Source organism: Strongylocentrotus purpuratus, unplaced genomic scaffold, assembly GCF_000002235.5.
Source record: "Strongylocentrotus purpuratus isolate Spur 01 unplaced genomic scaffold, Spur_5.0 spur5_contig_861, whole genome shotgun sequence".
NCBI classification, from domain to species: domain Eukaryota; kingdom Metazoa; phylum Echinodermata; class Echinoidea; order Camarodonta; family Strongylocentrotidae; genus Strongylocentrotus; species Strongylocentrotus purpuratus.
In genome coordinates, this window is record NW_022145570.1 from 4,809,115 (window position 1) to 4,944,709 (window position 135,595).

General features: G+C 37.1%; 7 protein-coding genes and 1 long non-coding RNA gene across 8 annotated transcripts; 5 read left to right on the forward strand and 3 right to left on the reverse strand.

Annotated features, from left to right (window-relative positions):
• The first annotated feature begins 64,511 nt into the window (after positions 1-64,511).
• LOC115919101 (centromere protein M-like) lies at positions 64,512-71,212 on the forward strand. Its single transcript, XM_030999705.1, has 5 exons — positions 64,512-64,636; positions 66,550-66,629; positions 67,571-67,669; positions 68,244-68,415; positions 69,317-71,212. The coding sequence occupies exons 1-5, from the start codon at positions 64,556-64,558 to the stop codon at positions 69,449-69,451; spliced, it is 567 nt and encodes a 188-aa protein (XP_030855565.1). The 5' UTR covers positions 64,512-64,555; the 3' UTR covers positions 69,452-71,212.
• Positions 71,213-74,185: 2,973 nt separating this feature from the next.
• LOC115929763 (cell death-inducing p53-target protein 1 homolog) lies at positions 74,186-90,487 on the reverse strand. The gene is made up of 5 exons (XM_030999743.1): positions 90,330-90,487; positions 78,256-78,295; positions 77,477-77,841; positions 76,230-76,378; positions 74,186-75,483 (listed from the first exon to the last, which is right to left on the reverse strand). The coding sequence occupies exons 2-5, from the start codon at positions 78,290-78,292 to the stop codon at positions 75,375-75,377; spliced, it is 660 nt and encodes a 219-aa protein (XP_030855603.1). The 5' UTR covers positions 78,293-78,295; positions 90,330-90,487; the 3' UTR covers positions 74,186-75,374.
• LOC115929761 lies at positions 79,641-81,967 on the forward strand. The gene is made up of 3 exons (XM_030999733.1): positions 79,641-80,011; positions 80,776-81,009; positions 81,497-81,967. Exons 1-3 carry the CDS (start codon positions 79,707-79,709, stop codon positions 81,660-81,662), a joined length of 705 nt encoding a protein of 234 aa, XP_030855593.1. The 5' UTR covers positions 79,641-79,706; the 3' UTR covers positions 81,663-81,967.
• On the reverse strand, positions 83,671-86,612 carry LOC115929766. Its single transcript, XM_030999752.1, has 4 exons — positions 86,542-86,612; positions 85,042-85,213; positions 84,528-84,676; positions 83,671-84,059 (listed from the first exon to the last, which is right to left on the reverse strand). The coding sequence occupies exons 1-4, from the start codon at positions 86,549-86,551 to the stop codon at positions 83,881-83,883; spliced, it is 510 nt and encodes a 169-aa protein (XP_030855612.1). The 5' UTR covers positions 86,552-86,612; the 3' UTR covers positions 83,671-83,880.
• A 3,372-nt stretch (positions 90,488-93,859) lies between the features above and the next one.
• On the reverse strand, positions 93,860-102,061 carry LOC115919102 (phosphomannomutase-like). Its single transcript, XM_030999723.1, has 7 exons — positions 101,880-102,061; positions 100,255-100,446; positions 99,019-99,110; positions 97,905-98,004; positions 97,281-97,356; positions 95,202-95,314; positions 93,860-94,282 (listed from the first exon to the last, which is right to left on the reverse strand). The coding sequence occupies exons 1-7, from the start codon at positions 101,943-101,945 to the stop codon at positions 94,175-94,177; spliced, it is 747 nt and encodes a 248-aa protein (XP_030855583.1). The 5' UTR covers positions 101,946-102,061; the 3' UTR covers positions 93,860-94,174.
• Positions 102,062-107,373: 5,312 nt separating this feature from the next.
• Positions 107,374-121,269, forward strand: LOC115929758 (phosphomannomutase-like). The gene is made up of 7 exons (XM_030999718.1): positions 107,374-107,822; positions 109,938-110,126; positions 111,057-111,148; positions 116,481-116,583; positions 117,789-117,864; positions 118,886-118,998; positions 119,954-121,269. The coding sequence occupies exons 1-7, from the start codon at positions 107,742-107,744 to the stop codon at positions 120,077-120,079; spliced, it is 780 nt and encodes a 259-aa protein (XP_030855578.1). The 5' UTR covers positions 107,374-107,741; the 3' UTR covers positions 120,080-121,269.
• LOC115929756 lies at positions 111,285-115,224 on the forward strand. Its single transcript, XM_030999710.1, has 2 exons — positions 111,285-111,667; positions 112,953-115,224. Exon 2 carries the CDS (start codon positions 113,038-113,040, stop codon positions 114,142-114,144), a length of 1,107 nt encoding a protein of 368 aa, XP_030855570.1. The 5' UTR covers positions 111,285-111,667; positions 112,953-113,037; the 3' UTR covers positions 114,145-115,224.
• Positions 121,270-126,841: 5,572 nt separating the features above from the next.
• Positions 126,842-131,906, forward strand: LOC115929770. Its single transcript, XR_004066720.1, has 3 exons — positions 126,842-127,263; positions 130,070-130,241; positions 131,510-131,906. It is a non-coding gene; the product is annotated as an uncharacterized LOC115929770 (long non-coding RNA).
• The last annotated feature ends 3,689 nt before the right edge of the window (positions 131,907-135,595 follow it).

The window sequence follows — 135,595 nt, forward strand, 5'->3', positions numbered from 1 at the left end:
CAAGAGATAGACAGACGAGCCATAATATAAGAGGCAGTCGGTGTTGAATCGGGAGATGTAAGCTGGTGGTGGTCTAAGGTAGACGTAGCTCTCTGTCTTCGCCTACAACCCGACTCGGGCCAACTCTAAGGTTTGAAACTGACGGACCCCGGTTCGAGCCTGAGTCCTGTGTATTGGGTGGTGACGTTGGATGTCGGTCCCCAGATGTAAACAAAATTGTCTGATTAATATAATAATATAATACGTTACAATTTTTATCATATTTATATAAACATTGTGTATAATTAAAATCATACACAAGTCATTAAACCTTTTTTTTCGATGGATTTGTTGACCTCACTGTGGTTAGCAGAATTTAATATTCTGATTGTAAAATGGAAATTGATTAATAAAAACTAGACAAAACAAAGAAAAATCCTTTGTAATCCTGGCAATAGCGCGCATTAAACGCATAATTTCGAATTGAGCATAGCCAGCTACCTATCCTAATACAAACCCCTTATTCTACGAGCCGTATAGACTGTCTTGTGTAATCTTCACTCCCCTACTTGGTCAATTGTAAAGTGCTACATGATCAGGAAATAACACATCAATCAAGAAAGATTGATACCAGTGTCACGAGCGTAAGATACCGTAACAAGATTTATACTCCGATAGAAGAGGAGGAAGAGAATTGTGGTGACGCGCTGTAAATACCATGTGTTACCATGACAACGAACATGGTTGATATAATCTGGCCTAGAAAACGATGATGATCACGTTGAATAGATTTGTTTCTCATCGCGTGCGAATCTTCGGGCATCACGGCAGAAGGGGTGCTGGGAGGACGCATTCTCAATCAAAGAAATTTGTTCTTTCTTTTTTTTTCCCCACTTTGTCTTCATCCCTGTTTAATGAACGTTAAATGCTTTCATCTGATGTGCATCGATCTTGATTTTTAAGTCAACTCTTACTTAACCTCTTCATAAGAGTTCCTGTTCTTTAAGAAAGCTGGTGACATCGTAGAGTTGTGGAAACGTTTGAATAGGAACGCAGAGGTTGTGGGTTCGAACCTCAGCAAGGCAATTGCTTCTCACCCTGGTGTGAAATCCGGCGCGCCTGCATAGAGATGTTATTTCATAACGTATTATGCGCTTTACAAGAACTGAATATTATTAGTATTAGTATTTGCTTTCACATGCTTTCACATGCAGGCTTTCTTAAAGACCCAGGTACTATTTCAGAGTTGTCATGACCCGTAGTGTAGTCCTATAAATGGGTATTCTCGATGTGGAACCTCTTTGATTAAAGGCATGGTATTGAATCGTCATCAGGGCCTCTAACGTGAGGTCCTGAATTATAATTGGTAATGGCATTCCAGGGACGGCAGGTTGTTTTACACATAATACTCTTTACGCATTGACACATTGATTCATATGGCTGCCGTCTGATGACGTCACAACGATGTTAATGGTGTTATCTAAAACCCGTCACGTCGTGTCTCAATTAAGAAACCCACATATCATTCATTGGATTTGCCCCATATATTCTGTGTGGGTTTTTTTTCTCTATTTTTCTGTTGTTACAATTTGTTTTCATCTAATAGTATCTCGTAGATTAGATCAAGTGCTAGTCATTACATTATGTATAATAGAAAAAAATAAATGCTAAAAGGGAAATGCGAAGGATTAGGATTTTAAATAAAAATCAAATTTATTCAATTGTGTATAGAGTTGCGAATGCATCTATAGACTTTTCCATTATTCTGCTTTTCTTTCCAATCACTATACGATAATACGTTTATCCACGATAAATTGTATCCATTCATTTTTACCATTCCAAACTAAAATGTACATGATAACACGCGCTTTTACTTGAGTCATTTTCGATGATTTCATCTAGGCGCCACCGTTCATTGCAATTCAAATTTGCCGTTTATTATCCGCGCATCATTTCAGAGGAAGAAAAAACTAGATGAAGACGACACAAAAAGAGGAACAAATGCAGTCTAGATGTTTCATTTCACATTATATGTTAGTCAGTTTTCGAGATGTGTAATGATTCTACTCCAAAAGCGGCAACTCTTTTAAGACATAAATCAAGAGTAAATAGAATTTCGAAAAAGAATTATACTTGTAATCGGTAAGAGTAGAGAAAAGGCAATAAAAAGTGGTTTCCCCTAGCAACAATTACGAAATCTAAAAGGGGTAAGGGGTTGTAATTTGTATTAGGTTTAAGAGAATAGGGAAGGAAAGGAAAAATTGAGGCAAAATGTTCACAAGAGACGAACAGAAAGAAAAATTACAAAAAGAGATAGTAAATTTACAAGAAACGAGAATTATGGGAATATTAGAGAAAGAAAGAAGAGGAAAAGAAACATTTTCAAATATAGAAAGAGAAGGAATGGAAGTTAGTCAGGTAGAACGGGAAAGAAGAAATAGAGAAGAGGATTGAGAACTTGGTAACAAATGAGTTTGGAGTTATTAGACTTTGAGAGGTTGTTCCAGTAAGATTAACGCTTATTACTTAATTTTACTTCAAGATAATTACAGCTGTTTTATATCTCATTTATTTGGAATAGACATATTGTGTGTTATATACATAAGTCTAAATAACTGGCTATTCTGACCTAACAGAACTATGGAAGATTTAAAGGTACTATGTCCCTTTTGCAGCTAACCTCAAATGCTGTAGAACTTTGCAGGAATTATAAATATGTCATGTATGTCCTATCTGTAAAATTTAAACGTTAGCAGTGTCCTCATATTCAAATTATGCAAGGAAACCCGTTTACTTGCTAGACTTCACTGTCAGGCACTTGAGTGACTGACTGGCTTTTTTTCTTCTTTGGTAATAACATACATGAAGAGTTGTAAAGGGTACATGAGCATTTGTCTACATCAATAACCCACTTCTTGTGATGGCCAAGATTAAACTGATTGAATCTTTGCGCAGCATAAAACGTATGACCATTCAGTACAATTGTCTGAAAATCAAGACTATTACTTTTGGGCTCTATAGCCCTTAAGTCGATTTGACAACTAACAGTCATTATTTTCCCACTTGAAGACATTTTCAAGCCCCACCTTTTTTAGGGAAGTTCTAAATTAGTATTATCTTTCAAATGCAGTTGGAATTTAACTTTTTCATTTTTTTGGCCTGCAAATGTGACATAGTACCTTTAAAGAGAAGGTTCATTGATTTAAAAAACTAAATTTAATGTTATTATTGCAAAGGTGACACTTTGATTGGCCAAGGTTATCAAAAGCCAATGCTTGGAAAAATTCGAAGTAGTGATTATTAACAATTACAAAACGCTTAGATACAGTCCCGACATAGCACCTGAAAAGCTCTCCGGTCGCTGCTGAGATATGACGTCACATGTTGAACATGATGTGCACAAGCAGACGATGTCCCATGACATCTCACACAATTTCAGTGCCTGTTTTGTCATCTTTTCTTCAGTAATTTCTCTTACTTCAATGCCCTCAGGCGAAATGTTTAATCTTTTGCCTCACTCTAAACCCCGTGCATGGTATTATTTTGATGAAAAATGCAAGGATTAACCCCAAAAAAGGAATCCGTTGCTTGTAAACAAAATACGACGCCATTGTATTTTCAGCTGCATACACCGCGGCATGTTAGGCGTTTCAAGAGGGAACAAATGACGTCCATGCTATCATTCCGGAGGTTTTTTTAATTTGAAAGTGTGGTTTCTTTGATTGTTCATTAACCCCTATCCTGTGTATTTAAAAACAAAAAAATTTAGATATCAGAATGGGGGTCATATCCCTTTTTGAATGGTGTAAAATTCCATCACATTTATATACACTAAACTCATTATATTTTGAGAAATAAAAGCATTGCAATGATGTTCATTCTTTATGGGATGTCGTCTGCTTGGGCAGGGTTGGTTCATATTGTGACGGAATTAAAACATCGTTATTTTCCGGCGAATCTCTCGCATATCCCAGATGCTATGGAGGTTGTTTTATTTGTATTTTTTATAAATCACCCGATATGTAGTTGACCTAAAACTTGCATGATGGCCATCTGTTAGCATACCAGTTTCTAGTAATACGATATTTGCCATATTTGTGATTTTCTAAGAACCCGCACTTTAAGACAAACACGACAAGATTTCAATCAATACAATACATCGAGTTGAAATGGCATGTTTGCACTTAAAATACTACACAAGAGCCAGTCAGTTTCAGCGTCATTTTATGTAAGTGAATGTATGTACCAAAACAATGTTTAAAAAAGGATTTTTGTTTGTTATTGACATTAAAAAACAATTACATTCACAAATTTGATCACAAATACACTGTAGATCAATTTCATGTTCTTTTCCACAAGCAACCAGGCGAACTGCACATTCTTTCTCAACGAAAGTAGTAACTTTCACCTTTATTACTCCTTTTTCAACCCAAATTATGCAAAACGAAAATAATATATACTTTAAAGGTGACGGACACCCAGATGCATGTCCTGAGGGCAGAAGAGTGGGTTTACCATTGACACAAATGTCACACATGTCTCATGTGAACTCTATTTCAGGCATGAAATTCAATTTTCTCACCCATCGTTACCCGGTGTCTTTTCGTTGAGACTGCCCGTGGTCTATAATGATATTCGTTATCGTGGTTCTTCGAAATGTGCGACTATAAATCGACTAAAAGTTGAACCTCCCATTCACGTTAAAGACAATTTTCAGTTGAATGAGCAAATATTGAATCTGGCTTGAACTTTGAAATAAATTACAAACAAATGCAGATTTCTGACAGTGTTAATGTTAGATAATAGGCCCTTGTGATTGTTCTTCAACTTGTTTTTCTGAGTCGCATTACTATGCAAAAATAAATGGTTAACCGACCCTATATGATTACTAAATATTCGTGTTAAAGCATGACATTAGGTGTATTTTTTTTCTATTTTCTTTCTCTGTGTGGGGTACAGTGGCAAATTTAGTATTTTCTAGCTGTGGGCGTGCGAAAGTTTTTTTTTAAAGAAAACTACACTAATCAATCAAAAATCACATGCCAAGCCAAAAAGGGAAAATATACAGAAATGTTGTTATATTTTTTAAGAGGTCTACTTTAGTTTTGTTTAAACTCTAATAGAGCAAAGAAAAAAAGGATTATCTAATTTTGCCGTAGTTCTTTTTTGTCCCCTCCCCAGTCTGCCAATGACGTATATCACTCTAGTTATCACCCCCCCCCCCCCTTTTCTCTGTCTCTCCCTCTTTTTCTCTCTATCTCCTTTCTAGCTTTTCCTATTTCTATTTCCCCCCCCCCCCCTTTTTTTTCCAAACAAAAAGCTCATCCTTAGAGTCACTATTTCATAGAGTAAAGAAAATTTAGCGTGAATACAAGTCATATTTTTTTTAAGAAGAAAAAGACGCTGCGCGATTCAAATAATGCTTACGAGAATCCAGATGTGTGGACGAACCGCTGGATAGACACATTCAGCTGGGAGAGTGTCTGTCATCGAGAGCTCTATTTTGGGAGTCTTGTTCAAATATACTTCCCCTTTCCTCGACGTGAAGACAATAGAACAAGGTGAGGAAAAGAACGACAGAAAGAAAAACACCATGCAGCTTCTCGATCTTCACTGGTCTACATCTATACACCTACACTGCATGTGACCGTGGTGGTTGAGGTATGTCCGTATGGGTTCTTACTGGGGATGGTAAGATATGTTTGGTGTGTAATATATTGTTGTCAATGTATAGGCCAGTTTTGGAAACGCCCCCCTCTCTCAAAAAATGAAATGGAAGCTCTTATTACCAATCATGTGAAAGAATATGTTTTGACTAATACGTGATGATACAAATTTTGCCTACTAATTGATATAGGCCCTATTTGGTAAATTGTTTTATCTATCTGGACTGGATAGATATCGCGTACATCTTTCTGTGTACAGTGCTTGTAACTTTAACAAGACGGGGCCAAATTTCTTATCATTTTGATGATTCCAGAACCTTGCAGTACACACCAATACTTATATGCTATATGATCAACCTTTTCTGATCGATTCCACAACGTTTCTTTCACAATGCAATCGGATGACCATGCAGAACTGGTCTATACCTTTAAGTTGGAATAATTTGTTTTACTTAGCTCTTTTCGTGACATGATTGTGACAACATGGTTTACTCTTGAAAGATATTGTTTCTATCTTTTCAGAACTTTACTGATCAATCTGGAGAGTCTTAGAGATTGATCAATAAAGTTATCCATCGTTATCGAACGTTATCTATCAAGAATTAATCCATCTTGTCAATATGATGGGATTGGGTGTCCGGACACTTAACAGACATAAAGTCATCTCTTTTGACTTCGGATTTTACGAAAAATATTCATGAAATAGCAGCAACCATCATCAATATTTGTCTTTTATAATATTGTCCAACATGAATCTTAGACTGTCCGGATATACACAATCTGTCCGGACACACAACGCCGGGGTGCGCATGCTATAAACTGAGAGACCCTTTAAACTAAGTAATACACAAAGCTGGGATAATCCACAGGGGAAAATACTAATATATTTTAATATCAACTTTTGGGAGGGGGATCGGGAAGTAGAGTTTGATCACAGATAGCGGTGTTCCCTCTGAAACGCTCGGATTTCAGAGGAGTCACAACTCATGAACTACGGTATTTAGGAACTCAAATGAAAGAATATGACTTATACTAATATCATTGTCTTTATTAAGTTTCAAATAAAACCCTTATTCGAAAAACATGCTTCAGGCATTCAGACAAGTATTTGAGAACAACTTATGTTGGCCTACATAAAATATTATAATCTCATTGAGTTTTAGATGAATGAATGGAAATTGTTTACATTCTATTTAACATCTTTCCTAAGTATCATTATGTATGTGACTAGTGACAGTATTAGCGAGCTCATGCACGTAAAGAATGCAAAACGTTTACACGCAGATGCTCACTATAATCTTAACATTGATTTTGCCATGTTTCTATTCAATGACATGTTAACCATGTATGTTCCTCCTAATCATATGTGATTTCCTGTGATATCATCTGAGATGAAAAACGAAAATCGAATCCGTTCTGCACTCAGTCATCAACGACTCTACGTCCCAGGCGGCCGCTGTTAAATACACATGCTATTTCAATATCTTACATTCAACATGCCCATGGATTTCTTAGGGTATTCTTCCTTATAACACTATACGGGACTTCCGAGTTCTCGTTTTAGGCTCGACACCCGAATGAATCAGATCATAATTTCACAAATTATAAATAGATATCGGCGAGAACTATTTACAAATTACTGGCATTCACTTAACATACTCAATGGATTGAACTTCTAACTTTTTCTTCTTCTTTCTTAAAGAAGGAGGAGGTAGGATCTCCATCACCCTTCTTCGGCAATGGAGAAAGGTCTCCATCTATTCTTTGGCCTTGTCTCTTAACACCAAGATCTGTGCGAGCTTTCTCTCACGACGTCTACAAATGCCACAACAAGCACACGACCAATATTTGCATAGGAAGGGATAACGTGAGGATGAGAGGGGGAAGACATCCCGCATTCCATAAGGTTGAGTGTACTGTGGAAGAGACCTGTATAGCATTTAAGGAGTATCTACTCTACCACCACGTTGCTCTCTGTCTTTATCTCATTCTATTTCTTACCCATTCAAGAGCATTGCCCATATATTGTACCTGGTTAAATGCCTTTTGATCATTATATCAAATATACGAGCAGGAAATGAAAATTGTTCATTATTACCAAAAGGCCTCTGGCGTCTTTGTCCTCAAAATAATGATGGACAATAAAACTTGAATCTTGAAAAGGAGTAAGCTTCAAATTCAAATTGAATTCAAATTGATCCACGTCATGAGCATTCTTAAAGTGATTTCTTTTCATGTAAATTCTTTTCAGGCACATTATATATGTAGAGGCAAAATTTAGCGATGAAGAAAAAAAATGAAGCCATTGTTGCCATTTAAAAACGGAATTCTCATCAATATAGCCTTTAATTTTGTCCTGTCTTGAATGATTCAAAAGTGTCGAAGTAAGGAACAAAGTAGTCAATCGATCACGCCACTAAACGAAAGTTACTCATACTAACATATCAATGAGGTGAGAATTCAATTACCCTTGTAACAGGTTTCAATGTCAACGCTACACAAATATCTTCGACACCTTATACACACCTCTTAATTACCAAAGGATGACATTAAAGGATGGTTGTCTTTACCAATCTACATTGCTTGTTTAGCCAGGCATACTCGACACAAACTCGTGCTTAAAGGGGGTTACGCATTCTTCTGGACTATTGTCATGATTATGTACTTGAATTATAGTTATATTACTCTGTTCATGCATTGTATCATCTGAGTATTTTGTAAAATGTCACGAAAAATTACTCAAATTAAATTTAAATGTTAACACTTTTATGGGATGTCGTCATTTTACCGCCTTAACTCATTAGTATTCATTTTTCTTTCTTAACCTATTTTACTATATTAATTTGTAATGTGCGCATGCAGCGCCTTGTAACATCTAGGAAAGGGCACGTATGGATTCGCTTGGATTGGATAACATCATAATTTGGTATAATGTAGAGGTGTTGTGGTCGAGTGGATACGTCGCCGGACTGTCGATCACAAGGTCCGCAGTTCGAGTCCCCGCACTAATGTCCTTTGGCAAGACATTGATCTACATTTGCCACACTCCACCCAGGCGAAGTAAATGGGTACCTGGTAGGAATTTATTCCTTGAAATGCTAGAGCGCCGTATGGTAGCCATGCTAAAGCCAGGGTAATAATCGGGAGCGCCAAGAGGGTCAAATCTGACTGACATGAGCGCTATACAAGAACCCACTGTTATTATTATTATTATAATAATCACATTTTAGTTCAGTCCTCCATTTCTTCATATCAATCACAATAATAATGATATTTTATGCACCTGATATTCGTGTACCTTCCTTGGTTATACATTTTATATATAAATGGCCTTATCTTAATTCTTATGTATCTCCAGACTCTGAAGAAGAAGAAGAAGGAGGAGAAGGAGAAGAAGGAGAGAAAGAAGAAAAAGAAGAAGAAGAAGACGAAGAAGACGAAGAAGAACTCAGCCAAAGCATGTATACCAATCCATGGTCCGAGAACGCACGTCCTTATTACCCCCGAGTACACCGGATTCATTACAGACGATTAGTCAAGGTGTTCCTATCAGCCCACATCCGATGGACCCCAATCCCTCAGGACCATCCCCTGAAGACCATCCCTCCTAGATGCACTTCATCATTCATGCATGGATGCAGCAAGAGACGAAACATGGATAACAAGACTCCCTTGACTTTGGGGATACTTACAGGTGTGCATGTGTTAGTCCGGGTCGCCGTCAGGATAGTCAGTGGAGTACGAAGAGAATGAAAACAAAGGCAAGGTTGGAGGGCAATTAGACAGAAAGTAAATCAGGTTTGTTTTGAAAGTTTTCCAGGAGGCACTAACAAGCAAGCTTGAGTTCAGGAAGGTGAGGCGTACTATATAGCACTTAGCAACCATTCCTTTGTCCGTCTCAACTTACTCTAATTATCCCAAAACAAAGTGTTGTTTAGAATCCAAACACTATGCTCTTTATTCTCAAAATGTCGCACATTGTTCTCCATAATGTGCCCTCAGTGTCTATGTAATGCCTAAGCCTCTCTCTACATTCCCAGTTCTTACCATACATATCAATCGCTGAGAAACACATACATGAAGCGGTTGAATGCAGTTTATCTATATACATGATGATTTATGGGAAAACGGGGGGCGAAGAATCGAAGAAAGTCGGGGGAAATAACTTTAAAATAACGTGAATTCGGATAGGAATCTAGGATTTCAAATAGAATGACAAATAACATAAATCATATTTATTCTCCACTCTATATATACAGAGAGAATGGGTGGAGAACAAAATTCACATGGTTAACAATTAACATTTATCAATGTGCAGGGATAACATTGGTCATTGTCCTGATATTACAAATGTAACAATTCGAACAGTTAGAATGAGGTCTCTGATCACTCCGACACTCGCAGTTCTCAAACATTTTCACCCATCCATGATGTACAAACATAGCTAGCATCCTGGTCGCCAGTGTGTACCTCTATCAGATCAAGTTACTACAGCGTGTCTACCATAGCACCAGGGCCTTGTGTCGCCTCGTGTGTCCTCGTCGCGTCCGGTATAGAGTTCTTCAGCTGACGTTCCCTACCTTTAAATTTACCCGGTGGTTATTGCAGATGGTTCTTAAAATAAGTTGGGATGCGATCTTTCTTAACACTATCATCCTTTTAAAAATACTGCTTACAATATTGGACATAGCTCAACAAAATATGTTGAGGGTTTCTCATACTTCGTCTTGGAATGTACTTAAAAACACCCCTGAAAATCTTCTCGATTAAAAATAATATTTCAAAAATTAAATAGCACCCTTAGAGCTTTTATATATTTCTATATAATCACCGAAGTGCCTCTCTATAGATTTAAAAAATCAGAAAATGACTATATTAAAATTAAGAGCATTTCCATGTGCTTCATTTACATTTATTGACAGTCATTTCGTGGAATATCGTTTTTTTTCCAGGGGTTCAGACCTTGTAGCAGAGAAATATTGCCTCTCATGTAATATGAAGGTCTTGAATCAATGATTTACACAATTATGCAGTTTAAAAAGGAACAATTATTGGATTATAAAATAAACGTAGTCTGGAAAAAAATTTCCGTCAAAAATTTGCGTCTGCAAAGTCTCAGAGCAAAATTCTCGGTGGATTTCGTTGACAGAAAATATTTCTCTCTATAAAAATTGAAACATTACCCCCTCCCCCCCCCCCCCCCGATTATTACTGCATGTGATTGCATCCCCATCTAAATGTAATTCCAAGTATTTCCAATAATCTAGATCATATCAATCTGTATGAAACCAGAAAGATAATAGCGTCTTCCAACCAGAAACCAGCAACAAATTGGGCCATTTTCTGCGTTACTTATCTTTCATTCTACGTGGAAATTCATCGTTTACTTTCCCAGGTTCGCTTAATCGACAGGGCTAAAAGGATCCTGGGAATATTTCAACGTGAAAGTCTCATTTCTTATTCGGAGAAAGCTTTATCACGTGATCCGAGCTCCCATTGTGACGTTGTAAAGTTAATGGTGTTGGAACGTGCTCTATCTCCCCTTGCACCCCTATACCGTACTCACCAGGTTTCCAGTATTTCTCGCGGAAAGGGGAAAATTGAAAAACACGTTTTAAAGAAATCGATTGTGACAAATATATAGGTCCCCTGACCTCATTACGTGGCATAAGAAAAATTCTCTGTCATTCACGTGATAATAGGTCTTTTTGTATAGCGCAGCTATACTATTTGATTATACTCGACTGCGCTTAATACAGAGTATCATACTATTTTTCCACAAAGCACCTAGCTGAATTAAGTTATGCATGCATTCGAAATACGGTTATCATTCAATTATACTGCATACTGCATTTATTTAAAAATAAATAATTGCCATTTAACTAGATTATCAGAAGTTTCTTCGTAAAATTCAAAATTCGAGTTTCGACTTCTTCAAAGCTACCTCGGGAAAGAAAAGTTATAGTGCCGTTAGAAAAGGGAAACTACTTTTATATGGGACATTGAACAGGGCATCCTCCTAACCACGCATATTAAATGCAATACTGATGATAAGGAAGTATGCTATACGGTCCTTGTAACAATGTTAACTCTCATACTGTAGTCATGTAGCTTATACAAATTTATATCGATTGGCCGATCTGCTTAAAATGTAAGCAAAATTACTGTCTCCAATTTCAGTAATTTATAATCTTTATACAAAACTTCCATTTCATCATTTCAAGGAGGGAGGATATCAAATTACCCGACGAGATGGTATGGTATTGTATATATTTTCCAAATTACAATATAAAATAATACGAAATAGAAAATTATGAAATCAAGAGTATAATTAAAGACTTGGTAGCCCATTCAGCTGGCATTCTTTTGTTTATTGTTCTTCCTTGGGATCCAGATTGCCCCTGGAAGAGAAAAAGTACAAGCAAGGAATCCAAAGGGGGTCTCATGTTTCACAGACATAGGTTTAACAAATCTTAAAATTCAACACACCAATTTGCCAAAGAGCCCCCCTAAAAAGAATAAATGTTCAAAACCGACAGCACTTATGAATTTTCCGATAGAGTTGAAACGGGAAACTGCCTTTCTATCTCGTGAAGTTACGAAAAGTTTTAGACTTAATAAGAATAGAGTGTACATGGATTTATGGTACAAGCTTAATATGTACCCTTTGGATCATATTAATTGGTGATTTATGTTAGACCTCAGGGTTAACTGTGAATCTATATTGTGAAACGCCTATTTTAGACTACTACTCAGTATGTCGAACTTTTCGAATTAAAACGAAAACAGAGTTAGAAGCTTGTGAGTATAGAATGGCATGCAATCGAATAAATGCGAGAAGATTAAAAGCATACAACTTCAGAGAGATTTATCACATTTTACTAAGGTGCACCTGATAGAAAGACCAACGGTGCGCTGAAAAGTGCATACTTTCCGATGATAAATACAGAATTATAATCAGGTCACTTTCATTGCACACACTGATCTATAATTCAAGAGAATGCGTCGAGAAGCGTTTTACCCGCCAACCAACCGTCAACAATAATAAAAAGAAATACAGTCAACATGACCGAACAAAACACTGTTGTATCCTGACCTAGATTAAAGAAGCCATCTGTAAGTAAACCTATTAACCTTCTCCGTCCTCTCTCTCTTGAACTTGATTTCATTCAAGGTCTACAGTGTCTCAGACAAGAGGCTTAGCAATTACGACTGAAGACAGTAGAGAGTCTTTCATATTGTGTACTGTGTTTGTGTACAAATGTATTTTCTCTGAAGTGAGGAAAACAATATTGAAAAAGTTTCAAGGCAAATCGATCTTTGAAGCGTTACAGAATACTTGTCAAATCCCGTTATTCCTGCTAATGTAGCATGAATACCTGTGCGGAAAGTGAGATATATTTTGTTGTTGTTGTTGTTATGATTGTATCCTACAAGTGTACGTAAGATAATGAACGACTGGATTTTTAATCTAATGGGTACCAAATGGTACCAGTGAGCGCTTCATCCCCCATCCCCTCCCTCTCTCCAGCCCCGCCCTTCTCCAAGGCCTTCTAAGCAGTGCATATTTACTGCACGTTATAAGTTTTCTTTAACACTAATACAAATGATGATAGAGAGAGTCATTCAAAATGATTGGTTCTTTGTATGTTGTTGAGGTGATAGGTTGAACAATGGGCATGATGCGAGTGTTTATCTTGTAAGGTTGGTGAAAGCACCCAAGGTCTTCTCGACTTGAAAGATGACGTTTGCTTTGAGTGAATAAACAATTGAAAATCGATCTCAGAGGGAATCTCAAAAAGGTACATGCGATGCCCTATAAATGTTCCTCGATACAACTACATAATGATCATAACAATAGATACATGTACCTTTGTGTGTGGCATATAACCGGGATTCCAAATGTTGCTTGAAGGACGGATGTTTATAACATCAAAAGATTCAGAAACTTATTGTTTGAAAATCGTGATGATAGTATCCTAAATTCACGAAAATTACGCTTCACTGACAGAATTTTCTTTGGGGATTAACTGTAAAGATCGTTCGTCATCTCCTGTGCCTGTGTATCTTATCAGTTAAAGTTTACAATAAAGTTGAAGTTCTGCCGACTTTTATGATCATACGAAGAAAGTTTTCGGTATTTCCGTTCAGAGAAAGAGGGCTGTCTCCAACTTCGAGAATCTATGGTCCTTGTCCCCTGCACTATATTATCTTTGACATTATGACTTGGGTAAGGTGACTGACTCTTAGAGGAGACCAAATTATCCTGGTAGGGGTTCACATTATGCCACATTCATCGTTTGTTCCTCATCATAAAGAGACATCAGAGAGAGAGAGAGCTCATATAATGTTGTGATGGTTTCACAAGAATATTTGGACATGCTACCAATGTTATATCAGCTATCCGCTATTTATATCAAGCATAAATATAGCAGGCGTCGCATTCATATATATTTTGTTTGAGGCTTTACATGCCCCTCTTTCCTTGAATACACCCCTGATATTGCTTGTAGATGTTCCCCCTCTCTGTGAATGTACTCCTAGGGAATGTGCCCTTTCTCATGATCAGGTAGACCCAATACCCCTTCCCACGAGTATACCCCCATGCCCCATCTACGCATGTGTCTGCATCCTCTTCTTTAAGAATAAAATGAACATTAATTTACTCCTAGTAATTCCCTCTCGTTCAGGAAAAATCATTGATATCTGCTTATATACACCAAATTCAAATTCAACATTTTATTGATTATAATCCAAACAAATAGGATCATTTTCATTTTGTATATACCCGCGGCAGATGTTGAACTCATCCACGGTTAGTTTGCAACTCTCAATCTCCTCCGTCACCGTTCTAAATAGTTTTGCACCCCTTAAACTGACAAAGGGTTCCCTACTCCCTGCTCAAACGCTCTCACGAGGTTGGTATGGTCTCCCAGACTTTAGATTTATCACTCATTTCTGGCATTATATCCACCCCATGCGGACGAGTTATTAGGAATAAAGTGCTACCTAGGGTCATGTGAAAAATTGTGAAAGCAAAATACAATCACAGTTTGTATCGCTACCTGTTGAAAAAGTTTTTAAAAAGTACGAGCAGTAACATGTGGAAACTCTGTGGTATTAACAAAAGCTACTGTCTCTCATAAGAAAGGTCCCGGGTTCGATCCTTGCTCGGTGCACTGCTTTCACGGGCAAGGTGATCAACTCGCATTGGTCTCTCTCCACCCAGGTGTGGATGGGTAATCATGATTGTAGGGCCCCTCATGAAGAATGGAATTAATATTGACGGGGATACTCTGGGTAAATAAAGCTATTACTGATAGATCGCATTGTTCTATTAGTATGAAAATCTAGGTGAAAACAAAAACAAATCGCAGATTGTACATGACGTAGGAACATACTTTAAAACTGTAGAATAACCATGATGGTATATGCTGTACCCGTTACTAGCCCCTCCCCTCTCTCTCCCTCTCACTCTCTCTCTCCCTCTCTCTCTCTCTCACTCTCTCTCACTTTCTCTCTCTCTCTCTCTCTCTCTCTCTCTCTCTCCATCTATATATCTAATTATCTCTATTCTCCCTCTCTCTCACACATGTGAAATAAAACTGTTCGTCATCAACTTACGCTGACATGATGCGCTGGACTCCTGATCAATTCCTGAAAACAAAGTAGCAGTTTTAAAGATTCAAAGAAGATCTGCGCAGAGGAGAACTTTCTCAAATTCGATCCGGTTGTAGACTAGAGGTGCAAAATATATTCCAAAATGACTCAAGAGCTGTCCAAACTACGAATCAAACACCTCATCGTGCAGGGGGCAAGCAGAGATCTGTAAATTCCGTTTCTTCCGATAATTGTCTGACGTAACAAAGAATCTCAGGATATGAATCGATCTGAAGAAAATAGATTATTAGGAGTGGATACTTTTATTATTCCAACCAGTGTTTGATCCATCAAAGAACAAAATTGGAGAGAGAGAGAACATAAGAGCAGGCGCTTGTTCGCAGTTGACTGCAGATGATAAGAGCACTCACTCCTTTCTCTTTGAGCGTCAACGTACAGACTGGCCTGGGTTTCCTAGCTCGCGCGGCCGGTAGTCAAGCGGGTTAGGTGTTCCGTACGGCATGAACACAGGATGCGCCGAGCACTCTCATCCAAAACCGCGTCAACGGCGCCAAACTCAACAACTTCACAGCACCAAGTGGAAACTCGTTTCTTGTTTGGGGTGTTTTTAGTTCCCAGGGACCACCTCTTTTCAGTTTGAGTGACAGTCCTAGTGAAAGTTCTTGGTATGACAGAAGATACCGTTTACAACGTCCACCAACATTTCCACAGAAAGATTGAGATTACAAAATAAGTCTAAAAGCTGACAAGCGAATTTGTAGGAAAATTAATAAAATTTGAGAAAGGAGAAAAGGAAGGTGATGGAACGGAATACTGCATGATGAGAGCTGTTTGATTTTTTTTTCAACTCAGTATTCAATTTTACCAACATTGTGGATATCTGTCAACCATAGCGAACTTAGTTATCTGGCTTAGTGAAAATGAGGGTCATGATAATTAAGCCTCTCATGAATATTGCATTATTACGAATGAAAGTTAAACAAAATAGTTACAATAATGATATACACATACGAATTACTCTAATAAACTAATGGGCGTATATATAGGTTTGGGCGTTAATTTGCAATCCTTAAAAGGTATTTTTAAAAGGTAATTTGTATGCTTGATAGCCAGGGAACCTAATTGACTCAACTGGAGCAATAAATTCAAGAATTTCGATATTGACGTAGGTTGAAACTCATTAATTCAAACGTTGCAAATATATAGGCCAACGCATACTAGCAACATTTCGTTAGGGCCCAGTCGATTTGGCCTACATAAAGTGGCAATCAATGCACTTCCCTTGTACATTAATCTTTCCATTTCTTTGATGAAAATGTTTTTAAAAGATTACCCGAGGAAATTAAATGCTACTGTGACCTTAACTAGATTTAATAAAACATGATGGTGATAAAAGGTGATTTTCCCTTTAAGAAAACAAAACGAAGTGTTTTTACAAACTATTTTTAGAAATGTGTGATATATTATTCATAATATCCTTTCATATAATCTTGACAGTATAGGTTGCCCAATCACCATTTACCATCTGTTTTTCTACAATTTATTGTTACTTCATGACCAGGTCAAGTGAAAATATGTTTGTCCATCCATCTCGTCTCTATTCTTGAACTATATCATTCTTCTTCTGTGGCAATTTTCCATAAATCTTCAAAATAGTTTCTGCGGGTAAAGAATAATAGTGTAGGGGTGGTGGCATGCAATGCATCTGTCCTTGTTTAGCAATATATCAAATTGAAATCCAACTACCACATACATCTGTGAATATTGATGTACACCCCTCTTTCTTTCTTATTTTTTCTTCCTCTCTCTCTCTCTCTCTCTCTCTCTTCTCTCTCTCTCTCTTTACCCCTATACCGATGATTTTTTTTTTTCTTCTTCCATATTGGTAGTATTATGTACCCATTGAGGGTAGTCATGCTATCAAGCTTTGATTACTTTGTCAACCCTCCTGGTTAGTTACAGCCAACCTTACTATATATTGAACATATAATCTTTTGTCATGTATAAAATTTGCAATGATTTGTTTGTTATAATATTTGTAAAATTGCAAAAGAAAAAGAAAATCACACAAAAATAAATAAATCAACTCAAATCAAATCAATATATCTTATTCTGGTAGGTTTTGATACTTTGTTACTTGTTATACACGTCCTGTAGGGGCTGGGCCTCTCAAAGGGGTCGTCTGCGGATATAATGATCATTGTAGTGATCACTATAGGTGTTGTGGTACAGAGGTTCATTCGTGCACTCTCAATCCAATACGTTTCGTTTAAGCAAGTATAACATAAGGAGTAAAGTATTTCTTATTTACTACTCTTTTTTTTTCATTTCGAAATCATTAAACTACTCGGTATTATATTATGATTATGCTTCAGCTCATCAAATTTGGGAAACTTAATTGTGTCATTCATCTTTACGTGTTGAATAAACTATCTAACCCAGAATAAACTACCCAAGGCGCTGAAAATGTTTAAAACATCAAAACAAAGGTTTTTTTCTTTTCTTTTTTAGCAACGCTGAATCATTATTATGGCAGAGTTGTCGAATCGTATATAAGCGGATCGAGCTGACTACATGGACTCAGTCGAAAATTGATACAGTTGTGTAAAAGGCTGATTGCTAATGTCATGGGTTTAATTACTTCCTGTTTTTTCCCTAAGTCAAGGTCCGTATTCATCAGATGAATTTCCTTATTTACGTTATTCTATGCAATGATTAGAGCAGATCAGAATGGATCACAAAAGACTAATGCACTTTTATATCGTTCAGTTTGACTTTAATCAGGGTTAATATTTTAGTTCTGCTGATAATTCTCGGTATCCCCTTCCCAAGAGAAATGAAGGAATTAGATTGTATCACTCAAAGCGCCATCATGAGAAGCTGTTATAACTATCTTGATACAATAGTATGGGATATCATGAAGAGGTTATACCTCAGTCACATCGTCAAACCGACTCCTAGCCGACTCTTAGCCGACTGACGTTTTGCCATTTAGGGTAATATAATTTTTTGATCGGTCTGCTATCGGTGTGGGGTTAGTATCGTTGATGTGACTGATGTATTAGATTCCTATATCGATGATTCAAAATGTTTTCTGTGACTCCGTTCTCACGTTTTAATTGTCCCTGTTTCTTCTTATGATTTGTCTGCATTTGTATACCCTATTCATAATAGTGCAAGATAATTATGACGCCGTCTGTTTTACTGCACCTAGAGACATAACATCGTATGGACAGCGGACTGTCATCTCATGTTGCTGTCCATATACGGTGTGTGTGATATCTCGGGCAGAGCGGATACGTCGCCGGACTGTCGATCACAGGGTCCGTGGTTCGAGTCCCACCGCGGCACTTATGTCCTTTGGCAAAAAATTGATCTACATTTTCCACACTCAACCCAGGTGATGTACATGGGTACCTGGCAGAAACTAATTCCTTGAAATGCTAGAGCGCCGTAATGGCAGCCATGCTAAAGCCAGGGTAATAATCTCCCTCTGCGCCACAGAATAGTTTACTAGATCGATGACGCAATACAAATGCTGTAGTATTATTAATTAGAAACATAAAGTGATATCACATTTACATGGTTTAAAATGGGTTTATGACCCAAATCAAATATTAAATCGCAATTCCAACGTGTGAACGCATTTCTTGAACGTAGCTTGGAGCGTAGTTTGTAGTGCATGTCTAGGCCAGTTCCTCTAGTGGGGTTAGAAAATCAATGTCTCATCCTCCCAGAAGAGAAGAAAGAGAAAAGGAGATCTTGAACTTGAATTGGCTTCAGTCCCACGCGATGTCCTGCGTGATGTGCGGAACGGTGATTTGTTTATTTGACTCCACGCGTGTGCTTGATGAAAGATGGACGGTTCTGTATCGAAACAAACCCCAGGCTCTCTTTAATACACTAGGTTCCTCCGTGCTTCCTCCAAGAGGAATTGAAAACGGTTAAAGTGGTAGGCTGTACAAGGGGCATGAAATTAAAGATGGTAAATCACAATCGTGCTAATATTAATCACTGCTATTGCCAGGCTGTTTAGTGGCTTGTCCTTACTGACTGCTATTAAATCATGTGTATACATGCGTGTTAGTAACCAGGGGACCAATGGCTTTAAGTCCTCTCCGAAGGACATGCTCATGAGGAGTAATGCCTGACCAAACGGTACCAGCGCATTGTGGGTTCTGAACCTGGAACCTCTCGGTTAACGAGACCACTGCTCTACCACAGAGCAATCGCACCTTCAGAATCGAGTGGGAAGCAAAGTACAATAATTCTGAATAATTATACCCCCATTACTATAGGGCCCTGTTATATAAAGAATTGGTATTGATCGTAAGTTATTCAGTCAGTCGTAAACGTACACAATCCTAATCTCTTTAGTTACAGAGTTACGATTGATTTGAATCAATCACAACTGTGTATAAGCCGAAGCCCTGGACCATAACCTCCGGACAACTCAAGACAACAAGGCCTTTCGGATATTGTCCCGGGCAAATTTGCCCTTTGGAAACTACCCCTAAAACATTCACCGTATTAAATTTAATTCCCAGCTTTCCAAGTTGAATTTTTAAAACATATATTTATCTTATCATCTGTGACTAAATCTGGAAGTCCACTGGAAAATTATGACTAGTACCAATACGTGTTGAGTATTAACAAATTGATTTTCTTGACCTCCTTTAATTAGCAAATTGAAGAAGGTTATGCGAAGCAGACCGTTGTTAACCAGGTTTGAATCTTGATCTGTCTCCGCACCCTGACACTGCTCAATCATTTCTTGACGAGCCGCTGGATATTTTGACTCTATTAACCAAGTTGATCTTTTTCTTGAAAATCCTTACCCCCTATAACTTTCATGGAACTGCTAGTTCTTTTTATAGAAACATCAACATGACATTTCCGTTTTATGATTGATTGGATGCCATAAACTCACAGCGGGGTAGACTTGCTAGTGTTTGTGTACCACTTGGTATTCTAAGTTTGTCTGGATGTGATAAATGCAGTGCAGAGCAAAATAGTTGAAATGGATGAAATATTGGTTACTGTATCATCTTTCACAATAACAATGTTTGACAATGTATTTACGAAACGTATATACATTAGAGTGAGACAGTATATCATTACACATCAGCATAGCATGAACAAGAACATAATCGGGCATTAAGAGGTGGTGATACAGAAGTGCCAGTACAGCCTATAAGCATATAGCTTGATATGCTCGCAGCCCAGAGACTGAGTTCATAAGAAACTATTAAAGGGTTTATTTACACGGAATATGAAGGGAGAGAGGGGAAGGGGAGGGGGTAATAACACAGAGGGATGTTGTGGGGATTTCCAGCTATCAATGAAATTGTTGACATGCATATTTACATTATCATTAATATTTCATTCAGAGGTCGATGGACTTATAGGTTCAAAGAGGTTCAAAACTTACTCCATTAAAAAGTTTAGGAATATTCCTGGTAGAAAACTGTAAATGCGCTGTGTCATGATCCAGTAGAAGGGTCAGTGGACTACGGATGAGATGGTAGGAGTACGAGGTTCGAATCCCGGCTGTGGCAGTATGATGGGCGATCACCTATACTCGCAACCCGGGTAGAGAAACCGATAAAGAGTACCGAAACGGATAAAGAGTACCGATTCAGTTCATGTTTCACCATCTCGTCACAATGCCCTTTGAACACGAAGCCTCATTTTGATTGCGCTATTAATTGCTTGCGCTAATTGCGACTTAATTAGCGTAGCCACCATCTTCCTGACTTGATGAGGAAGTGATTCACAGACATGTACACCCACCCGCACACGCCTACACACAGCAGCACTAATTGATACGCTCGATGGAACCGTGGGATCACAAGCCCTTTTGTACAGGAGGCGTCATTTTGAATGCGTTATTACCTGTGCTAATCAAGCATAGGAACAAAATGAGTGCATACGCCAGTAACTCAAGGCAATGTTTATACACTGTTCTGTTTATTCAAAAGCCGCATTTAAGACCGCACCGGTCGTTGACGCAGTCTTGCTTCGCGTGCAACGGACATTATATCGAAAGCCTGCGTTAGAAACGCGTGGAGGATTGTTACAATAACGGAATATTATTAACAAAGAATCCCTTAAAAAATTAAAAACAGATAAGCCCACTCGTAATATAGGCCTATGTGTTCCTTCTAATATATAGATCTATAGATCTGCTTATCTATCTTTTTTCTCCACCCCCCCCCCCTTATATTTCTTTCTCTCCCGCTTTTAGCCGTAACACGTTGTATTTGATTCATTTCTCTTTCTGTTTGTCTCAGTCTAGTGTATGTGTATTCTGTTTGTACTGTATATTAAATAAGTAGTTTAAAGATAAACTTTAGTACTGGTAATGCGATTGCATTGTGATTGCAGTGTGCACTGCAAGGTTCTGGAGTCATCAAAATCATCATAAATTTGGCCGAGTCTTGGTAAAGTAACAAGCACGGTACACAGAAAGCTATATATGGGACAACACAAATGGTGTCGGGGCTAGTACTACCTTGATTTCCTTGTCTTTCTATGCTCATTACTCAGCCAGTATACATTTTCTTCCAAAATTGTTTGGCACATGTCATTTATTTGTAATCTTGAACATTCACTGTAAGTTTCGTTTGATTCTGTGAGAATTAATTTTTTTTTTTACCAGTACTGGAGTTTATCTTTAACTCAGGGAACCTGCACGCAATAAAACCAGCTTTTAAGTGAGTTGAGTTGAGTGTTGAGTTTGAAGTTTATTATCCAAAACAAAAGTACATCAATATAACAATCAAATGTGAATGATTAATTAACACTGAAATGATAAATGGGACCAGAAAATAGCATTTAATGCTAATCGTGTCTAGTACCACTAACACACAAAAAGTATCACAGCAATAAATGAGAATGTAATGAATAAATATGAATAACTATTGAATACATACTTAAGCTACAAACTATTCTACATCTAGGGTAAATATGTTCTGTGCTTATATACAAAGCTTTGGTATTTTACACTAAATAAAAGATGAAGAATTATATAACATAATATTTACAAAAAGACAAGAGGTTTGGTTCTAAGTTATAAACAACTATTCTATTAACATTGGTGATATAAGAGTTCTACGAAAGCAAGACATTGATGCTTTCTCCCGTACAGAAAGGGGTAGATCATTCCAATAGCGTAGGTTCACTTTTCATTTCCGTATTTAATGATTTACAGAACATTCCTTCATGTCATATTACTATGATTAAAGATTATTTACTTCCACATTACTTAAAGGGATAGTTGAGTTCTGTTGCAGAGGGCGCTACACAAAATAATTTTTTGTGAGATAATGAACAACTGAGTGTCAAATTTGAAAGAACATAATATTTAAATGACAAAATCATCTTTGTTTGATCAAAATCTGTTCAGAGACGGCTGTAATATGACGTTTGCTAATACTTGTGTACCACCACTAATATTAGATATTTTGAAAAATTTGAAAAAACCGTTGAAAAAAAACGAAATAACGCCTTTTACGCCGTATTTCAGCCAATGCCGATGTAGGCTTATTTGTTGGCATTTTCGTGTTGCTTATATAACTCAAAATAAGCCGGCTCATGTATTGTTATTTTTAATTAAATAAGTAATTAACGGTCACCGTGTTTTTTTTAAAGTGGAGCTGAATTGGTATAATCGTATTGGCTAAATTTCACACATTTTGGGGTCTAAAATTACCTTCATAGCAATTTTAGGTTCTAACAGGACACTATAAATATCATAGATAAGAATAAGAGCAATAACCATGCACTTTGAAGGCATTTGCGGTCTGAAAACAGAACTCAACTATCCCTTTAAAGAACAGTAAATATTTTGTAGAGTGTAATGACATTCTACATGGAATATGAATAAAAGCAACCAGTAATCATTCCTTCTTTCAATATCATTGGATTTTGGGTGATATGAACTGAAGCAAGAGGGTACTGATGAAGATGACACGAAGCTAGTGTATTCCCTTTGGTATATATTGTAATGAGGTGACGGTTCCGTTCTCTGGCTCATGTTGTGACCCAACCCATCCAATTCGCTTAGAGGCTTCCTGTCTGCAAAACCATGTGCAATATTTGTACGTGTCTAATTTTTCAATCTCTCACTTTCTCGGTCCCTTTTTCTCTCTTCTAATTCATATCTATTTATTTCTCTCTCCCTTCCCAACTTTCCATACTGTTTTTTCTGTTTTTATTTTGGTCCGTTAATTATCTATCCCTTCTCTAGCTATCTTCCCCCTCCCCACTCCCCACCCCTCCCTCTCTCTCTCTTTCTCTCTCTCTCCCCCCTCTCTCTCCCTCTCTCTCTCTCTCTTCCTCTCTTTCGCTCACTCTCTTTTTCTCCCTCTCTCACTTTCTCTCTCTCTCTCTCTCTACGCATCTCTCTCTTTCTACTATCAAAACTTTCTTTTTTCCACGTCATTCATCTCCCTTTCGACGTCATTTAACCAATAAGATGTTTTTCTCTCGACTCACTCCAAGATCCCAACCCGAGCAAGTTACTCTCTACCCCCCCCCCCCCCTTGTATCCACCGCTCTTCAGTGTATAGGCTACACACTCCTTCGAACTGCTTCTCCTCATTATACCCTTACTTTGATATTCAATTTAACCCCATATAGGATAACAATTAAGACAATACAGTATGAATAATAAATAGTGTTGGTATGAATTTTCACTACATTTTATGCGACTGTCTCTAAAATTGCTTTGCAAGTTTTCACCACCAGAAATGTCTGAACCTCTAGGAAAACAGAGTTTTGTATAATGAATCTGAATAGAGCAGTCCAGCAGTATCTTTTATAATTGTTATCTAATCATTTTCATATGTATGTATATTTTGTGGTTTTGTTTTTAATGTAGTACCAACGCAAACAAAACCAGACCAGTCAGTTGTAGCCTATGTTGGGGCGTATAAAACATGTGAGTACAATGGCTTTTGACAAGACCCCATTCATCATTTGGTAGAGGATACAGCGCCACGGCTGGCATTCAAACCCGGACCATTATTACATAGTACAGTGATTAAACCATTGTAAATTAAAGTATCATTTTATGACCAAACATACTTGATTGTGTGAACTGCGTTTGTAACGTCAATCTCCAATATTTTCTTGCAAAAGAGCACAGGACATATGTGATTCTAACTATCAGTCATTTGACACCTTCAAACTGTGTTGCATGACAAAAAGTGGGTATGAAATTAATAAATTAAACAAGTTATTCGTCTCACTAGGAAACCTTATTCACTTATAAGCTTACACGTGGGTTAGGGCATGCAGTTGTTTTGCTTTGAACGCAGGATTTCTTCTCTTGATTGTTCCGTCAAATCTCTCTCTCTCTCTCTCTGTGATCCATGGATCAATCGCAATTAGAACAGTAGGTTTGATCCGTCATGTATCACAGTCTCCCCCCCCCCCCTCCCCTCTCTCTCTCTCTCTCTCTCTCTCCCTCCCCCTCTCCCTCCCCTCTCTCTCTCTCTCTCCCTCCCCCTCTCCCTCCCCTCTCTCTCTCTCTCTCTCCCTCCCCCTCTCCTCCCCTCTCTCTCTTTCTCCCCCTCTCTCTCCCATCCCTACATGTCTTTCTCTCTTTCGGTCTCTCCATCTTGCATTACGCAGTCCGCCCTTGCCAAAGTTATGACAAGAAGGTGTATACGAATTGAGATGAAAATGTATGCAATGTAAAGATCATTAATGTGAAACTGAAGAGTTGTATACGATGGAACACGATGCTTGATCATAATGTGTTAGTGTGTATAATGAAATACGACCACAATATTTCTTCATATTGGTGGCGAGTTAAATACGATTAGCTTTTCCAATGTGATGTTGACGAGTTATCGATGGTGAAATACATTGCGTATGATTTGACGTAGAGTGGTATACGATCTGCACAAATAATTTCGCAAAATGATGACGAGTTGTATATGATTAGAGGAGCATCGTTAAAGTGGGGCTTGACCACCCCCCCCCCCCCTCCCCTTAACTCTGAGCCTTGTTGGCAAATATGGTCCAACACCTCCCGTTCAAAATCCTCAAGGAACGCCCTATCGTATGCCAATATTTTATGATTTCGATGACGGTGTATACTTATTTCTTGATTATCATGATTATAGTGGTGACGAGATTGATACGAGGCAGTAAAAATTGGGATGAAAATGGAGAAATGTTTATCAAGCTTAAAACGTTTTTTTGTTAAATCTTATTTTACCATAATGGTGACGAGTTGTGTAACATGTACGTTTTTATGTTTTGTTACCGTATTGCATGGTGACGCGTTTTCTATGACGTACCATATCTTTATTACAGTAGTGAAGAGATTATATAAATTACGACAATTCTTGATCACGAGGGTGACGAGTTGTGAACCACTTCCTACTGTTTCATCATGACGGTATTATATGGCAGGTAAAGAATGTTTATCGTCATGAGACATTTCATGAAAATGGACTCTGTTTTTAGTTTTGAAAATAATGATATACGATCGCAAAGACTTTCGAAAACTCAACCTCAGGCAATTCAGATAACTTTGTTCATTGACCACTGAAATGTGCGAATATTACAAGGACGCGTTGTTTAATTCCTACATGATTTCTGTGGGATATACAAAAGGGTTTTGCAATTGTCCATGACTTGATTTTTCGAAAGCCTTTAGGATCATGTTAAGATAACAATGAATCGTAGCTTAAAGCCTACCTGCACTTGTTTGGCCAGGAGAGATTATACCTTTCTGCGTGGCCACTGGCAGGTGGTTATCACATCAAATCAGCTCTCAATAAGGGGGACCATGGGGATCAACGGGTACCGCTTAGGTATTGATGGCTTTAAAGAGGGCGCAAGTAGCTATAAGTAGTAGACAGTAGCATTCCAACTTAGAGGAATTGGTTGAACTCCACGTATACTCAGAGCCATTCGGTTTACCACGAGGGCTCGATCATATTTTCCTCCGGATAGGAATACGCCTTCTGATTGAAAACCTGCTTGAGAATATTTGCTTTCTTGCCATGTAAGGTTAAAGCGATTACTAAATCAATCAATCAATAACATTGACAAGTGACAATAGCTTTATGCGATTCATTTCATTATATCAGTACATCGTAGTTGTACTCGGTATACGGCTACAATAAGGTGATGACATTGAGCTATGCACGTAGGCTTTATTTCTAGGTATTCTATAGCTTTCTGATGACACATAAGAATGAAAGAAAGTCATTTTTTTGTTTAAAGGGATCGTTTAACAATGTTAAATCTGAGATACACGGCCCTACGTGTTATCAGTGTCTGTGATATGGTGTAATATTGAAGCCCTACAAAATTGCGCTTCAAAATGATCAAGAAGTGCCTCAAAAAGTAAAAATCATTGAGTGACCGGTTTTACCATACTCGTTTTCCCCAATAGAGTGTAGTGTTATGAAAACCGTCAGGCGAACGGTTTTCAAAATTTGTAATTCCAATCATAAATATCTTGATAATCAGACAGGCGATCGGCTTGTAAAAGTCATGGGGTTCCTGACTGACCTAAAGGTTTATAATTATCATTGCATCATGAGCTAAATCCTGAATTTTGTTTCAGAATCTGAGACAAAGTTACTGGATCCCTTTAAAGCTCAAACGTACCGATAAACGATGAATGAAAAGAACAAAACTCTAAAATTGACCTTACACTCAGAGCACCGCAAAAGAATGCCATGGATACTGTCTTATGATAAATCCGAATTGCCGCCCCAGTTGTGAAAAATGCGAAGAATTATTTGTTTTTCTGCATAACTGTCACGAATGATTTATATCCTGTAATTGCTGTGAAAACAAATAGCTACATGTCGGTAGATAACAATCTTATGTCGACAGATACCGTTATCGACATTGTTTTTTCTCTTTGTATGGTATTCGGTGAATGTTGAGATATTGATTTGGATATATAAACTATAGGTGTGTTTGACTTCAGTTCAGGGTTTATGTTAACTTGGAAAAAGTTCGAAAGGTAATATCATAATACCAAGATTTCATTTGCAAGATGGTAGCAATTGTTGAATGACGTACGATGACAAGATGTCACCTAATGTTTCGTGAAGTTATTCGTTATTATAGACAATGTGAACGTCGGAAGAAATGTTTGACTGAAGTATTTCGTTTTCAGAGGAAATTATTTAACGTTTACGACTGTAGTCAGACCCCCACAACCTCATAAAATATTCAAGAACAATTCATATCAGGATTCATGTCCTCCCAAAGTGAGAAACAGTTTTCTTTAAAACTTTGAAGAACGAAAAATTGTTTTGGAGGGTATTTCAATGAAATTTATTTCATTAGAGATTAAAACATAGCGTACACTCATAAGCATAATAACAAGTAACATTGGATGACGAATATCCATTTTATGTTTCAGCAACTTTAGAATAGTCCTATAAATGCAAACTAATTAAAATTTCCATCAGAGTTGGATCGTTTAGCATATAGCTCTAATACCACTTCTCGATTTCTTCTACCAATATGAAATGGTGATGACGTCATAATGAAACAGTGTTTTATCACTAAATGCACTCATGTATACCGATGTATAGAAAGTGAAATTGCCCGTGTGATTTCCCTACGGAATTGAGTGAGTTTATAGCTACATACAGGTATGACGACATTGTGATGCATACGGGTGATCGGTTTTGTAACGTGACGTAGACACATCAGTGTACAAATGTAACCTCTCTTTAGACATATATCACAGAAGAATTTCTTGAGAAGATCATGCATGTCGATTACCAAAATAACCATGACTCATAAAAACTGGAAGACCATAGAATATTAAGCGTTTTTGTCAAATTTTTAACAGAGACGGGTTTTTGTTTACAAACATGTGATTATCATTTCATTTGTAAAAAGGCATATTTTTTTAATAGAGGAACTTGAAAATTTAGTTATTTAAAAAAAATTATAAGAATGTCGTAATTCTCCTTGTTCCTTTTGTTATCATTTTATCACGCTGAAATTCAGCTCATCTCTCTCTCTCTCTCTCTCTCTCTCTGCTTCCACTTCCCGTCTGTTAACCGATCTCTATATTTTTCCCTTGCTCTCATACTATTAAAACTCTCTCTCTCTCTCTATTAGTTAAATAGTCTCCCCCTCCCAACCCCAACCCCTCTCTCTCTCTCTCTCTCTCTCCCTCTCTTAGATAAATAATCTCCCCCTCCCAACCCTCCTTTCTCTCTCTCTCATTCTCTCTCTCTCTCTCTCTCTCTATTAGTTAAATAGTCTCCCCCTCCCAACCCCAACCCCTCTCTCTCTCTCTCTCTCTCTTTCTCTCTCTCTCTTAGATAAATAATCTCCCCCTCCCAACCCTCCTTTCTCTCTCTTTCTCTCTCTTTTTCTCTCTCTCTCTATTAGTTAAATAATCTTTCCCCCCCCCCCCCAACCCTCCTTTCTCTCTCTTTCTCTCTCTCTCTCTCTCTTAGTTTAATAATCTCCCCCTCCCAACCCTCCTTTCTCTCTCTTTTTTCTCTCTCTCTCTCAGCTTCCACTTCCTGTCTCTTAACGGATCTCTATATTTTTCCCTTGCTCTCATAACATAATATTAAAACTCTCTCTCTCTCTCTCTCTTCCCCTCTTCCCCTCTCCCTCTCTTTCTCGTTCCATCTCTTTCGACCTACTTGATGGATGAAAAAATGGAAATAAAAATGTAGATCATCGACATAATATGTACATGTATAATAGTATGTGAAAATATAGGTGAGCGTGAGATGAAGAGAGAGAGAGAGAGAGAGGGGGGGGGAAGCCTTCGGGAAGGAGAGGGGAAAAGAGTGAATATTAGAAAGAAAGCCGTGCAGTAATAATCTATAGAGATAGAAAGATACAGACACGGGACTTTTTAGCTGCTAGATGTCATATTACTTGATTTTATTCAGGGAGGATTAGGCAATGCATAACACTGGATAATATTTCTAATTTAAATGCCCTTTTACGTTGGATATTCGTTGATAAACATTTATCCCGCAAATATAGATATATGTAGTAGTAGTAGTAATTTGTAAAGCGCTTAGAGACATTTGTATTAAGCGCTATATAAAAATTAAATATTATTATATACCTCACTTAAGAAATCCAGCCATCTTATTGGTCGAAATTGCATTCATAAACTTCAACTATTCCTGTAAAATTCCCGGTAAAATTCCAAACCCATGTAATAGTTCAAAAAAATAGTTCTAAAATCCCAGTTACCATGGTTACTGGGAAAACAGTTCAGTCTTGGTGAAATACCCATAGGTTCACATGTTAAAAAATGGTCTGAGCGATCGAGGATACCGTACGTGTGCGATGAATTGGTCGGTAATTTCAATACAATTGAATCTCGATCGATCTTACCGACAATTTTATCTTGCATTGACATGAAGACGAAAATAAACTTCTAAAAACAACATCTGCCGATAGATCTTGATCTAAGTTCGCGCCAATGCATTGCAAAAGTAAAAGAAGGGCCCGTTTAATGGAGCTGCCGCGAAGCATCCAGCACGCGAAGCCGTTTTCAATCCATTTTAATGTATACATAAGAGAAAACTGCAAATAAGGTATCAGTGCGCGATGGCCGAGCGGTCTAAGGCTGTGATTTAAGTCACATCATCGTTGGTACGCACGAGATCGGATCCCATCTTCGACCAAAAAAAAAAAAAAAAAAAAAATTTAGTCTGCTCTCAAAGATACACTCATAAAAAAACAACCGTGCAGACAAACTAGATAAAGGCCAAGATGGTGTCATAAGTTGACTTTTTCGGCATATAAAAGTATCAATGACTGCTTTAATATTCGAGAAATAGTTGTTTTTCTCTCAAAGCAGTCATTAATACATTTTGAGAGGATTTTGATCGTTTAGTACGAGTATATTGAATTTCCCACATCATTTTCAGTCTTGATGTTGCATTCTTATTTAATTTTTTTTTCTTTCCCTAATCTACATGTATGTTCTGTATAGGCCTATACAGTATTAGCATCATATTATTGTTATCAATATGCTACGGTTTCAATAATCGCTTATTGTGGTTGATATTCGTTATGTATATCTTATTCTGAATAAATAAATAAATGTATGATGTATTTAATCTTTATAACCCTTCCTTTGCGGGCCGGAAACTACAAATAACATGTCTCCTAAGAAAATACCTCCAAATAAGATACAAACAAATTATACCGTATAATTATAGTCGTATATGAAAGTATATATCAATGTTTACATTGGAAATTAGATGTTTTATTTGTAAAAGATATTTTAAAGAATGCACAACTATTACAATGATTGAAATTTAAATAGTCAATCATACCCTTGGGCAATATCTAAGAGAGATAATAGATTGTGAAAATAACATATACCTTAATGAAATCAAACAAGTTGTCATCTACTCATGACAAGAATAATAATTATGAAATTGATTTGCAATATCAGGTGATCGAGTTCAGCCCATTCAGTCCAGGGTGTGCAAGGACGTGTTTGCTTTTGAATCTCCAGCACAAGATGCCACGTTCCTGTAAGATAAGGAAGAAGTATATTGGTTATCGTGTATCGTCAATCTTGTCTCCATTCCATACTCATTGGTACTTGGGACATTATTCACATCGTAGTGATTCATCAATAACATTATTTCGAATAAGTTAAATTTTTTGAAGATGGGCCCGCTCAAGGGGGAGGGTGCGATTTTTCAAAGTTTCGAGGGCCCAAACAAAAATTATGCTCACTACCCCCCCCCCCCCCCCCCCACCTATTTATTACTCCATCAGTAAAATCCTCATAATTAAAGTCTCACAACATCGCCATAACACCAACACATCTTTTGTCTCATTGCAAATGTCATTTATGGGTTGATTATCGATTCCTATCGCTCATGAGGACTTAGATTCATTACAAGAACATCATGAGAGTAATACTTACTATCTTGAGGAATGATCACAATTACTCGGGACGATGGCAAGAGATATGAACGTTCCCGATGCATTATATCGCACGTCCAGCCATCAGGCCTTGTGCAACCCAGCGCCTCAGCTACATTCATCATATCATCATCACTTGTGAGAGACTCGATGTCTAACTCGTTATCACGTTCACTTTCAGAGCTCACAGAAGCACTCACCACGCCAATGAGAGCGATGAGAAGGAGCAGGGCGGTGATGGTCTTCGATGCCATAATGAGCTCACCTTAAACGAAAGGGAAAATGATTGTAATGAGCTCCAACTGTTAGCCTCTAGAATAATTCTTTACGGTTGTCATAATGCAGGCGAAGTTTGGTCATTATAAAATTATGTTTAGAGTTTGTAATTTATATTCGTGAAAAATCACATTTTTATGTTAAAGATATTTCAATATGTGCTCAAAAGTGCAGTTAACCGTGTCCAAGTGCAATTGTTAAGTACTGGGACCAGGCGCGTACGCAGGGGGGGGGGGTTGGGGGTTGAACCCCCCTTTGGTATTTTTAATGTGTGTATTTTGGAGGAAAACCCCTCCTCTCTCCCCCCCCCCCCCCTTTGGGATTTTTTTTTTTTTTAATTATTAAAAAAAATATATATATATATACCAATGGCTGACCTAAAAAAGTTGACCTTACCCCCCCCCCCCCCCCCCCCACCAACGGAGCAAAATGTCAAATTTCGAGACAAAAAAAAAGTGTCCTCTATTTCTCTTTTCCCCCAAGTAAGATTTTTATTTCCTTAAATGCAATGATTGAATTAAAAAAAAACATTAGCTAAAAATTCAAGTATATGCAAACAAATTCTAGCTTAGTAGAATTTTCTTTGCTGACACATTCATACCTTAAAAGCGACCTAAGCAACGACTTGCATTACAACAACAAAAAGCATGCGGGTAAACAACATAACCATTGGCAATCTTTTTAACGTAACATTAAGTTGCATATTGCGCATAATTCAAAATAATGTTCAGGAACTCTTGTTTCCTTTGTCGTTGCCTACAATTAATATCTTTTGGTTTATATTTAGTTCTACTTGAAATGAGTGAAATATCAAATTACATATCATTTTCCAAACATAATCACATCCTTGCAATACAACATGAAGTGAAACGTTGAATCAACTTGCCCACAGATTTTGCATAATCGTTCACAATTTACCATTAAATATATACATTTTCTTTTGAGACAATAATCTTGTGAATCGTCTTGAAATAAAGTTGTTTAACTTTATTGATACGAATTTGCTTTATTTTAAAGGAAAACACATCCTTCCAAACAAAGTCATTATCTAAATCTAGAAAGGAATTCCAAACAAAAAATGAAAATTGGTTCTCTTGGCTTCTTCGGTACTAACAAACGATAGTAATCTTTCACTTTCATAACGAAAACATTTACTTTATCCCCTGTTTCTATTTATATAAGATGAGAAATATCATATGCATCTGAAAAGTGATTGACATCACTTAATCTATCTAACCAACACTGCCTAAATGCTTTTTTAAACTTTGTATATTTAAAATCAAATAAGAGCTGTTGTGCGTATGTTCACTTTTTTAATAATTAATGTAAAGTCATTCCAAATACCATTTGTAATCAAAATACGAATTTTCAATAAACCGGCATCTTGCCATTCTCGATAAAACCATATTTTTTCTTAAAGGTAATATTACTTTTTTTTCTAATAATTGTCAACGAATCTTAGTTCTGGCCAAATACAAAAAAGATCTACCTAAAATTCTGGCAAATAATGAACTGTAAACTCAGTGGCGAACCCCCTATTATATATGACCAGTATCTAAACATTTTTTTCCAATTAGAGCCATCATGCACTAGTTACATTCTAATCCAGGAACTCAATTCTAAATATTTATTATTTAAAATAAAAACATTTGTAGTGTGTAAAACTTGTTATACTTATTTAACGTTTTTGGAAAAGATTATTGTATGCCAGTAAAATAAAAAGAGTTTTCAATTTGTCCAAGTCTTTCGGGTACAACAAATTTATAAAACTGATTATTTCTTGTATCATTATCACCGTACATAGCCGAAACTGCTAGAATCAGAGACAAGTTTCATGTTAAAAAAAATTACATATTTCATTTGATGCTTGATATGCTGGTCATCCGTCTATTTAAGTTATGCTAATCCAGCTTGATAAATGTTTCTTTTGAAAGGGAACGATACCATTGCTATGGTATACGCTTGCCTTGATTGATTGGGACTATTATTTATAGCTATTGTAGTTTGCAAGTAATAAATGAAATAAGAATTAAAACAAACAATGCACTGTCTATTGCACGCCTTAGACTCTGCTTCTGACAAATCTGATGGACACATCTAAGCTAGGACTGTCTTGCAGAGCTGCACTCTGCTCAAGGCAAGACGAATTGTGTTCAAGTATCAAATTAAAATTCTTGCTTACCGATAAGCTCCGAGAAGATCTATAAATATTTTCAAGTGAAATTTTAAAAGTAGGTTGAATGGAGAAAAAAATGAGGTGAAAAGAAACAAAGAAAAGCCGGATCAACATAATCAGTTAACAATGTGTATTTTTCCAAAAGTAATAAAATACCCAAATGGAAACACCTTGTTAAAAAAAATCTCAATGTACACTGTAAAAAAGAATTTGTTCATTGGTAATTTTTACTTATTTTTTCCATGTAGAATTTACTTGAAAACATTAGTTTTGCCACTTACGCACTAAATTTAAGTCTTGCTAACTCAAACTTTCAATTTAGTAGAACATACGTGGAATATTTAAGTAAAATCAAATACATAAGAACTTTAAGTAATTTCAGCTTGTATTAATTTAGTAATTTTAACTAAAAATCAGAAATTGTACGTATTACTCAAACAATTTATGTTGATTATTCTTATCTTTTTAAAGTAAGGACCGATGCAGTGCGTAATAGAAATATTTACATAATTTATGAATATTCACTAAGACCAATTAAACTCTTTTTTAAATAAAACAATTCTTTTTTGTGGTTGAATGAAAATTTAAGGACTTTAAAACATTTACTAATTCATTTAACATGGCTAAGCAAAGACAAGACAATTTTTAATTGTCACCCAGTTCAAAACAAATAAAAACTTGATATTTCAGGAAATTGTCAACCAATTTTCCTTTTAAGATGCTAAGATCAAGTATATATAAAATTTGGAGCCTTTCAATATGTGTCGAATTGAAGCGTAGGTAATAGTTTGTGATGGTGGTAGATATATATATATACGGTTAAATCTTAAATAGAAGTAGAGTTTAGTGATTAGTGATTAATCTTAAATAGAAGTAGTGAATGATTAGTGGATGTTACTTGTTAGATTAGATGGGTACCAAATCGTGCAATATGTAATCCTATCATAGCTTTTTTTTTAATTATCTAAAATGATTACAATACTTAAATTATTTACGTTAATGTAACTCGATTTAACTGAGTAAAAATTTATTCAGCAAAATAAGTAAATTCTACTTAAGATGCCGTAGGTAATATTTACTTAATAAAAATAAGGCAATTCTTTTCCTCAATTTTATTGAGTTATTTCGACTATTATTTTTTTACAGTGTATATTTAATCGTAGAGAAATAGCTTACCTTATGGTTTAGATTGGCGACTTATATTAGTTCTCTATCGGAGGAGATGAGAGATCCGACTTGGATGCTGATATCACTCTTGTCTGAATGATAAGCTTCGATCTAGCAAAATGACTTGTGTATCCATACTTTTGACAATCAAAGTTGTAATCAGATTGCAACCACAGCTTTATGCAACGTGTTCAGTTGATACCCGCACTTTCTTTTTCTACTTAATTTCTAAATTCTCATGCCGTCTGTTCTACACAGTTTTCACATTTATCATTATATTTACCATCTGCCCATTTTTTTTTTTACTGATAGTACGACCCAAAAGTCCTTTTCCAGATATCCCTCTTTTGAAAATACATGTAGTAATTCCTATGTTTTGTAAAAGATTGTCACGCCATCAAGTTCCGATTATGTGACAATGCTTCTTGATGATTTACTTTCCTTAACGCTTTAATGAAATTATTTCACTTTGATAATCAGTCGTATATTAGTTGTGTCCAATTTTGTAATCGCCTAGTAGAATTACAAATAGATTGTATATTAATTAATCAAATTAAATCAATCAGGTCACATCTGTCTCAAGATCTGTGCGCAGGTAGATTATCAACAATATCAATTGGTCCATGTCTTGGAATCATGATCCTGAACAATTGGTTGTTTTGAATTTCAATTAAGGTGTACTTAGCCGATTGCTTCAATGCTTCACTCAATGCTAATATACCTGATACTTTGATATCCAAACATTTAAGCAAAGGGGACTTTCGCTGTGCACATCTTTCATTGGAAAATGGATATCTAGTAACCAGTTAAAAAACATCTTACCCCAGATCAGTGGCGGATCCAGGGCCCCGGCCCCCCCCCCCCCCCTTGAGAAAAAAAATCATGTAAAATCACGTGATTTTTACCTTTTTGGGGGGTTGGGCCCCCCCCCCCCCCCTGGCGCTCAAGGGGGGGGTGCAAATTGAAATTTTTTTTTGAGGATCAAAAAAAAAAAAAAATGTGCTCACTTTTGTGTATGTTTTTTAGGAACCCCCCCCCCCCCCTTTTGAGTTTTTTTTTTTTTTTTGCCAATGGCTGACCTAAAAAAGGTGACCTTACCCCCCCCCCCCCCCCCCAACGGAACAAAATGTCAAATTTTCAAATTTCGAACCCCCCCCCCCCCCCCCTCCCCTCCTTGAAAAAATCCTGCGTACGCCACTTGGAGGGAGGAATGTTAACGTTCAATTGTATGAGTTAATTATAATATGGTGGTACTAATAAAAGAGCAGGATTTTCCATGTACTGAATATCTCATTTAATAAGCGATGTGAATGTATATAGCTTTCTGCTAAAATTATTAAACTTTTGTAAAAAGAAATTGGGTCAATTAATCAGGTGGATCGTAAGTTATTCCGTGCATGCCAGTGCGTACAACACCACGCTGTTAAATATAACACGGGACGGGCAATGGAATATTTTCTTACTGTAATGCAAAGATCTTTTTTTTAAGTGCCATGTTACAAATTATTTCATTCACGTCTTACGAATAATTGTATTTCAATAGTTAGAATGCGAGTTTCATAGATTGAATGTTAATTAAAAAGAAACTGTTAAAATTAACCATTAGCTAATAACTACATAGACCTACACAACACTTTAAACACAAACAATTGAATTTTAGCAGAATAAGGCCACACATTACTATCATTTCATACCGTCTTGTCCTATTGTAAACTATAATTTGTATTTACATTATGTTCTGTTGAGAGGAACAAAGTCAAAAAAATGTTAATTTCTAGGGTTTGTTTGATATGCTTGTGTATGCTTCATATATCTTGACATTAATGGATTAGCTGAATCGGGGACAGAGTAATATGTGATCCTTTAATATAGGTTCTACCAACGTTGATAAAAGAATAATTTAGTAATGTAGCTCATGATGAATGTAATATAGACTACAATATATAGTACATTAATTTTTTATTTGTTTTTTAGTAGGGTATCGTTAAACGTAACCTTATAATTCCACATTACTACAATTAAATTCGAAGCACAGTACTATTCATAAGAATGAAAGAACGAAGGCAAAAATGTGCAGACTTGAAATATATAATTTTTATGTTGGGATTGGAAGCCGTCTTCTATATTCATAGTGACATTTCTGTAGGCAGAGCTGTATTAAGATTACAAACATTACTTGGAGAATTGTGCGCTGAAATTGAATCATGGATTTCGTTGATTCAATATTGTACCGAACCGAAGTGCATAATACCGGACAAAATCTTGTCATTTCTTTGCAATATATTCCGCCTTAATTCAATAATGACCATTCCTTTCTTGTGATATATCTCCACTAAATCTCGCATCTTCAAAGGCTTGATTCAATTTTCGTTTACATGGGAATCTTGCACGATACGCCCATCCATCCATTGTGGTTTTGTATACGATGCATGGGCAAATATTTCTGGAGATGAATTTGGATAACCTAAGATAACTTGCCAGAGATACACTTCAAATAAATCCAACAGCTGCTTGTAGTCGATGGTTTCTACTCTCATCATCTATTAGTGTTTCTCTTTTAAGGATGGATATGGGTCATGATAATAAAAGATAATAAACATTTTGTCCTGTATTCTACACAATGATCAGTGGAATTCCGTTTTCCAAATTTCTTGAATTTTTAGATGATAAACAAGAAGAGGCTGACGCTGTGGCCGACATAAGCAATGGGTCAGTCAATATAATGACCTGGACAATTGACCCCTTCAAAGGGGTGCTACTCCCACTCTATTGCTACATTATTGGCAGTGCATTCACCTCACTGGTACTGTGGTACACCCACCCCTCCCCCCCCCCCCCCCCCCCCACCACAAACACGTCCGCTTGGACACACTATAAAGACACACGCAAAAGTATTTGGATACAGAAAAGAAGAGTTACAATAGCAAATTATTTGATGACCTGTAATATAATCACCAATTGATCCCCCTTGTAAAATCAGTGGATCGATCTGGATCAGGGAGAGGTAGGGGTTGATATTGTAGAAGTATCGTATGTCGAGCCAACCATAGCTATTTGGCTCCTTGGATAGGTATCAACCCAACTATGGCGCCCTTGACCCAGGATCTGCTAGCAAGGCATTCCTTGAATGACGAAGCTCGGTAGTAAGAGCCATTTCTATATCCGGGTAATATTACAATACTGAAGCGCAATGAGTGTCGAGTGTGACTTTATTAGCTGTGAGTTAATATCTTTGTTTCCTTCATATCATCTTAACCTGTTGTCTACTGAATTATCTCATTCCCATAGGCTTTATGCAGGGACCACCCGGTTAATTGGATTTGTTCACGATGTAGGTTTTACGAAACCATCAGTATCATACCTTAAAGATACTATGTCCCTTTTGCAGCCAACATCAAATTCTGTAGAACTTTGCAGGAATTACAAATATGCCATGTATGTTCTATCTGTGAAGTTTAAACGTTAGCAGTGTCCTAATATTCAAATTATGATAGAAAACCCGTTTAGTCGCTAGACTTCACTGTCAGACACTATTGGGTGACTGACTGGCTTTTTTTCTTCTTACGTAATAACATACATAACATTAGCTGTAAGGGTACATGAGCATTTGTCTACATCAATAACCCACTTCTTGTAATAGCCAAAATTCAACTGATTGAATCTTTGAGCAACATAAAAACGTACGACCATTCGGTGCAATGGTCTGAAAATCAGACTATTACTTACTGGCTCTATAGCTCTTAGGTCGATTTGACAACTAATAGTCGTTATTTTCCCACTTAAAGACATTTTCAAGCCCGCTTTTTTTAGGGAAGTTCTAACTTATTATTATCTTTCAAATGCTGTTGGAATTGAACCTTTTCGTTTTTTTCGGCCTGCAAATGGGACATAGTACCTTTAAGCAAAAATAGAATTATGACGAAAAAAGGTCAAAGAAATAAGACAGGATTGTAATAAAATAAGAACCATTTTCATATGATATGATTCTGAGGAGTATTTTGTAGGCTAGTAGTAGTATCGTTCCCATTTGTTTAATAGATGTGTTGCCGAAGCGAACAGTAATAGTAGGGTGGATGATAATATGTATAACGCCCTCTCTTGACTGCCAGACCTTATCAGTTCCTTAGCAGGGTACTCATAGTAACATTTATTATTCCTCGCATCATGTACATCCACATTTATAATTTTAAAAAATGTGTATACAGTCCTGTCCTTCAACCATCCGATGTTAATTAAAGAATAATTTTCGAAGAAAAGTGGGCGATTAATAACAACGTACTCTGGCGCTGGAATTTGATGTTATTGTATGACATGGGAATGATATGATCGTAGATTTCTGGAAAGTTATTTATTCATCCATCATCCTTTTTTCTTTTATTGTCTATGCCCTTGGAGAGGGGACCCTTTTGTTTCTCTTTCTGCTGTCCCTTTTTTATTAGCTTTACAGGCGTTTTATATAAACATTTTCTTTTAATTGTCTTGAGTTCGTCAACGTCTATACGCTATAGGGCTGTAGAAGAAGAACAAGAACAAGAAAAAGAACAAGAACAAGAACAACAACAACAACAACAAGAAGAACAAGAACAAGAACAAGAAGAACAAGAACAAGAACAAGAACAAGAACAAGAACAAAAACAATAAGAAGAAGAAGAAGAAGAAGAGAAGAAGAAGAAGAAGAAGAAGAAGAAGAAGAAGAAGAAGAAAAAGAAGAAGAAGAAGAAGAAGAAGAAGAAAGAAGAAGAAGAAGAAGAAGAAGAAGAAGAAGAAGAAGAAGAAGAGAAGAAGAAGAAGAAGAAGAAGAAGAAGAAGAAGAAGAAGAAGAAGAAGAAGAAGGAGAAGAAGAAGAAGAAGAAGAAAAAGAAGACTAAACCGACGCATGGTAGATTGAGAGAAAAATGAAGATGTCTGGATATAAAATCTGGAACTTGCTTCCAACTAATATAACTTCAATCTCATTTTACAACAGTTTTAAACGTAATCTCAAAGGTTTCTTGATTGCGCATGATTTCTCACTAAATGTATTTATCTAGCTTGTTACCCCTCTCTCTCTCTCTCTTTCTCTCTCTCTCTCTCTCTCTCTCTCTCTCTCTTGCTTTCTTCCCCTTTGCTATCTTCTGACTTTTTCATCCTGCCATGTTGTATTTCATGTATTGGGTTTGTGCCGGTTGTTATGCAATTTCTGAATGATACTATCCGAAACTTTACTTGCTACTTGTTTTCTTACTATATTTATTATATCTAATTTGATAGGAAGCTGTCCAGACAAAACCTTTTCTTGTTGTTTTTTTTTTTTTTACAGCTATGCATAATTCTGTTTTGTATTAATTTATTTCACATGTATATGCTATCCCAATTTATGTATTATATTTGTTACATGAAATTGCATGTTTTTACTTTGTAAAAATGTTTTTAAAGATGGAATTCAATAAACTGAACTGAACTGATATATCTTCATTGTAAGAACTCACCACGATGTAAAATATCTCTTCTAAAAAAACATGTCATGGTCATCGAAAGATCAATAGAGGGCGAAATTACAATTCTTCTGTTGTACATGTTAAAGGCTATGGGTAGTTGTGTCGGAGGTAGAAAGGATAAAGGAGGTTTGTCGACAAACCTAGTGTGCGTCATATGACGCGTTTTGATGCGTTTCAGACCAAGGTTCAGACAAACCTCGGTCTGAAACGCGTTAATACGCGTCATATGACGCACATAAACCTAGGTTTGTCGATAAACCTCCTTTGTGAATTCGGCCCATACTGTTCCATTTTTCAAGTGAAACATTATTTTATGAGTTCCGATGAATAGAAGAGGTGTGTTTCTAATAAAATCGAAGCTATCGCTCATCCCTATCAACAACAAAAACTAAGGAAACTGGAACTTTAGAGATATTTGCATAAATTTAAAGCTAAATATAGAACTAGCTTGATTGAACGAAATGGATCTGTCACAAAGCAATGAATACAGTTAAATTCTACCTAGCGTACATATTTTTTTCTCGACAGTTGGCAAGTCCAGAAACGCTCTGTTACGGCGTCCGAATTATCGGCCAAAATATGTTTCTTTACAAATTCCCTGGCGTATAAAGACGAATGCCCAACGAGCTGGTCTCAGAGATTTTCGAAACATCAATAACTTGGTCACCTTTTCAAAAAGCGAACAGCATCCGAACATGATTCCTAAATACATTTCAATAGGTTATTGACATCGCCCTCGATTTCTAGAAAGTATTTTGCGATCGTGTTTGAACAAAATCAAACTGATGGCCTGAAAGCATGAGGCGTGAGGAATGGGGTAGGCCTCAGGGACGGATCAAGGGGGCACAGGGGCACGTGCCCCCTGTGCCCCCCCCCCCCGGCCAAAAAAAATATGTCAAAATCAGCCCTAAATTTTTTTTTTAATTAAAAAAAAAACCAATGGCTGACCTAAAAAGGTGAGCTTACCCCCCCCCCCCCCCCCCGGCAAGAAATTCCTGGATCCGCCCAGGGCCTATGTGGGCTTCACCCCACGAGAATTTGGGAAATATTTTCACGTCACGTATTTTGGCCGCAGGGTGTCTGAATATCTTCGTATTCGGACAGGGACTTCACCACACTTCTTGTATTTTGTCTAGTGAATTTTGGTTACGGAATAATGATTTTTACAATAAGAGAAGTGTTGCTTTTGCTGGCTTTCTCCGCTTGCCTATATAGAAATTTGAATAGTTGATATTCGGATATTCATTATCAAGCCGTTGGACAAAATGTGTTCTCACACCTACAATAAGCGTTAAATGGGAGAAAGCAACTAAATATCGATAACAATAATTGCTAGATAAATTTCTAGCCATTTGCCACTCCCCGCCCCCCCCCCCCCTTTTTTTTTACCGCCCTCTTCTTCCTCCTTCTCTCTCCGGATACCCAGACATGAATTCATTTGCATTTTGCCCCTATAATCTATAAAGACAAGATTTTGTTCAGCTAATAAATCAACCAAAATTACAGTACCATTCAATTTGTCTGGAGCAAAGTGTATTGCTTCAAACGTATTCATGATCGAGTCAGATATCTACTGTTTACAAGCACGAATTTGATTTCATTTTTAGACGTACCGCATGGCGTGTCATGATTGATATTTTTATATTGACGGGAAATAAACAGCTTTCCAAGAACACTTGAAAAATACAATAATCTTTGATCACCTGTGACTGATTCACAAACTCAAGGCTGGCTTTAATGAAATTATACATTTCTCAAAATAAAGGCACACTGCCATACTTGTAGCTCCTTGCTCCCTCTATATAGAAAACTTCCCCAATCGGTGCCTGTTGGTCCCCCATGATCCTCTTTTTCTTATGTTTAATGAGAGCTGAGTTAATGAGATAGCCACCTGTCACAGTGACCTCGATGGCTCTCTCTGTGGTCTAATCCCTTCTGGCCCAGTAGTGGTGACGGTCTTTAAGCTACCCGAGCATGCAAGTAAGAAGGCGCCGCTGTAAAAGTTCAAATCACTTTATTATCAAACGATCTCCCGCCAAATAACTGGCTTATTTTTTTCTTTTTCTAAGAAGATCATTTTATGTGACATCCATACAAAAGGACAATACACTGGCGTGAAGTACAAATTTTATTTACCCATTATCAAACGTCACTAAATCTACCCACTTCATTATGTGTACCAGGCGCGTACGCAGGATTTGTTCAAGGGGGGGAGGGGGTTAACATTTTTAAATCGGGCCGAAAATTTCGCAACGACTCAGCCAGCCGGGGGGGTAAGAGGACATTTTTTTTTGGGGGGGGGTCTCGAAATTTTAAAATTTGACATTTTGCTCCGTTGGGAGGGAGGTAAGGTCAACTTTTTTAGATCAGCCATTTTTTTTTTTTTTTTTTTTTTGGGGGGGGGGGGTTTCCTCCAAAATACACACATTAAAAATGGTAGATCAGTGGTCTCCTAATCCGGTGAACCGGGTTCGAAACCAAGGAGATGCGCTAGTGCCCTTTCATAAGGCATTAATCTGGTTGCTTACTATAACAAGCAATTTGTGCTTTCCTAGCAGTCAGGTAAAATAACTACCACTGCCTCATGTCGGCCTGATTACCACACGTAATATCTCAAAAAACATATTATAAAGCCTCGTGTGCGACGGGCAGGCGCGTACACAAGGGGGGGGGGGGGGTTGGGGGGTTAAACCCCCCCCCCCCCCCCTTTGGTATTTTTCTATGTGTAAACCCCCCCAAACCCCCCCCCCCCCCCCCCAACGGAGCAAAATGTCAAATTTTCAAATTTCGAGACCAAAAAAAAAAAAAAGTTTCCTCTTACCCCCAAGTCCCCCCCCCCCCCACTTATTCAGCGTCTTTACCCCCCCCCCCCCTTGAAAAAATCCTGCGTACGTGCCTGGCGACGGGTGATATCATCAGCATTGACGTCATCTTTGTGGAGGTGTCGTGGTGTAGTGGTTAATTCACTTGACTTTCAATCCAAGGCACGTGGGTTCGAATCCTAGCCCGGCACGAGCATCCTTTGGCAAGACCTTAAAGGAGAACTAACCCCAAAGAATAAGTGTAGGTATTCTGAAGGACGAGATGAATTCCTGCCTTTTTATGTACACTAAATCTTAGGAACGTGTACAAGCGATATATAAATGAAGATTTATTGGCATGATACATACTAGGTGGGGTTGTACATGTATCATGCACCAAGCTTTAATGGGAAAGACTTTTTAATTCAATACCAAAACCTTTACTTCTCAGTGAGGGAAAACCATAGCCGAGAAGGTGAAAATTACATTTGGTGAAAAATGTATGATAGGGTAACAATAATCGTAACTCATTTATTTAAATATACTTAAATATAGCAGTCGAAAAATCTATCTCATTTATGCGAAACCTTCACCCCCAGAACAGCACCAACTTATTTATGCAATTTGCGTCCTGGCAATTGTAGTACAAACTTAAGGATAATAGCAGGTGAATGAAATGCTTCAACACCATGAGCACCTGCTATTATGGCATGATGCCTTTCTCATACACTTTGGTGGGGAATCTTGAAGATTGATGGGCAAGAATGCAATACATCTCTCGGAACACTAAAGTTATTCTTTGGGGTTAGTTCTCCTCACTATGAACATGACTGACAAAGAAAGCGGACAAACTATACAGTTCCTCAGGTAGACAAAGGAACATCCCTTCACTGCTATTATGTAAAAATGTGTAGAACAGGTGTCACATGCATATTCACCTTTTTACATAATAGCAGTGAAGGGATGTTCCTTTGTCTACCTGAGGAACTGTATATTTTGTCCGCTTTCTTTGTCAGTCATATTCATAGTGCCTTTAATCCATATTTGCCACTTTCCATCCACGTGGCAGTTGGCAGGGTAATACATTGCCAGGGTAATAATAACTGCAGGGCCCTCGGTAAGAAAATCATTGGTAATGATGATGCATCCCTGAGTAAACGCAATTATGATAATCATTTTTATTGTTACAGCTACCAAAAATTCGACAATGATCAATTGCATCCCTGGGTAAACGCCATTAAAATAATTACAATATCTTTATTCGGCAATGATCAATTCATGAGTCATAAGTTAGTGAGATCGGAAATGTGATATTTCTCGGTGCTATTCGTATATGGGCGTTCATACCACGAACGCGGCTGCTAGCACAATGCACCTGGTATATAATCTACCTCAACGTGTAATATCAGCTTATCATCGACTATTTATGATTATCTAATTGTCTTTTATTAATAGTTTCCCATGCAACATCAACAAAGCTTAATACATCGTGGAAAAATTAATATTTTTGAAGTAATATTGATATAAATAAACCAAAGTGAATTGATGGATTGACAGTATGATCTGTAAATCATTAAATGCAAAGATTAAAAATGATCTCACTTTATTAATATCTGAGCTTCTTGCTTTATGTTCACTTGATTAATGTTTGCGCAATTTGTATTCTGCAAACAAATCTCTTATGTTTGTATTCTATTTATATTCTTCATTTGAAGACAATGCAATACGCTTAGCAGGTGCTTTGTATGATTTAATTTTCCCCGACATGAATATCATTGAAGATGTCTAGACACGATTACACAGCCCAAACTAGATTCATCTCGTCTGATTTACATGGACGATTGCTTTTTCTCATTTAGGGGATTGGAGAATGTGTCAATCGAATTATTAAGACTCCAAATTCAGAAACGAAATGGGCCATGCACATGAATGAGGCAAACCTAGATTGCACTACTATTTACCGTTTTTCTTTCACGGCAATTAACCTTGTCCACTAAATTGAGATACTATCAATTTTCTATTTATTCATCGATATATCTCTCTCTGAATAATTTTTAAAAAAAATTAAATTTATTGATTTTAAACTTTGTTCCTTGTGTAAAAATGATGACGAGACACTTCAACATATTTTGGTTCTTTTTAGAATTGCTAATTTCTTTTGGTCAGAAGTGCTGGAAAATATACTGCACAAGGAATTGCACAACAGTTTCATTATTACCAATAGAGATGTGTATTTTGGTATCATGGATCCCGCTTTTGACAAATTTAATTTTGTAATTCTTCATGCCAAAAATTAACTCCTTTTCTGCCGATGTAATAAGATGTTGCCTTATATCTATCAATTAAATATATAGTAAATTAAAATTAAGTTGTGTTATTGATAAACAATTACTCTTGTTCGGGATAAACTTGACTCTTGGAACAAGAAATGGGACCTTTTGAATATTAAATTTGTTGGTATGCTATATGTTCTGGGTAAACATTTGTTTTCTTATGTGTGTTTCTAGATATACATTAATATGAATTGTTGAGTATGTGCTTAATTGCTTTAGATTGGTTTTCTACTTTCTTCAGACAAAGTCACATGCAGACCTTTTCTGGGCCCTCTTGCATAAAGAGTTGCATTTAAACGCAACTTTTCGTTTGATTGCAATTCATCAATTCATCAACAACAACAACAAAAATCATTCATTCATTACGAGAATACCAAATACTTTGTAAATAACTATGTGTATACATGTTCTTACTTATTATTGGTTGCTGTTATAAGTATCTGGACAACACCCCGCAACCGTTAACACTGCAGAGACTATCTCAAGAAACAAACTTAACAGGCACCCATTTACCTGAACTTAGTCGAGTGTGTGTGGCAAATGTGGCAAATGTAGTTAAAGTATCGCGACAGGACGTCTTTGTTGTGTCAGGGATTCGAACCCCACACCTTGTAGCTCATGGTCCGGTGACTTATCCGCTCGACCAAAACACTTCTACGTAGGCTTTGTGTTGGGTGTAGTTAAGAATTCGTTAATATTATTGACGCAGAATATATAAAGTTCCGTGATGCATAGCTCGGAAATAGTTTTATAAGAACAATTAATGATGATAATAGCTACATTATATTGCGCACGTATTCATCCAAGGAGATGCTCAAGCCCAACTGTTCCTATGGTGCTCAAAGCATTCAATGAATGTCTTCCTGCCAGGTACCTATGTACTACACCTGGATGGCGAGTGGCAAATGTAGCTTAATGTCTTGCCAAATGACATTATGAACACCTTTAAACGGAAATATAAGTCACTGTTATTTAGCAATAAATGTAAATAAAGAATAAAAATCAGGATTTAGATATTAGGTCTGGAAACAACAGAACAGAATAGAGACATCGAGAAAAGGAGAAAATGGAATATGTTAGAGACAAGATAAAAGAAAATTCTTTCCATAGAAAGAAGTTAGGAGTTTAAAATGAATGTTCAATTAGTTTGCATATTACATGTATGCTTTAATCACACAATACTACTACGCGTCATGGCATCGGTACGTATAAGTATGATTGTAATATTGCACTTTGGGTGCTCTTCTGTGCTAAACCCGGTCAACCGTGGTATGTGATTTGAACATAATGCATTTACAATAACAAATGAACAAAAGAGTTTCGAAACCTCACAATGGCACCGCATAGTTTAGACCTAAGCTGTAGCTGAGCAGCAGGTTAGGATTACCAACCCTATGGTTCATTCGAAGTTTTTGTAATGCCCGCCTCCCCCCCCCCCCCCCCTCCCCCCCCCCCTCCCCCCCCCCCCCCAACTCAGTGTTATTTAGGGTACGCATATGCGTGTTCCCTGCACCCCTCTTTCAGCATAAGTCCGGTTTGTAAAGTCAATACGGGTAGATCTTTTTCTTTGTTACGAGCCGGAGATTTTGGGAACAAGCATGCAGTCCCTCCGTTCCCGGAGTTTAGGGGGGGGCGGGTGTAATGTTGTTTAATTATTTCTTATCCTAATAAAAAAAACTCCTGTTGAAGTTAAACCTAAAGATTTCCATAATCATATCAGAAAGAAAACTGATATTTCTATTATAATTTACCAGACGCCCCTATACACGTGTAATCAAACTTTGTCAGGAGAATAAGTTATGTACATCATGGGAATTATGAAAATTAACAAAGTTTCCAAAAAGGAGGGAGTTTCAGACCCCTCTTCTGAAAAACTGAAAGCCCTAAAGTGTCTAATGACCCCAAACGCGGAAAGGGGCCGGTGATGCCATGTAACGTGTCCCATATACGACATTTTAGTCGACAAATTGGCTCGACAATTTTTGTCAATGCTCATATCCATACATTTTTTCAATTTTTGATGAAGTAAATGGATTAAAGTTATGTCATAAGGAGACACAGTACATGAAACCGCCAGAGTATCATTAATCTACATTTGCCAGACTCTACCCAGGTGTATAGTAAGTGAGTGTCTGATGGGATTTATTTCTTGAACGCAATGAGCACTACGGTTGCTGGAGCTAATCGAAACCGAGGTAATATAATATATTGTTGTTTAGTCAAAGTCCGTTGTGAGCGCTTTTAATCATGATTATTTGCTTTTCAAGTACGGAATTCTATTATTATTTTGATATTACCGTTCTAGCTCCCACGACAGGTCAATATTGTTCTCTAAGAAGTTAAAACTAGCTCAGTCATGCATGTAGAACGGATTTGGGTCACTGTGTCCAAACAAAAATTTCTTCTTTGGTTGCAGGAGCTGAAGCCGAGGTTATATATATTGTTGTATGTCCAAAGTCCTTTGGAAGCGCTTTTTATCATGATTATTTGCTTTTCAAGTATGGAATTCTATTATTATTTTGATATTATCGTTCTACATTCCCAGACAGGGTCAATTATTGTTCTCTAAGAAGTCAGAACTAGTTAAGCCATGTAAAACGGATTTAGGCTACTAAGTCCAAACAATGATTTCTCCTTACGCCTTGCTGACCATTGACCCGATTCACTGACTTCTTACAGAACTATTTCAATAGTTTCCCTTTTTTCTTTTAAATCAATGACTTCTTCTTACGTACCATTACAGTGATACTAGAGACTTTTAGATTCGCACGAAGACAGTGGTGATTGCTACGATCGACGTCCTTTTAATGCACTGCCTTGAATGGACGTCACACGTATCAGTCCACGCAAATCTAAAAGTCCCTAATGATACGCATTGCTGACTATTGAACCGACTCACTGAATTCTTACAGAACTAGTTAATATTTTCTTTTTTTTTCCCCTTTTAAATCAATGACTCTTCTGCAATACCCAAAGCTTTCAGGGTCGTGTCTCGTTAATCCTTACACTAAACACAAGACTTATTTCAAAATACTATTCAAATGTCTAAATTGGTGAAATTACCCCTCTGGAGTATCATGCATTAAGAAACCTTAACCCACGACTACAACTCCTGGGACAGGAGAAACCTGGGTTAAAATAGAGGTTCTGATGTCTAGATGGTTCTAGGTGACACAGTCGAACTTGTCTTAGCGGCCACCTCTCTATAAAGGCCACCTGACTACGATGGCCATGTATTTTGCCTCCCTCAAGAAAGAAATGAGTGATATTGAATCTGCCGAGAAAGACCACCTGCATACAGTGGTCTATTCCTTTCCCTCGGGCGGCCTTTATACACAGGTTTGACTGTAAATTTCTGAAGTATGTGTGTGATGTCGTTTCCTTAGGTGGTTGTCCTAGGTCTATTATTTATTATTGCATGTATTTATAATTTGTAAACTGAATTCTATGAGTCTCCGGACTTTTTATTCAGCATGTGTTTATTTGCAATAAACCAGAATGGAATTGAAATGAATTGAATAGGTCTCTTCTCCAGGGTTAGTTGTTCACCAGGGGTTAATTGCCCGAGGATACCTTGGTCCAAGGAATATTCTTCATTGTGCGATCATTCCCATCGAGTCCCTATGGCTTATATTCCACCGCTATCGTCATGATGGTTGTATATATTCATAATATCCGGGGAGTAGGGTAACTTACTTTTAATTTCAATGTACAGTTTACACGCGATATTTTGATTAACATGGTAATGACTTCATATATTATCATACCACGTATGCATTAGGCCTACATGTTTGATGAGTGATATGAATAATCTATGTACATTTACAGGTAACTCATGTTCTAGTTTACCCTTGTGTGAGCGAACTGCAGACATATTCCTCTTCTTGAATCAGACGCATTATATTGAAAGGGCTTCACATACAACATTGCCATTGGTTATGAAAAGAAATCATAATGCAGTGGTTTGACGACCAGTATTGCTATATGAAGCCTATGAATACATGCGGTGCCATTCGATTCAGCTCCTTTGAATAAACTCAGAATCCATTTCGATAACCAATGATGCGTAGCCCCAGCCTTCATTCGCGTTTTGTTCCTCTAGAGGAAAATATGAAAAAAGAGAGATAGGTAGAGAAAAGCAGAGAGAGAGAGAGAGAGGGGGAACTCCAAATAATGGGATTGATTTAATCTGGCGATCCATTTAAAAGCTGCAGTGATTTGAAGAGGGGAAAAGAGAATATGAAAAAGATCAGTGCACCGTTTGAGAACTATTATGGCTGGCCTGGCTAAATCAGACATCATGACCGGGAAATATTTCGACATTAAAATCCAGCGCCAAAGTGCATTCATCCATACCTGTTGTTCTGTCCATAGTAGAGGTATGGAACTGAAGCAAACAATGTTACGCTTTACCGCTAGAAGTATTACACCTACGTAGAGGTGTCTCCAGTCTACTTCAATTCATTGTACTCCGCTGACTCCTCCACGTTAGTTTGGCTTCATCGTATGCTTGTCATAGAGACTGTATAAACATCAGTGATAACCGAATTTTTCTCTAAAACAAAATTGTTGATTGCTGTACTGAGTGAAAGCAGCAATTAAGGATTGGAGCTTCAGACTTTAAAAATTGAAACGTATTGTCGATTAGGAGCTAAAGGCGGTGCATTTATAACGCTCAATCAGGAAACATAAATGTTGAGTTTATGGTAGGCACTGCGGAGAGAGATGGAGAGAGCAGATGGTGTGAGCTACATCCAAGGACAGGATAAGCAAGAAAGTAGTTCCGATTCTGTAAACGGAACTCAACAAAATAAAACAGATGTAGCTCCGAGTGAAAAAACTGACACTGAAAGCATAGAAAATGAAAAGGAGGAGGATGAGGGATGTGTCGTTTTGAAAGTAGGTGACTCGCCAAAGAAAAGCCTTGCTAACTCTCCCGCAGGAAAAGATACTAATGATCAGGACTCATGTGATTCTCAAGATACGACAGAATATGACCATGGAAATGGTGAAAATGCAATGGAACATGACTCCATAAGTTTATCGACACTTATTTCTACCATCATCAAAGGCACTGTTGCGAGTATGGATGATGTTGGCAGAGAGAAAATGAGTTCGACAGTGGTTCCTGCACCCCTTTCACCGGGGGAGATTGTGTCCTCTTCGCAGCTGCAAGATGAAGCTTTGAGTTCTGCTACGGACAACCAAACGAGTGTAACCGATCCTGGTCAAGATACTGTCCGTCAAGCAAATACATACGAATTTGATGAAACCAGCCTCCCACCAATAGTACTATCGACGGGCAGAGGCCGCGGTCGTCGGGGGCCGCGAATGCAACGTCGATTCTCTCTGTCTAAAGTCAGGCCCTACGAAGACGAAATGGAAGTGCCAAAGACAGAAACCATCAATACAGAAGGAGGGAAAATATTCCAGTGTGTTTCCTGTAAAGTTTCCTTCAACTATGAACAAGACATGCAGATGCATCTTCAAACCCACCTGCGTCCCCGGTACCATTGTCCAGTATGCTCCAGACGGTTCTTAAACCAGAGCACTCTAGAGCGGCACTTGGTGACCCATGAACATACCAAGCCTTACGTGTGTTCCATCTGCTCTCAAGGGTTTCGAATCAAGTCCAATTTGAACAGACACTACCAGCGCATCCATAACAGCAAGGTAGGCGTAGGAGAACCAAGACGTGGGAGGCATGTGGGTTCCATGCCAAGACCTAAAATGCCAACACAGGAGAACACGTTGGCTAGTCCAAAATACCCCATCCAAAATCTTAGCATAGTTCCTGTGTCTATTCCTCATTCGTATCCATCACCATCTACATACAGAGATAGTCAGACTGTGGTGGCCAATTTTGCTGCTCCGCAAATTAATTTTCAACCCACTCTTCATTATGAACAAGCCGCCAATGCTTCAGAGCCGGACAATGATATTGTGAGCAGCACAGAACGTATTCCAGACTTCCCTCAGCCTCCACAAACATTTGAATTTGATCAAAGTCCTTATATCAATACTGTAACATCGGATAAACCAGACCCTGAACAGAACCAACCTAATACTTCCCAGCCTCAAAGTCGAGTGGCACCCACAAATCCAGGGGAGGATGACGATTCACATGCACAACTTTTTCTGTCTCGGTACCCTGATGTTGAGAGTGCTGTGGTTGCGATTCGTAAAATTGAAACCGAACGACTTTTCCACCAAGAGTTACTGCTTGAGGAGCTAAAGCTGAGGCGAAAATATGGTCTGCCGTCTTGTAGCGTAATTGATGATATGAAGAAGGAAATCGCGCTAAAAGAAAAAATCGGAGACTTGGATTCGCTGATGGCTCAAGGAGGTGGCGATTTTGGAGGGCTACAGGCTCTCAGAAACGGCAAACCGGTTACTGACCCCGATACCATGACCGAAGCTACGCACAGCATCTCGCCAAGTTCATATGTAGTTGACACCTCCTCGTTTCAGATAGATCGTCCTGCGATGAGTGTTTATCTACCAGGTGAATTAGCTGGACGTCGAGGGAATGAAGGAATCAAACCTACGACCATTCCATCTGATCTCCATCATGGAGCACAAGACATCATGACTGATTCTCAAGCGAGTACACAACTGCGACGACTGAGTGCCTTCAGTACTGCAATACATTCTCCTTACCCCCTGGCTAGTAGTACTGGATGTCCAAGTAACTTTAGTTCTGCTAGTGATGTTCAGTTTGCGTCACCGCAGATCCCAGTAGAGTCTTCCAACGACTGGAGTGCTGCTCAACGTCTCAGAGCTTTAACACCGCCCTTTGGTAGACCGAAGAGGGGTAGAAGAAGGTTAGCTTCAATGCCACCGAGGAATATGGCTAGCTTGCCTCCACAATATGCAGGTGAATCTGAAATACAGCAGCCGGGTGTCTCGTTCCAACCCAGAAAGCTAGTATCACCAGCCGCGTTTTCACAAAATATGTTGGTGCATCACCGACCAGCGCTTTCCAATGGTCCAGCTCTATCATTCCCCCCACCAGCCCTTGTACGTCCACCACCACTGCCCTTCAGGGTCCAGCATGATCAAAGCCACCGCTTTTCATCTGTTGCTAATCTACCCCCTCCCCCCGATTACGTGCTTCCATCGAGTCCTCGGTGTCCAGTACCAAAGCGATTTCGTCCACCCCTACAACATCTGACAAGCGCTCAGCTTCAAACCTTAGAGGATTTAACCTACCAAAAGGAGAGGGATTTATTGGATGCGATGCGATCCACGTTAGATGCGCATCCATCTCAGCCCAAACAGGTGTCTCCGGTAAGTAGTGCGAATGCTCCTGGTGTTAATATGTCTAATCCTTTCTTGATGAGTGGACCTCCTAACCGATCTGTCGCACCCAGTGAGAGCCAATCGTCATTACAGACTCCAAATTCACAGTCTGCTTTCTCTGTGGTCACACCAAACACCCCTACACGGCCAACCTCAAATCATACCAGTAATGAACCTGATGACGTATCTGCTTCTCCTTTGGATCTTAGTCGGAAGACTTGAGCCAAACTTTCAGTTAAATTCAGCTCACTTATGCATAGATCTCACATTTGGTATACGTAATCTTGTTCTTGAGAATTGTGCTGCACTCGAAGTGAAAATACTAAAGTGTTTTAAAGTGAAGACCGGTTATTGCTATGTATACTATTTCTAGCTTTAAATTTCTTTGCCACTGGGATACATCGGTTCAATAATAATCATATCATAGCTCTGACTTGCATCCAGACCGTTGAGAGGCCTAGATTTACATCCTTGCGTAAATTCGTTAAATTTCAATGCAATTCAAATAATTTCATTTTTATGACTCGATCAAAACATGACAAAATGAACGTGGAAATCAATGTTTTTAAGTTTTCCAATGGGTTGCAAAACATCTCGACGATATTGTTGTACTAATAATAGAAGAATTTAGCATATTTTTCATCTCATGTAAAAACATTCATATTTCAACTTATCCATATTTATAGACTACGTTCTCTTTTATGTCATGAAAATATTTTTTATAAAGAAGCCTTACATGTATTGTTATTTCATAACTGCCATTGCATGACGCTATTCTCAGAATTCATATCTTTGTTTGCTTCTGTAAAGTCAATAGTGTGGTAGACATCCGAAAATAGACCCGTCGAATCTGGCCTATTTAGCGCACGGCACACTAAACAATCTGACTACAATCCTACTTTGGAAGAATTTGTGATAGGGTTTTAATGCATCGTTGGGAAATCTAAATGGGATCCGAATCGTAGTGACGGTATACCAGTAGTACGATAGTCTACAATTTGAAGCCGATTCGGCCTGTATTCTGAATAGAAGAGTTGAATGCCCTAGAACTTTCGGTTGTTAATATTCTTATCATTATTTAGGACCTAATGTATTGTATTATTGTATTATTGCAAATTATGTCCTGAAGTATGTTAAACTGTAACTTATGTGTATTTTACTTTCTTTCTTGAATTCTTGCCCACAATTATACAACTTCCACACAACTGCGCCAGGAGTGTCATTTTTGACAGACATGGCGCATTATAAATGTTCACTATTATTATTTATTATTATAAATCAGGAGGAAAGTGGTTGTTTAGATTTCCATATCAAATTTAACCGTCCTTTTAACTTTCATCGGATCGTAGGAGGACCGAGTAGTGTGCATGCGCCGGGGTTAAGGGGGGGGGGGTTAATGAATTTAGTCACACGATTCCATTTCTAAGAATTCATAACTTTTGCACAGATCGGGGAAATTATATGCTGGTAGAATTATTAATGATGACAAGATTCAGATTCAATATCATGGCCAAAGTTTGTATTATGGCTGGACCTATATGTTTTTTGTTTTGGTTTGATTTCGATTTGATTTACCAACAGCAATACAGTAATACATTTCATACAATGTGTTTACATATAAAAGAAGAGAAACTGTTTGTTGGTACAAAGGGGCCAGATAATAGTACATGTGCTAGTCGAGCCTAAACCCTAAACAGCTAAACAAAGTACTATTGGTACAAATCAGTTTAGGAAACGAAACAAAACAAAAATAATGAATTAACTATTATAATCGATGTTTAAAAAATAAGAATACTTAACAAGTTATTACAATATACAAACTGATAATGTAAAATATAATGTTTGTACTGTATGCAGAATATTTAATTGATATCTCATACAAGATTTGTTAAACAAATGACTTGTTACATGTAGGCCCACGATTGTAATCGAACATTCATATTGGTGTATATACTAAATTGAAATATTGTTTTAAAATTGAAAAGTGTCATGTAAATATTGCTGTCCACGTATTTTTTAATGTTTTGTTGATGTATGATGTATTATATTTGAATGTGTATCATTTATATTTCATTAATGTACGGGAGGAACTTGTGTTGTAATGTTCCAAGTTGTTGTCTGATGACATCTTTTTGTTTATACTGCATGAAGAAGTTATTTGCGGAAGGAATTTTTAATTAGCACAAAAGCAGTTTTGACATAAATTATGTTTTGGAAATGTTCATTTTCAGTCACTACGTTAATTGAAATGTATCTTTTCCTGTTTTCGGATAACAAGAATGATTATGATTATGTTGTATTCTCATATGCATGTGTATCAAGCAAGTATGCTTGTCATGTAGAGGAAAACGTAGAATGGAGGAGAATTTGTGAACAAAACATTTCTGCAAAAGACTGCAAGGGATACTGGATGAGTACGTTTAAGCTTTGAAATCATATCTACACTAATATTGGAAGCAGTAGTAGTAGTAGTAGTAGTATTAGTATTAGTAGTAGTAGTAGTAGTAGTAGTAGTAGTAGTAGTAGAAGTAGAGTAGTAGTAGAAGAAGAAGGAAAAACTCAAAAGAAGAAGCAGACGCAGAAGAAAAACAAGAAGTAAAATAATATGTTTCGCTGTGTTTTTTAATCTGTTAGTGAATTATATTCAAGTAATGATTGTCTTTTTATCTCTTCGCATATAATGACACCTTGATACGACAGTCATTCAATTCCATTACATTTCATCTGAATTAAGATGTAGGTCTTGGAAACAATGATGAGGCCATTTATATGTACATTATTGTAATGATTAAATATAGATCACCTCAAGAGATTAGGAAATTCAATACATCCCTATGAAATTTGTAAGCAAACGTAAGAACGCTATGAGAGCTAGGCCGCCTTTGAACTAAATATAAAACCAGTGTTCGATAATGTTATCAAGCATTGCTCGGCATACAAATGAAGACTTGATGATTATAAATACAGTTTTAAAGAACATAGATGAAGAGTTTAAAACGATGCACATTATACATGAACATCGAAATTAAACAAACTTCCAGATGAATATCATGATTAGTGTAATTAAGATTTTTTTCTCTCATGATATATTTCATTTTTGTATGAATATAGTGGCAGTATTTGAGGTGACTGGGTTTGTTATGTTACATTGTACTTTCTGAAATATTAAATTGCGCTTTCTTTACATGATGATTTGCAATGTTCTGACTTTCTTAAAACATGGTACAGTGATGAATAAGAGAATGATATGAAGATAATAGGGGCAACATAATTTTGTGGCATTTTGAAATTTTGGGCATTTTGAGACAGAGAGAGGGAGGGGGGAGAACGAGAAACATGGAGACGAGGGACAGAGAGAGAGAGAGAGAGAGAGAGAGAGAGAGAGAGAGAGAGAGAGAGAGAGGAGAATGAGAAACCTGGAGAGGAGGGACAGAAATAAGGAGGAAGGAGAATGAGAAACATGGAGAGGAGGGAGGGAGGAGAATGGGAAAGAGAGAGGGAGTGAAAGAATGGAAAACATGGAGAGGAGGGACAGAGAGAGGGAGGGGGGAATGAGAAACACGAAGAGGAGGGAGGGAGGAGAATGGGAAACAGAGAGAGAGAGGGAAAGAGAGAGGGAGGGGGAATGAGAAACCTGGAGAGGAGGGACAGAGAGAGGGAGGGAGGAGAATGGGAAACATGGAGAGGAGGGACAGAGAGAGGGAGGGAGGAGAATGGGAAACATGGAGAGGAGGGACAGAGAGAGGGAGGGAGGAGAATGAGAAACGTGGAGAGGAGGGACAGAGAGAGGGAATAAGGAGAATGAGAATTATGAGGGGACAGAGCAAGGGAGGGAGGAGAATGAGAAACATGGGGGGTGAGGGACAGAGAGAGGGAGGGAGGAGAATGAGAGACAAAGAGAGGAGGAACAGAGAGAGGGAATGAGGAGAATGAGAAACATGAAGAGTAGGGACAGAGAGAAGAAGGGACGAGAATGGAAAACATGGAGATGAGAGACAGAGCAAGGGAGGGAGGGAGGAGAATGAGAAACATGAAGAGGAGGGACAGAGGGTGTGAAGAAGGAGAAACATAGGGATAAGGAAACGGGGGAGAGGTGAGAAGGCTAAAAATGGGGAGAAGAGGAAGATAAGGGTGAGAAATGGATCGAGCCCTACGAATTCGGCCGATTTGTTATAAAAATCATCCTAACAACCATAACCCATGGATACCAGAACAAAATAGCTCGTTTTTGTTTATCTCATTAGTCACGACAGCATTTGTATGCCTGGTTCCGGTCCAAAAATCATTCTGAGATCATGATGTGTAACATGGATGGATATCGGGTATAGATACTTACGATATTGACGAGGCTGTTCCGAGGTGCCTTGTTTTTCAAGAGGATGCTTGATTGATTGGTTGGTTTTATTTACGATCATAAAATATGAAACACAAACATGATAACACATAGAGAACCAAACACTAAGATATTTTACATGGACTATTCTAGGAAAATGAAATGAAGATTGAGGGATCACCCGCTTCGGATTAATCGACAAAATTGTTTTGCCTCGGGGTCTTAAAAAAAACTATGGTTTCGAATTGATTGATTAGTTGACAATAATATAAACCAAAAAAAAATGAAACAGAATGCATCCATATTAATGATTATCATCATAATAATAACAATAGTTTCCCAGACACTACACCACCCACCCTTCCCACCCCTAGCTAATTTTAATTTCAGTTTTTTTTGAAGAGTCTCTTCTCAGAAAATAAAATATACTTATAATACAGATTACAGTTAAACTTTCATGCTACCATAGGCGTAGATTCCGAGGATGGGGACGGGAGAGGGGGTGGCCAATGTAATCACCCCCTCCCCCCCCCCTCCTCCCCCAGTGTAATGCATAATGTTTCAAACATTTGGGCGAAATAAATGATTAATCATCGGGATAAACACATCTTCTTCTTTTTTAGCGCTACGCGCGTTTTGGAATGCAACTTTACCATTTTGTACAGCAAACGTCTGGGCTCTAGTCAAATTTGTGTCGAAAAGTTACCGCAGGACTTTTTATACAATATGTTTCCACTATTTGAACAAGTAGTCCTATCGCTAAAAGAGGTGCTCACTGCCGGCAGGATAAACACAAATTATGTGTGCGCTACGTGCATTTTAGAATGCAACTTTTAAAAAAAAGGGCTATACCGATTTTTACATAATATGCCTCGTTTACCTCCAACTGGTAAACATAGCCCCTTAAAACATAGTTTACAATCTCTCAATTCTGTTTAGGCTCCAGAGACACAACTATATGCTTAACACTGGGGATGCTGCTGCTAGTAAAACAAAAGAAACTAATAATTGGACATACCAATAAACTCACATTTTATATAATATCTCAACAAGTACACTGAATATAGAGTTAACATTTTAGGATGATATTATCGAGAAAAATATGGCCTTTCATTCATCAAAATCAGTACTACTTCCGGGTTGAGCCCAGTGGGAGCTCTGGTAAGGAGGCTGAAATCGGCATTGCCCCCTTTAAAATTTCGAATAGCAAATTTACAACATTTCTGTGGATTTTTTGCCAAACATTGTACAGTCCGAACTTGTTGTACCAAATGTAACTTTCCATAACTCGAACAAATTAGCGTTGAAAAAAATTCTCATTGATGGTATAGACACATTTTTTCTTGCGCTACGCGCATTTTGTAATGCAACTTTAACATTATGATTAGAAAAATTTAATAATAATACTTTAAGAGGATTTGATGGTATTAATCTATTGAGAGTTATCTAATTTTAGCCTAAAAGTTTTAACCAAATTGCACGAATCCAGTCTCAAAACTCAAAAAAGTAAATCCGCTTCTGAGGGGGGTACATTTTCTAGGCAAAGTAAACCACCTTCCCCCGCTCTTTGGTTACATTAAGAAAATGGCCCGTTCTGTTGCAATGTATGGACCATAATCGAAAATTAAGTCTCAATAGTCATCGCGGGGAGGGGGGGGGGGTTACTTTGAGAATAATAATGTTTTGTATATGTTTTTGTTAGGTTTTTTTTTGTTTGAGCTCATGTTTAGAGGGAGGTGTTTAAAGATACTATGTTCCATTTTGCAGGTCAAAAAACGAAAAGATTTAATTCCAACGGCATTTGAAAGACAATACTTATTTAGAACCTCCCTCATATTACGAAAGGGTTTCAAAAGAGCTTTTTGTGGGAAAATAACGACCATTATTTTGTCGAATCGACATTGACACTGCCATTTTCTCATCTGGTTATGGAGTACAAGCTGTTCAAACCCAGTTACAAAATGACATACTAGTTTTATGTGAATGGATGAATGAATATAGTTGTTAACACAAACAAAACTAAAGTTATGTTATTTTCAAGTCGAAGGAAGAAGAATCCAGTCAATTTACAAATAAAATGGACGGTAAACTTATAGAAAATGTAACAAAATTTAAATATCTGGGTGTTATTGTAAATCAGAACTTAGATTGGTCTCCCCATGTCAATGATGTTGTCAATAGGATTATGAACTCGCTTATATGTATGCGAAGGATTAAAGGTAAAGACCAGTATTGGAAACGCCCCAATTTCAAAAAATGAAATGGAAGCTCTCATTACCAATCATGTGAAAGAATATGTTTTGACTAATACATGATGATAAAAATTTGCCGGGAAACCGCCTACTAATTCATATATTTGGTAAATTTGTTTCTCTCATGGTCTGTGAGAGATATAGGGTAGTCCCATATACATCTTTCTGTGTATAGTGCTTGTAACTTTACGAAGAATGGGCCAAATTTCTTATCATTTTGATGATTCCAGAACCTTGCAGATGCTAGATGCTAGATGATCAACCTTTTCTGATCGATTCCACAACGTTTCTTTCACAATGCAATCGCATGACCATAACTGGTCTTTACCTTTAAGCACTGTTTGACAAAACGTTTATTTACTCATTTATACTATTTTTTAATTTTTCCTCACATTGATTATTGTTCAACTGTTTGGGGATCACTGAAAATGAAAGATTTAAAGCGACTACAGAAATTTCAAAACAAATATTGTCGTTTAGTATTAGATGCAGATTATTATACGCCTGTACAATCTATGTTAAATTCGTTAAGGTTGCAATCCGTCAAACACAGATTGGAATATAACTATCAAGTACTCATGTATAAAATCCTGAATAATCTTGCTCCTGTTTATCTAAAACAAGCTCTACCTCAAAGTGCTAACCCGTATCCCACGAGATCAGTTTCAATGCATTATTGTACCTTGCCAAACCCGGAACCGATTTCAAAAAACAGACCTTCATGTATACAGCAGCAAAGTTATTCAACTCACTACCCATACTTACCAAATGTTCCGCCTCACTACCCATTTTTAAACATAATGTCCGTGAAATTCAATTCAAGTGAGTTGATTTTGCGATCGCTCACATGAAGTATTGCTACCACCCTCTCTCTCTCTCTCTCTCTCTCTCTCTCTCTCCCTCTCTCTCTCGTCTTCCATCTTCATTTAATTTCCTATTTTGTATAAAATGTTTTATAGTTTGTTTATATTATGTTATTTTTTAATTATTGTATATTTTGTATATTTGTATGTGTATTGTAAGATATTTGAAATGTAATTTGTTTGTGTACAGCAGGGCTCCCTTGTAAAGCAGGCCTTGCGGCTTGAATGGGACTACCCTGCTTTTTATAAAGAAAACATGAATAAATAAATAAATAAATAAATAAATAAGTGATTGCAATCACTTAAGGTTAGGCTGATTTCCAGACCCTTGTACCGAATGGTCGTACGTTTTGTGCTGCACAAAGATTTAATCACTTTAATTTTAGCCATTAAGTATAGGTTGTTGATGTAGACAAATGCTCATGTGCCTGTTACAGCTCATTTTATGTATGTTATTACCAAAGAAAAAAAGGACACCGGTCAGTCACTTGACCCAATGGTGTTTGACAGGGAAGTCTAGAAAGTAAACGGGTTTCCTTGCATATTTTGAATGCTATAGGACACTGCTAACTTTCACAGATAGGACATACACGAGATATTCATAATTCCTGCAAAGTTCTATACAAAATTTTAAGGTTGGCTGCAAAAGGGGCATAGTATCTTTAAACCATTTACACAAGGACATAATGCAAGACAACTGGCTTGACAGGAAATCCGAAATGCTTTAATCAACTTATTTCACCCTGACTGCTGTATCTGGTGAGAAATCAGGTTCGAGCAAATAGAATCATTAAAAGTTTGTTTGTTTGATTGATTGTTTATTTTATTTTGTCACGGTTACAAACAAATACAATAATAATGTGCCCGCATTCAACAAATGCTGTTTTTCAGCGAGGCCGTGGTTACATAAAATTCGAACAATAGAATATTAAAAAATGACATTATGCAAGTTATATTATGACATTTGAAGTACAAAATCGAATCATAGTGACAAAAGAGAGATACAAAAAACATAATAACATTTAGTATCCACGAGATGAAATAAGTGAACCAATATTTTCAATTTTACTGATCTCAATACTGTAAGAAATAACAACATTTATAATTCTGATATCATTGGGCAAGGTTTGATGCATGGTATAATGGACTATGCTAAAGAAAATTGTGTGAAGTATTGGAAGGGCATTTGTGATTTAGCATATAATTATAACGAACATGTAGCCTAAATCAGTATTTAATTCCATCAATGAAGATTTTTTTTTTAAAGGTGGACCAAGAGTGTAACAAATTAAATATAGTAACCAAAGCCTCCTTGACCCAGTGTTCTTTCAGCATGTCAATTTCAAGGGTATTATAAAGATTTCAGTGCGAAATCTACTGTTCACTCCGAGTACAGATCTCAAACATCTATTTTGTAGAGTTTGAAGTTGTTTTAACCGAATTTCTTTACCGTTGCGAAATGAAGCTGAATTAAGGTTTTGTACATTATTTTCAGTGTGAATTGCCTCATTCGCTTTAAAGCAAGATAGCCTATACGTCTTTAAAACCCTTTTCTTTACATGGTCTATTTGTGGATTCCATGAAAGATTGCAGTCAAACAAAATCCCAAGATATCTGTATTCCATGACTCTAAGTAATTTGTTGTTATTTATAGACGAATATCAATTTTACAGAAACGACCCAAGTTTGACTTTGAACCGGTCAACATGAACTGGCATATTTTGTCAACGTTAAGCAACAATTCATTATTTCAAATCAACATTGATCAGTTTCTAAAATATCTTTGGGTCTTTTGCAGCAAAGTACATGCAAGTGTCATCCGCATACAAAAAGGGGAACATTTTGTTGATTGATTTTATACAAATCATTCAGAGTGTTAATCAAAATCAATGGCCCAAGGATACTTCCTCTGTGTGCAGATTATTTCAATTTTGATTGTGCGTAATAGTTCATCTGAAACAGTTTGAACTGGCAATAATGCATTACTATCCAGACAGCTTTGTTTCCTAATTGTTTCGCCTCACTGGAGAGTTTCAATCAACAAAATGTTTGCTTCGCAGAAAATGAAATCAGAGGACAAAGGCAATAATATCAGGTCAAAGGTCAAGGACGAAATGATTTTTCTTTCCTTATTCCCGATGATAGTGCATGACCAAAGAATTGGTAACATGAGAAATGGTTATAAGCAAAGACATTTTGGTCAACAAAAATAAAATGAAACTGCTGTAATTAAAAGATTTAAAGACCGACAATACTACTGGGCCAGAAGGGATTAGACCACACAGCGAGGTCACTGACAGGTGGCTATCTCATTAACTCAGCTCTCAACTAACATAAGAAAAAGAGGATCATGGGGGGCCAACAGGCACCGATTGGGGAAGCAAGTAGCTACAAGTAGGACAGTGGGGCTTTAACTCTCAGGTTATCGTCCCATCTTGATCCAAGAGGCATCGTAGACTTTGCCTACTTGTCATGTCTATTACATTACATTACTTAATACGAATTGGGGAATTATATGTATACCAAGGCCTTTGAATGACCAGCCATTCCGAGTGAGAACGAAATATCATTAAATACTTACTTATTATAATTACAAGATTGGACCAATCAGACATTCCCAGATGATGAGACATCTATACATTTAAACTATCATTCTTTAATTTTAATAAACTTGACCACAGTTTGATATGCATCATACGGATTGTTCTACCAGTGTCCCATCTAGAATACCCTCTTTATTTAGCTTTATATCATAGATCTATGAGAAACTTATCTTTGGAACCGGTGTATTATCGAATTTGATATGATTGCAGGGCCCTCAGGGAGAACAGTATGAATACTGATGAGTCTACCCTGGGAAAACAAACAATATTATTATTATTATTATCAATTTATACCAGTGCAATATGAAACATAGTTAAAATTGATGCATCTTGCATCCACTGTTACTCCTCTAACATTGACACGATTGTGCCCTCTTTCAATTGAGGAAAGCACAGGGGAGTTGAGTCACCTGCACCCCCCCCCCCTCCCCCCTCCCCACACATTTTTGAATTGCAAAGAATAATATATTCAGAGAGAGAGAGAGAGAAAGAGAGAGAAAGAGAGAGAGTGAGAGAGAGAGAGAGAGATAGAGAGAGAGGGGGAGAAAGGGAGAAAAGTAGGTGACACGACGCGTTTTCAAACCCTGGATCCATTCTTCGCCCCCCCCCCCCCCCCCCCCCCTCTCCCGTAGCGACACTAGGTTATACAAAACACTGAATGAGAAATATTACTGAAACCGTTTTGGTGTTCAAAATTGTAACTAAAACTTCATTTTTAGACAGAATAATGCCAAAGGTTGTCCAACCATGGGACAGGGGGACAACCCCCCCCCCCCACCCCCCCCCCCCCCCTCTCCCTCTTCTCAAATCCTAGTTACGGCCTGATCTATGTTAGGGATTTGTATTCTTTCCCATTAGTTTTGTTGAAACTACCATCAATGCATGTACATATTATTTGAATTTAAAAAGAAAATGAACTAATGAAACACGCAAATCGGCCTCCCAGACAATTAATGGACTCAAACTGTGTATGCATTCATGTAGAGCTGTTATAAGATCCCCCAAAGTGCATGATTCCATTCAGATTTTCAGTTTTAATGAAATGCTTGATCGCTTCTGTAAAGGCCCAGTCACGTTGGCCTGTCACGTTTATAGCATTCATCATCATGTCTAGACGAATGCACAAAGGTAATAGAAATTCTCTCAATGACGCAAGGAAATCCAGGGCATATATTCCCAAAAAAAGTGTATGTTGTCTGTTTCATTTTGGCGTTCTATACAAATCATGCAGACATTGGAGTGGATCTACATGCAGCATTCAGGAACATTACAAATCGATAACAATAATCAATATCCTAGATGGATTATTGATAATTGCATTTATTTCGTCATGGCTTCCTAATTATTAAATTTTGGACCCGATTTTAAACCCCCCCCCCCCCCTTGAAAAAATCCTGCGTACGCCACTGGCCCTAAATATTTACTTGGTGTTTTATAGTATAAAATCAGGAGCTTGGCGTTCACAATCAATACAGCCGACTTTCTGGCTCCAATAATTAAACCTGGGTCTTGTTTCATAAAAAAAATTGTTATCAGTAATAAGATACGGTAACTGTGATAAGCTACTAAATATTTTACATTTGATTTGCTATGATCAGATTTGTTAGAGATTTGTGGCAGTTTTCATTGATAGAAAGTTTTATGAAACAGGGAATCGATTGCCCAAGGCTAGCTGCTGCATCCATAAAACAAAATCCATAGTATCGCATATTTCGATTCGACAAACTCATGGGGGCGCTACACATCTTTGCGCGAAATACGAAATTTACATTGGAGTCGAAAATGGAGACAATTTTAGGTGCTAAACAACCCGTTTTACATCCTTTTAATAAACTCCCGGAGTTGAATTCAGCCGTTGTGTTGGTAAGCATCAATGAGATTTCTTTTTCTTAACTCAACATATTTTGGAAAGCCTTCCTTTACCTTCCAATAAAGCACCAATATCATTCTAAGTAATTTGGATTGTCCCACACATTGACTTTTGTGTTGTTGATATTGATAATACTGGCTTTGGCACTTTGCTTCAGGCTTTGCACATCGAAAATTCGAAATAAGTGTTTTTAGTACTATTTTTGTTTATGAACCTGAGGTCCATACTTTTTTAAAATCAGGTGATTTATTACAGTGAATCTTGTGTGTTTGCTAATTGGTAAACTATAGGGCCTAGATCTAGGCCTACTCTCTTCTTAGCAATCTAGGGTCTAGTCTAGATCTCTAGGCTAACTCCGAGCTTCCCGGAGTTAGATCTAGGCCAGAGTGAGTGAGCATAGACCCTAGACCCTATGATAATTTACACACAGAAAAGTAGAAAAAGTGAAAAAGGAAATTGAAAACTCAACCCGGCCCTGTCCCTGGCTCTGCTGAGTCAATTCTGTTTACAGTTAGACCTTGTGTATAGTAGGATCTAGGATAGACAGCAATAACCATCTGATTTGGGTCATTTCTTTAATAAAACTGACATTTGTTGTCATTCCCCAATACAGATGGCAACCCAGAGATCTCGTACCGTGGGGCAGGCTATGTACATATTTTCGTCCACGACATTTTCTCCCCAATTTTCTTTATTTAGATCTAATTTCCTGGTTTCTAAATCAGATGTAAATTAGGTCGGTATGTCATTTGTCCTAATTACAGTTATCAAAATTTGATAACTCAATATTAAATGGATAAATTACGGACTTACTTATATGAATTATCCAATTTGTATCTCCGAACGTTCATGCACTCGGAACATAGGGCTATATGACCCGGCGGCCAAAATATTTCCGGGTCAACCTACCAAAACATAGCCAAATGGCCAATCAGAGCACTCGTTTCGTGGGAGTTCGTTGGTCAAGCTGGGCTTACTCGTACGTAGCTACGGTAGCTATTGGACGTTCGAAAAGAAAAAATGAATATTCATCGACTAACACCAAGAAGGATAATGTTGACGACGAGACTTTCTCGGATTAATCATTAATTTAGGATCTAAATGAGCAAGCTATCGTAAGTCAAATAAGCTATATATATGTTATTTTTAATTTGTGTTATAATTGCAGCAGTTATGAGGATGTAAAGAGTGAAAATCTCGTTGCATATCTCATTCATCGCGGTCCGGTCGAACCGAACCATTTGTTCCGTACAGTGCCTCACAGAAAGAGGTCCCCAGACTTCAGTCTCTATAATCGGAGGTCTAGTGGAGCCAGACGTAGTCTCAGTGGAACAACCGACGATTAGAGAGACTGAAGCTTTCGGTCTAGATCTAGGAGTGCTCTGGGACTGACTTCAGACTAGGCCTAGAATCTACATGTACAATAAAAAGTGATGTGCAAGTAAAAATCGTGCTTCTACAGTATAGAACTGACGCCTAGATCTATATTATTATTTTTGTGTGTATAGTATTATTAGCCACCATTAATCAACGATTGATCATACATACATGAAGGGGAGGAATAAAATTTCACTTTCAACTTGGAAGACCCAAATTTCTAGCAGATTAATAGTTGAAGAGTCCCTGAAAGAACCAGGCTAAGTCAAACAAATGTAAAGGAATTAATACATGCTTCCATTGATTTTAGTGTTCATTCTGAACTAGGTAGTGCAGAAGTGAATTATATTTGTCACACACCATACACATTCCCACATAGGTTTGGTCCAATGACTACTCTGAGATTCTTGTGAGACCAGACCAGACCAATAGGTCAATGTATGTGGGACTGTGTCACTAATTCATTAAACTGCACCACTAGTTTAAAATGAAAACCAAATCTTAATCATGTTAAAATGTTACTTTTCAGCTGATAGGATTCCAGTCTATCAAGAAGAAAGAGTTGGCTGAAGCCATGGTGGCACTCAACACTGAATTCTGCCTTCAAGTGTAAGTTTATATGCAAAGAGAAATACATTCAAAAGACAGCGGTGATCTCATTTTTCACAATATCAAAGAAGAATACTGGTATCCATCCAGATGTATTAATTCATTGTGATCTTGGCAATTCCATTTGAAAGACCTGAATATTTGATGCTTTAACATCGATTCACTGTAAATGATTGAGTCATCTGAATTCTCATCAAGTTTTTTCAATGTCTGACACTAGATTTAAACAAGTTTATACTCCAATCTCCCATCCTGAGTTAGTTGACAATGATATACAGATGTGGATTAATCGAAGGAAACTCCTGTCACGTTAATACTTGCAACAATATTCATGTTCTTTTAAGTTAAGTGCACTATGTTAGAGAGGGATTATTTCAAAGATATCACTAAGTTATGATATTTTTTCTTATATTTTGTAACTACAATGCTTGACCATATATTTTAGAAGGAGAACAATCAATGTTAATTGATAACAGTTATTGATGTGAGTTTTTGTTTCTGTCAGCTCAATAATAACATCATTTAAATAGCAACAAGAAACAAGAAATGGCTAGTTTACTCATCTGATTATCTCATCTGTGCCTCTTTTTTTACCTCACATTTTTCTATGAGTCATCCTGTTAATTCTCATTTTCCTTCCCTGGTGTTAAGCTGAGAGTTGTGTTTATACATTTTTATTGATGAATGAAAGGTACTTGAAATCCATAACTTTATTTCTATCCACTATAATGTCATTGTTAACCAAAGCCACTGAGCATTGACTGGCTGAAGACCCAGAATGTTTGCTCAAACCCCTACAGATTGCATCCCATTGTTGTACACTACCTACAGTACATGTACCGTAGTTCTAGCCATCTAGAATGTTGCCAGTAAACCATTTAGCTTATATTGAATAGAATAACAATAATATAAATAGAGCTTTTTTTTATTGATTTCCTTAGCCGTACTGCTACCCAGCTGCCGCTCCCATCCATGAATGATGAGCAGAGACCTAAGATTGACCTGATTGTCTTCATCCTTGATGTGAATGTCAACATGAGGTGAGGATTGAAGACTCTTGTGTTGGGTGCACACAAGGTTTGCTGCTAGGTTTCAGGGGTGGTTTTCCATAGCTTTTTATTTCATTATTAGGCTGAATTTTTCTAAATTGTTCAGAGAAGAGCCATGAATGAATCCAGTACTATGACAGTCTATAAGGGACCACAGAGGTACTAACCAATATAATAAATTACCATAACAGTTAGGTTACATTGAGTCTGAGAATTGTCTTGCACTAACTGTGAATGGTTGATTATTAAGAAAACAAACATTTGTATTTTACTCTTTTTAAATGTGATTTTGGAATCAATACAATCATGATAAAATTGGTGTTGAATGATCATTCATAATGCTTTTGATTATGAAGCAAACAAAAATAGCCCAAGGGATAACAATCCATCTCATGTTATAGTGCTGCTGTGATGTTCCTAATAAGAAAAAAGAAGATATGAGATGACTCTTAAGTGAATGCTCCTTTTTGCCTGTAATCTCTTTCTTCTTTAAAATTGTGTCAAAATATTTATTTCTAAGTTGTTATCGATTAATACAACTTTGTTTTTTGTATTTGTCTTTCAGCTTGAAGACTGTTGCCGATTCATTGCCACATTTAGATCCTACATACTTCCTTGGAAGGGTTTGTTTTCTAGCTCTTAATGCCCCCAGTGAGAAGACACAATGTGCTGATTTAGGAGACATTCTAGCTCTATGTGATGCATATGATTCACCATTGATCTGTGGAGATCTAGAGGTAAGCATTCCACTCATCCTTGACCTTGATACTGATAGCAAGGTGCCATGTTTTAAGTTTAATATCATTGTTCATAGGAGTTTTGAATCAACATGTCATAGTGACACAAGTAGGGGCAACTCTCCCATTTGTCCCAACACATAAACTAAATGGAATACTTGTTTATCAGAAAGTTATTTTGTTTTTTTGCCAACTTGAAGGAAAAAATGCTGAAAATCTCATTTATGAGAGGGCTCAAACACATATACACAAAGTTCTGTTTGGATCAAGCCTATCTTTATGTTTTAACTATATCTTTCCCTTTTTCTCTATGAAGTGTCAGCTTATTATTTTGTGACCAATACAATTATTCACAGTCAGTAAGGGTTATTTATTTTTATATTGCCTGCTTTGTTTTAAAACTTCTCCCCCCCCCCCCCCCCTTTGGAACATGGTCAATTGGCAATATATGACACTTACAGTTCTTAGGGCCCCCAAATTGAAGCTCTAGACCTTCAAAAGTGTGCAGTTTAAACAAGAGGCCTAATTACAAACATACTCTAAACTATTAATCTAAACCCTCCGTTAAAAATAAGTTAGTTCAGTGTGGAGCCCTGATATTGGAATGGAGATATTGGCAGTAAGATGATAGAGAAACACTGCCAGTGATTCATCTACTCAGGCTGGGGCTGTCAAAAGAAGCTTGATAAACAGATTCGACAGCAATTTGGACAAATTGTTTTGATTAGTTAGATTATGAATCACACACATCTCTTCTAAGGTTTAACCTCTATTTTAGCTCTACATGAAATTTTGTAACATGTCAGATAAGATCTTAATCAGATAAACAGAGTTTAAGCTACAGCTGAAACAATACAGAGTGAAACCATTGCTTCATTTTGATTTTATTCTGCCCAATCAGACACAAGAACAGAGGGAGTCCCTTGCAAGACGTCTTGTTGAGATGACAGAGATAGCTGCTGGATTTAAGAATGGTATAAGCCCCCTCCTTATCCAGTCTACAAGACGTTCATATCAGTTTGTGAAGAGCCTCTAACAAGGTTGAACTGTAAAAGACTGAAAAAACAGTATACTTGTTGCAGAGTCTTGAGTAAGTTGCCTAATGCCCACAGCCATTCAGATGACACTTCAAGATGTTAGAACTTGTCGTCATCTCTTCAAGGAGCTGAGGATAATGTCAACTGTAACTCCAGTATGCTAAGGAAAATGTACATTTTAAGGTGTGAAACTTAAAGACCGTCAATACTACTGGGCCAGAAGGGAATAGACCACACAGCGAGGTCACTGACGGGTGGCTATCTCATTAACTCAGCTCTCAACTAACATAAGAAAAAGAGGATCATGGGGATCAACAGGTACCGATTGGGGAAGTTTTCTATATAGAGGGAGCAAGTAGCTACAAGTAGGACAGTGGGGCTTTAAGAATCATATTCACCAACTCTTCAAGGTTTTGATGATGGTGTCAACCCTATCTTCAAGGTGTTAACAAATACTTGTAATTCTTGGGTGTTGTCAACTTCAGTGCATATGTCCAGGCATTGGGGAGAAGGTCAGTTTTTTTCCTGTGATATTGCAGACTTATAGAGATTCTGATTCAGTGAAATAACCTTTAAAGTGTTACTTTAAGATATCATGTGCTGTATTTCTAGGGTGTCTAGGCTAGTGTCAACTACAACATATATATGTTAGATGTTCAGATCTTCTGTTTATCTTCTCCTCCAGATCCTTAAGGTAATTTTGTGTAATCATTTTGCATTTTCATATTTATTTATACTATTTTACGTTCATTTTTCTGATGGTTCTCATGGTTTCAGAAGAGAATGTAAGCTCTCTGTTCATTCAAGATGTAATTAAACACAATTCCAGACAACTGTCCTTGACTGCATGAGAATAAACAACAGATTAATTGAGACAAAAACAGTGGCTGAACATATGTGGGTACTATAATGGCAAAAGTTAAAGCTATGATATGGGCCCCATATGCGCGAAATTCAACCTCTGAAGTAAATGTGCGTTTGTCTATTTTGAGCTCACTGTAGGGTAATTTCTCATGAAGAAGCTGGCAGCTCCTTACAAGTCTGTTTAGGATGTTTCTTTAGTCAAAGGAACCAGACTACTACATACACATGATATGTACATTACCACATGAGATTCACAAAATATCCAACCTTTCCTGAGTTTCCCCTGATAAGGCAGTGTCATGTCACTGCTGCCCATTTCTCTTTAAACTATAGAAAAGGCAAAGGTTTCATGCCCTTATATACATGTACGAATGCAAATCATTTCCCATTTCAATTCATTTAATTTCTGTGAACTACTTTGCCAAGTGATCTTCTTCAACCCTTCTCTTCTAAACCTTTTAGTATAGCTCACTGGCGAGTCACTGATTAAGATTGAGAGGAAGGCTGTGCAATGGCCATCATTCTACTCCTCCTTCCAAATGTTCTCGCTAAATATCCCTTCCAAAACAGCTGATGTACAATCACTGGTTCCTCAATGCAGTCCTTCCTAACATATCCTTTCTACAAACAGTTGTTTTTTCTTTGTCTCCCAGACATGGTCTTTATGAGGGCTTGCCTTGCTTAGCACCTCATTTTATGTCATTGCTATTGTAAATGTGTACAATTGTATGTATATAAGATTTTTGTATTTCTTAAATTATGAAGTGTATATGTAATTTGTTTGCTGTATAAAAGAAAAATGCTTACTTATTTGTATGTTTCACATTAGGAATCTAATAAGTTTTTCTTTAACCGTAAAAAAGGAAATGTTTTTAATAAATTCTTCTTTAAAGGTACTATGTCCCATTTGCAGACCAAAAAAATGAAATGGTTAAATTCCAACTGCATTTGAAAGATAATACTTATTTAGAACTTCCCTAAAAAAGGTGGGGCTTGAAAATGTCTTCAAGTGGGAAAATAATGACTATTAGTTGTCAAATCGACTTTAGGGCTATAGAGCCCAAAAGTAATAGTCTTGATTTTCAGACAATTGTACCCAATGGTCATACGTTTTATGCTGCGCAAAGATTCAATCAGTTTAATCTTGGCTATCACAAGAAGTGGGTTATTGATGTAGACAAATGCTCATGTACCCTTTACAACTCTTTTCATGTATGTTATTCCCAAAGAAGAAAAAAAGCCAGTCAGTCACTCAATAGTGTCTGACAGTGAAGTCTAGCAAGTAAACGGGTTTCCTTGCATAATTTGAATATGAGGACACTGCTAACGTTTAAATTTCACAGATAGGACATACATGACATATTCATAATTCCTGCAAAGTTCTACAGAATTTGAGGTTGGCTGCAAAAGGGACATAGTACCTTTAAAGCTAACCCTGTTTCATACTTCTCTTATTCTATTGTTAAACAATTCACTCAAAAAGACAAAGTTTCCATATCTCTCTTTGCCCATTATTCAACTCTTGAACATCTCTTACATCTACCAAAATAGCTTAGGCAGACATAAAGTAGTTGTCCAGATTTCATGGTGACATTTATATCCTGTCCTTCCCATAACTCAAGATGGCTTTAAATCAGAGAATGGTCCCCCCCCCCCCTCTCTCTCTCTCTCTCTCTCTCTCCCTCTCCTGTTTTCCCCCATGGTGGGGTAAGGGTTAGGTTAGAGTATAGAGCACAGAGATAATTTAAGGCTATATCAAAGTCTATTTGGAGTTTTGTTATTTTGTTCAAACATCTCAGTATTATAGATTGTTAAACAATATCCATTAATAGTTCTGGTCAATTCAGATACATTAAGCATAGTCAGATATCTATTCATACACCCGCTATTACCCATACGAAGGCACAGCACCACAATGACCAAACTCTAGCACTATGAGGAAGACTTGGTGTTAAGGCATATTTTATTATGAACATAAATATGTCATAAAAAATAAATGTATGTGAGTTCAGACGGTACTGGTACAAGTTGCTTGAAATCCAAACTACATGGTGTTCATTTGCATATACCTTCAGCCAAATGAAAATAAGTACAGCCTCTATAAACAATATTTCTTACACACAATTTCAGCTTGCACCTCCGGTACTACGGTACTCCTAAGGCAGAATAAGATGATGAGCTTAGTGCCAACTGTACAATCAATACAGACATATTTGTTCTGAATGAATTTACTCTTCTGCTTTCAAGAAATAAAACCTCTTAATTAAAAAGATAACTTTCTGTTGTCTGGTTGGATTACATCGAGATGGATGAGAAAATGCACTAAACTATGCTCACATGGCCATGCTGTTTTTTGTTATGGTCTGTTTTGATAGTACATCTGTAAAGCGCTTAGAAACATCTAAGCACTATATAAAAGCAAAATATTATCATTATTAATATTTAGTTTTTCCTCAGAGACATTGCCAATCTGCAAAGATAAATATTGTCTAAATGAAAATTTATACTGGTCACAACTTTTGTTCACCAATACTTTGAGTAAATAGTGCTGTATTTAACTAATTCCTCTCATCCCCATTATAATATATAATTCCTATGGGATGTGAATCACATACCAGTAAGTAAAATTCAATATTAAAGGTAATACAAAGTTTTGGTATGGGGTCATGAATTTGGTTCAAATGAACATATGGAGGCATAAGCGATCCTACAATATGCAGTGATCGTTGTCGCGGTTCAACTCGAGTCTAAAGTTATGAAATTGTAAATTATAAACTCTTTATGTTGTATAGCTCCCTCTCAAGGTCAAGATATTAATTAAGCTATAAAACAATGTTTCTCGACCAAAATTGACCGATTAGCTTTTCCCGTTTGGAAATTATATATCATATCTACATATTCTGAGATTTTCATTATCGCAGCTACTATTGTACGGCTGTAGGCGCTATTTGAAATTTATCAAAATTTACCGGGAGCACCTGTAAATTTTAATATTCAATTTTTCTCGAAAGCAGAAATGTTTTAGGAGCTAAATTTTCTAGTGCTTATAATACATCCATAGGGGCATCCAAATATGTCAAAATTGTAAAGAATCCCTATCCACCCAATTTTCAAAATTTCCCAAAACTTTGCATTACCTTTAAAGGTACTATGTCCCATTTGCAGGCCAAAAAAATGAAAAAGTTAAATTCCAACTGCATTTGAAAGATAATACTAATTTAGAACTTCCCTAAAAAAGTGGGGCTTAAAAATGTCTTCAAGTGGGAAAATAATGACTATTAGTTGTCAAATCGACTTTAGGGCTATAGAGCCCAATAGTCTTGATTTTCAGACAATTGTACCGAATGGTCATACGTTTTATGCTGCGCAAAGATTCAATCAGTTTAATCTTGGCCATCACAAGAAGTGGGTTATTGGTGTAGACAAATGCTCATGTACCCTTTTCAACTATTTTCATGTATGTTATTACCAAAGAAGAAAAAAGCCAGTCAGTCACTCAATAGTGTCTGACAGTGAAGGCTAGCAAGTAAACAGGTTTCCTTGCATAATTTGAATATGAGGGCACTGCTAACATTTAAATTTCACAGATAGGACATACATGACATATTCATAATTCCTGCAAAGTTCTACAGAATTTGAGGTTGGCTGCAAAAGGGACATACTATCTTTAACATGCACACATTATTATTTAAATTTATTTTATTTATAAATATTATTTAAATATTATATTAATCATACAAAATACAAGGATATGTATAAATCTAAAATAACAATTAAAACTAAATTGAAAGGTTAACCCTATCACTCCCAGCGATAAAACACATGCAGCTGTGTAAGCCTCTCCAAAAAGGCAGATGTAAAAATTGCATATTTGTTCATATTTGCTGTTTGATTATAAAAACCTCTGAGTAATAATAATATGAAAGGGTATTAAATACATGATATTATACATTAATTTACATACTTTGAACTTTATGGTCCTTTTTCTAACCTTGAATATATCATTTGTATTTGGTCCTATTACGTTGATCTCTTCTATTTCAATAAAACCTACAAAGATATCCAACGCAAAGTGCACACAGAGTAGTACTAGCAGTGAAAAAAACATAAACAAAGTTTTTTTAAATTACATAAATGCAAGAATATTGCGTGAAGATTATAACAATATCTAGATGGAATGAGCTTTGTGTCTTATATGTACCTCTTCAGACTGAAGCTAGTACTATACCCAAATCCAAATTGCTACCTATGCTATGTTACATGTCTATCATGTCTAGCTAGATAGATCCTGGATCTACATGATTGTAGATGGGCTGGATACAGTCCTTAAGTAAAAAGGTGCACAATTAATGTGCCACAGGATTTGCTACATTGCCTTAAAGAAGATTATACATCAGCTAAATAATTATATTGAAAGACCTTTCACAAAGCAAATAAAGAACGATATATACACAATACACAATCTAAAAAATATCAAAACATACATAATAAAACAGAGAAAAATACAAATAAAACCATTCTAGATATAATGCTATTTGGTGTAATACTATATTGTGATAATAATTGTGATAAATACGGTTTCATAGATCGACTTCTTATCCTAAAAACAGATATGAAGCTCCTCTTTAGTAGTAGTAGATAATATATATGTACAAAGTTTAAAAATGATTTGTTTGGGGACATGGGCAGTGGAGCTGCATTTTCAGCCACATAACTGATGGTTACGCGCAGGGCTTATTGTTGGGACTGGTTCTTGGTCCTGGATCTAAAACTGAGTCAGGCAGCCTAACTGATGGCCTAATGCTGGACTGGTTCTTGGTCCGGGACCTAAAGCTGACTCCAGCAGTCTAACTGATGGTTACACACATGCAAGGCTCAATGCTGGATTGGTTCTTGGTCCTGAACCTAAAGTAGACTCCAGTGGCCTAACTGATCGTTACATACATGCAGGGCTTAATGCTGGACTGGTTCTTGGTCCTGGAGCTAAAGCTGACTCCAGCGGCCTAACTGATGTTTACACACAGGTCTTATTATTGGGACTGGTTTTTGGTCCTGGACCTAAAGCTGACTCCAGCGGCCTAATTGATGTTTACACACAGGACAGGTATGAACGGCATCCTTGCAGGCATCAATGCACAGAGGAATCAAACAGCAGAAGAACCAAAGTCTGTAATAACAACAAAATATTTTAATATTTTACTACATCAGCTGAATTTTCAATAATAAATCAATGTATTATGAAAGAAACTAAGTATTTTCATATTCATGTATACTCATGTTTCAGAGATTTTTAAAATGAACTATTCTGAGACAAAGCAAAAAGGTTACCAGCAGTTCTGATTGGCTGATTGGGGCATGGATTTAATAAAAAATATCATTAAACATTTTCTTTTTAAAGCCCGACACCAACTGAAACACCCATTTTTAACTGATATCAAAAAAAATTGGATGGCCTTTATTCTATTTTTGTGGCACAGATAAAAACATTGAATTACAAGGATTTATTATATTTCTCGATTTTTTGTGTGTGCATTTCTCTTACAAATATTTTGAAAAGGAAAAAATCACATACATGTATACTGAGCAAAGTTTGTAAGTCCTCATACATAGGCAACCATTTCTCTTACTTCTTAAATATTTGCTGCCAAACACAACAATCTATCTGGTAGCAACAGTGCAATCGGGTCACTGACTATGTCAAGCCCATAAAGCTAGTTGACTTAAAGGCCATCAGTACTAGTTTGGCTGTGAGGGATTGACAGGTGGCTATCTCATCAAATCAGCTCTCAATTAACATAAGAAAAAGAGGATCATGGGGGACCAATGGTTACTGATTAGGCATTGTTTTCTATATAGAGGGAGCAAGTAGCTACAAGTAGTACAGTGGGGCTTTAAAAGTAGATGTAGACTTACCCAAAGATGCATAGAGCTCCCATGATGAGGAGAGTGAGTCCTCCTATCTCCCGCCGGACGTTAGACGTGACCTGACTGTGGCAGTTAGGACAGGCACAAACAACAGGGGCATCCCGGAAGATCAGGTTATGATGGAACACAAGACCAGGCTGGTTAGCATACAGCAGAGAGGAGAAGAAAATGTTTCTTATGCGTCACAATGAAATTATGTATCAACTAAAAGTCAAACTGATCGGCTAACTTAGAATCATCAGGCCATCGCATCCAGTGGGGTTGTCGCACTATTGCTGCACGATCGTTAAACAAAAGCGGAAGATGACTCCTCCTTTTGCTTAGATTTGCTGGAGGGTTTTCACAAAGTGTGGGATAAATTGGACAAGACCATTTGTAGATGAGAGAGGTTTATTTCAAAAACATTACCCCCAACTTTTCATGAATAAAGGGGCATGTTTTCACAAGAGGTCCGGAAACGTGACCACCAGACTCAACCTGATGTTTCAAAGTAAGCCCAATAAAGTCATGTGACAGCAACTTAGCCCAAACTGATCTTGCATTCTTATGTACAGGATAAATTGTTGAAAAAAAGGTGTTTAATTAGGAATTCTTCATTGACTTTTCTTACATAGTTTTTTTTAGTAAATTAACCACTCTCAGTCCAAAGACCAATATTTAATCAACTGGTCATTATTTATGATAAATCTATCAAAAGTAGTAACAAATTTAAGTGTTGTTCTAGTTTCTGAGTGGTGAGTCAACACACCGATTACTGAGCTGGGAGACATTGCCAGGCATAGCGCCAGGTGGAGGGGCATAAATCGAAGAAAAAAAAATTTTTTTTTTTTTGGTGTACCGTGTATAAACCGCACCCCCCAACTTTGAATTTTTTCAGCGGCATAAAGGTGCGGTTAATACACCATTAATTACGGTATATAAATATGTAAATATGTTAAAATATACAATCATTGTAAATATGAACGATTGAAAGAGGAAAAATAAATGAATTGAATTGAATTGAATAGGTGGCAAGTTGTAATCTATACATAATCTATCCAGAGTTCTAGAACAACTAATATATTATGACACCATCAATCCCTCCATGAAGCAGAATATAAGGCACCATTACCATCATATTTAGGTACAAAATCTAACAAGGAAAATAAATTATGTTGTGTAATCAGAAAAAATCTTCTAATCATCTCCCCTAATCAGACAAATGACATCAAGAATGAACTAGTTTGTTTACAGACCTGACTAACAATCACAACATTGTTGGGGTTTACTGCCTGTGGTTGAGCAGTGTAGGCTGTGTTCATTGGTGGGGGTTGCACTGTGTAGCCGGCAGGGGGTGGGGGTTGCACTGGGTAGCCGGCAGCGGGTGGGGGTTGCATTGGATAGCCGGCACCGGGTGGAGGTTGCATTGGGTAGCCGGCAGCAGGTGGGGGTTGGACTGGGTAGCCGGCCGTGGGTGGGGGCTGGACAGTGTACCCTGATGCAGGAGGGGGCTGCATTGGATAGCCAGGATTGGCTGCAGGGTAGCTGGGCTGGTCTGGTCCTTGTGCATAAGGAGGGGGAGGGGTATCTTCCATTCCTCCTGCAGATCCTTGGCTCTTCTCTGTGCAATACAAATCAAATGAAAACCTTGTCAATTGAATACAATGAATGAAAGAATTAATGATGAAAATGTAGCCCAAGTTTAAATTGATTAGCTATTAATCCTTCTTTCGTCAGTAAGGCATCTACATGTATATACAAACCTTCAAAACATCAACTTCACTTGTGTCAATCCAGATTGGCATAAGTCTCTCGTACCCCCCCCCCCCCCCCCCCCCCCCAGCCTATAGTGTTTTGCTTAGAATTTGCTATTACACACATATTCTTACTATTAAATGACATGATTCCTTTAGTTACTTCTCAACATGAAAAAATAGCTTATACCGGTAGGCAGTTTGTAACAAAATTCCATTCTGTCATCAGCTAGTACTGACAGGTCCTCAATATACCCATACAAAAAGACTCTTTACCATACCTTGGTATTGTGGGGGAGCTCCTTGGTAGTCAGACATGATCTGCAGATGAGGAAAAAAATATATATTATAAATGAATTTCCATGAAACTCACTTGAATAATTTTAAGTGAATACCAAATCCATTTATTAGATTGGCCTAAATGGAGATAGAATAATCACAGAAACTAATCGGTCTATTTCAAAGATAAAGACCAGTTTTGGAAACGCCCCCCTTTCAAAAAATTAAATGGAAGCTCTTATTACCAATCATGTGAAAGAATGTGTTTTGACTAATGCGTGATACAAATTTTGCCGAGAAACCGCCTACTAATTGATTTATTTGGTAAATTATCATATCTATTTGGACCTGAAAGATATCGCGCACGTGTGCGCACGTGTCGCGTAGACCCATATACATGTACATCTTTCTGTGTGCAGTGCTTGTAACTTTACCAAGACTGGGCCAAATTTCTTATCATTTTGATGATTCCAGAACCTTGCAGTACACACCAATGCTTATAGATGATCAACCTTTTCTGATTGATTCGACAACGTTTCTTTCACAATACAATCGCATGACCATAACTGGCCTTTAAAATCAGCAGGAAAAAAAATTAAAATAAAACTTCAGTAATCAGTACTGATCAGTAACGGGATATCTCCCACTGGCAGTTTATGTGATGTCACACTGAACAAGGAGAACTTCCACAAAATGACTTGATACATCCCATTCTCATTTTTACTCATACTTTTCTGGTACCCAGTATATATTTATTTATTTTCACAGGAGAGTAGACCTATAGACCTTGAACTATAGTACATTGTCATGAAAATAATTTCTATAATATTCCATCAGAATAAATCAGGAAAATGATATTACCGGTACTATATTTTACAGAATTCATTTACATGAAAGTCGACAGTTCTCTTTTTCAACAATTTACATGACCATGTTAACGAGTGAGGGATATATACACTGTGTACCTTGTATGGATCTTCTTAAGTACGCTTATCACGTGTTCCAAATCAATGATGTGTTTTTCACATCATAATAATACATCCACAGGGGCATTCAAGTATATAAAAATTGTAAAGAATCACTGTCCACCCAATTTTCAAAATTTCCCAAAACTTTTTATATTATAGCCTACATGTACCTTTAAAGACCTTGACCGGAGCGTAAACAACCATACATCCACAGACGGCTAATGAAACACAAAATACAAATACAAGAAAGAAAAAATTAAATACCCTTTCATTACTGAGAAAAATGAAAATTACAGTACAACTGCCGCCCCCTCCCAAATTCGCCTCGGTCAAGAGCCCCCGCGCCGCACGGACTTGGGTGACGTCATTTCGTGTAGACTTCGCCGCGCGATGTTCGAGATCTACATTGATTTTGCGTACCGTGAATTCTTTCTGCTTTTTATCGATTGAAGTTTGAGAAGTTTTGAGAAGTCTTTCTAAAGAGAATGGCTACCCCAGTCGTCAGGGCAGATGCACAAGATGATTTAGTTATGGAATTTGAGTGTGAGGAGGATGGCAGTTGCGGGGAAAGCGGTGAAAATGACAGTGTCAGTGGTAGTAGTGACAGTCCGGACAGTACTGGCAGCAGCAGTGATACCGACAGCGATGCAAGTGATGCAGACGCCGGAGAACACGGGCGTATCGTCGAGTGGGAGTATGAGCCTTTACCTCGTGGTGAACCTGGGCAAAATGTTGGCGATGCTGGAAGGGCCAACAACGCAAATCGGCTTCATGAAAATGTCGAGGATTGGTAATTAAGACTTATAAGCTTATTGAATTTGTTGTGCATTCTAAATATTTATTCCCCCCCCCCAAATTGAAATCAAATAGCGTAGATCTCTAGACTCGGTCATAAATGGCATGTCTAATTCTAAAGTTAACTTGTTAAAATGATTCTCTAGATCTATGTCTGCGCACCTAAAATTCGACCTCGATTTCATTACACAGTAAGATATTATTTTTAGAATCATCATTGTTATTCCGTTCTTCATATTCTAATGATTACTGAAACAAAAAAACTCGACAAATTATTCACAAGAACAATTTTTTTTAACGAATTTCAGACGGGCTCGTCATTTTGTGTAGCAAAACTGAAAAGTGCCCATGTCTGCGCACTCACTATTTTGCACGCAATTCAATCAAGCACAGTGAAGTTTCATACCAGGGACAACCCCCTGTTCAGACTTTTCTTTTTTGACAATGATTGAAATTTTCAGGGTGGCAAATGAAACTTGCTAAAACTCATTTTTAATCTTCCCAATTATTTTCACAAATTTTGGTATCTAAATGAATTGTTGAGGTTAAGATTGAAAATTGGTGTCAGTTTGATGTTTTGTTCTATAAATATCGCGCATTTACGTGGGTGCGCAGACATAGGCACTGCCTTGGGCACTCTTACCATACTACGACTACGAGAACGATGTCATTTTTATATTTATCAGGAAGCTGTAATAAAATATTTATAAAATTATAGTAGGTGTATTGATTTTTGTTTGAATCTTTCTGTATTTCAAGGTGTACATGTGGAAGATGTCGTGTGCCTCCATCTTTCAATGAAGGTGATTGTGTCTGTTGTCAGGAAATTGCAGAGGTCAAGGCAGAGGCTGATCGACAGGGTTCAAGTTGTCTGGTGGATTCTGAGGAGTTTGAGCCGGCCATCCTAAATGCGACAACATTGTACATCGGATGGATGGAGTACACAGATAGGTGGCGCCGAGCAGCCAAAGCATTTGGGGACAGGAACAATGAGTAAGTTATGTTTCTCCTTTTCATCATTTTGGCAAGGGCAAAAAAATAAATGGATTGATTTTGAAAGTTTATTGGGTGAAACTTTTCAAAACGAATTGAGTCACCGCAAGATGAATTACTAGTTTTGACCAAAATTCTTGCCTGGTGACCACTGGTGTACTAGCTGCCTTATCTGCAGGTGCTTCGGGGCACTTTTTCAGGAAATGTATACAAATAGGCAAGAATGACCACCGGTTTGTGAGTTTTAGCATGTTACCCCCCCCCCCCCCCCCCCCCAATAATCTGTAGTTATGAAACATAAACTTTATATGCGATTTTGAATGTTGCCCCCCACCGCCCGACAAACAATGACTAACCCTTGGTCATTTTAGTTTTTTTTAATCATTTTTATTTTCCTGAATTAATTAATAAAGAATTAATATTTTGACATCAAATCATCTATCCTAAGAAAAATAATGAAATTTTTTTATTGCTTTTTATTTTACAGAAAATACAGGTATGTGGCCTACAGGAAAGTCGTGAGATGGTGTTGGGGCTGGCTCGGGAAGGACATCAGGGTGCAACTGCCAGCATGTGTCCATGCCTCAATAATGGAAGCGTATCCTGATGGACGTGGTCAGTACAAAGGGACCATCCTGCGTCGGTTGAGATGAGGATGTAACATCAACTATTGTCTTGCGAACTTTGAATGACTGTCATCTTCTATGTGATTGTCAGCCATCTTCTGTACGTTATTTGTGATCATCGGCTGTCATCTTCATATTCATCACAAATACTATTGTTTGAACTTCTCATGATGGTATGGTTGCTATGAACTTTGATCTCAACATTTGATTCTAATTTCCAAGAGCTGATATTCGAACTTTTGCAAAACTGTGATCAAGCAACGATTTCTTATGAGGAAGAATGTTGAAATCTATATAAACAAGCAACAACAAAAAAAACAAAAAAAACACAACATGCCTTGTTCCTTCTCTTTTGTTATACACCCTGCAATGTAATTTGTTTTAATAATTTGAGCATTTCATATACAGTCAACCTGCCGAGTCAGAAAAGGGGAGAGAAAGAGAAAATGAAATTGAAAGAGAAAACGAAATTGAGAGAAAGAGAAATAACAGCATGGACACAACAAAGATAGACAGAGGAATAATGAGAGTAAGAGAAGGGAATTGCGGTTGACGAAATTTCAAATGTGTGATAAATGGTAAGCATCGTAATAAATCCAGGAAATCCTTTATTTTGCATCAAATCTATCCTCCCAAAAAGGATAAACCTTAACCCTATCTCCCACTCTGTCCCTCTTCCTCTCTCTTTCTCCTCTTCCACCCTCCACATTCCCATCTCTCTATCCCACTTCCTCTCTCTGTTTCCTCTTCCATATTTCCATCTCTCACTCTGTCCCTCCTCTCTTTCTCCTCCTCCACATTCCCATCTCTCACTCTGTCCCTCCCTCTCCTCTTCCACCCTCCACATTTCTATCTCTCACTCTGTCCCTCCTTCTCCTCTTCCACCCTCCACATTCCCATCTCTCACTCTGTCCCTCCTTCTCCTCTTCCTCCACATTCCCATCTCTCACTCTCTCCCTCTGCCTCTCTTTTCCTCCTCCACCCTCCACATTCCCATCTCTCACTCTTTCACAATCTCTCTTTCTCCTCTTCCATCCATCACATTCCCATCTCTCACTCTTTCACAATCTCTCTTTCTCCTCTTCCATCCATCACATTCACATCTCTCACTCTATCCCTATTGGTATCTATCTTTATCCCTCTTCTTCCTTCACATTCTCTATCTCACTCTCATTTTCACAGCAATTTCCATCTTTAAATTATGAAGCTTCCTACAAGACACCTATAATAGAAATAAACAAACAAGATTTGTGTTCCTTTAGATGAATTTTTGTTTACCTTTGCTCAAAATATTCTCAGAACATCCCATTGACGGTTTTTCCCTCCAATCATTTTCTTCTCTGTTTGTGCAATATATTTCAAAATGATGCACCATTGGAACAAAAACTTTGATGCAACATGTACATTACATTCATCCTTATTTTATGTAAAGTTTACAGGATAGATGACTATTTTTATTATATCTGCAAGGATGATTATTTTTCAATCTTTTATAACCAGGTTTTAGGACAAACAGGAAACCGCTGTTAGGAAAAAAAGGTATGGAAGGTATGGATGGGATGAAGTATCATCACAATGTTTCCTCTTCTGTGATAATATGGCATGATCTTTAAAACTACTAACTTTGAAAATGAATAACACAATTCACCTCGGCAGAAAAGGGAAAAAATCAAAAACAAAAAATAAAGTCATATCTGGTGCAATACATCAAATGGTTCTTGAATAAGAACAGTTTAGATGAAAAAAAAAATGCATTTTTTTATTTTTTATTTTTTGCAAATAAGAAGCAAAAAGCATCGGCCAAGATGAAGCACTGTGAGAAAAATCAGATTATATTTGGTGCCAAATTCATGATCAACAGTGATTTACTTAGTGTTTATGAAAATCTAGTGCATATGCTTCAGAAATTGTTTTTAATTGAACTAAAAATGTAAGTTTTACAAATTTAATAAGTATTTTACCTATTAAAACCAATGACTATTGAATTAGTATTGATGTGTACCATGGACTTTGGCTTGTGTAAGTATGTACAAGCTTACAGACAAGTTTCTAGTGCTTTACACTCACATAGAATCGGAATCCACTACTCACTTGCATAGAGTACTTCCATGTTACTCTCCATAATTATACTGGCATAAACATAATTAAGGGTCTATGAAAAACATGTCTTGTACTGAAATAAAACAATCAGTGGTTAATGTTCAGGTAGCTGACACATTCATCATAGTTTCTATCACCAAAAGAACTAGTTTCTATCGCCAAAGCGATGATGTTGTTCAAAAGCTTGCACGGCTTCTCCATTGTCGGGGTGATGATGAGAGGCACTCCGTGCTGGTTGAGGCTGTAGCTCCTCCATGTTGTCTCTGAGCTGCTCCCTGTTTTCCACCAGTTCTACGACAACTCTCATCAGGGCTTTCACATAACCTACAAGATAAAATCCAAAACTATACCTTGAAAATTCATCTATACGGTGTTAAAAAAATACATTTTGATAAGAGGAAAAAAGGAAAAGAGAAAAATAAGAACATAAGAAGAGAAAACTCTTTTTCTCACAAATATTGAATTACCTAATTTTACACACTATTTGTAGGTGGATGACCAATCAAATACCAATGGCATGCACATGTTCTTTGCTGAATAGGTAGTTCACTGACTTGGGGACTGACATATATGCCTGTTTCTGCTTGCTATTCAATATTACACATTTGCAGAAAGTAACCCAATACATGTTTATAATTATCAATTTAATCAACAGATTAAATTAAGGGCATATAGGCCACAAGAATCTACTAATTTGAATTCTATTGATCATGAAGTAATAAAAGATTTCTATATATAATTGAGCTCTTTTGTTGAATATTGATATCATTCACTAGACATGTGGCTACTTACCACATGTGCCAGCTGTCAGCACTCTCTCCACTGTGTGGCCTCCTTCCTTCGAGCGTGGATACTTCAACCTGTACACTGGGTTCCCTTCGGCATCAACAGCCTGGGCTCTATCACAATTTTCGTTCCAATGTAGGACAGCCAAATATAATCTGAAAAGAGTGAAGTTAAAAATAAAGGTCACATGAATAACATACTTGTGACAGTTGATTTTATCTTTTTGGTAATGTAATGTCTATCATCATAAACTCGTTACCTACTCTCCAATAAGTGAAGGCAAGAGTTAGTGTAAAAAGCATGTGTTACAAATAATAAATAAAAAAAAATTAAAAAACCAACAAAATATGAAATAGAAAGAACCTGGCTATAACAAAAAGAAAATAATAACTTTAAAACATAAAACCAATAAAATCAAATTCAAAAGAAGAAGAAGAAGAAACAACACTGCCCTCTGTGACGTTCTTGTTAAATTTATATTAGGGGAGCATAATGTTGATGAATTAATTGCCTAATTTACCTGCACTTCATCCCTTGATATGAGTATACAAGCAACTTGGGGCAAAAGTGAAGGAGGATGTTGTGGAATGATTCAACCTTGCTGGTTTGGGCATGTGGGGACATCATCCCAATGTCGTTCATCAGTCTGGTCCTCAGCCATTCCTCTCGAAGCTTGTCGTACACCTTTGTACCTGTAATAAGATTGGGAATATAATATATGCGGTAAAGGTGAAGGAGAGTTCATTTAAATAGTTAGCAATCATGATCTCGGCATTTCCAAGCATCTCATCCCTTCGTCAAAACTATTTTTTCATTCCACAATGAATATTAATCATTTAGAAAATTGCACCAAAAAAAATATGAATGTCATGATCAAAATTGAACTAAATTAAACTTGAATGTACATTATTAAAATAAATGTAAATATTTTGCTCGCATTTTCTTCTTCTTCTTCTTCCAGTATAGTACAGTCCGCCGTTGGCGTATTATCGTACCTTGTGTTTGTCAAGTGCCGAGTGTACAGTGCAAGTAAAAAGGTTCTACAAGAATTCTATGTGCAGCTAAAAAACAGTCTGAAGCTCAACGGAGCTTGATGTGTTGCACCTTCTGCTTGACAAACATCTTCAAAGTATTATTACACCGTATGCATATAAATAAGGATTTTACCCACATCCAAACTAAAAGAACAACTTGAGGCTAGTTTCATAGAAAAAAAAAAGCAAAGTTAATCTGTAGTCGGATAAAAAAAAAGAAGCAAAGTCAACAACAAATGACCGATGATTTTGTTTTAATAATCATCCCTGGCAACAACACTAGATCTAGACTCTAGACCATTTTGATTTGAATAAAAACAGTGTTTTCATCACGAGAAAGTATCAAGAAGAGGCACCCATGTGATTTCTGACATCAATTCAAAATAATTTAGTTCCTGGCTTCACTGTACTGCAGTGCACTGCCACTGGGCGGCACGAGTCCAAGGCCTAGATTCTACCAACTACCTAGTTTTCTTTTTCTTCTTTTTTAGGCCCAATTCTTCTTCAAAATCTCCATTTCATCTTCTTCTTATTTTTCATTGTTTACAGACTATATTCTAGACAATAAAACAATGTAGATCTAAATAATTCTTTGATTTAATGCTGGTAAACCATGCAAAAGGAAAGGCTATCTGTGCGATAAAAGCGAGCGAAACTTAGTTTTGTTCGAGAAATATTCCACGACCACCAGCATGACACGGCGCGGCAAGTCAGGCCGGGCCGGCCGCGGCCCGAGTGCTCTCGCGAGGCTCAGCGATAGATTGCTGAAAGTTGTGCAATCGCAGACCGAGGCAGGCAGCCAGCAGCGCGGGCAAATGATTCGTTTCAATCTAATTTAGTGGAAATTTGGGGTTGATATTCCATATTACGTAGCGTGAAATTAATACAGATATAAAATGTCAACATTCTAATCGTAAAATGTCCAAATACAGCTTCGACATTGATATTTACAACAACAAAAAAAGAGAGAAGAAAACTTCACATACCGACCACCATGCGAAGAACCAGCTGCAAAACCGAGTGGCCAAATAACCTACACGTTATGACGTCATCAGAAACGGGTAGAAACGGCCACCGGCTAGCGCAGCCGAAACTAAATCTCCGGGGTGCCCCTCTCAAATCCGTGAATCCTGGGGTTCGGATGCTAAATACTTCTTTCAGAGGCCGTGGAATCTCGAGAAGTTTGCATTTTCATATTCAGTAAATATTCACGAGTCCGTAGGTATATAATTTGTCTATATAATGCTCTGCTCCGGTCAAGGTCTTTAAGTAAAAAGATATCAGCCCAGAAAAAGCACTGTAAAGACAAGTCAATGAAATGATTAGACAGGTTATACTATATCTAATCAGCATAATAATGATATGCATATTTTTAGAGATAGAATCCACTTTGCATATATTTGTTGTTGCTATGTCTGGCAATAGGCCTACTATGTGCATTTTTGGAGTGGTCAAGTGAAAATTTTGTTCAAGAAGCGTGCATATAATTAACACACATGTGGGCCTCAGCCCATATGCAGGTCTCTTGCAAACAAGTTCTCACAGCTCAGCTCAGTTAGATTATATTAGTAGCTTATTATAAAAAATATGTGCCATAATTGTTAGACCGAAAGCTTCAGTCTCTAATATCGGTTGTTCCGCTGAGATTCCATCTGGCTAGGCTCCATTGGGAATGTCAACATATGTCAGTTTTAATAAAGATAAAGTCCAGGGGGCCGTTTCTCGAAACCGTCATAACTACAAGATCAACGACATCTCGCCACTGTCGCGCAACTTGTCAGCTAAGTGTTTCACGAAGCCGTCTTTGCCAAGATGAGCGACAACTTCCGCGACAAGCGAGTTGTCACTGCTCCGAACCTGTCATATCTTTTTAATTGCTGTAAAGCGCCATCACAAGTCAGTTTGTTGCCATTCCATGGGCCGCGAAATGGACGATTAGTTTCACTATCATTTTGAGAAAAATATAGACGAGTTCGGTACGTAATTCTCTGGGATGCGAAATGCAAATATACAAAAGTGAGAATACAAATTATACAGAAACTTTAAAAAGCTGAATATAAACATTAAATCACAAGTCTTTAAACTATAACATATAAATAAGAGAGGTAAGAATGTTACACACCGTTTTCCATAGTCGATCCATAGTCTTTTCTTAGGATACCGTCATACCTTTGAGGCCTATGTGCATTATTATTCCCTCTCTAATTACTTCTTCCAAATTATATTTTCAATATCAAATCAATTATATAACGAGTATTTATGAGACTCTAGAATAAAAACTGGCTGAGAAAAGACATTTTGCCTAAAATTCCTCGTCACAATAAACAAAAAAGTACGTATTGATAAACTATCACATTACGGTATCCTTCAACTAACTTTTGATTCGACTGTCAAAAAAAAAACACTCACCGGTTTTTCTTCAATTTAAGAATCTTTACAGAAATATGCAAATCGTTTGATGATGTAAATATGATAATGACACTATTTATTATTTATTTTAGGAGAATTTATAAGTATATATTTCTTTTTGAACAATTTTAGCCCCAAAACTTGTTTTGGGTTATTCTTGATAAATCAAATGGATCGTGACAAAGACTATGTTCTTGAGCTGCTAGTATCGCGATATATCGATATCATGTCTGTCATGGCTTTGTGAAACGGTTTATCCGCTTCATGACATCTCCGTAGGTCGCCGACAAAGATATGACTGTCATGGAGTTGGTTTCGAGAAACGGCCCCCAGTTCTGGTCATGCGATTGCATTGTGAAAGAAACGTTGTGGAGTCGATCAGAAAAGGTTGATCATCTAGCATAGTATTGGTGTGTTACGTGTGTACTGCAAGCCCGGTGGGATCCCTCCCCCTCAGAGGGTGACACGTATGACCGCTTTTGCGGTCAATTTCAAGGACATTTTGTGAAATTTAACCCCCTTTTTAATGAAGCGATCCACGGCGAGACGGCCCGGTGGCCATAGCCGCCCCGCCTAGTACCGACTCAGAAAATGTTAAAGTATAACTTTAGTTCTTGAAGTGTAGAAAACGAAGATAAATCAAAGTCACTAAAACAAATTCTTGATTGGAGTTGAAGATTTATTAAAATAAACGTAGAATTAATAAAATCACGAAGTTCATGTTTTGGGGCTGGGCAACCCAATTGAAGCAAATTAGCAACTCATGTCGGAATCGTAACGGAAAAGAGGTCCCGCTCCAGAGACGCAACTCGGTTTTTATCCCCCCGAACTGACACGCCTCGTCCTCCCAAAAATTGAGGCGTGTCACACAGACGCTTTGCGAAATATCAATCCACCCATAATTAGTTTCCGTATTAAAAGGTCCTATATTTCTTGGCGAATTTACCCCCTCGGATATAAGGCGCTCTGGATGATCCGCATCTCTATTCCTCACATACTTCTTTCACGCACCCACCTGTGTCTCTTACATTCTAATCTTTCAAACAAGAGATGCAAATCACCCGGAGACCCAACAACCCTGGAAATTAATTAAATCAATATAAAAAGGGATAAATGTTGCTATGTCCGTCCACACTAGCGAGCCCACATGCTTCTGGCTATTACACACCTGTAATCCTCACTTCCTCTCTCATACTATTTCGATAGTGTGAACAGACCCGGCAACAAGGAAAAACCCTTCCAATTGTAATACAAATCTATTTCCCAAATTTGCATAATTAAATTTAAGTCAACTGTGGCGACACGCCCAGCGACACCTAATCCAATCGGCCAAGCCGAAAAAGTAGAGCCAAAATTAAGAGCGCAACGTCTCGGAACAGGTGTTAAAAATAGCATACAAGGAATTCACCATGTATGTTTGTAAACATAGTTCTAGCGAAATCTACCAGGAATTTGCCTTGTACATGTACGTCAATGAACCTTTGAGGAAAACGTAAACACGAGAATATCCATATCATTACGTCAAAACAAGGACAAAATCGTACTTTGGAATACCCTTATTTATGAGATTGTAAAGACAGTTTCGCAAATTTACCCCTATTTAACCATATTTCAAGGACAAGACATTTATTATTTTTTGACTCGACTCGGCTCAGAGAATTTTTCTTCCCAGTTTTCTCTTTTCCCTTTTCCTGACCCCTATTAATCAATTTTGAGGACACCTGTGCACCCCTATTTTCTATATTTCGAGGAATATTTTGTCCGCGGACATTGCTTGAAATTGACCCCTTTTCCCGCGATCTTGGTAACAGTCATGCTGTCCCCAAGTCACATTTAGTGACCCCACCGGGACTGCAAGGTTCTAGAATCATCAAAATGATAAGAAATTTGGCCCAGTCTTGGTAAAGTTACAAGCACTGTACACAGAAAGATGTATATGGGACTACGCACACGTGCGCAACACGTGCGTTTATCTCTCACATATCAACAGATAAACTAATTTGCCAAATAGACCTATATCAATTAGTAGGTGGTTTCCTGGAAAAACTGTTAAATCATCATGTATTATAGTCAAAACACATTTTTTTTTACATGATTGGTAATAACAGATTCCATTTCATCTTTACACCTCTTAAGAAATGACCCATGTCAGACGGTCTACATAATTGTAGCCTAATGCTATGAGCTTGTGACAGTACAGTGAGACTGCACATCCCGTCACTCGTCAGACATGTCATTTTATCTTTTGCACAAGCTGCGCCTTGAGCATTTGACTGTCAAGTGGATTTGGCGTCTTATAAATCATATGTATTATCATGATTATTATTATTATTAACATGGTCAAGATCATTCCATTTAAACTTACTCTATTGTGCCGACAAAATGTTGACCAAAACGTAACCTTCTGATGAGCGGTCCTGATCCAGGCAAAAGGGACAAGAATTTCTCTTTTTGAGAGGCTAATTCAGGATCACGCAGCTCAGTCAGCTCTCAAGAAGGCGAAAGGTACGGTACATGCTCAGCTAGCTAGGCTGATGATTGAGAGAAAGTGCAAAAGTGTGCACAAGAAAGGCTTACGTAATTACGCTACGCGACCAACATATCGAAGGCGTGCATATGCTCGCTCCAGCCCGATGGGGGTTATAACGAGGCCAAAAGCATCCACCTAGCTCCAATATGCAATCCGTTGTTATTGTTGTTGCTTTAGTTAGACGCCATTCATACCCTTTGTCCCAGATCAGGCTTCGCTGTTAATTGTCAGCGGCAGTGTTTCGACTTAAGCATAAAATGTGACATTGACGTCTTGTATTTTTTTCCTATGTTTGATTCTTGAGACTGCTCTGTTTATCAGTTGCTTGGGAAAATATTTCATAATTTACAAAATTTAGAGGAGACTGGAAACAAAAAGACCACCATCAAAATTAAGGGTTCCATATATATCTCAATAACAAGGAAATTTGTAGCAAAAAAAAAAAAAAAAATCAACCTGTGATTATTTTCACTGTAGGAAGGAAGATGGACACCATGCATGCATGCTTAGCTCTCGATCATCATTATCTATTTTATTGATATTGGTGACAATTACTTTGGTGCTATATAGCTGTACAATTATACGGCTACCTGCTTTCTAAAAAATGACAATCAGTCATAATTAGTCCGGAACATTATCATCCTTATCATATATAACCCCGGTCATCATCATCATTCAAAACACCTCTTCTTCCCCATCCATATCACCACCATCACCACCATCCTCCTCATAATCCTCCTCCTCTTCATCTTCACCACCACCATCCTCCTCATAATCATCCTCCTCTTCATCACCATCACCACCATCCTCCTCATAATCATCCTCCTCTTCATCACCATCACCACCATCCTCCTCATAATCATCCTCCTCTTCACCACCATCACCACCATCCTCCTCATAATCATCCTCCTCTTCATCTTCACCACCACCATCCTCCTCATAATCATCCTCCTCTTCATCACCATCACCACCATCCTCCTCTTCACCACCATCACCACCATCCTCCTCATAATCATCCTCCTCTTCATCTTCACCACCACCATCCTCCTCATAATCATCCTCCATCTTCATCATCTTCACCATCATCATCCCAAACATCCTCCTCCATCTTAAGTAATAACAAACTTACAGCATGTTTGCTATCCCCGATTCACTAGGCAGAATGTTCATAGAGTATGTGTAGCTGTCACAACAAACATATCATGATTGTTTTATCATAGATACAAAATTACACAAGCAGTGGCAATACTTTCAGTGTAAAATCATTTATAATTCTTTGAATTTCCATTAAAATATCATTCAACATTCAATAAGTATTCACATTTTCAAAATGATAATAAAAATAGAAAAGAGAAATTCAATAAAAAGTAATCTTATTTTCTTGGAATGATTGTACTGGTCCATGAAGAGCTAGACATTTTGGGGAATTTCTTTAGAACGCCTTTGTTGACTGATGATAGTAAAAAATTAAAAAAAGTAGTGGCTTCTTGTGTAGCGCTCATGTCTGTCTGACTTTACACTCATGGTGCTCCATAATTTTTACCACAACTTTAGCAGGTTATTACAGTTTAAATTAAAGTATATAGATTTATATAAAATAATAATTAAAGAAGGCTCACAAATGAGCGATATCTCACTTAATATGTATTGTTAATGCAGCTGGGGTACAAAGTTTGTGCAAATGGCCTTTAGAAATATTTTATTCTAACAATATCTTTTAATAATATTATACATTACCATATAGGAAAAGTAATAAAGATGCAATACATAAATCTTTCATATATATATATATCAGTAATTTAGCAAACCTGCTTTGTATCATTCATAAGTTGGCTTGTTAAAGACCATAAAAGTTTCAACAACACAAGCATCAATCGTTTTGTACATCAATATCATTCAAAATTTTATAATTATTATATTTTTACAATATCTTCTGAACAAAGAGATCAACGCTATGAGTCACTTTGCTTTAAAATGCTTCTTCGAGAAAGACCTTTCCTGATATCAAGTATACAATTATCACACAAATAAATAATAATACTTAACTATAATATGGCGCTTATTACACTCACTAAGGGCTTCCAAACTTGGAGGTTATTACCCCGGCTTTAGCTGTGCTGCCATTAGGGCGCTCTAGCATGTAAAAGAATTAATTAAATAAATGTATACATACATACATACATCAATGGTGTAAGTCATACAAACACTAATAAATTTTCTTGAGATGTATGTTTCCCGATGCACATACGAATTACCATAATAGTCATAATGTTCATAAGAGTACAGAATATAGTTTTCTCATACATTTCTTCAGAGCCCTTTTTTCATATCTTTCTTTACAATTTCTGTTCTTGTAAGCACTGGTCCAGGAATTGCGGTAGCAGTGGCCTTATTGGGGGGGGGGGGGGGGGGGGGGGGGGGGGGGGGAAGGGGCACTAGGCTTTCTGGGTTGAGATGAAATGCATCAACAGTATCACTGAATGGGGGTAGGCAGTTTGAAAGAGGTCCTATCATCTCGTCGTTGTTTTTTTTTTTTTTAGTGCCTTCCCCTCTCCCCATTCTTTCTTTCCATTTTTTTGAAAACCATAAAATTGGAGGAGCATGCCTAGTAGGTATTATTTAATCAGTGGTAGAGGGACGTTTCTAAAAAGAGGTCACTAACATGCCCCTAACCCTACTGTACGCAAAACATGGTATGCAAAATAGCTACATTAGCTACACCACGTTGTGGCTATTGATAGAAATATGCCTCTACAACTTATCAATAAATCTTTGCAATTTTACAAAAAAAAGCCTACCTCTTTTATTTGTGCAAACTTTTCTATACATTAAAACTTTAAAATACAATCGCGTTGATTATGACTTTGTGCAATATATATCCCTCTTACTCTGGAGTTTCAATGTACATGTTCTTTTAAAGATCAATCCAACATTTTTCTGATGAAAAAATAAATTAAGAATACAGAAAATCAGAGAAACCGTTTGGTGAAATTGTGAAGAAAAAAATCAGACAAACAACAATAAAGAAAGTTATGAAATTGTAAAAGCTATAATCACTATACATATGGCAATCTCAAATCGGTGAATTACGGGTAGTCATTTGACTGTGAGGCCCCTTTTGTTGTGAACTAAATATATCAATACCTCATCATTCATTTTCAACAATGATAAGTTAGTCACTTTCTGTGTTGGAACAAACAGGAGAGATGTCTTAAAGGCAGGCTTTACTACTTCAGCCAGAAGGGATTAGACCACCAAGCGAGCCAGCAAGGTCACTGTGACAGGTGGCTATCTCATTAACTCAGCTCTCATTTAACATAAGAAAAAGAGGAACATGGGGGACCAACAGGCACCGATTAGGGAAGTTTTCTATATAGAGGGAGCAAGTACCTACAAGTAGGACAGTGTGCCTTTAAACTATATCACAGTGACATTACCCATTCCACAATTTGAAACTCCTATTGTAATTACAACTTCCTAAAATCCTAACCTTCTTTTATAAACCCATCAGATTTCGGTAAAGTTTTCACCCTATCTGATTGTTCTGCTTTTATTGTTCTATTACCCTATAAAAACCTAATTCAATACTGAATCAAACGGAATGTACAAACAAGCACTAAAACCTTATAAAAATATGTTAAATTATTAGTATGCAACATTATAATAGTTGCAGAAGACATTTATTCTATATCAAACAGCTGACAGACTTGTTTCTTGGTATCCTCCGGACTCGTTACTGTGTATCCTTTTGTTCTTGAGTCTTCGAAGATCTCATGATCATTGCCTCCCTAAATACAGAAGAAAAACACAAAGAAAAACAGAGATGAGAGAGGGGGAGGGAATTAATTTAGTATAATAAATAGTTAAATACAATATAATATAATATAATGTAATGTAATGTAATGTAATGTAACGTAATGTAATGCAATGTAAATGTAAATGTAGTGTAATACAATGTAAATATATATGTAATGTAATTGTAATGCAATGTAATATAAATGTAATGTAATGTAATATCGATGTAATGTAATTTAATGAAAATGTAATGTAATACAATGCAATGTAATGTATTGTAATGTAAAGGTAATGTAAATTTAATGTAATGTAATGTAATAATACATTTTTATCATATAACATAATACAACATACTACAAAATCAGACATTTTTAGAGAGCATCCTAATGGCTGGAAAGATTTCACATGACACTAAACAATTTGATACATGCAAAGGAGTGCACAATGTAACTTCATTTTGGGGGGGCATGTATATTGAGTACCAATTGAACCGCATTATTAAGCAACTGTACATGTATCAATTGTTTGCACTTTCTAAACCACATGCATTTAATGTGGAAGGTTAGATAACCTGAGCAAAACCGAGGCAGAGCTTACAAACACCCTTACTTTTATATCATGAATATTTAATATATTCATAATCCCCAACTTGAAATCATATTTCAACCTTGGCTTGCAGCCTGCAGCCTTGGTGAAATACAACTTCACTTGAGAAATTCTTAATTGATTGGTTCATATGTATTGAGCAGTCAATACATACATTTCATAATACGCTCAATCCCATACAATAAACAAAAATAAATATATATACAATAAGCATAAATGAACAATAAACATCACACCTGAAAGTTTGAACTTATATGTTAACAGATACTTCCATAAACTATGAGTATTGAAAATGAATATTCTCACCTTGTACGTCTTGTCCCCAAAGAAATAGATTTCTTTAAAGTCTTTCTCCAAGAAGTTGAGGCAATAAGTCTTGTCCCATCCTTTTGGAAATGCATCTATGCTTATCTGCCCTCCTGTGAAGAGAGAGATAAAAGAATAGAGAGGGGGTGAGAGAGGGGGTGTGAGAGGGGAGGCATGGGGGGGGGAGAAGGGATGAGGGGGAGAGATGGATAGACAGAAGCACAGGCAGAGACAGAGACTTTTTAATATAACATCATACATTAAAGTGAAATCCAAATTTAAAAGCATGATGCTCAAGAAAGCAAACAAATTAGAGGAGCAGATTTGTAAAAGTTTAAATGAAATCGGACAAACAATAAGAAAGTTATGAATAATAATAATGTCCCTGTGATGTCATGTCAACATACAAAATGAGTAAAATATCTCATTTCTTTCCTCAAAATATTTCACTCTGGATGACCTGAGTGAAATGTTTCTTAGAAGAACAAAAAAAGATATCTATTTCATATGCAGCAAACAGAACAATTGACCATGAATACCTCACTACTCACAATCTAACAACCTAATTTCAAATTAGAGATTCACATATATTTTGTGAAACATTCAAACATTTTTTAACATAACTTTCTTATTTTTTGTCCATTTTTTTTTTACTGCACATTTCTGTTCCTCTATTTTCTGCTAATACACAAACTTATTACAAATGTTGGGTTGCCCCATAAAATAATATTCCTTCATAAACTTTGGAATGGAGGATTGCATCTGTGGTTTGCTAGAACTGTAGAAGATTTTAGCAATCATCCATATCCCCAGGGTCCATATTCATAACTAACAAAGCGAGGGCCAATTAACTACCTGTATTTATAAAAGTTTTTTAAGCTACCGAGTTGTCAATTAATTACAAAGTAAGCCCATAGTTAGTTTACAGCTAGGTAGTGATCTAGGCTTTAAAGTCCATCTGCACTAGTTTGGCCAGGAGGGATAAGACCTCCCTGCATGGTCACTGACAAGTGGTTATCTCATCAAATCAGCTCTCAATTAACATAAGAAAAAGGGGACCATGGGGGACCAACAGTCACAGATTAGGCATTGTTTGCTATATACTGTAGAGGGCGCAAGTAGCTATAAGAAGTGCAGTGGGGCGTTTCCAATAGAAAATTTCTGAATAGTGTCTGACATGTTTCTAAACTAGGGCTGTTTATTATGAATCACAGAATGACCCTGGCCTACATTCATACAACTTTACCGAGCACTGTAAAACCGTAGTAGGTCCATGGTATAACTAACTCCTTACACTGCAGTATATAATCTAGGCAGAGTAAGTAAGGCACAGGAATTAGAGCTTAGCTCACAGGCAATTGAATTTACAAAGGATTTGTACAAACAGAGGAAACCTAGAGGGAATACAATCCTCCATTGATATGGTAATCAAGAAGGCGGGGAGTGGTCACTATGGTGTGTACACAGATGGTTTCACATGACTGCACTTTGAGACAAAGTAAACATGGGGGTAGCTCAAAGGATGGGCACTTTGTACACAGAATAGGTGAAGGAGTCATGATAAAGTGATAAGTTAACTACAGTCAAACCTGCTTTGGTGACCACCTGTCTACAAAGACCACCTGTCTACAAAGACCACCTGTCTACAAAGACTACCTGTCTACAAAGACCACATTTTTTGTTTCCCTTGAAAATGGTTTCTCATTGAAACATGTACTAAAGGAACCTGTCTACAAAGTGTGTGTTTCCCTTGGGTGGTCACTATAGACAGGTTTGGCTGTATATAGATATTTGTTAAGAGGCAAATCATATTTAGACTCAGTGGATGAGCAGATAATGTACGTCTTTCGGATGGTGACGTTAAAGGTTGGTCCCCAGATGTACATAATCATATCTGATTGATACACGTCCGTAAAAATCCTGGCGTCTTGCAGAATGGTAATGTTTTGACACCTTTAAATGTCCCTTGGATATGAGGTATCAATCCTTCAAGAATCATGTCATGGCTATAGGTCCTGTTCATATATCTTGAAAAGGAAAACATTGGAGAATAAGAATAAAAACATCATGTAGTCTTACCTATCGAGAATACCAGACCGTCTTTTGTGAACTCGTTGCGAAGGGCTTCAACCATCTTTTCCCTCACTCCATGGAGCTGAATATATTAAACAAAAAAATGTTTTAAAAAATCTCATTGAACACAAGCTTTCAACAAAATAAATCCTCAGGAGAAATCTACATTTTAAAAATATGAAGTTAGGGTACCGGCAGTCTGCCACAGAAAACAGGAATGTCATTTTTTTGAGCTAAAAAGTCAAAACAATTCACTTAAATTGAATTTGTATGTTCCCATATGAATACAAAATTACAAATCATCCTGAAATCAATGAAAACTGACTAAAATAGGAGATGGGAAAGTGTCTCTTGGGACTTTCAAGAGGAGTCCTTAATGATTGGTTATGTCGAGAAATAATAACTATTTGATCAGCTTCTATCGAAAAGAGTAGAGCAGTCAAAAATATATACGGTACGGGTATATTTTCCTCTAGACTAAAAATATACCAACAGGCAAGTGTAAATTCTTTACACTTCTTCGAGGATTTCATGGCTACCCTAAAATCAGTTTGAGGCATACACACACACATACAAGGAAAAAGGAGACATCTGTAAATTATTTTTAGCTAATTTTTGAAGAAATCTTACCTTGTCAAACTCGCTGAACTCCCCCCTCTCAGGGTAACTGCAACTCCTCCCGATTGGGCATATATTGATCATGCCATTCCTGAATTCAATGAAGGTTCCTCTGAAACAACAAACATAGAATAATCATCACTGAATTAACAAGTTGACTATTGAATTATCTTGATCTCATTCCCATACCATTGAAAAGGGAACCCACAGCCAATGAGTTAAGAGACTGGACAATAATAATAATACCGATAATGCATTTATATAACATATTTTCCATTTTCATATTGAAATTTGCTTTACAATTACATAATTAACAGAAGTTGTGAGTTTTTAGATTTGTTAAAGGTTATGAGAGACTGCTGGTTGCAAAGAAATCTGGGTAGCTCATGCCACAGTTTTGAATGTGGATGCTCTGTCACCAAGTGTGGGAAGAACCTTGGGAGATGGGTGGTTCAGTGTGAAGCCTTGAGAGGAGCAAAGGGAGTAGCGGGATGGTAGAGAGAATCAGATAGGTAGGGACGAGCAAGACCATGGATGCATTTGAAGGTGAGAAGAAGTATTTTGTAATGAATCAATGGAATGGAAACTTTTGCAATTTAAGTAAATTTGTTGATGTAATTGTTATTGAAAAAGGAAGAAAAGTCTCACTGTAACACACCAGAATATTTGTTTGTAATTTCACATGAAACAGATATGAGACTTACATGTGTTTATAAATTATAATAAAACAAGAAAATATCTAAATAGCAAATATATCTAAATAACAAATTACAACAACTTCTAGATAATTGACTTTCTCATCCATACCCCAGGGCTTAAATTAATCCAAGGCCACCAAGGTCATGGCCTTGGATGCCCCTTTGATTGGCCTCAATGCCCTTCTCATTGGCCTTGGAGATTTTGTGTGCCCTTTCCAAATCTTCCTATTTGTGCTGTAATATAGGAATGTGCCCTACAGAAAAGTGGCCTTGCCCTAAAAATATTGAAATTTAAGGCCTGATACCCTAACACTAAATTACATACAAGAGGGCACAATCATCTCTGTGTGAATTTTAATCTGCACCTAAAATGTATCAGATCAAATAACTTACAACAAAACAAGATAAAGAATGAAATTTGTGCTTACCTCTTGAGGGGTAATTTAACACCAGACAGATATTTGAGACAGAAGTTGATCAGTTCCTGCATCTTATCTTCTCCCATGAACTTTTGAATGCTCTGAAGGAAAGAGAAAGACAAATCAATTGATTTATATTGTTATATAAAAATAATATATTATGTACTTTTCTATCCCAGGAGTTATATTACAATCTTTTCTTTTAAGTACAGTTGTTTGCATTAAGCTTACCTTGTTTTGGTTTACTGTTTTATATGAACTGTTCAGACAGAGTAATGAAAGAGAAATACTTGTTTAATATCATGTTTCTATAAAGGCAAATTGATAGATTTATGATATAATTATTTATCATTACTTATCATGGTCAGATACTCTAAATTAAATCAATGAAAGCAAAGTTAACAAACAAGAATAATTAACCAAAGATCAGTTCAATCCAATTCAATTCTTTTTAATTCTTTTTTTGAGGAATATAGCAAGGACAAAAATTAATTAGGTAGAATCCAATTACATATTGCTTCCTTCTGGTAAGTATTATGCTAATGAAAGAAGAGCATTCAAATTACATAATGCCATCAGTGAAACTTTGCCACTGTGGATTTTTGGCATATACATGTATATGATCTTTCTTTCAACAATGGCACTATGTTAGCCAAGATTATATCACAAGATAAACACATCTGTGGAAAGCAGATACTCTCTTTCAATGCTCTTAGCAGTTTCAGTTTAATTCATTTGCATTAATCCAACATTGTTTAGGATACTATTTCATAGGAACAGAATACTAGTACAATAATAAAAGAGCAATAATTGATTAATATCCTGTTTCAATAAAATTTGCTTGATTGTTTAATCAAATTTGTTACATGATGGATAAAAAAATGATGCTTTCTTCTCCTTATCAGTTTTTTGTTTTACTGCTTTTCTCTTCATAAGAATATTTAAAAGGGGGCAACATTGATAGAGCTATAATTATGGTAAATCACAAATAATGATATTTGTTTACTTTAAAAGGGTTTTCAATAAGGCTTATAAGCCATAATGCTCATTGTAGACCTGTTCATGGCTATCCATTACCTTTCATATTATATTCGTATTCATATTTATTTCATTTCCAACAGAAATACATAATTCATTTGCTCAGGAAACTATACAAATAAACTTTGCACATAATAAAATTATTACAAGAAATTCTTAATTTCTGAGGAAATTTACAATTTTACAATCTTGATTTCTGGTTAATACCTGTGTGGCAATGTTTTCTCCTTTAGCTAACGCAACAAGCCCATTCTCAGCAAAGACGAAATCAAACATATTGATTCTCTCTACGCCATCCATCTGCTCTGTAATCTTAGGCAGATCTGAACCTCCCACCAGTCCAACAGTATATCTTTGCTTCAGTTTCTCCAAAAACTCAACCATATCCGGCTCGATAACCTGGAAAGAAAATAGAAAATAAATGGAAAGAAGTAAGATTATTACATATATGTACATACACATCTGGTTGAATGTCTTTTTATTGTAGTACTTTCTGACAACTGGAAGAAGGATACACAGATATCAACTATCAGTCCAATAAATGCTAAAATTTATTAAGCCCTTATAAAAAGATTTTTATAAAAAACAAAGCTAGTTTAAAAAAGAAAAAGAAGAAGAAAATTAAAACAGCTTCCAGCTTTGAGTATGCTCCAAATAACCACAATGCGCAACATATATAAAGTAACAATAAAACTTCAATACTTGATTTAGAGGAAACTACATGTAACTCAGAATGTTACCCATCAACGGAAAAGAGAGGGAAACAAAAAAAGAAAGGGTAAATATATTGAACTGTAAAATATTTTAATAACCCAAAGGATGCCAAAAACATACAACTAGCGGACAAAAGCCAATGCTAAAACAATGTCAAGGTCATTAACTTTGAGAAAATGAGCTTGAAAGTGTCAGGATTTCGTTGATTATTGTCAGGTTAAAAACAATGAAATGAGGTGCTTTTTCCTGTTTACGTCAGAATATACAGGACCAGGAATCAATTAGTATTTGTATTTAGTATGATATCAGAGTCTGACAAGTTATAATGTATTGTAGAAATAAGTACTAGACCCTATTAGTAGTAGATCTAGAAATTAATAGAACTAATCTTTTTATTGGAAAAAGTATATTCAATTACTTTTTTTTTACTTTTCTAGTATGCCTGTCTAGAGACTAGTAAGTGTGAATAGACTTTTAAAAGAATTCATGGATGTATTGTTCAATTTCACTTTGTTTTTTGTTGCAATTTTTGTTATATTTTTAGTAGACTAAACAACTGATGTTTATGTTTAGGCTAGATCTAAGCCAAATCAAATCATGCAGTGAAATAGATCATAGACTAGACTGTAGAGTCTGCAGGCTATTCCTATTGTCTAGTTAATAGTTATTAATAATAACATTAAAATTCAAGTTTACTTTAAAGTTTAAAACTTTAATATTCAAACAGTTAATTATTCATGTTTTCACGACCAGTCCAGGCCTAGATTACGTAGACCATATCCAAACATAAACATGAAATTAGAGCAGACTATCATCTACCTCGTCATGTATTAAGTATTATTTAAACACAGTCTGAAAATGCTAGAGATCTAGATCTATGCGATTAATAAGTTAGAATGCCCGAGTTTGTCCTTCGACTCATCACAGGCCACCCCGCTCCACGAGTCGTCCACAGGCAAAGGCTATCGACAGCTCCGCCCGCGCCCGGCAGCCTGGCGCGAAAGACACGGCTTTGCATGCGCTTGACTGGCCGGGATGTGAGATACATAATTTTCAATGTGTGGGACTTACCTTTAATGATTTTGATTAATAGCGCTATGTATCTTTGGTTTACTTACTTTCCGAGCGGCAGTAAGAGTTCCATCAACGTCGAAAAGAATGATCTTTGATGTATCACGAGACATGTTGGAGGAGAGAACGATATGTGATCAACACTAGGAGAAAACACAAACTGTAGCACCCGAAGAGCGAAGCAGAAGCGGGCCGAGTTGACACGTCAGAACTTTACGATACCTGAGAAATCTCTTTCCTATATTGCGTGAGCTAGCTAGCTAGCTCGAGCTGGCGCGGCACGGCGCGCCGCGGCGCAGCCCAATTTGCATGGATAAATAATGGGAGGCGTTTTGGACAGTCAGCCAGCTAAAAGTCACAGATTAAAAGTGTTAACGTTTTTTGAGGCCGGTCATTGGGAGAAACATACAGGGGCGTCATTCCGAGTGGGGGAGGGGGTCACTAAATCCCAAATAACCCCCAATCCCCCCCCCCCCTCTAGGCCTATAATTTGATGGGGGGGGGGTGGACTGTGGGCCTAAACACTTAACATGCGATTATGTAACTATAAATAGAGGCTATATTGAAATAAGAAAAATACAGTTAAACCCTGTCCGGAAACAGCAAAATTTGGCACTGTCAACAGGTGGCCTCATCGACAGGTTCTATATAATCGGGGATATGAGAGGCTTAACGAAATTCTTTGTTTCTTTCTTTTTTTTAAAAACTTTGTAAATAGTGTAAATAGTTCACTACAAAACTTTAGGAATTTTATTTGTCATATATTGTATATTTGAAAGGTGTTGTAACGATTCAAGCTCTATTTGCTTATGTTTCATCACCTTTGTGTGTTCATTCTTCAAACTGTATATAAGTTGCAACTTGTCTTTGATAAAACAATGTTATATTCTTTTTCACGTGAAGTTAATTCAAATGTATTGTAAAATTGAAAATGATTTGTCATGTTATATTAATTTTTCATGTGATGTCAACTTCAATGAATTGTGAAATTGTGAACATGCATAAATAAATAAATAAAATATCCCTGATATAATTAACACACGTTTCTTTATAGAGGAAGACAATATTGGTCTGGCGTAGAATAATAATTATTTCTCAGACCTGTCTCCTGAGAGTGCATAGGTGCCCTTTTTTATTGGTACCCCCCCCCCCCAACTTTGAAAGTCGCTCCGCCAGGCTCTTGTCCACGGTAAGAGGTGATTGTCAAATCTCGAAGAACAAAACATAACCCCTCATGGCTATCTCCCCATAATGTCCACAATTTCCATTGGTACTTTTTACTTCATGATGAATTGCTTGTTATTTTGGTCTGAGAAATGAAATAAAACTAATGCACTAAAATAAAGCTGATATTGCACCAGAGAGTATCTAGACCCCCGAGCTTCCAGGACCCTTGAGCGGGCCATGGACCCCGGCCGAAAGGGACTTCGCGCACATTCAGATTTGTTTAGGGTGAGTGGTTCAACGCCCCCCCCCCCCCCCCACTTCACAAAAGCTTCCTACGCCTATGATCTACAATGTCTATTTTATCAGGAAGCTATAATCTACACGCACCGATTTTCAATAGGTTCCTCACATGAATTGAGTATCATTGTAAGGCGTGCTTGTATAGTTACATATATGATTTTTTATTTCATAATAATTATGTCTGTCTCTATTTATTGTAAAATGTGGAGAAAAAGAAAGAAACGTGAAACTTGAAAAGCGGGAAAACCCCTGGGTTGTTTTTTTGGCTAGGATATCGAAATTCCCGACGTTGGATGGAATAACCCCCCTTCAACCCGTTTCATGTTCGGTTGCTTCGCTTCCTCGCGGGGTCACATTAATGATGCCATCCAATTTTAGAACACCCCCTTTGAAAGAATCCTGTTGAGGTCTACGCCACTGACTACTAAAACAACAACTACTACTACTACTACTACTACTTTATGCCTAAAATGTCCCTCCCCCTTGAAAAAAAGAAGATTTGCTGACCCCGGGCATCAGGCACGTAGCCATAGTTTGATGTTTTGAGGGGGGGGGGGCACATAAATTGTAATCGATCGAGGTAAAACAAAAAGGGTCAAAAAACGTTCAACCGATCTTGGAATTTTGGGGGGCACGTGCCCCCCCCCCCCCCCCCCCCCCCCCCCCCCCCCCCCGTGGCTACGTGCCTGCTGGGCATTGCTGGCCCGTTATGACATACATATTGCAATTAATTTATAGCGCCTTTACATAAACATGCTCAAAGCGTAGTAGTATTATTAGTAGTCAGTGGCGTAGGCCTACACAGGATTCTTTCAAAGGGGGTGTTCTAAAATTGGATGGCATCATTAATGTGACCCCGCGAGGAAGCGAAGCAACCGAACATGAAACGGGTTGAAGGGGGGTTATTCCATCCAACGTCGGGAATTTCGATATCCTAGCCCTGATCCCCGATCCTATAGCTTGTAAAAAACAGGGGTTTCCTGCATTTCAGGTTTTCACCTATCCGCCCGACCCCCCCCCCCCCCCCTTGACTTTTTTTTCTCTGCTCATCTCGTTCCCTCCCCCCCCCCCCTTTTTCTCTCTCTCTTTCTCTCTCTTTTACTCTCTCACTCTCTCTCTCTCTCTCTCTCTCTCTTTATCTCTATGTAGGCTATCTCTCGCTCTCTCACTGCCCCCCTCTCTCTCTCTCTCTCTTTCCAAGGCCCGCGCCCTAGCTCCGTCTCCCCTTATAATACACATTGACCAATATAGCTAGTACGTACCCCTTCCTCCCGTGGTCGACGTGCGTCGTTCTTTTTCTCGTTATGGCTTTTTCTTCTTTCGTATATTCTATTTATTGTCTCTTATTCTTTGTTTTCCAAGGGAAAATAGCCAGTAAGGATTTTAGAAGTAGGCCTATATGCAAATTTAAATTTAATTAAATGGACTGCATAATTGTATTATAAATGGGCTATGAAAATGTGGATGTATCATGGAATTTTCTGGATAAAACAACATTTTTTTTTAACCTACAGTGCCATGCCGTAATTTTTTTTTTATCACCATATTATTGCATCCAGTGGCGGATCCAGGGGGGCCGAAACGGCCGCGGCCCCCCCCCCCCCTATTGGCGGCGCAAAAAAAAGAAAAAAAGAGGAAGAGAAAAAAAAGAAAGGAGAAGAGAAGAAAAAAAGGAGAAGAGAAAAGAAAGGAGAAGAGAAAAGAAAAGAGAAGAAAGAAGAGAAAAGAAACACAGAGAGAGAGAGAAAAAAAGAGAGAAATGATGACGAAGAAAGCCCCCCCCCCCCCCCCCCCGAATTTGTGTTTTCAAAATCTCCGAAAAAGGTTACTTTTCACGCAACAAAGTCCGGCCCGTTTACACACCGGAGATAGAGGGGTGCTTTCAAAGAGAGGGAACATTAATTGCGCGTACCCTAGATAACACTGAGTGAGTGGGGGGGGGGGGGGGGGAGGAAATGGCGCTCAGTGACAGTAACAACGAATAAGGGAAAAACTGTAATCGTGAGATTTGGGGTCATTCCAGTAGGCTTGGCAAACGTCATTGAATAGAGGGGGCCGGGCCGGCCGCATAAAATCTCGAGCCGCGGATTCAAAGTTAAACGTTAAAAACAGCCCCTGCGCTACAAAGGTCACCACTCTTTAGTGAGAAATTTGAAAAGGGCACACTATTTTGGATGTCTTTTAAATAGAAGCTATATACTCAACAGTCACATTTTTAATTAGCGGTAGGGCCGCTTCACAACTCTTATTTTGCCCTTCATTTGGATTCAGCTCAAATCAACTCGCTTGTGCTTGTATTTGAACTCATGTTGGTAAAACCATGGATTTATCCATGGTTGGTGTAATAAATCTTTCCTTTCTACTAGTCTAATTGTGTGCTATCACAATCATGATTGTTTCATTTTCCGTGTAAAGCAGGCGCGTAGCCAGGGGCGATATAGGGGCGGTAAGAGGACATAAGACGAAAAAGGAGCAGACAAGGAAATATTTTTGAAATTCTGACAAGTCGAGAACGGTACAACGAATCGTCTTCTTTCTCTCAAAATTTCCGCGCTACTCGCGAGCGGGGAAAAACTAAATTCAAACAACGATATAGAGTCGAGAATGGAACAACGAATTATCTTCTCTCTTTAATAATGTAATGAAATGTCAAAGCTTCCGCGTTTCGCGCGGGAGGGGGGAAACTGTATTGAAACAAGGATTTAGAGTCGAGAATGGAACAACGAATTATCCTTTTCTCTAATAATTTAATAAAACGTCAAAGCTTCCGCGCTTCGCGCGGGAGAGGGGAAACTGAATTCAAACAAGGATTAAGAGAAGAGGATGGTACAACGAATCGTCTTCTTTCTTTAATAATTAATGAAGCGTCAAAGCTTACGCGCTTCGCGCGGGAGAAGGGAGGGGACTCAATTCAGACAAGTATTAAGAGTCGAGAACGGTACAACGAATCGTCTTCTTTCTCTAATAATTTAATAAAACGTTAAGCTTCTGCGCTTTACGTTCAGAGAAGGATAAGAGTCGAGAATGGAACAACGAATCTTCTAATTCTTTCTCTAATAATTTCATTAAACTATGAAAGGTCAAAGTTTCCGCGCTTCGCGAGGAGGGAGAGGGAACTGAATTCAGACAAAGAATAAGAGTCGAGAATGGCACAACAAATCTTCTTCTTTCTCTAATAATTAATGAAAGGTCATAGCTTCCGCGCTTCGCGCGAGAGGGGGGGGGGACGAACTAAATTCAAACAAGGAGTTAGAGTCGAGAATGGAACAACGAATCTTCTAATTCTTTCTCTAATAATTTCATTAACTATGAAAGGTCAAAGTTTCCGCGCTTCGCGAGGAGGGGGAGGGGAACTGAATTCAGACAAAGAATAAGAGTCGAGAATGGCACAACAAATCTTCTTCTTTCTCTAATAATTAATGAAAGGTCATAGCTTCCGCGCTTCGCGCGAGAGGGGGGGGGGGCGAACTAAATTCAAACAAGGAGTTAGAGTCGAGAATGGAACAACGAATCTTCTAATTCTTTCTCTAATAATTTCATTAAACTATGAAAGGTCAAAGTTTCCGCGCTTTAGAGTCGAGAATGGTTCAACGAATCCTCTCCTCTAATAATTTCATGAAACATCAGAGCTTCTGCGCTTCGCGCTTAATGGGGATGGGGGGGGGGGACAGCGAGCTGCCCGAATATGAATTTTTGATATCTTTTCTCGTTTATTTTCGTGATAAATAACACTTTCATAATATACATGTACATATATAATGCTCAAATTTTTGCTCGATCGCTTCGCTCACTAGCCGAATTGTGAAACCAGAAAATTACTTTTTCGGGCAAGAGGCTATAGCCCCCCCCCCCCCCCCCGATTGAAATGACAAAAATTGTACCGGTATGGTGCTTCTAATATGACCTTGTAAGTATTGATATGTTGAGTATTAAAAAAAGGTCTGCGCAATTTTCAAATTTCCGGCCCCCCCCCCCCCCCCCCCCCCCCCCCCCCCCCCCTATTGGAAAATCCTGGATCCGCGCCTGTGCATCTAACATTGCATATCCGGGTTTATACCGACAAAATAGCCCATGGTCATAAAACTGTTTTGTTATCGTTCGTGCTAATTAGCCGCACCACCGCACGTACAGCGTATACACATCAGATTTTGAACGCCCTCGGTAAAAACACGTACAAGAAATGACACTGCATAGTACTGCTCGAAAATAAGCTAGAAATTTCAGGCGTGTACGTCTACTTGACTATGTACATTGCACACTGGCGCTAGCTAGCCCTGATCGGAATTTGGGATATTACTACCGGTATATACCAGCGGAGTTGATGTTCGTCCTTTATGTAACTGTTCTTCAGAAATAAACAGTTTTGTTTCTTTCCCATTCCTGGTAGGATGTTGTGATGATACCAGTGACTCTTGTTGATTGGTTGTGAATGATCTAACTAGATGCCCATGATGGGGAAGAATTCAAATTGCAGGAGAATATGTCTGTTCGACATGGATGGGACCATAACAAACACAAGAAGGGTAAGTTGGATTTCATGTTGCTTAATTAATACTATACCTTTATATTTGCACATAACTTTCTTCGTACGCTGTCACCTATCAAAGAAACTAGTATGAATATTGTGCTGTTGGTGCATGGTGTTAATGTATTTTCGAATGTTCTTATAATTTGCTCTGTAAATTTCACAACATCGACATGTAAACCTATACTTTCATGTTGAATTTATGCTCTAATGATCATATCCATATACTTGTTAATATGTGTATACCTCTCTCACCATGAATGTGAATTATATATCAGCTAATTTAGTACTGCAAGTCTACATGTACAAGGGGTACCACTACAATTCAGCACCACGAACATGTTTCCATACCCTACATGTGTTTTTGCACGTAAATCGCATTATCATAGAGTAGCTTGTACTTGACTGCACGTTCTCCTTTGTGCATACATGTGATGATGCAATCGTAGACGTGGTAAATCCCAACAAAATCAATGAGCTTCGATCAAAAGGGGGAATGTTAATTGAAACGAACACAATAAACGGTAAACTCCTCTTACAAGTTCCATTTTGTATGTATACTTGTGATGGGTATTCATACATTTTTTTGCGACTGGGTACATGGGTGTTTGTCTAGTTTTTCGTCGCCCGCAGTGTCGTACATTTCCATTCCAAACATTGCGGTCTACCATCGGGCGAGCGATGTTCTGATTGGCCAATTGCGGAGGTATATGGAGGGTGTGTCCGTGACGTCACAATAGTAGGTCGTGTTTGACTTACTAGTGACATTCAGATAGGATGACATCGGCAAAAAGGCAATTTGTTCACCATTGCATACATGTATACGGTTCGGCAGGCGGGAAGGGATTAATCTTAGTGATAATTCTTTGCATTCCACATTCCATATTTTGGTAAAAAAGAACACTTACCGGTGATTGTCCACAGACAATAAAAAGAAGACAAACTATTGGAGGTAACAATAACTGAGCGCAGTCGAAAATCGAAAATCGTGTTGACCATGCACGTCAGAATTCGTCGCTGTTTTCACGAAGTGACGGTAGTGAAAAAAAATTGCATTCACTTTGCGTTACGATTTTCCTCACTACCGTCACTTCGTGAAAACAAGGACGAATTGTTTACTTGTTAAAATGCGAAGTGCGTCATTCATTATTCTACCCCAGTATAAATTCACATGATGGTACATTTTTGTTTAAATCCTGCTTAGCTGCGTGCTAGCTAAGAGGAAATAAGACACTAATATGGAGAAGAGGAAATGAATTGACAGGGTAAATACCGAGAAACACTGTTGTTGACTGGTTTGTAACGTCATCACCACTGTGCACTCTCATATCCTGAAAGATAATGATAAAAGTACAATTTCAGGTGAACATTAAAGTCTGTCCATTTGAATAGCTGAAAATATGGGTGATTTCAAGTTTGCTGTTCTGTAGACAACTGTGTCTTACAATTTGTTTATAATTCGAGAATGATATGCAGAAAACAAAATCGTACAAACTCCGGTCCCCCCCTCCCCCTATAGTCGGACAATGCAGCACGCTCAACCTAGCTATTCCATTTATGAAAACTGCATTGGCTGGAGTTTGCAAGTAAATACTTCTGAATACATGACACATACTATAATCAAGATAATGGACTTAAACATACGTTTATACAGCGGGATTTATGGTTGAACTGGTCCCCACGCCCCCACCACCAACTTCGCCACAATTTTAAGAATTAAGAAAAAAAAACCTTGACCTGCAGTAGGTAGAACTCTTGTAGTGTGCCTCATTCACCATACACTTATTTTTTATATATATTTTTTTAATAATGAAATATAGACGATTTTTTAACTCGGATGCCCATACATTTGAAATACATGTTTCATGCCTCTTTTTGTGAAATGATTGTGGCAATGTGATTTATTCTTGATAGAAACAGTTTGTATAATCTCAGCACTTTATTGATCAATAAAGATCCGAGAATATATAAATCAAGAATAAATCATATTCCCGCAATCATTTTGTGGAATGAAGTTGGAAACGTTTATTTCAATTCAACCTTATGTGCATGTACATCTTCAGATCGTAGTATTCATGATTTCCTACTTTGTTTGTTTGTGCTGATCGTACAGACAATCGAACCCGAGATGATCGACGTCCTGTTAAAGCTACAGACTCATGTTCCCATCGGTCTGATCACGGGCTCAGACATCAAGAGCGTCGAGAACCAACTCGGACACGATCTCCACCAGATGTTCGATTACGTGTTCGTAGAGAACGGCATGGTAGCATATCAGAAGGGACAGGTGTTTGCTAAGAAGGTCAGTTACCATGGAAACAATGACATCACGAAGTGTCTTTTTTAATCAAACAACGTACATGTAGTTATCATTTTAAAGAATCATTTGGATTTCTCTTTCCCTCCCCTTCTCGCTATCACACTTCTTTTTTTCTTTTTTTAATATTTATTTTCCCTTCCTCTCCCCCATCTTCGCCTTATCTCCCCCCCCTCTCTCTCTGTACTATCCATCCATCCATCCATCTATAAATATATAAATATTTACTGTCTACCCTCCTCTCTCTCTCTCTCTCTCTCTCTCACTATCTATCTCTATTTTACCAAATATATCTATCTCATTATATACACTTTCGTCCCACTCAATCGTGAAATCTTGTTTCCCCCCCCCCCCCCCTGCATGACAGTTACCCCCCCCCCCCCCCCCCATTGCGTTCCCTGAATGTTTTCGTATTCGACTTCGAAAGATTGGCTATAATGCTCTTCATCGTCCTGTGCCTTGACAGGTCGATCTTTAAACGTCGCTGTAGATATTCTTTTCGATAACGATGTTATTGTTTCCTTGAATGCCTCAATATATTTGTTATTTTGGGTCCCTATTTTGTCCTTGTTCTGCAGCATGGTCATATTGTGTGGTTAAAAAGGTACTATAACCTTGATGACACTTGACTGAGTAAATAAATGTCGTTTTTCTGTTCATTCGCAGATCTTGATTGTTTGTTGGTTTGTTTTTCATGATTTAAAAAAATAAATTATCCGATAACCCCGGAACTATACTACCTTACCTTGAATGAATATTCTCCTATTTTTGCTCTTTTAGTGCTACTTCAAATTATTCATATTTGTATTTAAATGACATAATAAAGGCATATTGTTTACGTAATTTTGCTCTATTAGTTGCTTATACTAGATAAGGATCAATTACATTATTTGGTTACTTTCCTTTCTCTTTCAGATTATATCAGAGCAAATTGGAGAGGAAAAGTTACAAGAAGTTATCAATTTTGTACTGCACTATTTGGCTGATTTACATCTTCCGATCAAAAGGTATTCATGATTGAACAAATTGTTATAATTCTAGCTAACATAGATCTTTGTCTCTTTGATATCACATTAATATTTCACTTGTGTGTACACTGTAAAAATTTGCTGTAACTCATGCAGTAAAATACTGTGATTTACAAAAGTAATATGTTGTAATAACGATTTTACGATAATTAACTGTATAAGTACGTTGCTGTACAGTATATTGCTGTAAACATCAGTGTCGTAGAGCATGGGAACAAATATCTACAGTAAGCTAGTGTAAAGGAGCGTGCAAAAAGCATTGTGGGATACAGCGCACATGCGCATTAGGCGGATCGGCTGCATATGCGCGTATGCGTTGCACGTGATTGGCTCCCGCGCTAGCCCGCCACGCCGCGCCGCCATTTTTAATTTTCTGCAAAGATTTGAGCTGAGATATATAGCTAGCTGAGCTGGCCGGCCTGATCCTGAGCAACGAATCTGAATCTGTTCTGTTCCTGGTCCTGATCCTCGAGCTGGGATATTCCAAGGGGATCCGAGGTAAGTTACAGATTGCCAATTATCAGAGTCATGATTTGATTTGTATCCCGCTGAAGTGAAGAATTGTCAGACTGTGGAAAGTATAGGGATTGTGTTTGTAATTGTTCCGTCTACGGTATATGTGTACTGTACGTGCTGTGCTGTGGTGTGTGGGACAGAGTCGGTAGTGTTAGTGCAGCACATGACACTGTACTGCAGTACCAGCGTACAGTGTCACTGTCAATGCGATGCCATTGCACATGGATATGCATGCTCACGTTAAATTGGAAATGTCTAACGTCAAGACCATCAAGACTTATAACTTATAGGACACCGCACACACTACGATCGACTACAGCATCAGTCCATCATGAGCACACTGCGTGATCAGTTGAATACGCACAAGTCTAAGCTCATGTAGTGTAGTCTACAGCACGTTACTGAAGAAATTACAGCAAAGTACTGGCAATCCTGCTGCATAGTGTAATTTTACTTAAAAGTTAAAATATGAAATAAAATTACAGTAAGTTACTGTAAAATTACTTAGTATTTTACTGTTACTTAGTAATTTACAGTAAGTTACTTTAAAATTACTGTAATTTACTTTTTTGAAGGTCGCAGCGTTGTCATAGCAACCAAATAGGCCATTCCGTAACTGGCAGTAAGTTACTGTAAAATTACTGAGTAATTACTGTAAAATTACTGTAATTTACAGTAACTTACTGCTAGTTTACAGTAAATTACAGTAATTTTATTTCATATTAATTTTGAGTACTTGTCTACTGTAATTCACTGTAATTTTAATTTACAGTAACTGTAGGTTATATCTACAGTAAGTTACCATCAATTTTTACTCAAAGTATCTGCCTGTAAACTTTCCTACAGTAAATCACTGCATTTCTTAGAGTAAATTGCTGTTACCGTAGGTTCTTCAAATACTAACAGTAAATTACAGTAATTTTTGTCTTTAAGGATTGTAAATTTGTTTTACATAAATCTATTGTAGTTTCATTTACCGCAAATGAATGTTAATTTCACTTATGTAGTAACATTCATAGCCGTGAAATCAAATGTTTTTTTGCTGAAGGTTTCGCATACAGTCATCATCAGGAGGCTCGTGACAACTGGTTATATTTGATGAATTTATGTTTTTCTTTCGATTTTCTTTTGTATTTTTTGTCCTTTATCTTTTTTTTTATTATTCATTTATCATTTAAATAACTTTTAATCTGTCAATGCTGTACATAAAAAGTTATGTGTACGTATGCATATTAAAGGTATTGTTTTCCGCTCTTCTTTCTTGCAGTATGCCATGGATTACTGCTGAAGTCACACAGTGTGCATGCTGAAACACTAATCAGACGGATGCTCTACATGGACATCATATACCCATGTACGTTTGTAAGCTATGTAATCATTCTTCTGGATCATTGAAGCGGTTTTCTGAACACTTTTCAGTCCATAGAAATGTGGTGAATTTCGATTTCCCGTGTGGTGTTCCTGGCTGCAATCGAACATTCAGAAATTATTCATCCTTCAAAACCCATGTGCATAGGGATCATCAACCATTTTCAAGAAAAAAAGATGCCCAGTTTTTCTGCGTTTCTACCTGGAATTGTCCACTCTGTGCTGTAAAATGTGAGGAAATCCATGACATACTTTCTCATCTTAGAGTTCATATCAAACACGGAGTTGAAATACGCTGTCCTTTTGCCAATTGCAAAAAACGTTTTTCAGTGAGGTCGTCTTTTGCGTCACATATATCAAGAGTTCACAATAAGTTAGACCAGATTCAGTTAGACTCAACTTCAAGTGAAACTGGTACTGTGTTAACTGAATCCGCCCAAGAAAATAATCAGGAGTTTCCTGGAAGACTGCACTCAAGTGACGAGGAAAGTGTGACAGATGATGAAGTAGATGTATCCGCTGACTCATTCAAACACAGCTTATCCTTGTTTTATCTGAAGTTGGAGGCAAAATTACTACTGCCCAACTCTACAATTCAGGAAATAATTGACACAGTTCAGGATATTCATGCATTAAGCCAACAAAATTTGATACCAAAATTAAAAAAGAAACTTGAAGGAATAGGAATTACCGATGATGAGGTTACCAACGTTTTAACTTTATTTAAATCTGAGGATTTGTTCAGTGCTTCAAATTGTAAAGAATTTCGATCAGAGTCTACAAGAAAATCACATTTTAAAGCACTTTTTGATTATGTTTCCCCAACTGAGATATATTTAGGAGAAGATCAGTTTGGCAAACAGCGATTTTGCCAATACATTAAAATTCAAGACACACTAAGAGCATTATTCAAGCAGAACTCATTTATCAAAGATTACATTATATTTATATTTATTAGATTATATTTAAGTAACCTATATTTTATTTCGACATATTTCAAGTTATATAATAATATATTTTTTTTAAGTAACTTATATTTTATTACGATATATGTTACGTTATATGGTAATATGTTTTTTTATCATATTTAATACGTAGCAATATTGTAGCTAAACGAATTTCATAATTTTATGTTTTCATTTTACATGTACACAAATTGATCATATTTTCTATTTTCTTTGTTCATTGTGCACATTGGTAATTCTATTTCATTAATTTCTGTATATCATGTATATTTTCTTATTGTCAAGTATGTTTTACGGTTTTTGTTATTTTGCACAGCCCCTTTGTAAACCAGCCGAGTAGCTGAATAGGGCTTTTACCGTCAATAAATCAATCAATCAATCAATTGAATGACAGCTCATGAAGTTGAAACAAGTTTCTGTGCAGAATTGGCATGTAAATGAGACAAAAATACAGAAGAATATGAAACACGTATTAAAGATTACAAGTTTAATATAACAGAGCAACTCAAATTAAATGGGGTATTAGTTCAAAAGATAAATTAAACAAAAATAAAGTGAGTAATGTCTTTTGGAGAGATTCTACCAGGTATAGAGAGTTTTCCTTGATTCTGCCAGGTATATGGAGACTTTTCATTGATTGTATTCTGATAGTAGTTGTCGTTTAATAGTGGCTTTAAAGGAAGATAAAAGTGTATAAAATATGTCTTGTTTACAATTGAAGATAATTCTTTACAATAGTTTTTTACAATTCAGAATTTTAAAGTGAACATATTGTTGTCTGTTCGACAAATAATTTTTGACCCAAGAAAGTGCAGTGCCCCTAAGCCATACGTTGTGATTTAGCATATCAATGCCTTAAAGCCGCTATGTCTGCACAATTGCGTGTGTTATTCTGTCGTATAATTAAATTAATGCTAGGTCGGGTGAATGATTTTTTTTTTAAGCCATATTGGTTGGGATTAAGCAAGTTATGTGTATTTCAGAATTGGTATAATCTAAACAATTTTTTCAAGAATTTTTGAGATACTGGAAGGATGACTATGGGTCTGTAGATTCTTGAGTACTTGAACTTTTGCAGTTTTTAGTGGTTTTACTTGTTTTAATGTTTTACTTGATAGTTTCTTTGCAAGCATTTTCATAATGTTACACTATTTGAGAAACTTGTTTTATGGAGCGTTGATTACCCAATAAAGACTTTAATAATGATTTTTGTGTTCAGAAAGCTTGTTTTTTCCTCAAATTAACAGGATGATGCTGCTAATGTCAAGTTAGAATACTGTACTTATTACATTAACTTAATGTAAATGAGAGAAATAGATAACAAAATAACAGGATGATACTGCTAATGTCACAGTAGAATACTGTACTTATTACATTAACTTAATGTAAATGAGAGAAATAGATACAAAATTAACAGGATGATACTGCTAAAGTCACAGTAGAAAAGCTGTACTTATAACATTAACTTAATGTAAATGAGAGAAATAGATACAAAATTAACAGGATGATACTGCTAAAGTCACAGTAGAAAAGCTGTACTTATTACATTAACTTAATGTAAATGAGAGAAATAACATTAATTTACTGTAGAGAAAAACTTACAGTACATAACTGTAAATACATTTAAATTACTGTGAATAAAATTACATTAATTAACTGTAAGAAGAACTTACAATAAATACTGTAACCTTATACATGAAAATTTCTTTACAGTAAGCTTACAGTATTTTAATGTCTTACAGCAAGTTACTGTTGAAAAACTTACAGGAAGTTACTGTAATGTCAAAGTTACAGTAATTTACTGTGCAACAAAGTTGCCAGTAATTTACTGTAATTTCTACAGTGAAATTTTTAACAGTGTACTTAAAATCGAATGATCAGAAGAAGTACAGAGTTCGTTCGTTATAGTTTACGTATAGCGCCCCTAATTATTATACAACAATATTGATAAAATTCATCTCATTTCTTCTTTTCATCTTGCATAATTGTTAATAATTATGTAAGTCATGATGATAGTTATCCTATATTGTCATTGTTCGGGGAATACACATCAGAAAGTACTGTGTCTGCGAAGCAACATTGTAGTTCCACATGTACTGTATTACAGGTCTAGATTGTCGAAAAGAAATTCGTCTCTTTATTTTGTTTCTTCTCTTCTTATTAGCCTTTGTCTGACGTCACTATATTCATCTATCTGTTTAAAATTAATATTCCATTCGTTTCCTGTTTCATTCCTTTGTCATTTGGCTGCTCAGAAATGTGTATTACTAATACCTGTGGATTTTAAGATCAGTGCACTTTAATAATAATAATAATAAAAACGGTGCTTATCAGGCGCTTTCCCCCGAAGTCTCTCTTTGAACGTAACTGTTATTTATTACGCTGATACCGGATGTTTTGTAGAATGCCGTAACGGTGTGAGCCAAGGGGTTTTAAAGTGATTTTATTTGTCTGTTTTTCAGAGGATGTTTTGTGGAATGTCGTACCGGTATGATCAATATATGTCCTATGGGACGATGTAACTCAACTCTGGAAGACAGAAGAATCTTCTGTGAATATGACAAGGTGGGTCATCTAGAAAATCATTAATATAATTTATGTAGAGGTGGTTTGGTATACACAGACGTTGTGTGTCCGGACAGGTTGTGTATCCGGACAGTTGATTTAACACAGCAACTTGAAGAAGTTTAAAGCAAATTATAATAATCTTTTAAGAAGTTATGTTGGACAAAATTAGAAAGGACAAATATTTATGGTGGTTATAGTGCTGTTTGATGAATATTTCCAAATAGAGAAAGGCAAAAGAGAATTCTTTAAGTTGGTTAAGTGTCCGTCAGGACTCCGACCCCCCCCCCCCCCGCCATCATACTGTTAGTAGCACAGTGGCATCGTCACGTCAGCAGAACTCATTGAGAGAGTATGATGTTGGGGGGGGGGGGGGGAGGGCGTTTGCTACGTTTTTGTTTTTAACTTTAAATTAAATGTTTAATAATCATTCATGAACTAGAATACATTAATCTGAAGAATTACATGTTGTGACATATCGGTTTAAAAAAACCTGCTACATTTTTTTATTGATCTATTGATTGGTTTCATTTCTTAAAATTTCAATTATTTTTCATACATAACATTGATAAAACTATTTGCCATATACTTCACATAAATGTAACAACATAATATGAAACAGAATTTCCATCATTTTACTAGCTGTCATAATTCACAATTGTTATGATATATTACATTGAGCATTCCGCATGAGCGATGCCAAATGTATTGTTGACAAACCTTCCGGACTCCCCCTTGGTCGATTCCCATATGGTCACATAAATTCAGTACCAGTACTTCATTCAAATATTGTGTTTAATGTCATGAAAATCAAATATAAATTACACTGTATAAACTTTATATACAGTATAAAGGTGCATACTTCACAATAAAAATAGTGACTTCAAATGTACTGCACCGTTTGGTGTGTAGAAACACCCCAAATTAAATATTTTTAATCAGGTATTTCACTTTTTTGTAAATTAAATTTTAAAACAGTAATGTTTTGTTTCAGTATACTTATAGTTTGGCAAGGTGAGGGAAGAAGTACCCCCCCCCCCCGTTACAGATGTTTGTCAAGGATGTTTAATAAATTCAATTAATTTCCCCCTTCCCTTGACTAACATTTATTAAAAAATATATAAAAACAAGTGTCAACGGGATCAGAGACAAATCAAACATCTGTGAATTAAGTGTGACTTTACATTCTATTTAATTGTCTACAGAAACACAAAGTCAGAGAAAAGATGGTCAAAACACTCCGAGAAAGATTTTCTTCCAGCGGACTCAAATTTTCAATAGGTGAGATTTCTTCAGTTTATCATGTTTTTATTTCATCCATCAAAGGTAATTTTGCTCTTTTTATGTTCTACTCAGTTTGCAGGGAAGATATTTCTATTTGAATTTTCATACATAGCCCACTACAGCTTGTACTTTTTTAACACTACGTTGAATTACTATGTAATCATTTTCACCTTCCACTAAACATATTAAGCACTGTTGATATTCAATAGTGAAAGCCTATATATACAGGTGTCGTAACTCAATACATTCCAAGTTCTTAAAATAGTGCATTGAATTTTACACACAGAGCAAGGAAGGATAAACATTACAGAATTGATTTATTATCGCATTAAACAGTAAAAATCACAATTAAAGAGCTGGTTGAATCTTTTCTGTATTCAAGTTGCCTGTATGCTGTATATAAAGTAGTTTGATGGCGATATCTGCAAGCAGCACTGACTTGCAATTAAAGGAATGCGTCAGAGATTATCGCCTCAACTCACATGATTATTATTCTTTTTCTACCAAAAAATAAACTAGATGAATATTAACATGTTTGTAAAATAGTAATAGTGAAATTGTGATGCATGGTATAGTCTATCATACCTGTTACTTGACTGGTATACGTTTATCGTGATATTTAACATACTCGATTCATATTTGCAATATATGTTTTATATAATGCTAAATATATTACTCATTGCAGATGTAGTATCGACTATCGAAAATTATATCGCTAGTGATATTCGTTAATTAATTTGTCTCGCAATGTATGGTCAACAATGGATCTAAAAGATCACGACGTTTCGTGCGCCGCTGCAACACTTCGTCAGGTGATAAAATATAATGTAATTATGTAAGCAAGCGTGTTTTATACTCTATCTTTTAGATCCCTTGTTAACCATACATTGCGAGACAAACGAATATCACTAGCGATATTATTTTCGATATGTTTGTTTGGAATTTGTCCTTTTAGGCCTTTTTTTATGTGAAGCTTGCATAAATAAACAAGTATTGTGTTCATGGTATTATTTTCTAGGAGGACAAACAAGCTTTGACGTGTATCCGATGGGATGGGATAAGACATTCTGTTTGCAATATTTGGATCAGGAATATAAAGAAATATACTTCTTCGGCGATAGGACATCACAGGTATATCAATATTCCTTTATTATGAGTATCTTATTATTGGTACGATTCATTTAGACGTTATGTTTCTCGCATTTGTCTGCTTTCATACAAATTAACTAATGTGAATTAACGCTGTGAAAGTGCCACCATTGAGACAAGGAGTCTGATCAAGTCGTCTTTCGTGAGGCGAGAGGAGACGGGATGCTGACGGGACATAATGATCTTGAATCTCACCTTTTCCCCTCTGTTTGCCCTTAATGTTCTTGTATCGTCTTTGAATACACCATGTAATCACATAGCAAGATTAATGGACTTGACATAAGGATGATCTTGTCTTTTTGGTGGTACTTTCAAGCTCAAATAAGTAAGACAGTAATATTCTCTGATAACGAATTGTTTGTTTGTTTTTATTTCCGAAATTATATATATATCCAAGTTTTTAAAACATACACAATTATAAAACGCATTTCAAATGATAAGAAAGTAAGTAAATGTGTAAAGTATAGACATACGGTTGGATAGCCCATTCAGTTACCCATAATTCAATTACCTAACCAGAATAGTGAAGAAAAAAAAACTCTCAAGTGCATTGTTCCCTCATTTTGTCATGACAACAGACTGAAATTCAAAGAAAATGAATAAAATGAACATGTTAATGAAATCACATTTGTGAAGGCTCTATAATATAGCCAGGAAGGCTCTGGATTCTGGAATGGCTTAGTCAATATTAACCCTCTCTAAAATCATATCATAATTATTATTATTATTCTCGCTCCCTCCCTCTCTCTCTCTCTCTCTCTCTCTCACTCACTCTCTCTCTCTCTCTCTCTCTCTCACTCACTCTCTCTCTCTCTCTCTCTCTCTCTCTGTTAAGGGTAAAGGTGTCGATAATTCCTCTATCGGTTTCCCATCTCCCTACCCCGTAATCATTCATTTAACATCTCTTGATCTCTTGTTTTCCTTGGTTACTTTACAGGACGGTAATGACTACGAGATCTTTCATGATAGCAGGACTATCAGCCACACTGTAACTAGCCCAGAACACACCAAGCAACTCTTACAACAACTCTTCTTCAACCAACCACCAAACACTGACTCGTGAGTGTCATGTTTGTGACTTCTAAAGCTACAGTACTCTTCTTTCTTAGAACAAGCACCAGACTTGCCAGTGTCTGAATCATAACACTTCCAGTGTCTGTGGTCTGGATCAAAGACGTTACCATCAATCATAGGGTATATAGTTCCAAACACCACTCCCTTAGAGAAGGGGCCACTCTAAACACTAACTAAAATGTTGGATCACCATTTTAAAGGGTCAAGGAGTAAACACTTTTTTCAATGTAAGATTAACAATTTTAACACGCATGTTCAAAGTGTTCATGTACTATTTACAAATACGTGGTCACTCTTTGACCCTTTGTAGTCCCCAGCTCATTTAATCACCCGGATCTTGGTTAGTTAAGAGTCGGTGTTAGAACCAGAAACAGTGATTTTCGCCACACTGTAACCAGCCATTAGTACACTATGCACCTTTTGAAAGAAACCTTTTGAAAGTATGTTAAGGAAATGCTTGTGTCATTGTTATCATTTATGCCAGTACTGTTCAGAGATCATAATGGTTACCGGTCCCAAACACCAGAGACAGAGTCCCTGGATAGCACCGCTGGTGTTCGTGTTATAGTCTTGAGTACTTGTGTGATAAACTGTCCCAAGTACAATAAACACCTTTTCGTTGAGTAGCACCAACTCTACGTCCCTGAAATCTAGCACCGGAATAGCAAATCTGCGCTTATCATAATTATAAATGTGGATTTATTTTGAAACCGTATATACCTCCATGCCTCCATGGACATAGGAAGATGAAGACATTATAATCATTTGTCATTGTTACACAGCCGTGAAAAATAGTTTGTAAATGAAAAAAAGGACACTGATGTACATATTGATTTTAAACTGAATGTAGACCTTTATTCATAAAATGTATAATAACAACTGACTAAAAGAGGTTTATTGCAAGAACATGTATTATGTATATGTAGTTTATGTGTATATTTTATTTTAACTAAACAAATTAATCGGTCAGCTCTGTCTCCACATGAACCAACTAGATGAAAAGCAGATGCTCAACGGTCAGACGACCAATGTTATTTTGCTCAACACCATGTAATATTCTAGAATTAATTTTATCACGAATATCCTTTTTTATTCAGTTATTCATTCATTGCAGTCCTTTAGGGCTAGATTGCACGTGATTTTTATGTAAAATGTTTAAGCCCTACAATGAAATTACAATGTAGTCAGGCGCGTACGCAGGATTTTTTCAAGGGGGGGGGGTTAACATTTATAAATCCGTCCGAAAATTTCGCAACGACTCAGCCAGCCGCTGAATAAGCGGGGGGGGGGGGGGGGGGGGGGGGGGGGTGGGGGGGGGGGTAGAGGTCACTTTTTTCTTCTTTTTTTTGGTCCCAAAAAAAATCGCAACGACTCCGCCGACCGCTGAATAAGCGGGAGTGGGGGGGGGGGGGGGTGGGTAAGAGGACACTTTTTTTATTTTGTTGGTCCCAAAAAATCGCAACGACTCAGCCAACCGCTGAATAAGCGGGGGGGGGGGGGGGGGTTACACAAAAAAAATCCAAAGGGGGGTTAACCCCCCCCCCCCCCCCTGTGTACGCGCCTGAATGTAGTATTTTGTATTTTAACAATCAAAGCGTGATAATCACGATAGGAAGTACTGAAAATAATAATTGATTAGGACATGTCATGAAAATAATGATTATTGGGCTGTCGATCAACCAACCTGATTACAGTAGACAGAGAGTTTAAAAAAATGAATCATTTTCTCTTTGTTTTTCTATATTTTATTACAACTCACTTTTCATTGTATTTTTTTGATCATCAAGAGCAAAAGATAATGACAACCTTTTTTAAAATTATCTGATTGGCTAAAAGCGTGTGCAAAAAACATTTCCAGGAAATTACTCTTGAATTCCAACGTACATGTATTTTTTTTAAAATACATTTTACAGCTTATTTTTTGTTCTCATGATAATGTTTTACACTGGGAAATTTTTAATTTGTATGTGATATTTTAAAACAAACTTTTGTGATTTAATTTATAGTCAATTTTTTATTGTGATTACGGTGATTGTTTATATCGAGCGGAGCATCAGTTAGTATTACTGCTTGACCAAGCGAACACAGTTTATCATGATAATTACTTTTCGTTTGTTTTATGCAGAATGTTTATGTCTTTCAAATCAACTGTTTTTAGCAACATCAAAACAAAAGTTCTCAAGGCTCGACACTGGCTTGTGGTATGTCGCCCGGCATAGGAGAAATATCTTTCAGGAAGAAAAATTACCCGAATAGTTACCTACACAAGGCAGTTGCGATAGTAATGAGTTTATGTTTTACAAAACATAGAATGATATGCTACATGAGTTCATATTTGTATACCCTTTGAGCCTTGGTTAGCCTTTGAAACAAAGTAAGCAGAACTAAATGTATCTAAATGTATTTTGTTCTGAATACTTCAATGTAAAAACAATGTAGTTTGGTTTTACCCAGCAAGGCGACAAAAAAAGAAGAATTACAAAGGAGTGTGGAGCTTTTATAGAGCTTTTTCCATGTTGTTTAAATTATGTGCTTTATTTATTATCTTCCAGAACAATTGGCATTTTACAGGATGTGATATTTGTTTGTCATCCAATAGTGAGGACCAATTCCGTTTAGATGTGTGTGACTTTACAAATGCAATAGTTTGTTATGTTCTCTTTTATGAATTCTCTACAAGGAGGCTGTATAATCATAAGTAGAACATGTGTGTGTTTTTTTTAATACAAAGATGCCCCGTCAGACCGACGAGATCAAAATGACAGTAGACCAAACAGGATTGACATGACACCCGAATGGCGAAGATTCGATCGGTTTGGCCTTGTGTCTTTGGTATATGACTGGTATTTCATAGTACAAGAAAAGGGAGTTTGTAGAGTAAAGTTTTTAGAAGTTACATGGCGGTATTTCTCGCTGTAGTTTTCAAGAAGCCTTGTGATTCGCTTTCATACTGCCAAACAACTCAGTTTCATTTCTCTTTCTCAATGTAATTGGAAGACAAAATTAAGGATTGTGTAACATGTATATATTGAAATTTGTATATCCTAACTAAGAATCATAATTAAGTGATAAAGAGAATGTAAAGAAAACATTGGAGATATACTTCGCTGCATCATATCGAAACAAAAACGTATCATAATCAATTTTAGTTACAGTTCTAACCCAAAACATAAACAATGTAATTTATTTTAAAACCCGGATGCAATTAACATTATCGCAACTATTTTTGAAAATGAAGTTAAAGGCAATTTTAATAATCTATGTTATGTCCTATAGAAACCATGTTCGGCTCACGTAATAGGTCATTGCATGCCATGCTCAATATGTGACGAAATTGAAATTGTCTTTGGTCGATTTTTGATAAGTAGTTGCTATGGTATTACTATTTCGTATATCAACCATAACTATTTAAAACGGTCAATTGTTAAATATGACACAGGTTGGACCTGACTGCCGCGTATGACACTGTGTGGCATCTTATATGGGTATGTCCGGGGGGGGGGGGGGGTACTCAGATTTGGTTTGGACGGGGGTGTACCGCCCAAGTCTCGAAACCCCAACTCATTTTTACGGGCCAGTTGGGGGGGGGGGGGGGGGGGGGTTTCTCGAAGTAAAACACAATTTTCAGGCTTGTTATGAGAATATTGTCGTCTGCACAAAACACAGAGGGCGCCTATTCATTTTAATACGGAGATATTATTACAAATGTATATAAAGTGTTGATCACTATTCTCAATATATCTCTATCTTTTTTTAAAGGTATTTTTTTTACCAGAATCTATTTTTTCTTAAGTTGTTCTTTGGTTCATTTTAATTGTACCAATACTCGTAATCGTATAACGACACGCCCCTATTATGTTACTGATTATGTCAAAATATCTTGTACAGTATTTTCGAAATCGCACAGAATTGAAGTAAATAATAAAAATGCTTCTGGGTTTAGAAGGTGATTGCGGAATAGGCTCAAACAGGAGTATAGCGTCACGTTGTAAAAATAAAAGCTATAAATATTTTTGTTACACGAAATAAAATTTAAAATAGATCAAAGTGAAGTGTTGTAATTTCATCCTCTTTTCCATTATTAGAAGGCGTGTTCTCTTCCATTATAAGGCTTGATTGGAAATGACGTTTATTGGAGAGAAGACTAATGCATGTCTGACTGAATTGTGCGTTAATCATATTCACTTGGATAGGACTATTCATTTTTTTTTATCATGTTTATAGTGAAATTGTGAGAGATGATCAATGACGATACTGTTGACGATGGTGGTGGTGATGATGATGATGATGATGGTGGTGGTGATGATGATGATGATGATGATGATGATGGTGGTGGTGATGATGATGATGATGATGATGGTGGTGGTGGTGATGATGATGATGATCAATGACGATACTGTTGACGATGATGGTGATGATGATGATGATGGTGATGATGATGATGATGATGATGATAATGATGATGATGATGATGATGGTGGTGGTGGTGATGATGATGATGGTGGTGGTGATGATGATGATGATCAATGACGATACTGTTGATGGTGGTGGTGGTGATGATGATGATGATGATGGTGGTGGTGGTGATGATGATGATGATCAATGACGATACTGTTGACGATGGTGATGATGATGATGATTCGTTCATATGGCTTCACAATTCTTTTTAAGGCATAAATTAGTTAATTGGTTTAACCATGCTCTGGATGTGAAGTTTCGAGGAAGAGAAAGAGATGAGAGAAAGTAAAAAGAGAAAGAATGAAAGAGTAACATTATGCTATTCTGAAATGTCAGAATCTCTGACAGGTTTATAAATACATCAGTACACCCCTCCCCCGGAAAAAAGGGGGGAGGGGTGTCATGATCTGTTTTGAAGCAAAATACCTCAGTGTCGTCGTTTGTTTCGGTATTTGGGGGAGTGTGTGGTTATCAAAACTTACTTTAAAGATTAATCATTATCATCCGCCAGTGTATGTATGGTAGTTTATTAGGTCCATATCGAAATAGGATTCTATTCTACCGCAATAATTCATATGTTTCCTCTTCTTTCTTTTTTTTATATATATACATTTCTTCAAACGAGTAGGGGGGAAACAACTTTTCTTGTAGCTACAGAGAGAGCGCTAACAGTAAAATCTTTGGAAGTTTACACTGGAATGGAGAGGCGACAAATAATAAGATAAATGTGAGCAGTAAAAATGCCCCAAAAAAATCATACGGGTGTGCTAATAAAGATGTGCTTTTTATTATTGAATTCAGTCGCAATATCTATAGATTCTTAAATTATGCAGGTTTAGTTGAGTCTTCCTAAGTTTCTTTCTGTGCCGTTTTTTAAGAGCTCGAACAGTCAACACTGTGACTCACCGGATAATGGGACGACCTTAACGGGTCCAAAGTCTTTAAGAATATTCAAGTTCACTTGGATTTGAGCGATCTTACCCAAATATCAAACAAACTTATCTCGATTGAACTCTCATCGCGTTTGAGTGTGTCTTTCATTGTTTTACGATTAGGCACAATAAGATACTGTAGTTGACATATCCGGCTTGCATGGGAAGCTAAGAGTAAGATACAAAATGTCATGAACTCATGAGAAAATAAATTAAACTTGTCAAGATCCTCCCCCCCCCCCCCCCTCGTTTACCACCATACCCCCTGGCATCATGCCCTCCACGCCAACTTCCCGATCTTCCTCTCTCACATCAATCGTCGGATTAATATCTTCACAATTCGTCTTTGGCAGATTACATAACATTTTAACGACTACCCGTGTAATTTCCTGTCGATAAAACACACTCAAGAATGGCTACTCCTGACGGTCGAGAAAAACATTGTCAGGATATAATTACCTGTATATTTATCTTGATTGCTCCCTGGATCTGTTTACTTCCTTTTAGCAAAATCATTCCGTTGACTATATAGGCCTATGTCTACTCTAAAGTCATGTATTTGTATCATACACATACACCAGGGAGATGAGACCTCCCTGCATAGAGTGAAAATCGTTTAATATACCTATAGTATTGATAACAATAATTTCTCTACTTGCATTGCAACTGGCATATTAGTGTTTTCGTAACAAACTACTATAAATGTAAAGTTAAAAACAATGTTATGCCCTGTATAATAATAGGCCAATACAAACTAAAAAAGCAATGTGAATATTTCATGACAATATGACTCATAATTCGATATCTCCCTTCTATTATAATTATGTTCCATACTATTCCATATTAAACAGAACAAAATTAATTTAGCACCAACAGACCTTCGAAAAATAATTTCATTCAGTATAATCTGAAAACTATTGCCATGGCAACCACACTGATATTTTTATGTATGCATGTTTCGAATCCATTCATTTATATATTCTTATTGACGCGTTTGGAAGAGAAAGCTTGCATTTTGGGTGTAGTCCAATATACTTCTTTTGTGTTGGGTTATCTCATGTGTACACAAAGGTGGAGAGAGCCTTGGTGTGCACTGATACATGTGTAGTAAAAATAGTCTGTATAATAAATAATTAATTTGGGGAAAACTACCCACAAATGTCTTTCAAGGAAGTAGATTATAACTTCAGAACAGTACATGGAGTCTAATTAACTAATAAAAAGCATCAGAAAATATTACCGAAGTTTCGTTTCTGTTAGCTAAGATATCGTGTTATACAGCTCAAACTACGGTTTGAACATGCAGACTACACTTTCAGAGTTGATTATTGTAGTGTGTCTGTATGGATTTTGTGTTATGTCCCGTTACATTGCATGAACACGTCAAGTTTCGAGTGCTTTATTGCAGCGATTACCCTCACGGATCCAACTCTAAGGGGGGATTTCTAAAATCGCAAATACAACTGATTATTTGGAAATAGACAGACGGAACTCTCCAAGATCTGTGACTGTGATATAAAGTATAGGACTGAGAGGCAGTAGTGTAAAACTTAGCTAGGAATCATCTACGAAACTGTTTAGGAGGGAGACCATAAAGTAGCCCCTCTGTTTGAATCTTACGGAGAATGGTGTCATTGTGAGCCGGTGGTGTAGGCGTGGTATCTTGTCAAGTGGCTGCAGAGTTACAGCAGGTCCGTGGTATGCGGAGAGAGTCCTTTGGCGACAGAACATACTGGGGAGTGTCATGATCTTATTCTGACTCTGGGTTCATAGTAACAAGAAGGTTGGTATTATAGAAATACATACGTGAAGAAGTGAAGCAATGATTATATAGGGCTATTATAGTAAACCTTGCATATAGGGCGCACGAATGAACGAACATAATTATTGACGATAACAATTATAATTACCATAGTTGTGGACTTGTGGTTAGGTGGATGTGGTTGTTTGTCTGTTTTCTGAAATATTTTGTCGATTAATCGTAGTTTAACCTCATTGGTAAATGAATTAACATGATGACAATTCTGGTGTGGTTGTATAGATAACATTTGGTACCTGAACTCATTACCAATGCAATTTTTGCCTGCAAACCCCTATAATATCATTAACTTTGTTTTCTATCATGTATTATTGCGGACCGAAAAAACACCCAATTCTATTTCGTTCGGCAATGTGTTCCGCTGTCTGTTCTTTCCGTCTAGTTTTATTTATCTTTTTGAGGTTATTCATAATTATGCCTATGATTGTCTGGACTTGGTTAAAGGAGGAGGGGGGCAATGACAATTCTTGACAGTACACCAATCAATTTACACCGTAACCATGGGTCATGCGATGATGCGATGGTGTGGGGGCGGGGGGGGGGGGGGGGGGATCCCCAACACACTGTAGTCGTACAATCAACAAGCATATAAAGTGTAAACAGGTGGAATATGATGAGGATCGAGGTTGATGGTGTGGAGGGATGGTAATCATTATTCTTTAATCACGATCACAGCATCTATTCTGACCTGTTGATAATGATTTACAGACCTAAGATATCTTGCTGATCACGGTGGTAACAGCTCGCTTCATTTTACTTGTTAAAACTATTTGTCTGTATATTCTTCTCGATCGACTACAGATACTCCTAATTCACCTTGATGGTTTCTTCGTGAATAATGCTCTTTCAGCAAAATTAAATGAGGTTTGAAAATAATCTTGAACAGAACAACAAAGCAAAAAGCAAACAAAACAGTTAACAAAACAAGGGAAAAAAGAAGAAAAAAAAGGGGAAAAAAAAAGAAAAACAGATCACTAATCGATTCGATATACGTTGTTTTAAAGTAAGAAGTGCAACATAGGCGTATCCAACTATATATCCAGACGTTGATAAATAGGGGCGAAATCTCCATAATTATATGCAGAGGGCGGGGAGCTCCTGTGTGTTGTACAGTCGTTGCGAGTTAGTGTCTAGGAAATTTCCCTTTTTTTAATATTGACTTCTTTTTTTCCTGGGCTGCAATCACACTTTGAAGATGGATGCAGGGGGGGGGGGGGGGGGGTTTGCGTACTCCAGCTTCATCCAGAAGGTTGGATAATGTGGATAATTTATATACACCACAAGTGGTTTTCTGTCGGCTGTGTATATCAAGCTCAAGAGTATATGGTTTAGCCACGTATACATCTCCCTCAAGTCTTCTTATAGTGTCCAGAGATATTAAGTGAAATATCTTCCTAAAAGCATAAAAAGCTGGGGTAATAGATTTTAGTCTCGCAGGAGCGGAGGTTCCCGTCGAGAAGATAACGAGCCGCACCCTTCTACTCTGCGGGGCCAGGGTTAGAGATGATGAGAGGATTCCTCACCTGTCATCAATTTGAAGGGGGCAAGATTACCGTATTCTGTATAAAACAAATTTCGCTCGTAGATTGAAATATACATAATCTGAATAGACTGTGAAATTGTAATAGGCTAACCATTCATCATGAACTAAAAACTCAATCTCCTATAGCTGAAAATATGGCATGTTTCTGGTCCGACAAGCATAAGTTTGTCTATTATATGCCCTGCATTATTTTGTTATTTTATCTGTTTTTATCTTGATCCATTGTTTGACTTTGACTTTATATCTTAGTCACGTTTATGTCAGACAAAAGTGAGACTCGTGCGATGATATAATTATTATGCTTGATGTTTTCAATGTCTTGATAAACTCGAGGCCTGGCAAAGTTTCCTTCTGATTTCGATCAGTGGCAGTAGGCCTCGACCACAAAACAATTGGTGCCCATTAATTTAGCTCGGTAATATTCCCCTTCAGCTTTCAAATTTAAATGTATGTCCTTGATACAGTATCAAATATAATCAAAGAGCAAAAGAGGAAGTACATGTACCCGACTGTCTGAAATTGTTTTGACGTTCTTTATTTTCCCATCGGTTACGAAAATACACATCCGGTTTCCCTGTGGTCAATATTTGTTATGACATCATTGTGGCTAATAAATTAAAAAGAAATGTTCGGCATTTGGGAGTTAGAGTTGGACTACTGTATTTTTCCCCGATTTTTAAAAAATTTAAACTTAGGTTTTAGTATCTTCAGTTATTCAGTTCCGAAGTATTGATTTATAGTTGAGTTCTCCATTGACTGAAAATAGTTTTAATTGGACGGGTGCTATAGACATTTTCTCTCTTAATCTTCTTTGCCGCACGTTTGAAAAATCTTCTTCTTATATGCAATATTGCGTATAGATGGAGGAGATTAGAGTAGGACTGCTTTGTCTTGTGTGTGTGTGTGTGGGGAGGGAGGGGGTGTAAGCTTTTCGTCAACTTTGGTCCGTCCTACTCCCCCTTCAATTAATCTAGTTTTAACGTGCTGGGTTCTACATACTCCTGGTTTTTCCCAATTCTTTTCTTTTGTTTATTTTTTTCTTTCGATGTTACCAATAATCATGAATACTGTATATACTTTGCATGTAACGTTTCCTTCCACCATTAAGCAGGAATTCGCATTCATATCTCCACTGTCTAAACAGGGATACTGTCTGTTATCAACAACCATGATTCCATGGTCTAAATGAGAAACATTGCTAATCCTACCTCTCGTTTCCCATTACAGGTGAATGATATAGCCCGTGGCAGGTGACCGGACACCAACCTAAGCTAAGGTCAGGTTGCCTTGACAACCGTGTTTTCTCAGGTCACTACCAAGACCTGAAAGGCGATCCTTCAACAATCTCAAGGAATTCCCTTCTATCAGGGTTAGTCTTGGAGGCACAGACCCTATTCAGGTAAGTTATAGTGGACGAACTTGACTGAAAAGAAGCAGTCTCGAATAAGAGATAAGAATACGTAAAGTCCTTATACGACATTGATAGAAACTATAATCATGTTCACGTATTTTCCAGACATGTCCTTTTGAGACTGAACTTTACAATGAAGGGTATAGGGGTATTCATTTCCGCATCTATAATTTTGATGGAAATATTATATATTTTTAGACTTATACAATCCATATTAATTAATTGTTAGCCTCTCATATCAACAGATTTTGTGATTCAAATATCTGATACAAAATAATGTATGAACCCCACAGATCCCATTGTGACTTTCATTTCATGAGAGAATGCTATTGAACTGTGGTTCATTTTCATGATGAATATTTTTGTAATCAACTTTTATCGACTAGAGATAGAGTCGTGGCTTGCATTACAATCGCTTCAAGTTCACTTGATAAGTTGATTGGAGTATTGTCGGCCCCTTTTTTTGGGGGGGGGGGGCGCACACAAATTAAACGTACTTGAACTGTACTCAGTGGCGTATTACAAAGGTGATCCAATTGGGGGAGGGGAGTAGGGGTTCATGGGGTTGGGACCGTTGGGCGATTGAATCCTGAACCTATGCTCCCGTTTGTTTGGTGAGACTTCTTGGCACTTATGTCAGAGTATAAATGAAAAGGATAGATGTGATTACATCTGGCAAACACGAGACACCCCTTGACGATTTGTTGTATCTTCACAGGCTAAAAGCTGCATGTATATTATGTTTCAAATCGAGTTACGCCTGTTGCTGGCATGCTAATCTCCTATTGTGTCATACCTCACACCTGTCAACATCAGGATGGATTTCATCCAAAATTAATCTGAATCGATATCCTCTCTATAGTCTGACATACAGATGAAAGAATGTAACACTTGTTACATTCACTGTTCATGCAGTGCAGCAGTGTGTATGATTAAATAATATACATACATACATACATACATATTGGTATTTATTTAGCGCCTTTACATGAACATGCTCAAGGCGCTTTACATTTTAAAATACAAACATAATAGTTATATACTCTCCAAGTGCATTACACTCTAAAAAATGACAATTACAAAGAAAACAAATGAGTTTTTAAATGTCTCTTAAATGGTGCGACTGAGGTGCAAGAACGAATGCTTAAAGGGAGACTATTCCAAATAGTGGGACCAGAAAAAAATTATATTTTGTTGACCCTTCTTCTAATATAGTCTAATTCTTGTTTTGTTTTAATCATTTATATTTGACATAGTTTGCCGAGTTACAATGGGTGCATCCAACAACAAGTTTTGTTCGGCGGACCGTCTCCTTCCTCGGTGTGAGCCAGGTGATCTGATCGAGTTCCTCCATCCGTCCTCGACATTCAACCACTGGGCCGTGTACGTGGGCGACGGCTATATCATCCACGTTCGACATCCATGGGTGAAGAAAGAAGCTCTAACGCAAGCTGCGAGCGGGAGACTCGTCCGTCTGAACAATGATAAACATAAGATTCTCAAATACAAACCATTACGAGCGGAGAAGATCATCAATACAGCCTATGACCAAGTTGGTTTGGACTGGTATAACGTTCAGTTTTATGGCTGTGAAATGTTCTGCATTCGGTGTCGATATGGAATTAAAGTTAATGTTGCTGACCTCTACAGAGAGGTCATCATTGCTGAACCCAAAGACACTCCCTATGCCATGTGTAACCCCATAGTCATGTATGGACATCAACAACATGAAACAGGGCCTGGTGAATTAGACTATCCAAGTTATGATTGACGCTGTTTGGAAATGAGAGATATACCCGTGAATAGAGATTTAATATGAACGCTAGGCCATGTTCCAAAAATGCACCTTGGCTGAATTAACATGACTTGTGATTAACATGGGAACAAGATAATCCCGCCAAATGACAGTAAACACTGCGAATGTAATAGTGCAGTCTGCTGCAAGCCATCAATAATATTGAAGCTGCATGTACATGTATAGTTGTTGGAAATATTGGACAGGCTATAAGCAAAATCATGTCTGTGTAAAAATGCACAAATATTGAGCATAGAGGATTCTTTATGTTTCGTCTTTGAGCAAGTTAGGCATAATACCGTCTATAGACGGATTATTCAGTGAACACGTGCATGAATGCCATCTATGCAATTCAGTTTGGAATGCAGAAATCTCTGTAATATTGATAGCTATCCATTTAGTGTGCCCTTGCAGAATGAAGTCTGTCCGTGACGTGATAATATGAAAAGGAAATGAGGTTGTCTGTGAGCTAATCTAAAGGTATTCCACCAAGCCAAGGTCATGTGGCGGTTGATGTTTGAACTCGATGCTTGGAAGGTTCCACATCAGTTGAGCTGATGAGGAAGCCAGGCTTAGCGGTCTCTAAAAACCAGGGAGTGGTTTGTTCTAGTCATGGGCGTGGCAGGCCCGATTCTATTAGGGGGCTGACGCCTTTCGAGTTTCGACTGAATGTAAACCATAGTTTGAAGTTTTGCGAATGAGCTAATCATACACTGTATTTTAGTGCCAAAATAATTGCGCATTAAACTAAATAGATCTCTATTTTTAGATATTTTTATACTGAAAATGTTAGATTGTGGTTTTTCCGAATGGGTTACCCAAATTTTCCCGAAACATAAATTCGGCGACCATGCCGGCCTATCTCAGGCCTTTCTCTCTCTGAGGCCAGGAATATGATAATTTTAGTCATAATTATGCGGACTTTGTCATGTTTTATTTTCTCCACCTGTAATTTAATTACAGTAATAAGTGAGCTGAGTGTGAAGTAGGAGATTGTTCCATACCGTACCAAGAAATATCATTTTGCTTTAAATATTCTTGACCTTTGTGGTATGATAATGTTCTCACACGTTTTACTATGTACATGTACGGGAAAACTGTTATAAGAATGTAATTTATTATCGTCATAATTTATAACTTTCTTCTCGATGATAATCATCTTGTATGTGTGATTATGTTTATAATACGATAAACATGAATTTGTATAGTGACGTACATGTAATTGATTTTTACCCTCTCATAATATGCCAAACTTTATAGGCTTCAATATCTTGAATATGCTATATTCCTTCTGCAGTGAATGAGTCTTTTTTATACATTTATAACCACTCTATTAATGGTGCTATAACTTTCGGAATTGATCACTGATTATTATTCAGAATGAAATTGATACATTCAGTATTATATTCAGGTTTGTCTTACACTTACAATACAAAATATCTTCTAATTTTATTTTTTCATCAACACATGTATCTTTTGAGTGGATACGCCTGTGATAAAGTAAGTTTTTTTTCGAAAACACCATGTGAATATCATGCATCGTACTGTTATTAGATTTGTTAAATTGACATCGACGCATATTTGTCATTCCTTTTCAGAACTTTTTCATCAGGTTATCACTCCACACATTAGTCTTCCCGTTGTTTTTACATTACATGTACAGTGATCACAGTGTAGTCCAGTGTCAAAGACATAGGCGCACGAGGGGCGGGGGGGGGGGGGGGGTTGGAAGTTATCACCTCATATTCAGGTTGCAGTAAGTTGCCCAATTATCATCATAATATTACATAATAATTATGCCCGTACGCGATATTATGCTCAAAGATAATGCGCTTCGTTGATCCAGGTCGGAAGTGAAGGTCTTTAAAAAAAAAAAAAATCTTGACTTTTAAATTTATGAGAATAGAACATTTTGATTTGGTACTCAGATTTGGTTTGGAAGGGGGTGTGCGGCTTAAGCGTCTAAACCAATACCCTTTTTAAAGGGTTATTTTGGCAGAAAATTGTACACATTATTATAGGGCTTCCATTCAAAACACTCATGTTTCCGGGGCGTACGCTCGAGGAAGGGTGTGGGGAGGGGCGGGGATGGATTACCCGTTTGAATTAGTCAGAAGCGGAGCTCTAATTAATGATATTGATAAATCTGTGCGACCATCGGCGAGGACTTAAGATGAAAAGCGAAATTATTTCCATTATTTTTTGAGGGATTTTGCATCTGGAAGTTTTACTTAATTGATTGATTAGTTGATTGATTAGCGAGCCATGATTAGGGTGAGTTATTATCCTGAAGAAAATAGTAACCCATGTTTGAGGCCAAGATCTGTAAAGTGGTGGCACTTTTAGGGATTTTGCAGCACAGAACCATACCCCATGTTTAGGGATCTTTTGCAAAGGCGAGTACACCCCCCCCCCCCCCCCATTTTGGAGAAGTTTTTTTTTTTTGGGGGGGGGGGGGGGGCGCTTGTTCGTTTAATAATCATGTCACCGATGAAGTTATAATCAGACTGAATTCACAATCTGCTCATATCGGTGAATCTCAGAATAAGATGGTTGGAAATTTTAATTACTTGTTCGGTGTAGACCTAATTATGATTACAGGTTCAAGGTAACCGTGTTTACAAAATCATAATTGTATGTGAAATACAGTTTTGTATATAGGCCTACTCCTTTCAGTTTCTGTAACATTCTCACCATAACATACGTGGGAACCCCTACTTATGCACGAATTCACCATTGATCAGCATCCTGCATATCTTTTTGTTACGACCGATTAAAAGTAAGATAATTTTGGAATAATCTTAATGTTATTTATAATAACCATCTCCTTGATCAATATTTGATATCACTTTTTAAAAGAAAATTTACGTTGTGTGTTAGCCTATAGAGCTAAATATAGAGTCGTGAATGAATTTGATCCAGCGAGTGTTGCATTTTTTTAATGAATTATTTATTCTTAATTGATGAATACATGTATCTCATTTGATAAATATACTGACAAATAAAGAAAAACAAAGTCTTATATTACTTTTTTGTTTTGTTGTTGAAAATTTGAAATTACGGACTAAATTATGCACCATATTCATACACAAATCCTACCCCCCCCCCACATCATACTTTAATGATGCCCTTGTAGTATAGTCTTTACTTATAAACACAGTCACATAACATTAAATTTGACACATAACATATCGAGGCCTGTATGGCAACGGAACCAGAAAAGGAAATGCCATCATTTTAATGCCATCAGTCTCTAGTTATTTTAAAATGTATACTCCTCCGTATAATCGGGGAGGTGCGACTACTCGGTACTCACTGAGGTAAGTTTTTATAACATTCCTCTTGCACGTTCGCCTCCCAGCAATTGTCGCCGGAGCAAATGTCATGGAATCATAATGCCTCCGAACACTGCTGTGCAAATAGCATTAGCGCCATCTTGCGGCATCCTGAAGTATGATGCTCCATCGTGATGCATTTATTGTTGCCGATGGATGCACCAATTATTTGTGCCCTCCCCCCCCCCCCCCACCCCCACTTTTCGTTTAAT

Bases quoted from the DNA above. Each gene is read 5' to 3' on its own strand.
- LOC115929761 (XM_030999733.1), top strand. From the start codon at position 79,707: ATGGCTACCCCAGTCGTCAGGGCAGATGCACAAGATGATTTAGTTATG. The intron at 80,012-80,775 runs GTAATTAAGACT...CTGTATTTCAAG, and splicing joins CATGAAAATGTCGAGGATTG to GTGTACATGTGGAAGATGTC. The intron at 81,010-81,496 runs GTAAGTTATGTT...TTTATTTTACAG, and splicing joins TTTGGGGACAGGAACAATGA to AAAATACAGGTATGTGGCCT.
- LOC115929766 (XM_030999752.1), bottom strand. The intron at 84,677-85,041 runs GTAAATTAGGCA...CACTCTTTTCAG, and splicing joins TATCAAGGGATGAAGTGCAG to ATTATATTTGGCTGTCCTAC. The intron at 84,060-84,527 runs GTAAGTAGCCAC...TTTATCTTGTAG, and splicing joins GCTGACAGCTGGCACATGTG to GTTATGTGAAAGCCCTGATG.
- LOC115929758 (XM_030999718.1), top strand. From the start codon at position 107,742: ATGCCCATGATGGGGAAGAATTCAAATTGCAGGAGAATATGTCTGTTC. The intron at 107,823-109,937 runs GTAAGTTGGATT...CTGATCGTACAG, and splicing joins CCATAACAAACACAAGAAGG to ACAATCGAACCCGAGATGAT. The intron at 111,149-116,480 runs GTATTCATGATT...TCTGTTTTTCAG, and splicing joins TTACATCTTCCGATCAAAAG to AGGATGTTTTGTGGAATGTC.
- LOC115919102 (XM_030999723.1), bottom strand. From the start codon at position 101,945: ATGTCTCGTGATACATCAAAGATCATTCTTTTCGACGTTGATGGAACT. The intron at 99,111-100,254 runs GTATTAACCAGA...TCTTTCCTTCAG, and splicing joins GAGAAAACATTGCCACACAG to AGCATTCAAAAGTTCATGGG. The intron at 98,005-99,018 runs GTAAGCACAAAT...TTGTTGTTTCAG, and splicing joins GTTAAATTACCCCTCAAGAG to AGGAACCTTCATTGAATTCA.
- LOC115919101 (XM_030999705.1), top strand. From the start codon at position 64,556: ATGGAGACAATTTTAGGTGCTAAACAACCCGTTTTACATCCTTTTAAT. The intron at 66,630-67,570 runs GTAAGTTTATAT...TGATTTCCTTAG, and splicing joins ACTGAATTCTGCCTTCAAGT to CCGTACTGCTACCCAGCTGC. The intron at 67,670-68,243 runs GTGAGGATTGAA...TTTGTCTTTCAG, and splicing joins GATGTGAATGTCAACATGAG to CTTGAAGACTGTTGCCGATT.
- LOC115929763 (XM_030999743.1), bottom strand. From the start codon at position 78,292: ATGTCTGACTACCAAGGAGCTCCCCCACAATACCAAG. The intron at 77,842-78,255 runs GTATGGTAAAGA...TGTATTGCACAG, and splicing joins AGCTCCCCCACAATACCAAG to AGAAGAGCCAAGGATCTGCA. The intron at 75,484-76,229 runs GTAAGTCTACAT...TTGTTATTACAG, and splicing joins GGAGCTCTATGCATCTTTGG to ACTTTGGTTCTTCTGCTGTT.
- LOC115929756 (XM_030999710.1), top strand. From the start codon at position 113,038: ATGTACGTTTGTAAGCTATGTAATCATTCTTCTGGATCATTGAAGCGG.